Source organism: Oryza glaberrima, chromosome 1, assembly GCF_000147395.1.
Source record: "Oryza glaberrima chromosome 1, OglaRS2, whole genome shotgun sequence".
Taxonomy (NCBI): Eukaryota; Viridiplantae; Streptophyta; class Magnoliopsida; order Poales; family Poaceae; genus Oryza; species Oryza glaberrima.
The window spans coordinates 6,017,461-6,158,610 of NC_068326.1; the positions used below are offsets into that span (position 1 = coordinate 6,017,461).

Genomic DNA, 141,150 nt, shown 5'->3' on the forward strand with positions numbered 1-141,150 from the left:
GGGGGTGTTCATTGGGAAAGGGAGAGCAAAGGGTCCTTGGAATTTGGAGATGGCCACATCTGAAGCCAATTTTTATATAATTAGCTCATCCAATTGGGGCCTAAACTAAAGTGATTAAAGAAAATGGGGGCTTCAGGGGTTGCAGACACGAGGTGGAGGAGATGGGGGTGCAGGCCTCCACATGCACAGTACTAACACCCTCTCTGTAAGTTCCAACTCTCCTTGCTCTACTGCCTTTGGCAACTTTAGGGTTAGGGTTTCACACCCCCGACAAGCGCCACACCTCTCTCTCTCTCTCTCTCTCTCTCTCTCTCTCTCTCTCTCATCTTGGTCTTCTTGGCAAGTTGCAGAACTCAGCCATATGAAATTTATGCATTCAGGTTCAGAAATGAAATGAGCTGCTGCAAAGCAAAGGTTGAATGTGGAATTTGCAGTGAGAATATGGCTGCAGAGTATGGGTTTCTCAACTTGCATGGTCTGGAAATGGAACCGTCTACAACATGAAGCAAGTGTGATTGTTTTCCAACTTCTACTAGCTACTTGCATTCTTGCAGAGATCTGCAGTTGTTCTCCTTAATTTGTCATGGGTGCAGTGCAACCTGGCACTGCTGAATAATGTCAGGTAAAGAGTGTCATTTAGGTTTAGCATTTTTCTCATGCTGGTGGCAACTGTTAAGTAGATAATTTTATTTCTTGCAAGTTTCCCATTCTTTCTTGTAGCTGATTGAGTGATCGACGAACAGATGCCCTAGCTAACCAACTATGCTGATTTTTGAGACATAATTTAATTTCAAACTTTTTGGTGATGCTAAGAAATCATGCTATTGGGACTTGGGAGATGGTCAGAAATATTCCTTGGAAATTCAGAAGGCATTGCAATGCTCAGATTCTTGCAGCGGCGTCTCTCTCCTAACCACATGCAAGAGCCTGAACAACCAACAGCTAGCGCCAAGATTTGCAAACAAACTACTACTAATACACATGAATTTGACCACACCATGTTGAATTTGTTTCTTAATTAAACCGTGCTGGTATTGTTTAACAAGGACTATCTAGGGAGCTTAAATTCGAAGCCAAGAGCATGTACACACAACGACCGGCCGTAAGTTGCATCTGTTAATAAACACTCGAAACATCGAACAACACCACAAGCATTAGCAACAACACTGCACCCATCATTTCCTTGATCTAATCATGCAGTCAATCGTTAACAACATAGGAGTATGCATTGCTAATAGTGTTCTGCAGAAAATTTCCCAATTAATTTGCATCTTTCCTCGCTGTACATGTTCCCAGGCACGCATGCTGCATGCACATCGATCACCAGCCTCTGTCAGATTTGCAATGGAAACGAGAACTCGTAAAGAAAAGGCAGTGCCACTCACATATCACATCTCTGATAATAGATGGACATGGCCGCATAGGGCTCCAGCGACGCTGCATTCTCTCTCTCTCTCTCTCTCTCTCTCTCCTGATGGTAAACTCTCCCAATAACAACAAACTTTCGGTGCTATTCTATTTTAAACAAGCTTAATTAGGAGTAGCATTTATGTGAATGATCTGAAAACAAACCTGTTTTACAACATCTGATGAAAACTAAGCCCCTGTGTCAGTTGCTAATAAAAAACTAGTTGTACTAATTAACTTGTAACCTATCCTTGAGAAGGTATATATATATATATATATATATATATATATATATATATATATATATATATATCTCCACATTATTTAAAAGATAAAAAAAAAGTAAATCAAAAATTAAACCGATTAAATTGTTTAGAACAAAAGTAAGTACATGGTTTACAATGTGAAAATTTTCTGGTGAGATATAGAATAACCCCAAAGGTATATATATACCTCCTATACATATCCTTTCAAGGGCTGAAGAAAACTCAAAAATAGATATAAAGATGAATTTCCAATCCACTCTCACGAGTCCCATTCAAAAGATTAGTTTTAGTATCTCCCTTCACACAAGGCACCTCTATATATAAATGATGAGTAGGTATATATACCTACCCAAGATGAGATAAAATCTCTGAGGCCTTATTCGTTTTGAAGGATTCCTAAAGGAAATCTCAATTCCTTTGGAATAAGCACTATTCATGCATTCGGTTTGTAGGATTCAAAGGAAAATTTTCCATAGGAACACTATGCCAATCCTCCAAAAATCCTCCAAAATATACTAATTCCATAGGAATGAAAACATCCACTCCAACCTCTGTTGTTTAACTCAGTGTAGGAAAAATTCCTGTGTTCAGTGTAGGAAAAATTCCTGTGTTCCAATCCATTGTCTTGCACGTGCATTCCTACATTATTCCTATGTTTTTTCTATTCCTGTGTTTTGGAAATCCTGTGAACCGAATAGGCCCTGAAAGGCAATTTTACAACAACGACCCAAGCAACGGAAAATAATTTTAGAGAGAGCTGCAGCTCAACAAGCAGACCCTGTCTAGTCACGGGCTGCATACCTGCAATCACCCGAGAAAAGACGTCTCAGAAAAAAAAATGCCTCAGAAATTGGTACTCCATTTTGTAGTTTATGAAAAGGATGGTGAACAAGTTGAAACAAATTAAAAAGCAGATGGTTAACAAGGTACCTCCTCCGCCTCAAAATATAAAATATAAGTATTTTTAAAACCATGTCCCAAACCATGTCACGGTCTCCGACATATTTTAAATAAAAATATTTACATATTATGATAGTTTGTTTAATGATAAATCCGCTAACATCAATTTTACATGATTAATCTTTTTTTTTATTAATGGTCAAAATTAAAAATGTTTGACTTTTCACAATGCTAAAAATACTTATATTTTGAAACATTTTAGGACGGAGGGAATACAAATCCCTACTCATGAAAGACTACCAATCAATGTAGAGTAGCTTTACAACATGTCTTCATAGAAATATAGGATGCTCATGAAAATAGAACATTATTAGGTCAGCATATAGAGTTCGAGATAAACGGACATATATAATTTCTTGTGGTAATAATTAGTACATCTAAACGAAATATTATTACAACATTGTTGGAACAATCTCTGTTGAACATCACAAAGAAATTAATGTTATACAACTTTAAACAGAGCATCACAAATAATATTACCCCTAAAATAATTATATAGAATTAATGTAAAAAAACAATGACTTCAAATTTCCATTTTACAGATTTGTACGTGTTCTGTGACAGTATTTATTAACTCGGTTATGGAGTATATCAAATATATCCAAATATAAGTTCACCTTATGATGAACTGATAAATACCATACCGGGGAACCAATAGGAATCACTAAAGGATTTACATACCAGATGTTTATGTTGATGTGTTAGATGGAGTATTAAACTAGTAATAGCCAACATATAGTAGCACTAGTGAAAACTAATATGTTGACGGATGTGTCCACAGATAATTGTCACATTTCTAGAATTCTAGTAGTATTATTAAGTACATCAGTACACAAGTTGTCATTATTTTTCAGGAAGATATCAACAGTCCCCTGCTAATTGAACAAAACAAAAGAATGGATATCCCTTGTTCTCCAAATGATGCACGAAAGTAGCTAGACAGGCATGCATTATTCAACATAGATAAAAAGATTGTGAGTTGTAGACAAATATAGGACTACACATAATAAGTGGATCATATATGCACCTACTCTATTCTAAACATCACAAATCTCACCAAGAGTAAAGTAATTAATCTAAACTTTAACTTAACCCTGACCCTTTGAGGGTGAAAACTGAAAACAACTTGATCTGGGGCCAAGAGATAAAAAGGAAAAAAAAAGAAAAGAAAATTGTCATGGGAAACTTGATCCAATCAGAGCTGTGGCCATGCTCCAAAAGCAAGCACTACACCACCAGCAGCTGCTAGCACACGTCCAATCACCAGTATGCATGCCAAGTTCCAAAGCAAACAGGGAGACTGAAAGACGTCTCACTGTTGCACTCTTGCACGAACCGAAAGATGTGAGATTCCCCCCCACACACAAAACAGATCACCAACAGGGGTATAGTAGGATCGTATTTTGTCCTAGTCCACAATAGTGCACGCCACCACCACACGCACTCTCACACCCCATCCATCAATGGATCAGGATCATTCACATAAATTCAGGGAAAAAGAGAAGAGAAAAAGAAATAAAAGTTAGGGAGTACAAAAGAAAATCTAGCTAGATCGAATTCAACAAGAGGAGCTATAGCTACTCATATTATCCTGAAAGCCACATCACAAAGTAAAGCAGCAGTGCTTTCAGAGATAGATAGAGAGAGAGAGAGAGAACACCATGTATGTATGTATGTCCTCTTTTTGGAAGAGAACGAGGTGTTTGCAGTGTGCAGATCAAGGATTTTTAGTAGTCCAAAAGGGCCCCGGGCTAAGGAAAGTACAAGAACCTTGGACCTCCATATTATTAATCGACTAATTAACCTTCATTAATAACAAACAGAGAAACAGTAATCACACCAGTGCAAAGAACTGTAGTTTTTGCAGAGAGAGGCAAGCAAAGAAAGCAAATCACTGGTGCTATCATTTCATGCCCAAACAGCTAGCTTAGCTAAAGCAACAAGATGCTGCATATCATCATGCAGATTAAAGCTGCAGAGATTAACAAGCAGATCAGATCAAAACACATGTCAAGGTAGCTTAATTAGATCGAGGAGACCGAGGAGGAGGGAGCACCCTTCAGTCCAAGCAAAGACGGCGCGAGATCGGAACGTTACCTCCCGCTTCATTCACTCATCTGCTAAGCTTCGCTATCTCAAGCGTTTCTTGCTTGGCATGTGGGTGAATGAGTCGGCAGCTAATTCGACCCTAGCACCGCCCATGAGTGGACTGAAGGACGCTCTCTTCCATCCATCGATCGCTTCTTCCATCAAATTAAAAGAATATGTTAACAGCAGCTACATATATTAAGATCAGATCAACATGAAAAACGGCAGCAAACAAGCATGAAATTAAACAACCACGAAACTTTTGGAGCTTCTCCCCATGCGGATCTTGGAGGATTTGTGAGAGTGGTAGACTGGTAGTAGGAGAGGAGCTAGTAGAAGTTATCACAAAGATGGGTGCAAGAGGGAAGAAGAAGATGGCAAGAGGGATAGAGAAGAGAAGACATCATATGGAGAGAAATGGAGAAGGCCATTAAATAGGGCCAAGGCGTGACATCACAGGCATGATAAAATGAATAAAAATAGTGAGAAGTGGCCGGGCTTCGGCTGTGTTTAGTTCACGTTAAAATGGGAATTTTATTTGAAATTAGAACGATGTGACGAAAAAGTTAAAAGTTTGTATGTATAGTAAGCTTTTTATGGGATGGAAAAGTTGAAAGTTTGAAAAAAAAAATTGAAACTAAACACAACCTTTGTATCATTTCCATTTATTATTTTTACGTTTGCTCGTAAGTACTACACAGTACACTGCTAGGAGTAAAACAAGGGCCAACTAGCGAATGTCCGGAAGGGGTCAAAAGAAATGGGCAAAGCCCTAATTAAACAGGATACAACGCGTCAGATATAATATATTTCATGTTTACTTTTTCTCACGATATATTTGTAAAGATGATTACAAATTTAACTTGTACTTATAAAATGTTTTCCATGATAACATTTAAAAACCTTTTCATTTATTAATGATTTAACAGTTTTAGGTTGGCTGGAAAGCATTATAAGAAATTACAGTATATATGGGAACGGAGAAAGATGCAGATGGTTGCTAATCCTGCCAATTAGGAGTAGTAGCTAACTGGTTGGGCTTATTTGGTTTAAGTGCTTGGTTAATTAGAAATTAAGCTAACCAGTGGGTGTTGTTTGAGGGAGCCGCAATGATCTTTGGAGTTCTTTGCGATTAGACTGTGGCATCCTCTAACACATGTTAAATAAAAACAAATAAAATTACTAATTTCATTAAATTTCTATTAAAAATTAATTAATCACGTATGCGTAATATTTATAGTCACTACGATTTTAGAAAAATATTTTAGAGAGTATTAATGGAATGAAACAAACTAAGATGTTCGGGAGGGGAGGCTAAGAACCTTTCCATCATGCACGAAAAACTGGGTTGCTTATTAGCACATAATTAATTAAGTATTAGTTAAAAAATTAAAAATTATTAATATAATTTTTACAGTAAATTTCCTATAGATTTTCTTTTCTAAAAAAACATACAGTTTAATGGTTCGGGAAGTGTGCACACGAAAAATGATATAGTGGAACTAGGTTGGGAATCTTAACTTGCAAACACAGCCTAAATCCATGTTTGGGATTGGAGCTTAAGATTTTGAGAATTAATCGATTGGTAGATAACTTTTCACAATATGAAAAAGCTAGGTTTCCTATTTTTTGTCGTATAGCTAATTTTCTAGGTTCTATAGCTATTGATTTTTATAATATGGGTAAGAATCTAAGGCATGTTTAAGGAGTTTAAGATTCTGAAAATTAAAGTAGTTGATTGGAAGCTCAACTTCTAATAATCTAAAAAACTTTTGGTTCTATTTTGATTTTCTCTTCACTTTTTGGGATTATGTAACTATAACTTTTTAGAATCTGGACAAAAATCTAGACTGTTTGAAGAGCTTTTGTTTCTAGAAGAAGTTACAATTGCCAGAAGCTCCTAAACAAGCCCCTAGACTAGAACTAAAGATTTTGGAAGAAACTATATTTGCTAGAAGCTCTCCAAACATGATCTTAATACAAAACAAATCATAGAACATGCATAGAGATATTCTAAGTACCTATTTATAACATTGGGAAAAACTAATTATCTTTTTGACATTTGGCTTTTCCTTCTATCTAGCAAGTATGAACATATAATATATTATATATACTGGTTAATTTGGCCTATTTATGATATTATTCCCCTTTATTTTTTTTCAAATCCTCTTCAATACCCTCTAAATGGAACAAAACATAATTGGATTTGTCACAAATTTTAACCCTAATCGATAGAGTCTTGCACTTACAACTAAGGTATCATGCAATCGGTGCTTCCCCTGTCCTTATAGTGACTTTAGCTCAGCAAGATTTTCCGTTTCGGCAATTTGTCAGAATGTTTTAGTAGTTTGCATGATATTGATTTATTTTCTAGAAGAAAATTTCCATATGATAATTTTCTGAAAATTTTTAGAACCCTCTAGCTAAACGCGGTAGGTGGTGTGTCTTTCTCGATTAGCTTGAAACGTCGTGTATAACAACACTAAAAGGCATTCCATTATGGCATTATAGAATTACGAAGTTTATAGTTTGTAACTACGATATATTTCCGTGCCATATAGTAAGGCTAATAGTATAACCAACTATCAGTTCTACCATCTATTTATCATAATTAATATTTGATTTCATCTTATTATCTCACGAAACTTATTAGAGCTTGTGTTGTCGTAGGTAACTATAAATATGTATTTCTCTTGTTTTCTGTATCTCTCCTAATACACAGCACAAATCTAGAATGTATAAACTTTTAATTATAGCCTGCTTACGTTACTGATTTTACGTGCTACTACCTGTTAGCGGTGGAATTGGGTACTAGTTATTTCCATCCTCTTTTGAGGCAATGGTTTAGCACCGGTACCAACTATAGCACCAATAATTAATCAAGTTTTGCCGATCGGTCTAAGAGCATCTTCAATAGCCTCTCCAAATCGTACTCTCCAAATTAACACTCTTATAGTCAACTCTCCATCTGATTTGGCTAAGTCAAACTAGTTGTTCACTTCAACAGCCTCTCCATCTATCCTCTTTATTACAGATCTATTACAAATGGAACCCATATGTCAGTCTCTACTACTCTTCTTCCTCCTCTTCCAACCCATTCTCTACTACTACTTCCTCCTCCCTTCCTCTTACTGGACTACTGCATCCTCCCCACACTATCTCCTCCAATGCGGCGACGGCGGACGGTGGGCACGCGAGGCGATGATGGGCCGGCGGAGAATACCTCGCCGCGCGGAGGCCGGCGGCCGGTGACTGGCTTGGTGTGGCAGCAAACGGAGGCCGGCGGTCGCCGTGCTCGTCATCGTGCTCGTGCTCCTCTCGTGCCTCTCCCTGATGCCGTGTGGGGGTGGAGGAGATTAGCTGTGTGGGGCCCAACATTGGCCAGCCAAATAGAGTGGCCAGATTTGGCTAGTGGAGGGAGGGTTAGAGAGGCTGTTGGAGCACGTTTTATTTTAGCTAGAATGGCTAAAATTTAGATTGGAGAGTGAGATGGAGAGGCTGTTGGAGATGCTCTAACATCCTGATACCTTATAATTGTACTTACTAGCTTAGTTTGGGGATGACTGTAAGTACTAATTAAGGTGTTGTTTGGATTCAGAGACTTAACTTTAGTCTATGTATTTAGATACTAATTTATAGTATTAAATATAGACTACTTATAAAACTAATTACATAAATGAAAGCTAATTTGCGAGACAATTTTTTAAGCCTAATTAATCCATAATTAGATAATGTTTACTGTAGCATCACATAGGCTAATCATGGATTAATTAGGCTCAATAGATTCGTCTCGCAAATTAGTTCAAGATTATGGATGGGTTTTATTAATAGTCTACATTTAATATTTATAATTAGTATCCAAACATCCGATGTGATAGGGCCTTAAAAATTTTAGTCCCATCTAAACAGGTTAAGTCAAAGCACTGACATATATGGATGCTGTCCGAACCTTATTATTAATAAATACCACGATATTATGTCGCTTAATTAGCTTACATAAGATTTGACTTTTCTTTGTTTGACACCCTGATACCGGTTTTATAACAACCACTTGTACAGAACAATTTTCTCATACGACCAGAACATCATATTGATGTATGTGAAAATCGATATTTTTTCAGACGGACGCTGCAACCGCACGTGAAAATATGATTTTTTTTTTAATAGTTTACATGTTACATGGTTCAAAATTACGTGATTTTTATAGAAATCAGTTCATTTCCGGTAAAATTACTCTAAAAATTTGTTATTCCAACGGTAATAAGTAAGACCGGTAAAAGAAAAGGTAGAAAAGAGAGAGAAAATAAAGACATTGCTCCATGTCTCCGACTAGTACCACCAACCAGGCCATGTCCAATCGATTGGCATGTTCCTAAACTAGCTCTAAAGTGGAAAAAAGAGCTCGTTTAGATGTCTTGGTCCAAATTAGCTACAATTAATATTTTTTAAATCACAATATAAATGCAGACGCTCACAATACGTGCGCACACGCACACTCTATCTATGAGTATTTCTGAAAGACTTCACGAAGTCACCATAGGCGTATTGCTATCGACGGTACATTATCACTGAAAGAATAATTAGTCGTGAATTCGAGCACCCATATCAAATTTGATTTTAATCTGGGTGGATTAGTTTCACCACAAAATCAGTTGAGCTAGGCTCATTTTACATCTCCAATTAATCTAGTTTTTCTTAAAACAAATAATTATATATTAAACAAAAGTTAATTATTTTTATCTTAGCTCCGCTCAGGTGGTTAATTAGTTAGTAGTTAAAACCAAACAAAAACCAGATCACAGAACATGGCAAAGGCGATCAATAGTGAAAACCACATACTCCCTAAAAAAACAATTTCTGATTGCGAATCGAGAAATTGCCATATCTACATCATATGAAGTTGATTTCTTTTTTTCTAAAATAGAGGATGTATGTAATTGAAACTTAAAACCTATTATAGGATAAAAAATGTTCGTCTGAATTTTGTCCACACCATCATTTGTAGAACTTCTACTCCATAGTTTAATTATGAGAAAAAAATTTTACTCACGATAATACTTCCATCAACCCATAATATAATAACTTAACATCGGACGAAATATTACATGGTACGTGTGACGGAGGGAGTATGCATAAATCTCATACGTCCAATTTTTTATGCTAAGGTAGTTTTCACTACCTCGTGATTTCCACCACAAATCTTTCCCTATCATCCGAGCTTGTTACTACTATTGTTAGGCAAACCACAACAGCCCCCGCACTTTGGACTTCTTGTCCTTTCCACCCACACAGCCATTCATCAGGTGCTGACCATCTGATCAGTGTATAATCACGTACTACTAATAGTCCTACTACTGGTGTGTTTAGATACCAAAAATTTTTGGTCAAAAATATCACATCAAATATTTAGACACATGCATGGAGCATTAAATATGGATGAAAAAAATTAATTACACAGCTTATATGTAAATTGCTAGACGAATCTTTTGAGCCTAATCGTGCCATGATTTGACAATGTGATGCTACAGTAAACATTTGCTAATGATGGATTAATTAGGCTTAATAAATTTATCTCGCAGTTTACATGCGGAATCTATAATCTGTTTTGGTATTAGTCAATGTTTAATACTTTAAACGTGCGTCCATATACTTGAAAAAATTAACCAAAGAACTAAACACCGCCTACTACTGCCTCTCTTCCTCTGTCAATGATGCACATAGAGGCCAGAGAGAACGGAGAGGCATAAGAAGCAGCAGCAGCAGCAGCTGATCGATCGACGATCGATGAGCTAGGTGGTGCCATGTGCATCAACAGTAGTCGCCGGACGTACGCTGGCCTTGGCTGACGCATTTTCGCGCATCCTGCCCCAAAGCGTTGGATCGGAATGACAGGCGACGTGAGGCCTCGAAGCAGGTGTGGCCGGCGGAGGCGGAGGCATACACACGGAGTACTACTCCAGCTGCAGCAGCTGCCGCCGCTGCTGAATGCTGCTGCTGCAATGCCTCGACGCTTCATGAGTAACAGTGCTCCGCTGCCTGCCCGAGAAAGGACAGCAAACGCGCTGCTCAAATTAATCAACGCCACCCAGCGACAGCAGGACGGCAGCGATAAACCCCCCACCCCCCACATAGACTGCTCAAAAAGTCTAGGGTCGATCGGGTACAACCTTTGCGTTTTACTCTCTATGCTTGTGTGGATTTAATTTCAGCAGAGCTTTCCCTCCCAGCATCATCATGTTTAAATTACAAAGGTGCTCATATCGTTTAGGTCCTCTTGGAAAGAATGAGAATATAAGAAACGTAGGAATTGAAGAAGCATGTTTTTCCATCCTACATGAATTGAAAATACAAGAAACGAGAAGATGGGCTCTTTAATTCAGCAAAGAGAAGTTTCACAAGAGGTCTACTCCTTCCGCTATAAAAAAATAGAACTACTTCTATACGAAACATACACCTATATTAAAACCCAAAAATGAGTTTTTTTCCTTTGTATGTATGGCCTATGGAGGGAGTAATCTCTTGCTTATTTTACTATGGAATTGATCATAGGAATGCAATTGTATGAAAAATTTTCCCATCCTCTTCGTATGAATCAAAGGGCTCTACAGGGGAAAAAAACTTAAGAAATGAATCCTCCAAAATTCCTTTGCAAATCCTACGTTTTAAAGGCCCCTTACTAATTTTCTTGCCATTGAATATCTCACGGGATATCTACCCTCTTCAGCCCCTGCGTCACTACTAAGGGTCAACACGGGTGGCGCACAAGTTGCTGCAACCCTACCTTCCTCCCTCCCTTCCTCACCGCCATCTGAGTAGTTGCAAGGACAATGGCGGTGGGGCTTTCTTTATTTTCTTCCGCAAGCTCCAGAAGATTGGAACAACAACAACGTAGACCTAGCAGCTAGATCTAGGAGTGATGACGGATACGATGGTGGCGAGATGACCAACTCTAACGATGCGGCGACGACAAACATGCCTTTCCAATGGTGATTGGATGACAACCTTGCTGTAGGGAATGATGATGATGGCTGAATCTGGTGCCTCGGTCATATCGTGTTTCTTTTTTCCTCTTGTGCAATATGTCATATCCCAGTTTTGGGCGGCTCAACCCTTGCGGCATGGTGCGGCAATTTACGGGCGTAAGGGTGTTATCCTGCTATGACGATGGCTAATATGGCAAGGTGCAGCATCTCAAAGGATCCAAGGACAGTGACGATGTGGTGCGCATAGCATATGTGCGGAGGCTATCATATAGGGTTGCTAACGGTAGGAGCCCAAGTGACTCATGAACCCGCCTTGAGTGTCTTGGTCTAAGACTAATTGGCATAGGGATGATGGAGTTGTAACTATAAGAGGTATGTAGGCAGCATGAGAATGTCTAGCTTGACGCTTTATTGCTAGTAATAGCTAATGTTTTACAATTATTGCAATCTTGCTAGGAGACATTGACGCACTTTCCTCTCTCTTCCTTATGGGACTCTCGGGTAAAAACCATATCCAAATTTTCTTGGACGGGCAACGGCAAAGCTTTCAAATCACTTCAAACTTGGAGGCGTCACCTCTCTTTCTTTTTTTTTTCTAATTTGCCATTACACAATACGAGTGGCACTCTTAGATGGAGACAAGTCCGTGCTCGGATGAGTGGATCTTTTTTCTCTCTTGTCTCACCTTTTAAACCTGGTGGTCTGAGAGCCAACGTGTAATCAATCTCTTGAAAATAGTGATAGATGGAGCAACTTTTGTACTACGTAATATCCCATCGTTTTAGGTTGGTTTTTCTTGGATGGATGGAGTAGATATGTAGTAGTGTGTTTTCTTTCGTCTTTTTTTTTTCTTATTATAGCTTGTAATATCTTATTATGTCAATAGGAACCTCAGCATCATCTGATGACATGATTTATTAATGGAGGGTGCACATGATACTTTCCTGAACGCGAGCGGCAGCATTCTACTCCTCCTACACCGTTGCTCTTTCTTGACCGCGTTGATATCGACGTGTACTCCTTTAGCATCGAAGAATCAAAAGATTCTTTGAAGATCACTGCAAGTCAGTCTGCAACAAGGCTTGCAGGCCGTCACCTCATTGCCAAATTTTAAAAAGCCCACTGCAACTGCATGTCCAGCCGAAATTCCTTGGGCTCATTTACCCTACATATAAAAACTCACGAGTTTTACATGAATTTGTAAAATTTGCAGGTGAAATCATCCAGCTCATTTCTCTCGCTCCATTGCTGGATTGAGCATGAGCCTAACCAGAAAAGCGAAAAAGGGAGAGGGCAGGCTAGGAAGGCAAGGCAACGGCCATGTCAGAGTTTTTTTGCCTGTGAAACCCGTGGATGCTTCACATGTTTTTGCCGGCCAAGCTGGCCGTGGATCCCCCATATTCCCCATCCAGGAAGAGAGGTTGATGGCAGTGTGCAGCGTGAGTCGTCTCGTCGATCTCGTCACATCTCAAAGACTCAAGTCGTGTCCAATCCTAACAGCTCTAGCCATACCCATACTTAAGGGGGTGTTTTAGATATAAATCCGTAAAGTTTTAGCGTGTCATATCGGATATTATATAGAATGTTATATGGGGTGTTTAGGGACTAATAAAAAAACTAATTACAGAATCCGTCAGTAAACCACGAGACGAAGCCTAATTAATCCGTCATTAGCAAATATTTACTGTAGCACCACATTTTCAAATCATGAAGCAATTATGCTTAAAAGATTCGTCTCGCAAAATAGTCGCAATCTATGCAATTAGTTATTTTTTAGCATATATTTAATATTTTATGTAGGTATTTCAAACGTTTGATGTAATATGGTGTAAAATTTTGGCATGGGATCTAACAGGCCCTACTTTCTCTCTTTAGCCTGACCACATGACATGTGTATGCTAGGATAGGTTTTGGACGTTGGTGGCCAATGAATCTGAAACGAATCTGTGATTTTCTCGCCCTAGAAGAATACAGTTTGGTGCAGAAAGAATTGTTACATCATGCACAAAAATATACTCCACTCATGACTAAAGTAATCTACTCCATTCGTCGCAAAATATAATACTCCTAACTTTTAAAATTTATCCTAAAATATAACAATTTCTCTATCTACATTTACTTCTCAACCAATCAAAACTTTTCATCATTCAAATTCTCTACATAGGAGTACATCATCTTATTAACCAATCATAACATTCTCCTATTTACTTCCACTAAGTTTCTTAATACCTATGTTCAACACTAAATCTTCTTATATTTTAGAATGTATATAGTAGTTTATTTTGAGGCGGAAGAAGTAGTACGGATGGATATAGGCTGTGTTTAGTTCGTACTGAAGTTTGTAAGTTTGGTTGAAATTGGTACGATGTGATAGAAAAGTTATGTGCGTATGAAAGTTTTGATGTGATAAAAAGTTAAAAGTTTAGAAAAAAAAAACTTTGAAACTAAACAGGGCATAGTAGTTTATTTTAAGGCGGAGGAAGTAGTACATGCGTTCTAGCCTCTAGTAGATATGAGCATGGTATACCCATTGCACGACATACCCTCCAAAAACTTACGAATTTGAGTCCTTCGGCCCAACTCATGACTTCGCCCCGTGTATTGTGGGAGCACAGCCGTGCATGACGCTAGAGGGCCTCATGCTCCCGGCTCCTCCCACTATCCAGTTTAATTGGTAACCATTAGAATAAGTTTACTTTAGATCCCTAATCTTAAACTGTCATACCATAAATCTTAAACTCCCATCTAACAAAAGGTTAAATAAAGTCATGAAACAATATGGATGTTTGTTTTAGCTGACATGACATCATAATTAGAAAAAAATAAAAAAACATATCGGGTCCACATATAAATTAACTTCCATCTCTCTTCACCTCTCCCCTATCTTCCCCAAGAGCTCACCGACAGGGAGAGGGGTGATGGCCGGTGACCTCGTCTCCACCCTATAGAGCACCTAGAAAGAGGGGATAGGTGGGGGAGAAAGGAGGGAAGGAAGAAGAAGTATGGGACCAAACACTATAAGTCTAAAGCTTACGTGACAATGAACTTAGCCAGGCCTTGCCATATCAGCCTAAACCAAGCACAATACTGCCCTAGAATCTGGAGTAGTCCAGCATTGCAAGTAGACGAACACATTATATCTGGTATTGCGGTTTAAGGATATGATTCAAACTCGAAGTCAAGGAGGGATCTAAAGTGAATTTATTCTGCAACCATTTGACATATTCTTGTAGTGGGCTTTGATGGTTGGGCTTGGTCATGTAGGAGATGTGGGATTGACTTGCTTTGTTTGGGCCAATTTCTCTTTATTTTTCCCTTAAATTTCCCTCATGCATTTTTAACCATGTGCATCACTTGTACAAGTATTCCTCAAGGTATCATAATACCTCATATACCTCGTGATATCAAGATATTACTGTACTACACATGGTACCCCGTATATATCATCTATGGTACTTGTATACTACTAGTATCAGAACTATCCCTCTAGGATCGTAGGTGATAGATCAAGTATCTAGGTATCAGATATAATACATACCTAGTACCCACATCTACCATGTCTAGTACATGAGTATCATGCTTGGCACATGTAGATATCACTTTTACCGGTCTGATACGCCCAACGTACCATCCAAGTAGAAAATGTGGCCAAAACATGGCTAGGTTGATCGGTCAACTCTAGCTAGGACGATACAAGGTACTATCATGCAAAGGAATTGAGATCCAGTACAATTCAAACTGTGACTTCAAGTTAAAGGACTGCACTCAATGTCAGCCATTCTTTTTTTTTTTAGTGAATGGTTGAAATTTGATGCTACAATACCTCTATAATTTTCCCACAAGGGCTATATTTGTGTTCATCTTCTTCCTCAACTAGAGATGGCAATGGGGACCCGATCACCGGTTCCCCGCGGTAAATTCACATATTAGGGAATGGGGATGGTTGATATTTATCCTCCATGGGGAATCATATGGTCTCAAACTTATCACCGTCGGGGATGACGGGGCCGGGGACGGTGCTCCATTCACCGTCCCCACCCCCCACGGTGACCCGCATATATTATATCCAGGACCAAATCTAGACTTTCTCAGATGTTTTGGCCCATAATATTCAAGCCCAAGTAACAGGTACGAGTATATAACTCCTAACCCTACCAGTCAAACTCCACACATTCAGAGTTCAAATTCAGATCGAGACATATCGAGACATGCCGTTGCTCCTCCTCCCCTTCAGAGTTCAGATCCAAATCGAGACACGCTGTTGCCGCCGCCTGCCGCGCACCAGCCACCAGGCGCGCCGCCGCTGTCCAGACGCGCGCGCAGCCGCCGTCTTGCCGTCCGTCCGGCGCTGCCTCCTTTTTATTTATTTCCCTTTTCTCCTCGCCTCGCCTCTCCTTTTTTTCTTGTGTGGTGGTGTCAACACGTCGCCGGGAGCCACCGTCGTCACGCCGCCTGGTGCCTGCAGCCGTCGTCGCGCTGCCGGAAGCTGCCGTCGCTGCACCGCCCGACGCCTGCAGCCGTCGTCTTGCCGTCCGTCCGCCGTACGCCGCCAGCGCCCTTCGTCATCGTCGCCATTCGTCAGCACGCCATCCGCCGCCAGCACGCCATCCGCCGGCCATGAATATGTTGTTTAATCGGGGACGGGGTAACCACGGGGATAAATTCACTACGTGGTGAACGGGGCTGGAGAAAATATACCCCCGTCGTGGTTGACGGGGGCGGGGACGGTGAAATTTTATCACCGCGGGGACAGGGACGCGAAGATGACCCCCCGATGGTGAATTCCCCGTTGCCATCTCTATCCTCAACCGTTCTAGCCGGTGGTGGTATAACCGTGCACTGACGACCTTAAATAGAGAATTAGTAAATAAACATAAAAAATTTGAAGGTAGGAGGCCAGATCTGGGAGGGAGGGCTATATCTGTGTCTCGTCTTCTTCCTCAAACCGTTCCAGCCGGTGGTGGTATAACCGTGTGACGCCGGCCTTAAATTATTTTATTTGAAGGAAGGATTCTCAAAAAAAAATTGGATTGCACGAGACAACGTACCATAGACATGTAAATAATAATATGCATGAGAAGGAAAATAATCAACCAAAGGAAAAGTAGAATTGTTTTAGCACAAATCAAATATGCTCAAAGGCCCAAGCGATAAACGTCCAACTAAAATATTTTCTTCTCTGATACTCCCATAAAGAAATGAACTTCAAGCAGCTGTTAGTCAGATGCCTGAACCTGCATTCGACAGCCAACTGGCTGGTGGCTGCAATAAGCCAATAACTAAGCATTATGTCAGTGACATCATATTCGCTCCACGAAACCGAATACAACATGAGTAATGATTTGCAGTAGTATTTGCTTTGCTTTTCTATAAAGACAAGATGCATTTCATTTTCATTGCAACTACACGGCATAAAACAAGATGCTTGGATTTCTTCTCGGTGATGTAATGAGTAAGTGACACTACAACTATAAAGTTATTTTTTCCTCTAAAGAAACAATTACAAAGTTAAGCTGGTAAATATTTCAAAAATTCTCAACAGATGAAGAAATAGCATTAATTAGTTCTCCAAGCATCAGAAGCATTAGCAATTTTTGCATATTATAAACGTTCACAACAGGGGACAGGAGGAATCCAATTGCATACTGGATTGGAACAAAGTAGTTAAAGCAGCTAGTAAGTGATTTAGAATCGAATAAAGCATAATAAAACAATACATCAGCTCGTGACAAAATGGTCTTGCCTTGAACCATAAGCTTGTTGAATCAGAAGTATACATTCATATGTTCTTATCTTCTTTAAGAACTATGCAAAGTGAATCGCCAATATTTCCATGGTTAATGAACAGAAATAACTCTCGTATGCATATATAGTGGAGGTTATATTAACAAAAATCCTAATGTCCTCACAGGAAATTTATTTCCATTTTTCTGGGTAAAGCAAATAAGTAGATATTTTATATCGGCAAAAAAAGTTTCAAAACTGAAACTTTTCTCATTATGTTAATACAAAATCGCATGTTCTCCCCTCACAACAACAAAAAAAAAAATCGCATGTTCTGCCATCATGTCATTAAAATCTAGTAAGTATGAGTGATGTCATGGAGAAAAATATTTTGGTAGATTTCAACCACCTAAAATTGCACAATATTACCCTAAATTTGCAGCTACATAATGTATTTAGTAAAGCAAAACCGAATTTTAATTTTGTTTGTTTTGCTTTTCTGGAGTTGGCCTTCATTTACTTTATTATTACCCACATTTGAATTTACTTTGTACTTTTTCTAGGGTGTGAATACAATAATACTGAGAAAAATATTTTGCTAAACTTTAACATGAATCCAATAATGGATTTTCAGTCTTCCTGTTCAGAATATCAAACACACATGAATTAATAACTACACCAGTTAGTTAATTATGGATCTCCACACATATGTATTTGTAGGATATTGAAGGCATGTTAAACTCATACATGGTACAATTGATCAATAACAGTAATGTATTTGTTGCACTAAAAGAAACACAAGTTCAGAAAAAAAAACACTAGGAAAAATGACCAACTTGCTTGGCATACTACAATAAAAGATGAATATTGATTTAAATTTGAATTTGTAGTAGGATAGCAGGTGAAAATAAAAACCGAAACCATATATACGTCCATGTGTTTTTGTGGTTATAGATACAAATTAGAATTGTAAGGAATCTATTATCAGAATTTAAATATCTAAACCATGTCCATATCGAGATGCTTTTGGAAGAAGTTGGCTCTATTTGGAATTGTATTTTTCCATTAAAAAAAAGAGAGTTGCACTTGTGCCAAGTGTAGAGAGCACGACTAATCAAACCCGCGATTAAAAGCATGAACACTGGTTTAGACAACTACTGACTATGTAATCAATATTGTATGACTTTTAAGGATATTTGTAGGAATTCGTATGACTTTTTAAGGATATTTGTAGGAAATGCTACAGGACGGTATCCCATTCGAACGGGATGATACCTCTAAGGTATGCCTTATAGCTAGTAGGTATCGGCTGATACCCAAATATAAGGCAATACCTCTGGGGTATCTAGTATCATCCTGTCCAAATAAGATACCGACGTACCGTTATGTGGCATTCCCCAAGTTAAGAAATTAATCTATTCAATTAAGATTGATGAAAAGTACCACCAGAGAATCAACGGGAAGATAGAAATATGCATGCTCTAAAGAGAGAAAATTATACTGTATGTACAATGTACCTACTATCTGTACGCTTGTCATCATTTGGTGGAATTTTGTTTCCATTTGCATAGATGCACGCAAATATCAATTCAATATACAAAGAACTGCAAATCAAGCACATCTAGGCACGATGGAAATAACTGAATGGACATGGAAACTTCATAACAGTGTTAACAAATATTGTGAGAATCATCTCTAAAAGGAAAGAAATTCGCATCGTAAGATTTGAACTAAGTGTTGCAGAATCATCTACGATTTTCCCTTTACTAATATACTACAAAGTTATATCGCCATAATTACAAGGATTTGATTTCTCTAGCTCACAGTTTAAATTTCCATGGCAAGATTTCTAAGATAAATTCCCTAATACCAAATGGTACATAACCATCCACGATTTTCCTTTACTGATATACTAATGCCAAGTTATATCTCCGTAATTACAGGGATTTGATTTCTCCAGCTCACAGTTTACGGTAAGTGCTTGAACAGGAGGATTCGAGAATGAGATAGACACTTCCAAAAGCAGAATCCGGCCGTTAAATTGCTGTATCGCAGCACTAGAAAAAGATTCCCCAAAATATTTTAGTTAAGTAACAAGGGCACAAGGCTAGCCGCCAGCCTTCACTTGTCATGCATGCATATAATGCATACCAAAACATCACGGGCCCAAGAAAAACAAAAGGCAAGGCCAAGAGAAAAAAATGGCAAGTTTTCTGTCAACATATGTGGCAACCCACCATCTGATCCGACGGCCAGGATTTGCCGCCGAGTTCTATATAAACCCGACCCCTAAGCAATCCTTGTACTCAAACCTTCATGTGTTACTAGGCTAGACTAGAAACCTATGGCACAAGGATTCGTATAGCCAGCCTTGTCACCTTTGTTTTTCCTTCATATACTTTGCCTGATGGCTACTATCTTCATGTGTTGTGATTTGTGAAGGGGAGAAGAAGAAGACGAGCTCCCTTCGATCCAATCCAGGAGAGGAAGTGGTAGGATGCAGCTGCCGGTTCATGGATACCTCTGCAGTGCATGTCGTAGGCTTGCACTTGCATGGGTTTGCATGACCCGGGAGATGAACCCACCATTGTCTTCCTCTTATGCTTGGATTGAAGGGAGCTCTACACCTCTCTCTCTCTCTCTCTCTCTCTCATATGACTAATATTATCATCAAGGTATGGATATTACTTTTGCAGTTAGCTTGTTCTTAATTATTCTTCTGGTTTTCTTCTTGCAGGTGCAGGCTGCAGCCACTGCCCAAATGAAGGTTGCATGGGAGGTATCAGGTATGGAGCAAGCGGAACAGGAGTCCTCAGGAATCAAGAAGACAAGAACTAGATGATTGATGGGATTAAGCTGTGTAGATCGTGTGGAGCAAAGGACTTATCGGCAATATTGCCTGCGCTGTTCTTGTTTTCTTGTCTTCTCTTTCCTATATTAAATAGAGTATATGCATTTTGTTTTAGGAAAAGAGATCCCATATTACTCTATAATTTATGTCTTGAGTAAAGCATATCAGAATTTCACTCTGGTACTCAAATCACATAAAGCTAATGTAAATACAAACTTGAATGTTTTTTGTTTTTAGTTTCCTGTATATTCTACTTTCGAATCCTACTTCTCTTGTTCGCCCCTCTGTAACTCTATTCTTCTCCATTTTATCAATGAAATGGCTATAAGGTAGAGCCAGCTCTACCTTACTTCAAAAAAAAAAATATATTCGAAGGGATTGGAACTAAGCCCTTGTTCAGTCCAAGAACCTAATTAACCTTCACGTCATACAGTTTAACGATGATATCGTGAATGAGCCACTCCAGGGAATCCGCACAGTAATTGCCCCGCAAGAGCCATAATAGGCTGGTGATATCGTCTCCAAGAATATGCATGCAAGTTAGGCATTCAAACAAATCTGGTAACTACGTATAACACGAGTAAAAACGAGGTAAAAACCAGGAACATAGGCATACAAGTACTACACGCAACTATTTGAGGCATACAAAGTAAACACGCATGTGACAAGGTAATATATACAGTAGCGTATTTTTCTTTGGTAAAAATAATAAAAGAACACGGTAGCATAAAAAAAGATGGCAACATTGACCTGTCATGGTGTTTACCTTGGCGTAACGCACACTCGAAGCCAAGAATCTCTGAATCCGGATTCCCGGGACTTGTACATGACACGTTACGTCCAAGCACGGACAAGTGTTTCCTGGTACCCCGCCTCTCTCACGTCGTGCAGCAGACGCCATCTGCGAAACCGATGTAACGTTGATGTGAGCCATCATGCACAAGAGTTGCACACCCCAACACACACTGACACAGTCCCACCCCCAGCTTTCTTCACCTGGCCCGGCATGCATGCCCTCATGAGGCACATCGTCGTGTCGTGTCATGTCCTGGCCGAAACAACAATGGCGGTTTCAGACGCTGCTCGAGCTAATGCCCGCCGCCTCGTCGTCGTGGAAGAGGGCCTTGGACACCGTCGCGAGTGACCCGGCGGCGTCGCCCGGCTTCCTCTTCCCCGAGGCGGCCACCGTCATCGGCGTCTCGCAGACCATGTCGGTGCACGCCGCGCGGCGGCGCTTCCTCCGCTTGGACGCCCCCTGCCGCGACTGCGGCGGCGCCGCGGCGGCGGCGGCGGGTTCCTTCCCGGGGTGCTTGAGCGCCCAGACGCGGCAGAGGTCGGGGACCCAGCTGGTGAACGAGGAGAGCCTGCGGTCCCTGTTCCTCCTCTCCTCCGCCCTCGCCAGCCGCTCCTCGTGCCTGCTGCCGCCGCCGTGATCGCGTCGCAGCAGGTGAGGTGCGGAGTTGCTCCGGTGACGGCGGCTGTTGCTCCCGTCGACGTCGTGGTTGCTGCTGCTGGGGAGGGACTCGGAGCATTCCACCTCGTCGTCGAACAGATCGAACTCCATCTCGGTGTAGATCTTCTTGATCACATCTTCCATGGATTCGATGTACCTGAAAAGAGTTGGACAGTTAAAACTTAAACTTATATTTTTTTTGGTTTTTCAAAAAAATTTCAAATACGGTGAACGATTAAAGTTGATTTTAGGACGGAGGGAGTAGTAGAAATATGATTGTTCGTTTGAACTCTTTTAAAAAATGACAGCACTGTAGCCCAACACATGAATACTTTCGACTGAAGATATTGTCGTACACTGCTCGTATTACCTGAAAACAGGAATCATTTTTTCTTTTTTTTTCTTTTTTTTTTGGATAGGCAGGAAAGGAAAGCAAATGTTGGCCAGCAACTCAAAGTTCATTCAACTTGAAAGGAAATGGCTCTAAGAGACTGAGAAGGCTAAATGGAGTAATGGACAATAGTATTTTCTGAGCATAAATTCTAAATGGAGTAATGGACAATAGTATTTTCTGAGCATAAATTCTAAGGGCGGTATTATAAGACTACCATTAGAGTATGCGTACAGATTCCTGTCATATCGTTCAGCTTGGCTATATATATCGTCTGAGGAATAAGCTTTACTGTATTTAATGTTTCAACATGTATACTCAACACAAAGAGAGAATAAAAAGGCCAAAAAAGGAATACGTAGTATTCATGGTAGTACAAGTATACAACCTAGCAGAATATATCTTTTCAAGTTGAATAGTTCTGCATTTCCAATGTAGAGAGAAGTTAGAACATTGCTTTCAGATCGACGCAAATTATAAGAGTGACCACTCTGATGTCAGTACTCACTGCACAATAATGCTTTATTCTCCTCACCATCAGGGAAGATAAATATCATTTCTACATTATGAATTTGTGCTCGCACAAGGTATCATTATCATGTTCAGTTTACCAATGATGGTGGCCTATTTTCCCAAACAAATGCTGTACTAGTTTTCATATTTTTGCTTAGTACGTTCTCCTAGAGGCATCCTGGCAATGCCTGTATTGATTGGCTAGAAAAATCAACCTTCATTTTACCTTACAGAACTACCCCCCACCTGAATGAGATAACATTCAAAAGCAGTCAAGAAACCTATAGCTCAACAAATACATGCTAAACTACTAAGTCATACCTGATCTTAATAGTCTTTTCGGCAAACTCAAGAATACTATTGGACTGAAATGAATCCCCTTGGAGGTTGATATCAATAAACTGCAGAAGGGAACAGATTTCTTTTATCATCTTCTGTTTGGAACCTTCCTCGATACCAGGTCCAAGTTCAGACTTCATTATCTCCATTCTAAGCAAAATCTGCAGTTCATGTCTGATACATACTTGTTAAGGTGCACAAACCACAAAATTTGCATCCACATTTATTTTACTATTTCAAAGGCCATACTAAACAAAATAAATGCAAGACTGAAATGAAAATAAGAGCATTTAAAAAGGATACTCTCGGATTTTGTAAGTTGTGCTATATTTTGGGATTTCCTGAGAAGTAGCACATGCTGTATTTCTGTCTTTGTACTTTGCAACCAGCTCTTTAGGTTTCACCAACAGAATACCGGAAGCTTCACAGGCAATTTTTCCATCAGAAACATCTTCTACTTCCCCACGATTAGAGTACCTCACTGAGATCTTTCCGTGCTTAATCATCAGTGCATGAACAGATAAGCCAACCAAGCGTCCAGCTAAATTCCCCAAATCTGCATCTTCAGAACAAAGACTTTGCTCAATCTTCTGAGGGACACTATAAAGAAATGCTTCTAAATCTTCCATACAAGAAAAGTCTGAAGTCTCATCACCCACTGGTTTATCCACTTTGTTGCAATTTATTTCATCCATTGGTTTGTCCTCTTTGTCACAAACTAATTCATCCACAGAAAAATTGACAAGAGGGGCTGAAGCATCCTCCTCTAAAACTGGACTTTTTGTTTCTGCCTCATCTTTTGAGGAAAGATGTTTTTCTTCTTCTGCAACTGCAACTATGCTTGACGAAGTACTAAGACATTGCTGTTTCACTTGTTTCATCCAACATTTCAAAAACCGCATCTTTTTAGATGTGGCAGCATACCTGCTGAAATACAAGTCTTCCAAGTCCACCACCGGCATGCTGCCATCAGCACTTTTTAGGAGCACATCACAGAAGGAGATCCAAGTGGTCGCCTCAAATAGCTTACTGACCAGCTTGCTTCTCTTCTTCCTCGCACTCTGCTCCTTTGATGTATCAGACATGCAACTATCCAACAATGCAGGGCCTTTTGCAACCACCTGACCAAAACCAGCACCATTCTTCGCAACATGAAGTAACGCATAGTTCATCGAGAGAGGCACGATAACACCATCTAAAGGATTCCCATCCCCATCGGAAATTGAAACCATTGCACAATAGTTCTTCCTATGAAGAAACACCAGAATAAGCTGCCAGATCGGCTTGCCTCCCCCAAGCTTATCCTTATCATCGCCGAGCATCAATTCGACAATCTTATGTGCGAAGAACTCCTTTTCCGCAGCCTCTTCACCGTCAATCTTACCGGCCTCTTGAAAGCAACCACGCAACATGACAGCATCACCATCCCCGGTGATCAACTGCTCCCAATTCCCCACCTCACACACTGCCTTCACATGCATCTTGAACACACTATCACCCCTCAATCGCCATGGCGTCGAGCCAATCACCTCCACCTCGCAACCCTTGCAGACCAGTGGCTTGCCCTCCACATCGGCGATCTCGAGCACGACCTCCCCACGGCTTCCACCTTCCTCACCCCCAAGCCCAAGGCATCCCCACACAAGCCCCGGAGTTGCAATCGCCGATCCCAATGCGACCGCATCGGCGGCCGTGAACCACCACCCCAGCTCCGTCACCGCCCTCCGAACCCCCTCGCCGCAGCCGCCGACGGCAACCCAGCAAACCTGCACGCCCCTCGCCGCCAGCCGGTCCCTCACCGGCCTGAAAACCCCACGAAACCTCCCACCGAAGTCCGCGTCTCCCCCGAATTCCTCGAATTCCGCGGCGGCCGTGAAGAGGACCACCAGATTGGGCGTCTGCTGGAAGACGCGGCGGCGGCGGATGGACTCGGGGTCGTCGTCCCAGGGGTAGTCGTGCTCGAGCTGGAGGATGGACTTGGCGATGGAGGAGGAAGGGGGCACGCGGCGGTGCGCGCAGGCCGGGAGCGCGAGGCGGCGGAGCGGGGCGAGGGACGCGAGGGTTTCCCCGTGGAGGTGGAAGGAGAGCGGGGCCGGGGCGGCGGGGAGCGGCCCGGGGAGGAGGGAGAAGGAGAGGATCGGGGAGAGGGAGGAGAAGAAGAGCCGCGCGGCGGAGAGGGAGGCGGCCGGGGAGGCGGAGAGGAGGGAGGTGGCGGCGGGGAGGACCGCGGCGAGGTAGTGGGAGGCGAGGGGCTGGGCGGTGGGGGCACTCGCCTTCGGGGAGGGGAGGAGAGGGTCGACGTCGACGAGGAGGACGACGCGGCGGGGCTCGCCGGAGACGGTCATCGGTGGTCGGCGGCGGCGGCGGAGGGGATCGAGTGGGAGGGGAATTTGGTCGGGGTAGATCTGTGTGGAATGGTTCGGTTTTTGTTTCTTTTTTTAAAATTTTTTTTAGCGCGGAGGAGAGGGATTTCCAAAATTTTGGCGGGAAGGCGGGAGAAGGGAAGAGGCTGGCTCGCTGCGGGTGGGCCCCACCCGCAGCGTAGGCCTTGGCTCGAGGCCCGTGAAAGCTTGCGGCGGCGGCCGTTGCGCGACTGCGATGTTTCGATCTCTGGCAGTTTGTTCGAATTTCGTGGCATATACTCCCTCCGTCATAAAAAAAAAAAAAAAAAAAAAAGAAAGAGATAAACCCTATTTTCTATGTCCAATGTTTGATCGTTCGTCTTATTTAAAAAAATTATGAAAAAAATTCCGTGTCTAACGTTTGACCATCCATCTTATTTAAAAAAATTATAAAAAAATTAAAAAGATAACTCACGCATAAAGTATTAATCATGTTTTATCATCTAACAACAATAAAAATACTAATTATAAAAAAATTTCATATAAGACAGACAGTCAAACGTTGGCACGGAAATCCAGAGTTTGCCTTTTTTTAAGACGGAGGGAGTATTTCAGAGCTCCTCGTCGAACCACTGGGTTTCTATTGAATTTCGAGACGAGCTTCGTTGAATTTAACGGAATTTCGTGAATTTTATCATCTCGCTGTTGCTCGTATTTCAGTCGTAAGGCAAGGTCGCAAAGCCTACGTGTGATGTACTCTCTGTTCATACTCTAGATCTCATTTCGGAAAATCTTAGGGAATGCTGGTTGTTTGCCTAGGTTCAATTGAGCCCAAGCCAAAGCCAAAAAATTAGCCGTCCATTCAGTTTGTTCTAAAATACTCCGTATTAGCATCGCCAAACTGTTTGGCTAGGTTGAATTGAGCCCATGGTAAAACTTCGACAGAAAACCAAACGACTAGATAATCTTTACAAAAAAAATTGATGATAACAAATCCTTGCCATAGAAAAAAATTAATAAGGTTAGGAATGGTAAATAACCAAATAAGCATTTAACTACGTTGTGGGCCCGGTGCACCGTAGGAGCTTTGTGTTCCGTATTAACATGTGCAGAAACCAGCAGTTGCAGTTCAACTTCATTGAACTCTGTACAAGCGGCCAAAGCCTGGGTTGGGGAATTCTTAGAAAAAGGGATGTCAGATAAAACTAGACAATGATGCATCTGTAGAATTTCAGTTTATCTTGCACTGCAGGCACTTCCAATCTTCTATTTATTCATTCTAAGAGAGGCCTTGGTATATTATTTCCATGAAAACAAAAACAAATAACAGATGAATAAATGACAATGGATTGTCTTCTGTGAGAAAAGATGAACATATAAATGGGATAACTACACCTCTTAGGCCTTATTATGAGAAATCGTGAGCAACATGAACATATCAATTTATTCGCTATCGGCAATACTAAGGTCTGTAGTTTGATGACAGTGGCTCCCTATATAAAATATATATGTAACAGACTTGAGCAAAGTGATAATCATTTTAACTGCCAAAATGCTTTCTTTGACACCATCAAGCAGAAGAAAACGGTATTGTGCAGCATCCTGTATTTATGAATCGGTCACGCAGCTACCTGCCCAAGAAGGCTTCGACGAATCTGTAAAAAGTACACGAATATACCTTCAGAACCCTAAACCCTCCATCATGTCTTCACATGCTATAAAAACTATAAATACATAAGGTACATAAGACCCTATGTACTATCTTCACTATATCCACAAAAATAATGATGCAGAGAAATATTCAGAAGAGCCACTTTTCAGAAAGAGCAATGGAAAAGGAACGACACAGTTACATACCTCTGGTAGCTTCTTTCTGAAAACCACCTCTAGTCTAGCATCCAATGTATTTTCACAGACTATCTTTCCATCTCGGGAAGCTAGCACAACTCCACCAGAGCTAAATAAAAATTACAAATATCAGGCATTCAGATCTATATAGTTATCATCTAATAAACATGATTTTGGTTGATTAGTATAAGAAAAATGGCTATAGCTTCCAAAAAAACAAGGCGAACATATGGGATATTTAATTGCAATGCAGAACAATGCACAAACACTTGAGCAAAAGAAAATGTAAGGGTGTGAACTGTGGAGTCACGAAGATCTGCTGGCTGTGTTGATGGAAACACCCCTGCGTATTCAGTTATCCTACTTCATGAAAGGCTGGCACTATTGACACTCTCAAAGTAACATATTTTTCCAAAAAATATATTGAGAGACAACGCATTCCATTGTATAGTATCATGAAGCTATTATATGCCATTTGCTTCTAAGGATCAATGCATATTGCATAAAGATATTCATAGTAATATAGGAGTAGGGTACAACGAAAATTAATGCACTCCAAATATACAAACAGGTTCTATCACAACAGGTCAATCACTTGAAAATTTCCAATCCGATATCCAGGTAGGAAGCAGTGGTAGAACTTAGGGTAGTAAGTATCAAAATGAGAAATTTGATGACAATGCAAATTGACAAGTATTGTGGTTTATTATATCAGCAAAAGATTGCAACCATTACCAGGAGGGTCCATGTTAGGGTAGTATTGAAACAAAAAATGTGATGACTGCAGAAGTATGGAAAATTGGCAAGGAGTGGCTTGCGATAGCAAAGATTGAAATCATTACCAGGAGGGTCCATGTGCCTCATAATGACTGGGAGCAGGAGGCAGATAGACATTACGGTCTACCACTATTTCAGGAGGATATACATTTGCTTTGTCTGCATATTCATTCTTTGCAGACTCCAAAACTGATTCAACAAGCTCACGATCCTCCTTCCTGCAGCGCAGAATCACAGCTGGCTCCTTCAAACGCAGCAAGCTCTGTTCAGGATTTTTTTTTGGTCAGCTTATCCTCAAGCATGAATAATAAATTAATAATGTATGAACACAAATAATACAAATAGAGGTTTCCAAAAGGTAGGCAAATTGAACATGGGCAGATATGTCTAACTGGTGCTCAGCCAAAAAAAAAAAATTGAATTGATAAGTACTCTCTGCTGATAACTATGAGACTTCCTCACAGTTCAAGATTAAAATATCATAGCTTTTGACAAATAATTAATATGACTGTATGTAGGTTTAATGGCATACAAGTAATACCATGGATTGTGCTTATTTGGCAGTAAATTCAATCTTGATTTCCAAGTTACTGATATGTATGTAAAAGAAATCAACAGTCGAAATTCGATTCATGCCAAGTCAAATCACACGTTATATTTGTCAACACCTCAAAAAACAGAATATATATTCATGAATAACATTATCGAGTCCCGTCAGATGAAAGAACACATGAAAAAAAAATCTACTCATTATGGGCAAAGTAACAACCACATTTACATAAGCTTGACAGTAAGTTCTGAAATTGGCTACTTAAACCTAAAGTACGATCATTTAATTACGAGTCACTGACAGGGAATTACAGTAACTATTGGTCCACAATAATGTTCTCTATATTGTATTTCCTTTGCAGCATGTGTGTTCTGATGTGCTTGTTAGTGCATTGGAAATTGCATGCATTGACGTGTTGTTGGAAAAAAGAATGCAGCAGGACCACAAATTACCAGATGCAAAAATAACTTTACTGACCTGAACAATAAATATCCTAAGAAGATTCTTGTATACATGGTGATCTCGGGTTATGTACAGTAGCTCTTTCCCTGCTGCCTCCAACATAGACATCGCTAAATCATCTTGAGCTTGCAGAACTTCAAGTCGGGAAGCATTGAGCTGCTTTGAGTATTCACTACACAAAATGCAACTTAATGAAATCAGAGAACTAACCTTTTGCAATGCTTTCTTTATGGCATCATAGTTTACCACGAATAATTCCATGATGAATGTGCCATATATCAACGGGTTGAAAACTATTGATAATGTTTTTTGATGAATAACTTGGTATTTTCCAATGTGCAGAATCACAAAAGGTAAATGGACTTTCTTAATAAAGAACAGTACAAACAGGAATAAGAAGTTTACATTTTCTTCTTGATATCACCTTGCTTCTCGTTCCGTTCAAATTCCAACCTGATCCTCTTCTTTTCAGCTTCCACCAGCTGTAGTTTCTCGATTTGAAATTCCTGAGAAGTTTTAGTTCCCATTAACCCATTGAAAGGTATCCCAGTTATCCAACAGAAAAGTTACTAGACGGAAGTCAACAGAGTAGTAGTTCATGTGGAGCAAAACACATTAGTTTCACACTTATTTCTGAATTCCCACTCCATGGTAGTACAAAGTTTTGTTAAACAGTCATGGCACTTTCAAATGCAGGACATAAATTGCACAGTAATACAATCCTAGATTATTTGGACGGCATACGAGATATAATAAGTAAAACACAGAATTTCACAGTGGGCACTGGGCAACCAATGCAATGCCGTGGATCCAAACCACATTAGTACAGCAATCCAACACCACCCAGTTGAATCGCTCAAGAGCACAGTTCAGAGTTCAGACACCAATTGCAGCTTCCCTAATCCCCACGTCCCCATCATGTACCCTCCAGGAACGCCGCCATTGTCCGATCCAGGCGCAATGCGCTCCAATCTGACACTCACTACCCATTGCGCGATCCTTACTACTAGGAGATCCGATCTTCCGAGAGAGACACCGGATCTCCGCGATCGCGCCCGCCCGAGATCCAAAACCGCAACGGATCCCTACAAGACGGGTAAAGGTGGGAAAAACTAGGGGATGATAGATACCTCGGCGGCGGCGGCCTCGATCTCGGCGGCCTTCTCGACGGCCTCCTGGCGGATGAAGTCCGTCATCTGCTTCAGCTGCCGCGCCACATCGCCGTCGTTCATCATCGCGGCGGAGTACGGATGGCCGCCCGGCCTGGTCCCTCCGGTGATCGCCGCGGCGATGGGGTTTTTTATCTGCTCGCGACTCGCGACGGGTGGGTTGCGTGGATGCGCCGAGGTGGCGATTCGGTTTCTATACGGGGAGCGAGCGATTTATGTATACAGGGCCCTGAGAAAAAAAAATATAGGTATATTTTTTTTTTTGATGTTCTGAAATCAGATCAGGTTTCAAACCACCTGCCGGTTATGGTCCAGGAGTCCAATCGTTTTCCGATTGGTTTGATGGCTTGAACTCAAAGTGAAATTTCTAACTTTGGATTTTAAATTTGAATTTGGATTTTTTTTTTATAGTTCTAATTATATTTTATTTTTTTCTATCTATTTGAGCTTGTTTACTTCTCCTTTTATCCTAAAATATAAGGCTCAACCATTCTTAAAACAACGACTAAGAAAGAATTTAATCGTACTCTCAATTGGATCACATCCGTACATGTAAGCAATGTAATTGGTGACTTTATGGTAGAGGATTTAAAATAAAACAAATTTAAAGGACGAAGATGTGATAGTTAATGTATACATGCATATATAACTTATACTAGCGTGAGGTCCGATGGGCCAAGTTAACAGGGATGTACACGCTATTAGCGGAAAGAGCAAGGGTTTTTCTTAAAAAAAGTCAATGACGCGCCACACTAATCCTCAGCCATTCCCACGGCGTTTAAGTAAACTAATATTATGAAATATATAAAAAATTAGTTGTGCCTTATATTTTAGAATAGAGGGGTAATACATATTTTTTTTACAAAACAAACCACTCCTAAGACGATCATGTAATTTGGGTTACACATATATCAGTGCACATCGTTCGCAAACATCCTAAGGTTACCAAACACATGCCCACAAGTGAGAATCAAACCAAACTTCAACGCAAACAGATGGCTATGTTTTTCCAATGATGCTACATGAAAAATTGGCAGTTTTTAGTTTTTACAGCGTCGAAAGATGAACGCGTCAGCTAAAGCAGCTCACATATACATCACAGCCGCTTGTAGGAAGTATAATTCTTTACTCAGCCATGAACAACACAGTTACAATCACACACACACACACACACACACACACACACACACACGCACGTACGAAGATGGCAAAAAGCTCATGGCTTCATCAGAAATTCAGAAGTAGGGGAAGCGCGCCCTCATCACCGCCGGCGACGAGCCGGACTCCTGGCAGAGCGCATCGAGCTTCCACGCGGGCAGGGACACGACGGCGGCCTCATGGCGGCTCAGGCTCTCCTTGCCGGCGCCGCTCGCCAGGGACGGCGAGCCCGGGCTGATGGGCTCCTTGTTCGCCGCCTTCACCGCATCAACGGCGGCGGCGCCGCCGCCGCCTGCCGCCGGCACGACGGTTATCTCCGGTCGCCGGCTCTTGCCTTCCATCTCGCTGCTTCCTGTGCTTTTGCTGCAACCTGGAGGAGGCTTCAAATGCTTCTATTCTTCTTCTATGCAATGCGACTGATTAGACTTATTCAGACATCATCCCGGCTTGGCTTATAAAAGATGGATTGTGATGGGTTGCTTCTCCTATCCTTTTTGTGGGACAGGATAAGATCAACTGATCAAGAATGAATTATTGATTTTCTTCATGGAATTTATTGGCTTACAGATACTGTTGAGTGGATAATGGATCTTGATAATGACCTGATAGCTATTCTTTGTGGTTGTTTAACCTTATCCTATTCAAGTGGTAATCCTGAGAAGTATACTGAGGTGTGTGGATAATTCAACATGATAGGAGGTCACATATTTTAGAGACATGGACATGATAGGAGGTCACATATTTTAGAGACATGGGTTTTCGCTTAATCCTTTACGTGCCCCTGAATTTTGCCTCATCCTCTGTATGCCCCTGAGTTTTTATTTTGATCACTTTTATACCCATGTTGTGAGTTGACTCTAAATTGACCATTAGAATTGTCCCAAAATGACTATATTGCCCTTCGCTTGTACTTTATGCTTTCTAATTTAAAAGCATAAGTCTCGTTACAAAAAAAGCTTAATCTAAAAATCAAAAAGGGACATTATTATTAACATCAAATTTCGGAAACAAAATTAATTTTTCAAACATTTTTAAAGATAATGAAATTCAAAAAATGTTTTATTTAGAATTCGAAAAACCAGAATTGTTTCTTATATGGGTTTAAATTTCAGCGAAAATTTTCAATAAATTTCATCAAATCTGATCTGAAACTTATTTAAAAATCTAAGTTTTAGATTAAGTAATTATGGCATGTTTGTTTTTATAAACGAATCAACTTTTACGTTGAGAGCCATGTTTTTTTTTAATCAAACTACTCCGTATTAAGCAATAAGAAAGACACAAGGGTAATGTAGACATTTTTGGAAAAATCTAACGGTCAACTGACAATCAACTCACGGAATGGGCATATAAAGGATAAAAAAAAAAACTCAAGGGTACATAGGGGATAACGCAAAATTCAGGGGCACAGAAGGGATTGGGCGAAAATTCATGAGTACGTAAGGGATTTTCTCCATATTTTACCCCAATACTAAAAAATTCTAGTAGACATGTAAAAACATCTTTCTATGATCATTCAGGACAAGAAATGGCCATCAAAAGTTCAGTTTCATGTTCTCCAATCTCGATAATCCATATACTCCAGGTTATCAGCTTCTCATGTCCGATCCAAAACAAGTAACAGGTTTTCACCTTGGTATAAACAAAATATAGAATCTAGTCTAGCAAAGATATATGGAGATGGAATGATACATACAGAGATAACTTGTACATCAGAAGCAACACATTGCCGGACGAGGAGCTGATCAACTGAAAGCTGTCACAAGCCGAACAGAGTATCATTGGTGCCAAAGATCGAACCACCAAACTGCCTGGTGTTCAAGTCACCATCCAAGGCAGACGGGAACCTGTCGAGCCACTGGGCGAGGTTTGGACTGTCAGAGTCCTCAACCCATGGCGAGGTCATGTCGATAGCATCCAGCGCGATGGGATCCCCATCACCCTTCTTCATCTTGGAGTCGGAATGGAGCATGAAATTGTAATGCACATAGGCTTGGTCGGCCAAAGCCTCCTTGTCCAACTTGTTGCGCTTCTCTGAATGATTCCGAACGATTATGCTCCAATCTCTTTGGAAGGTCAGGGTGCTGCAGACCTGGCTGACTATTCTGACAGCAGCATGTTGAAGTGATGGAGCTGAATCACCATATTGTTCCCACCACATCCCTGATCATCAAAATGGTCATTACTAGTTAGAATACAGATATCAGCAAGCACGTGCAGTCATTAACGATGTTATATTATTAGCATTTACAAATTTAGTGCCACATTTATATATAGTAAAATCTATAAATATTTTCATACCATAAAGTTTGGATCCTTTTTTAAAAATTTCTAACTAATATATGTGTGATACCATTGGCTTGTGTGGTTTACATTTAGTATGTTTTTCTCCCAAATCAGGTGATTGGACTGTGGACCGCATGCTTGCAGCAAAGAAACACTAATGGTGCAATATTTATATGTAGCTAGTGCCCAGCGGCCTCAAAATGTTTTGGAAACAAAAAATTTTCCTTGTTTTGTTCATAGTGTGAAATTTTGAATAGTCAAATATATATTTCTGAATGGACCTGCATTTTGGGGCCGCTTATTTGTTCTCAAGCGATATAGCGGTTAATTCCAGCTTGCAGGTTTTTATCACCAAGCATGAGAACCATTTAAACATAGCAATCTACTAGAAATTGGTGCGCTTGCTAATTAGCACGTTAATACGCCAGTAAAAACCATATAGTATTAGAGCATCTTAATAATATTTTTATTTTCACTTTCTAGTGTAACTTGTAGCAGATAGTACTCGGAAAAAATAACCAAAAATCTTAATTATTTTCACTTTTAGCACGTAAGAGCAATTATAACGTTCAAAAAACTGATTTGGGATTAATTGATCAGGTGCATATAAAATATTGTGTTTTACATGTAAACTAATACAATCGGTCCAAGCCGCCTATTTTTCCCATTACAGCTAGAGGCCTTAGCGGCTAGTGGCCCAATTCGTTCCATGGCCCTATGGATGTTGCAGTCAAGCACCTGATCCTTCTCAATCTAGTGTGTTTTCTTTTTTTCTTCTCACGGTTACTCCCACATTTATTTGTACCGCGCCACCAGACTACAGCACAGCATGTGCGATCGAGTAGCATGCCTGTGTAGAAGAGAAGAGCATGCGAGCGAGTAGATGATGCTAAGCAGTTCTCTCTCTACGTGTATCAATGAATAATTTGGAACAACAGGCCAGCTTTTGTTTTCTTCGTCTTCTCTCTTGATACAGGTGTAGCCATGTAGGAGTAGATGAGAGCATGTGCTCTGAGTAGCGAGAACGCTCTCGTGGATTAGCGTTGCGTAGCTTAGTTTTGTTTTTGTTTTTGTTTTTTTATCCTAAGTAAAATTCTTCATTTATCTTGAAGTTTAACTAGGACACGTGGTTCAATCATCTCGCTGGCAAGCCGCCAGCTTGAGATTAAGTGATTACTGGAGTAACTAATTTCTATCTTTCAGTTGTTACGTTTATCCTCTAGTTAATCGACCTATACTACTGCATTTTAAGAATATTAGAACAATGCCACTACGATAAATAATACCTGGGGAGGTGTTGTTACGGGCCTCTTTTGCAATGTTAGAGCCAAACATCCCTTGTGCCTTTCGAAAAGCATGCAGCTCCACTGTGATACCTTGCCTTTGGTCAGGGACTGTAAGCACTTTATCCAGAACATGGTAGAACTCCTCCTTAATACTAGTGAAAAATTTGACTTCTGGATTATACTGAATGCTTGGGTTCAGAAAAGCAGCTGCTGAATGAAGAGGTGAATGCAATTCCACCTGCCACTTTTGCTCGACGATATCCAGAAATGACTTGCATTTTCCTTCATCCATTATGTAGTATGTTCTAATAGAGTCCATCACTTTTGTCATAGACTCATATATATAACCAATAGCAGCCTTGCCTCCTGAGACATCCCTCATGACCCTCAATAGAGGTTCAGAAACAGCAGCTATCTCTTCGACTGCTCTCCAAAACTCATCGTCATCAAGGATCTCAACACATGAACTGCTTAAAGACCTGTTTGCATACGAAGAAGATGCATAGTCAGAGCTGTGAAACATTTGCTTTAGCTTTGGTCTGTGCCTCAACAATGATTGCAGTGTGAGAAAATCCGACACACACTTTGTAATTCCTGAACAAACAAGCTCCTGCCCAGCTATGCACTTTCTCATAAGATCAAGAACCCACTTGTTGTTGTAGACAAATCGTGTTATGGTTTGGGCTTGACAGATGCATCGGTTCACCCAATCAATCTTGGAGAAGTCATCCAACATTGAGTTTACACAAGAAGACGCACATGGAGACCAAAAAATGGTGTTATAATTCTGCATGATCAGCTTGTCTACACTGCCGTAGTTTATATTCCGATCAGTGATTATTTGCACCACATTGTCTGGACCAACTTCCCGAATCACATCATCAAAGAGTTCGTACAACTGGTGACTTTTGATGTGTGGAGAAGCATCCACTGTTTTCAGGAAGAATGTCCCTAATGGGGATGATACAGAAAAGTTGATGAGAGCTTTTGATTTGTTATCAGTCCATGAATCAGCTAATATAGTGCAGCCTGTTGTCGCCCAATCCTTTTCAATCTCTTTGGTTTTCTGCAAAACCTCTGACTTGAGCTTGTGCAACCACTTTGTCTTCAAAACCTCGGCTGACGGCCCTCGGAATCCCTGTCCACCAAGTGCCTCCATCATGTGCCGGTATGAAACAGAGTCTGCAATATTGTAGTCCAACTTATTCTCAAAAAAGAATTCAGCTATGCATCGTTCAGCTTCCGATTGTGGTGCTGAGCGAGCCTTGTTTGTCACAGATGATAGCTTCAGTACTGGAGTAGATACTTCCAACGCAAGGAACTGTGTCTGGTCAGAGGTTGAAGTAATAGCAGGAGAAGTAGCTCGCTCTGGAGATGTAGGCTGAGAGGGAAGGTCCCGTATTCTTCTTGGACGCACCGACAATTCAGTGTCACGTTGCCTCTTGAGAACCTGTGTCTCTCTGTGCTCTTCTTTCGCTGCTATGACAGCCTTCACCTTTTCTATGACATCCGGCTTCACCTTGGTGCAAGGATTGACGCCTTTGCTTGAGATTTGAGACAGATGGAACTTGAGTCTGCTTATACCACCATTTAGGACCTTGTAGCAGAACCTGCACCTGACCTTGTTCCCTTCCATCTTGTCACAGTACTCCCAGCAGACATCCCTCTCCCTCACTGAAACATTGAACAGAAATAAGCACAAGCCAGCCAGGAATTCAGCTTCCAGGCACTCACTGCATGAATGGCCTTAGTTACAAATGGTGAATGGAGAGAGTAACATACTTTATGGCGAAGCAGAATCCGGCTTCTTGTTATTAAATATCTGCACAAGAATCATCAGACCCATGAATTTACAGAAAGCTGATGCTTACACTTACGCTTACATATGGTGAGACCTAAGCATCTAGGAACTGGATACATTGCAAGTAGAAAATCAGGAGCTAAAATAAGGCATTTCAAGTTTTCAGCTGCTAGAGGCAGCATAGTATCACATTGTGCATAAACACAAGCGATTCTAATCTTCTTCTTGAACTTAATCGGTAATTCTAAGTTGTTCCCCTTTCATTCAACAGTAGTGAGATGAGCTACTGCTCATTGAGTCGAGTGAACTCAAGAAACGACTCCCCGATTCTGCCATCGATCCTGAAACCTGGAGTACTATGAAACTGTGATGCGGCTATATGGCGGAATCATCAGTACCCCAGTGAAGCAGCAGAAATGGGCACAAAGCTGACATTTCCACCCAATTTTAGTTTCAAATCCACATCTGAACCCAACACAGTAGTAGGCCACAGAAGTGGGCGCGCGATTTAAAACAAAAACATCGATTTAATTCGCGAGAAATAATAACCCGCTCGCGAAATAACGCGAGATCCGGGAGTTGCTCCCCGAGTTGTTCGCCCGTAGGCCGCCGGGAGAGGGAGAAGGCGAGGCGCCCGCTGGCTGACCTGAGCAAGCGTGGGAGCGAGCGGCGCAGGGCGGGGGAGGAGTAGGATCTCGCTGGAGTGGTTTCTCTCCTCTGCTCTTCTTCTTCTTCTTCTTCTCCCCCCGATTTTCTCGTCTCCTGGTCGGGAACTCGGGGAGGTAGGTTTGGGGGCAAGCCGCCGCCGCGTCGTCGCGAGCGGAGTCGTTGGGGAAGAGAGGAGAGGAGCGTGCTGGATCCGATCCAATGGGTGGATGGATGAGCTCGCGGACGCGAGATGCCACGAGATGGACGGCCACGCTCCGGTCCGCGAGAGAGAGAGAGAGAGAGAGATAACGTCACGTCACGTCTCGGGAAAAAAAATAATCGGGAGAAGTTACGCGAGCAGAGTATACCTTTTTTCCCCTCAAAATGGGCCATCAGAACGTGGGCCTCCAGCCTCCAACCCAACGGTTGGCCCAAACAGCGGCCGGAGCGCAGCATCGCTGTTCGCTTCTCCGCGGGCGCCGCGCCGGCACCCGGGGGGGGGGGGGGGGGGGGGGGGGGGGGGTGGCGCCGCGCGGCGGAAGGGCTCTCATCTAGACTAAGACCAGCCACGTGTGCACGGACGTCAGGGCATCTACCGGCGGTGAGGTGCGGGCTCCGGCGAGGGCGGGCCATGGGTGGTTAGTCCACGCAGGGTGCATGACCGGGAGGTGTTTGACGAAATGCCTCAACAAAGATGGCAAAGGACAGAAGGTGTTCGAAGAATGGATTGCTTTGAAGGTTGGATGGAGGTGGTGTCCTACTGTCCTGATAGGGTCGCCTTACTGCAACGGTGCTACCTCTAACCAACTGGTACACGTTCTCAAGGAAGCGCACAACTGGTACGTGGTTATCTTTACTCATGCACAGTTAAGACAATATTGTGTCGTTGACCTGCATGTTTTGAATCATGCTGGAAACATGTGGTTTAGTGATACAATCTTGTTGCAATCTGTAGTTTTTCTGATATTGTTTATATGGTAACGTCTCCACAAATAGCTTTGTGTTATTTACACTATTTATGAGTTTGTATGTGATTATATTTATCTCTCCATGGTTACTTGCAAGTTGCAACATCGCTATCATCCAGCATAGCTACTATATTGCCATCCGTTTCACCTAGCTGCCTCCCAACCAAATGTTTCGCCTCAAAACAGGCCAAATGTTCGATCTTCTAATAATCCTTTAAAAATAACTCGTTGTCCATCCAGCAAAGTTTATCTTAGTATGAACATCAGCGATTAGAAGAAGGGCCGAAGGGAAAGACTCCAAAGTCCAAAACTCCAAACATATTTTCCACTAAGATTAGGACTTGCCACTAAATTATAGACACTTTTTTGACTCTTGACCTTAAAAGTTAAAAGTGACTCACATCCTTGACTTAATTTGTTATCCATCTTGGTCTTGGGCTTTTGGTGTCATGTTTTTCCTATTTTGCTAGGAGTTGGGTATCTGGGACATCAAGAATATCCACATTGATAGTAAGGGGTCTAACTAGATGGAGAAGAGAAGCAAGGAGATGTTTTCACTGTTTTCCTTTGTGGTAATATTTCTCTGCTTGATAACCAACGCCATATATTCGGGTAGTAAATTTGTGCATGCAACAGATACTCTCCTTCCAGGCAAATCTCTAAGTGGTAACCAGGTCTTGATCTCAAAAGGCGGTGCCTTCAGGTTGGGTTTCAACTGCCTATCTCCTCCATGTTATTCAGATTCTACCTTTGGTATATGGTACATCAAATCATCAACTTGTAGGTCACTTCTAGTTTGGGCACCTGTTGCAAATTTCTGCATCTTTAACCCATGGTCCTCTTCGTTTATCCTCTCAGAAGATGGGAAGTTAAACCTAATCATTGATGGTTCGCTTAGCTGGTCATCAAATGGTGTGGAGACCTCTGTTTCTGCAGTTGCAATACTTCTTGACGATGGAAATCTCGTAATAAGAGACCAAGTGAATAGTACCATGGTGTTCTGGCAAAGCTTCAATAACCCAATTGGTATTCTGCTACCTGGAGGGTGGCTAGGATTTAATAGGATGACAGGAAAGAACGTCTCCCTTTCTTCCAAATATTCGACCGATGGATATGACGCATATGACACTGGAAATTTTATTTTGGATATAAATGCGAACGAAGGTAGAGGGTTTACCATCAATGCTCCTGACTTCGATTCTGGCAATACATACAAGATAAAATATTCCGGGGCCTTTCCTAGATGGATGGGCGTTCGTGCAGATGGAGGTTCGTTTCTCCTTTTCAATGACGCAGATATATATGTACAATTATATCCTGATGGTAATGTTACTGCTGCGAAACTAGGGGATTGTGGATCTGTGCTGTGGTCTGCTCCAGAAAATTGGTGCGACTTTGATTCATACTGTGGTTCAAACAGCTTTTGTATAATACCCAGCAAAGAATCATTCTTTGAATCCCCATGTTATGATTTTTCTGATTTGGGTTATTTGATGAATGTCTCGTTAAACTGTAGATATAATGCTCCCCATAAACAAAATGTTTCTTTTCATCCGATGGTTGGAGTTTACAAATTTCCCCAAAATGAATGGTCAATAGAAGTCAGAAGCATAAGAGAGTGTGAAGCTGCTTGTTACAGTGACTGTTCATGTACTTCTTTCGCTTTCAACAAGACATGCTTATTATGGTACGGGGAGCTGCAGAACACAATAGTGTTTGATTCTAGATCAGAGGGATATCTCATGTACATGCGCGTGGTCGAGCAAAAGCAAGAAAAATCAGAATATAAGGTTGCAATTATTGTTGTAACAGTGATAGGTGGGTTGGTCCTCATACTTATAAGCATGATTCTTTTGTGGAGAGGCAAAAGAAAGCTATTCACAGAAAAACCAGTGAATTCTGATAGCAGACTTATGATCTTCTCAAATTCACAGCTAAAGAATGCAACAAAAGGTTTCTCTGAAAAACTTGGAGAAGGTGGTTTCGGATGTGTTTTCAAGGGGACATTGCCAGGTTTTTCTGTGGTGGCCGTCAAAAAGCTAAAAGACCTTAGACAAGGGGAGAAGCAGTTCCGATCAGAAGTGCAGACTATTGGTATGATTCAACATATCAATCTTGTTCGTTTACTTGGTTTCTGTGCTGAAGGAAGCAAAAGGTTACTGGTATATGAGTACTTGGTTAATGGTTCTTTGAATTCTCATCTGTTTTCAAACTATTCTGCAAAATTAACATGGAACCTCAGGTACTGTATAGCACATGGAATTGCAAAAGGCTTGGCTTATCTGGACGAGGAATGTAGGCATTGCATCATACATTGTTACATGAAGCCAGACAATGTACTTCTTGATGCAGAATTCTGTCCTAAGATTGCAGACTTCGGTATGGCAAAGCTTCTTGGTCGAGATTTCAGCAGGGCACTGACAACAATGCGAGGGACTATAGGATATCTTGCACCAGAGTGGATCTCAGGGTTGCCCATTACACACAAGGCAGATGTTTACAGCTATGGAATGATGCTTCTTGAAATCATATCAGGGCGAAGGAACTCGGAGAAGATCAAGGAAGGGAGGCACACTTACTTTCCTATCTATGCTGCATGTAAGGTGAATGAAGGTGATGTCATGTGCCTGTTGGATAGGAGGTTGGATGGAAATGCTGATGCAGAGCAACTGGAGAAAGCTTGCAGGATTGCATGCTGGTGCATTCAGGATGCTGAGGATCACAGGCCAATGATGGGGCAAGTCGTTCACATGCTGGAGGGTGTTACCGATGTTGAGGTCCCTCCTGTTCCGAGGTCACTTCAGTACTTTGTTGGCATGGAGGATAATAATACTCAATCTGCAGAATGTAACTAATATCTGAAGTTTCTTTAGGAGCATTAAGTTGGGATTTGTATTGGACATTTGGATAGGATCTAATTCTAATAAGATACAAAATTGGAGTACTTGTAGTTCATGCAATTTTGTATTTTTCTTTCTCTGCAATAAAATGCAAACCTTTCTTTTGTGTGAGTGTGTCCTTCAGGCCTTCAGTTTTCAGCTCATGCTTCGCTGGGCGACTTCTCCGTTCATTTTGCTTGTCTATGTATGAACTTATGGGTCTGGTCCCTTGTGGCATTGCAACATATGCAACGCCTATGGCTGTCAGAGATGTGCTGTGCTCTCTGTATACATTGCTTGTTCATACCTGATAGTGAACATTTGAGTGGCTAACAGCACTAGTGCACTACCAGCATAAGACTTCAACTGAACTAAAGGTAGGTCAATGATCTTAAAATTCTCATTTGGATTGGCCCTTATTTAGATATACGAGGTGAAAAGTTCATCTAAACTTGATTCATGCACAAACACACAAGCCTATCAGTACTGTCACATCTGGTGTGTGTGTGTCCAACTCCAAGGGAGGTGAAGTGCAGCGCCAGTTGATTCGTCCGTGGTTAGTGTTAGGCCAACACGACGGCCCAACAATATCTATATTTCAAGGCCCAGCCCACCATGGCCCGACCATAATCCCACCCTATGTGGCCTCCTTGACCAACCGCGCTGCCGGCTGCCGACGCCGGGGGCCTTGGCCTCCGCGAGCGGCTGCGTCCTCGTCGATCGCCGCCGCGGATGCGGCCGTGCGGGCATTGATGCGCCGGTGACTCGCAGGCAGATCAGGTTAGTCACCATCTCTCCGCCGCCGTTGTTATCGAACGCCAGACGACCAGAGTGTCCCTAACCTGTAGTCGGCTGCGTCGAGGTTGGATGCCCGTCTGGACGAAGCCAAGATGTTCGACGAAATGGCTCAACAACGAGCGGCATGCCGAACTGCGTATCCCAGGTAACTGTGCCTTCAAACTTAGGGACGAACATCTGTTTCGTTCGCATACTGTGATTATGATGTGCACGATGAGACACCCCTGGTGGGCAATGATAGGTAGGTTGGTTCTTCAGAGTAAGGAGAGATTTCTGATGTGTGCAAGAAACTCTTATTAGTAGGAGTTCCTTCATTTTCTTGGCCGGCTGTTCTAATTGACAACGCATTGCCAACTAATTGTTCTGTTTTGACCAGTCAACGCATAGGTCGTTTGCCCAATGGGCAGGTATTGCGATGGTGATTTGCCACTCGATACTCCCTCCGTTTATAAATAGATGACGCCATTGACTTTCAAACACATATTTGATCACTCGTCTTACTAAAAAAATGCAAATTTATAAGATATAAATCATGTTTAAAATACTTTGAGTGATAAAACAACTCACAACAAAATAAATTATAAGTACGTAAATTTTTTAAATAAAACGAGTGGTCAAACGTGTGACAAAAAATCAACGGTGTCATCTATCTATTAAAAAACGGAGGTAATACTAGTCACTATTAACTTGTAAAATCATAGCTTGACCGCTTTCTTTTTTAAACAAATTTTCTCTTGACAACCCAGTCTACTGGTTGGAAGGGACAGAGTACCTTTATAGGTAGAAAGCGCATCCCCGTATGCCCATATGCCATTAGTTTTAGCGAGAAACTCATTCAAATGAAGAAGCAAAACAAGTGCAAGCCTTTGCTGTTGTCCTCCACGGCTGATGTGACCATGGCTACCACGGATGCAACCATTGCTCACATCATGGATGAACAAGAAGATATCGAGATCACATCGTCCAAGTGCTGGAATCCGATTCGGCCACCTGCTACACTGCTGACTTCAAACGGCCGCCGAATCTGCATACGACCTCCGTTTTGGGTCCGTGAGTACTTGATGGAAAGCTCTCGGAGTCGTCTTTCCAACGGATCCAGCCTCACTGCCAAATTCCTTCCCAGTCGTGCGCAATTGATGGAACAAGGTGCTGCATCACCTGTAATGGGCCTATGGGCTTGTAACTTTATTTGGGACCCCGGCCCAAGTGGGGCCCATGTGGGGTGCGCCCCAACCAGGTGGAGCACGACCCTAGGGTTCCCTTAGGTCGTCCTCTCACCCCTATATATAGCTAGGTACCCCTTCAGGGTTTCTTAGGTTTTGTTTAGATGAAAGTTTAGCCATTGCTACTTCACTTGCAGCGCGCGTGTCGGCTAGACCGTCCGTCTGCTTGTATTCGAAACCTCAACTTATCGTGTGTATTCATTCCTATTTGCAATTCAGATTGCTTTTATCTTGTTCTTGCTTGTTTCTTCGATTTGCTTGCAGGAATAAGGTTGATCTGCACCGGCAAGATCAACAACCCACGGAGAGGTGTATCGATCGCTAAGGTGCAACACAACGTCTCGTACGGTTGTAGTCGGATCGTCAACGTTTCTCCCAAATCGTAGTTATCACAACTCACCGAAAGATCGGGCCAACAACAGCCTTGAGTGTCGAGAGGAATTCAGGGTTCATCAGGTGGTATCAGAGCTTTCGTTGATCGGTGAGTTTTTATCTACCTATAACCAGAAAATAGCCATACAAAAAAATTTGTATCATTTACCTAGCCATATTGTGCCATTGCATTGTTCTTTTCAGTTTTTGCTTTGTTGAATTTTGTCTTGCATCGTCACGTCGTATTGCTGGTCTTAGCATCTAGTTCGTTTAGAGTTTCGAGTTCTAGTCACGTTTTATACCACAGTCGTCGTCACCTCTGTGTCTCTGTTGTCGTCGGGACCTACGAAAACGGAATCGTCTTTCCGCCAGGGTTCCATTTTTTCTAGTTTTCAGAACTTTCTGTCGGTCGGTTTTGGTGTTGTGGAGTTGCATCTAGTGTTTTGGTATGTGGTTGCACGCTGTCCCGTGCTCCTGTTGTTCTGCTGATGCGCGTGAGGAAGAAGGAAGGCGTGAGGAAGATGGAAGGTAGAGATTAGATTGGTTTGGTTTCTATTTCGGGGCCACGTAGAAAAGGTAATAAGGAATCCTTCTTTCAGACTTTTTCACGAGTCCCACCACCTATGCATGCGGCATTCCTTCCTTGAGTTCGACTCCCTCCACCAAATCACGTACATCACAAGGAACAGAATGCAAAGCTTTTGTCGGTCGGTCTTGGAGTTGCTGAGTTGCATCAAGGGTTTGTCTTCTGTATTTGGCCGTGCTTGTTTCTGTTGCGCGAGGAAGAGGAGAGAAAGAAAAGATAACAGATCGGTTTTTGGAGGAAGTTTTGCAGATTAGATCAATCAGGTTGGTTAGTTTCCATCTAAGGCCAAACTTTCCACTTGGGCCGAGTCTATTTCCTCCCCCACGCGTGAAGACCGGTTGGCGCCATCTCCTTTTGTCGCCCACTTTCTGAGTCCGACTCCCTCCCTCTCACGTCGGTTTCGCCTGTTCCGAGTTGTGTCAAACACCTTGGTGAATTTTTGTTTGGTGTCAGTTTCGAGATCCGTTTGGAAAAACGGAACCAGTATAAATTCAGCATTCCATTTTTGTATAATTTTAATTTTTGAGTTTGGACTTTTACATTTGAGTCCCTGTAAATTTTTTGTTTACGTTTGAGTCCCTGTAACCTTACATTAAGGTCCTTGAGTCAGTTTTTGTTAAAAAGAATAAAGAAAAAAAAAGTGAGAAAAAAAAAGGCAGAAAGGTGCATAATCATGAAAAGGAGGAGAGAGACATGAAAGAGCCACCAATCCCATTGTTCACACTCAGAGTCGAGGCACCTCCATCATCTGAAGAGGGCATCAAAGGTAAGCTTAATGCTGAAATTAACCAAGGTGAGTGTGTTGTTAATGAATTGAATTTGTCCACTTTTCATGCTATAGTAGAGCAACCATTAGTGGAACCAACTGCTGAGATTCCTTTGTCACAAGTTGATTTGTTTGCTGTTCCTTGTGATAAAGAAGAGTTGTGCGAAAATGCTTCACTTATACCCATGCCACAACTAGTGAATGAACATGCTATTCCTACTGTTAATTCTTACTGCGCTGATTTTAAGCATGTTGTTCACATTGCTAATGAAGTAGAGGAGCGTGAATTGAGATCTTCTTTAAATACTTTGGGCTATGTTCAGTTTGATGATTTTTGTGAGCTCGATAATTTGAAGGAGAAATTATTTGCTAAGTCTGATTTGCCATATCCAACCAATGTTATATTTCACATCTTTGGCGAATATAATGATCTTGGAATATATTTTGTGCATAGAGTTTACATCTGCTCGGATTTAGAACTTCCTGTACATGTGGATAAAACATACAAGCTAGAGCGAAATGTTATTGCTAACCAAATTGTCTCGAGTTTGCCTTGTTTTGATTGGAAGAAACATGTTGTTGTAAATGGACTATGCAAAGAGCACCATATGGAAAAACCGAGGACGGTTTTCCGTGAAGAAGGGGAGGATGATGTGACCATGGCTACCACGGATGCAACCATTGCTCACATCATGGATGAACAAGAAGATATCGAGATCACATCGTCCAAGTGCTGGAATCCGATTCGGCCACCTGCTACACTGCTGACTTCAAACGGCCGCCGAATCTGCATACGACCTCCGTTTTGGGTCCGTGAGTACTTGATGGAAAGCTCTCGGAGTCGTCTTTCCAACGGATCCAGCCTCACTGCCAAATTCCTTCCCAGTCGTGCGCAATTGATGGAACAAGGTGCTGCATCACCTGTAATGGGCCTATGGGCTTGTAACTTTATTTGGGACCCCGGCCCAAGTGGGGCCCATGTGGGGTGCGCCCCAACCAGGTGGAGCACGACCCTAGGGTTCCCTTAGGTCGTCCTCTCACCCCTATATATAGCTAGGTACCCCTTCAGGGTTTCTTAGGTTTTGTTTAGATGAAAGTTTAGCCATTGCTACTTCACTTGCAGCGCGCGTGTCGGCTAGACCGTCCGTCTGCTTGTATTCGAAACCTCAACTTATCGTGTGTATTCATTCCTATTTGCAATTCAGATTGCTTTTATCTTGTTCTTGCTTGTTTCTTCGATTTGCTTGCAGGAATAAGGTTGATCTGCACCGGCAAGATCAACAACCCACGGAGAGGTGTATCGATCGCTAAGGCGCAACACAACGTCTCGTACGGTTGTAGTCGGATCGTCAACGTTTCTCCCAAATCGTAGTTATCACAACTCACCGAAAGATCGGGCCAACAACAGCCTTGAGTGTCGAGAGGAATTCAGGGTTCATCAACGGCAATACTTCTATCATCCACCATCTTTGTACATCTCGTGTGCCAGTTAGCATATGCAACTAGTGCAACAGATACCCTCTGTCACGCCCCGAACTAGTCCCGAGCGGAACTAGCCCGTGACGCTCCAAATTAACCTGTTAATTGATACCAGTCCCAGGAAACAGTGCTGGTATAACAGGAAGACAGAATATCACAGCAACAGAGGTCTCTTTATTATAGAGTAGGGGTACAGTCATGTTGGGCTGCGGACAGATCCCGAGCTCACAACTGCATTACAAAAGGAACGCGGAAGCCAAGACTTGGACCACACATCACAGGCGCGACTTGGGAACTAGGCCGAAACCCTAAAACTCATCGTAGCCGGCTTGCTCCTGAAGGAACTCCTCGTCAGCGGGATCCGCTTCATCTTCTTCAGCAACTGGGGGGGGAAATAATTTATAAGGAGCAAGGGTGAGTACGAGAGTACTCAGCAAGCCATGGGAAATAAGTGTTTAATGCAGGCTTCAAAGAAGGGCTGTTGTTTTTGCAATTGATTTTATTTGAACTCTTTCCTGAAACAACTAAGTGAGTGCTTCTCAAACGACACGGATGAGAAAGTGCGTCTCGTCCGGTCGGAGTTTGTGCAATGTATCAGTCTTTTGAATTGATCAAGATTGGCACCCGGCCAATAGCTTTCAAACGGCCACCCGGGCCTGGCTGGTCCCATCAGCCGCAGATTTTTCAAACATCAAACCCATTTCACAACAGCAAAATTTCACAAGGCAGTAGTCAAACAAAACTACGCTAGGAATCACCTCACATCCGCCCATGACCGTGGGCACGGCTGTTCGGACAGTTTAATAACCTCTGCAGAGGGGGTACACTTTACCCACACGACATTACTAACCCGGATCATCCAGCCCGTGCAGAACGGCCACGACTAGAGACCTTAAGGCTTTCATGACAAGGCATTTCGAAAGCCGACACAGGTTCACCATATGCCAACGAGAGGGGTCCTAGACCAACACCAGATTAGGTCCCAGACCATACTGTGCCAGGAAGCCCAGGGGTCCTCCCCGACACCACCCCGGCGAATCCACATGTCTCTTGGCATTAAGGCTCCCCCGATTAGCTAATTACTCAGCCAGGGGTGTCCCATTCCACCCATGTGGTCGTACTTGTCTTATGTTCGGATGAAATTCCAAGGAAACGGTCCTTAAATGCAAGAGCGGGAAACCGTACTCCCGGTACGTTCCCCGGTCCGCGGTTTTGGAAATTCATTTAGTTCGCAAGCACCGACCCAGGTGTCGGGTTTTCCAAGTCTTTTGTAAAAATCCAAGTTTTACCCAAGAACTTACTCAGATTTTAAGTTTGAAGGCGACCGTCGATACTCGCACAGAGTGCACGAATATCGAGGCGCAACTAGGTGGTTACAAGGGAACATGGTATAACAATTAACAGTGGAAGGATCAGATGCAACAAGTTGGGTAGGCCCACCGGTCTGCCTTGCAGACGGGGCAAACAGATCAAGTGCAATCCTATCAATGCATAATATTTTGCAAGCAAATTAATTAAGTTCAAATATAGGCTCAAGATGTTCAAAGGTGGCTTGCCTTGCTCGAGATCTGGAGCTTGATCCTCGAAATCCTCGCACTGCGGATCTTCGGGCTCCGACACTACACGCGAAACGGGGCAACTCAACAAACGGCAAAAATAAAGCCCTATTATTGACCTCTAAGCGTGCCATTAGATAGATCTCGAGATTTGAGGAATTTTGGAAGTTGAACGGAGTCAAACGGACTTACGGTTGGGAAGATATTGAATTTCTAAGATTATTGGATTTTTGGTCTAAAGGAAAAGGATTTATTTAAACCCTTTTTGAAAAAGAAAAGAAAAGAAAAAGAAAGAGGGAGGGAAATTAGACTTCCCTCGGGCGGCTAGGGCGCGGCCCGAGAGAAAGGGGCGGCTCGGCCGAGCTTAATGGGCCGGCCGGCCCAAGAAGGCGGCCCATGGCGCGCGCGAGCGGGGAGGGGAGAGAAAGAGCCGGTGGGCCGGGTCCATTCCGCGTGGTCCCGAGTGGGACCCGCTTGTCGGCGGCTCGGCTCACCGTGAGCGAGGTGCACGCGGGCGTGCTAGGGTTTGGGGAGGGGGGCGCGGCGCATGCGCGCGGTTCGCGGAGGACGCGGTGCGACGGGCCCACGCGCAGCCTCACAGCTCGCGGTGGACCGCGCGCACGGGGAGAGAAACGGAGGGGGCGGCTGGCCGGGTCAGCCGATCCGGTTGTGGCCGAGGTGGCGCCGACGTGGCGCCTACGTGGCTGCCACGCGGGCCGGCGGGAGGTAGACGACGACGTCGGCCGAAACGGACGGCGGGCGGCGGCGGCGAGCGGCGGAGCGAACCACGGCGATATAGGCGAAAGCGAGCACACCGGGAGGTTGCACGGGACGAGAGGAGACGAGCCAACGGCTCGGATTCGCCGGGGGATGCTCGACGGCGGCGGATTGCGGCGGCGGCAACCGGCGGCAGGAGAAGGGGGAAACGGCGATGAGGTCACGAGGGGTCGATTCCCGGCGGTGAGAGCATCTACGCGGCTACGGGAATCCGTTGCTAGCGACGGATTGGGCGGAGCTATGCCGAGCGGGGCCGGCGACGAGCGGCGCTTCCGAGCTCGGGCGGCGACGGCGGCGAGCACACGGCGGGCGGCGGCAACGGTCGGGGCGGCGCCAGCTAGCTACGGGGAGGCTACTCGTGCTACTACCCGAGTCTAAGGGGAGGAGATGGAACGAGGAGGGAGAACGGAGGGCGACACTACCGTGCGGGGAAGGGCGCGGTGACGAGAGGCCGACGGCACGGGAGCGATCTCTCCGGCCTCGGGCCGGGGAAGAGGAAGAAGAGGGCGCGCCCGGAGTCCCCTTCCGCGTCCTTGCTCGTGCCGGCTCCTCCGGCACACGCGTCGGCGGCGGTCGGCGAGAGGGACGGCAATGGCGAGGGCGAAAACGGGGAAGATTGGTTTTGGGGAGGGCTCGGGTTTATAGGGCGGCAATGACGGTTTGGAAACCGACCTTGGGCGGTCAAGGCGCGAGCTGGCGCTCGGCGCTCGCAGCCAAAACGGCGACAGAGGGGGGGGAGGATGACGCCGGCGATGGGGGGGGAAAAGGGAGAAAGGAAGAGGGAAAGGAGGCTTGCCTCCTTGCCATTTCGGGAAAAGGAGGAGGGAGAGAGGGCGACGCGGCAGAGAGGGCGGAGGGCTCTGCCTCCGGCCCTTGGAGGCTAGCTCGCGGAGTGGCGGGGCCGGGTTGTGACGACGGCGATGACGGCGGACCGGCTTGGAGCGGAGCGGCGACACGGGCGGCAGGCGCGGGCAGGCGCGGGCAGAGCCTGACGGCGGCGGCGACCAGGCGGTCGGCCACCACGGCGCGCGCGCGCGGGGAGCCGCGGCTATTTGGGCGGCGTCGGCGGGAACGGCAGCGGGAGCAGGAGGGAGGGCTCGGCGCGGCTCGCGCGCTCGCGCGAGCAGCGCTCGGGCAGAGCGGGGGAGAGGGAGAGAGAGAGAGAGAGAGAGAGAGAGAGCGAGCCGGGGAGGGAGGGGGAGATGGGCCGAGGGGGATTCGGCCCATCGAACCCTAGGGAGGCAAAATAGACTTTTGCGGAGGGATTTGATTTGGGAAGGATTTGGATTCGGGATTGAACTCGACGATGGATCGGGGACTTGAGACCTGAGATGGCACGGGCACTAGACAACAAGCAAAGAAACGGATTTCGCAAATAGGATTTTTAAGAGCTAGTTTTCCCGCTAGGCGCCAAGACGGAACGGGCGCTACACCCTCCTACCAGGCCAATCTCTGCGTGGAAACCAAGCTTTAGTCTCAAAAGATGGCTCTTTCAGGCTAAGTTTAAATTGGTTATCTCCTCCGTTCGGCATCTGGTTTACTAATTCAATGTGTGATAAGTTAGTCTGGGAGCCTGATGCAAATTACCCAATTGGTGACCCTCAATCTTTATCACTCACTCTCTCAGAAGATGGCACCCTACAACTACTTAGCAATGGTTCCCATCTTTGGTCAACTCATTATGTGAAGGAAACCTCCATTTCTGTTGTTCTAGTTCTTCTTGACATTGGAAATCTTGTCATAAGAGACAAAACAAATGATTCCATGGTGCTCTGGCAGAGTTTTGATTATCCAAGTGATACAATACTTCCCGGAGGTGGTCTTGGATACAACAAAATTATTGGCAAGAACATCTCCCTTCGCTCATCTGACTATTATTCTACTCTAGAGATAGACACAAGAAAAAATCGGGGGTTTATAATCCGATATATCCCTTGTGGTTGGATGTTTGCAGGCACCTTCCCCAGCTGGATGAAATTTCATGAAGATGGCACCAGTTTTTTAACGTTCAACAATGCGCAAACTTACTTGTCTTTTGATGGACTGTATATCAGTCTCAACAAACTAGGGGAGTGCAATTATGGGTCCAATAATCTGTGGTTTTATCCAGAAAATTACTTTGAATATTGTGGTCCTTATGGACATTCCTGTTCCTCAGAATGTGAATGCCCTTTAGATAATTACAAACGGTACAGAGTAAGAGAGCACGGAATTTGGGGTTGTTCAAGATTAGTGCCGATAAATTGTGCCAAAATGATGTTCTATCGGATAGATGGTATTGATAGCTTTCCTGACAGCCCTCAATTCTTAACAGTCAGGAGCATTGCAGAGTGTGAAGCTGTTTGCTCAAGTAACTGCTCCTGTACAGCCTATGCATATGATGTTACATGCCTACTATGGTATGGGGAGCTGTGGAATGCCACGATGCAGGGCTCTGGTTCCGTTGGAAGACATATATACATACGTGTTGGCCAACGAGAAACAAGTATTAAGAATAGTAAGCGTGTTAATATTGCCGTACTAGTAACAGGTATATCATCCCTCGTCATTGGTATTGGGTTGATTCTCTTGTGGAGATTCCATAGAAAGTTATTCACAACCAGATCAGTGGATACCAATAGTGGCCTCATGGTTTTCTCATATGCCGAAGTGAAAAATGCAACAAAAAAATTCTCTGAGAAACTTGGAGAAGGTGGTTTCGGCAGTGTTTTTAAGGGTACATTGCCAGGTTGCTCTGTCGTGGCAGTGAAGAAGCTAAAATGTGTTGTCCAAGCAGAGAAGCAATTCCGGTCAGAGGTGCAGACCATTGGGATGATTCAACACATAAATCTCGTTCGCCTACTTGGGTTTTGTGCTGAAGAAAGAAAGAGGTTGTTGGTGTATGAGTATATGCCAAATGGTTCTCTAAGTTCTCATCTGTTCTCAGACGACTCAGAAAAGTTATGCTGGCAACTAAGATACCATATAGCGCTCGGAACTGCAAGAGGTTTGGCTTATCTACATGAGGAATGCAAGGATTGCATTGTGCACTGCGACATGAAACCAGATAATGTACTTCTTGACACTGATTTCTGTCCCAAGATCGCAGACTTTGGTATGGCAAAACTTTTGAATCGAGATTTCAGCAGGGCACTGACAACAATGCGAGGGACTATAGGGTATCTTGCGCCAGAGTGGATCTCAGGACTACCCATTACACATAAGGCAGATGTTTACAGCTATGGAATGATGCTTCTTGAAATCATATCCGGGCGAAGAAACTCAGAGAAGATCAAGGAAGGGAGGCACACTTACTTTCCCATCTATGCTGCATGTAAGGTGAATGAAGGTGATGTTATGTGCCTGTTGGATAGCAGGTTGAAGGGAAATGCTGATGCAGAGCAGCTGGAAAAAGCTTGCAGAATTGCATGCGGTGCATTCAAGATTATGTGGATCAAAGGCCAATGATGGGGCAAGTTGTTCTCATGCTAGAGGGTGCTATGGATGTTTTAGTCCCTCCTATTCCAAGGTCACTTCAGAACTTTGTGGACATGGAGGATCACTCTACAGATCTGGATACCTTCTGAAAAATCGTCTTTTCTTGATTCATGTCTGATATAATGCCACTACATGAAGTCTGTGCGCTTTTTCACGTTTGTGAAACACACAGAGCTGGTGTTTGCTACAGTTTTAAGCGGAGTCTTCACTTCATTTTTTTTTTTAGAATACGCATAAAGGCATAAGGTGTGCGTATCTTTGTATTAAGACTTGAGGGGTAAGGGGTTTCAGTTCATGGTTTTTTGTTGAGCGACAAGCTCGTTCGTTTATGGAAGTGTAGTCTGTGGGCATGCAGTGTCACGTAATTTATCATGTATGCAAGGCATAATATTAAGAGTTATTGCTTTTCCTCTATGTAACATTGTGAATTGTTGATAATTGTATGCTCTATGTTCTTGTAAATATTTGAGGAACTTGCAGCATGACTGACGGCTTAAGGTTGAACAAAGGATGTTGATCCTGGCCTCCTGGGTAGCCATGGTCTCGTGTAGTTTGGATCAGATCCTAAATTGTTTGAGCTTTTCTACAGTTGTTAAGAGGACATCAGGAGAGGAGACATCACAGATTTTTATGAAGTATTGAGAGGTACCTCAAACTAACACCGAAAAATTTGGTGTTCTTTGTATATATCTTCATATGGACTCTGAAAACACTCAAATTATTTTGTTCCCAGGTGACTCTATGATGCGCAGCCAATCCTCCGCGATGTAGCGGTAAGCCACCTCCGTCATGTGAACCACGTCCCAGAAGAGACGAGCAGAAGGATCCTCACAAGTGATTGCGCCCTGATCGCCACAGAGAGCAGTCCCAGGCCCTCCACAACAAATGGTAAGAATATCATCTTCAAACCCTGCAGCAATTGCAACCATTCAACCTCACTGCTTCCCTTTGCTGCATGCAAAGATCCTACATAACATGTACAGAAATCTGAAGAATCTGATGCACTGTGCTACTGACCAAACTTGCCAGGCGACCGCACCATCTCCATGATGGGGCTGAAGAAATCGGCGTAGACGATGCTGGCATCCGGGTGCCTGGCCTGGAGATTCAGGAGGGATTGTTGCAGCAGCGAGTTGTGAAGAATTGCTAGCTCGTTCTGCGCCTTCAGGCAGCCGGTGGCCGGGTCGTAGTCATCTGGGCCAGCTTGATCAGCAAATATGGCGAGAATTAGCGGCGTGCAACCTGACGGTGTCATGCCTGGAACGACCAAACTCTTCGCCCCGTGCTTGATCAGCCTCTGCCATCATTAGCCGAGTTCATCGGGTGATCGGTACTAATATTACTTGTAGTATTCATTTCAGTTCCAGATTAATGTCACATGATTGATTATCATGTACTAGATAATTATTACCTCGATGGCTATGGAGATGGTTTCGATGATATATGGGACGAACGATCTGATCTCTTCCATGCTCTTCTTCCTGAAGAAGAACTCGTAATCGTTGAATCCGAATTCGCCGACGAAGAAGAGGGATCTCCCGAAGAAATCCTTGCATTCTGCAGAGCAAAGGTATGAACTGCCTTTTTAGTTTCGCCAATTCTACGCGAATCTGTGATACATAGCTGCTACTCTTTTTGCCTTGTGTTGTGCTGCAGAGCGAAGGCTTGAGCGACTCGAACCAGCCCAGCTGAACGCCGAGGCTGGTGTTGACCGGGAACGGGCTGGCGCCCGGAGGAGGATCGCCGGCGTGGAAGATGCTGGAGTCGAGGGCGGTGGCGGCGCCAACGGCGAAGTTTGCGCCGCGGCGGAAGCTCCCGTTGTAAGCCAGGAATGCGGCAAGAGCGGCACCCCCAGGCGTTCGGCTGCAAGCAAGCAAGCAAACAGAGAAAATCAAAATCCACCATGATCACAACAAAATTGACGATTGCCGCATCGATGAATCGACGGCGGGGGAAGATGATCGGACCGACGAAGTCGACGACGAGGCGGCCGTCGCAGTTGCGGCCGGTGGGGTGGCCGAAGAAGGTGGAGCCGTACGGAGGGCGGGTGACGGGGTCGAAGACGGAGTACCAGCCGAAGACGACGGGGTTGTTGCCCGTGTCGGCGAAGGAGTCGCCGAAGCTGAAGATGGCGTCGTAGCGCCGAACGGAGAGGGAGGAGGCGCCGGCGCCGGCGCCGGCGGCATGCAGCGACGACGAGAGGAGAAGAGAGACGACGGCGGAGAGCCATAACATGGTCATCGTTCGTGTTCTGCTCGATGCGGCCTGTCGGTAACTCGGTACGTGTGGACAGATTATTGGAGGAACACTATAACAAAATAGGGACATTATGACTTCCCTCTTTTAATTTCTTTTTTTTAAAAAAAAAATACGTGCAACATGAACTTCAAGATGGGCCATGCATATATATATACACTATGAATTTAATAGCGCCAAAATTTAACTAAGGTTTGGCACTGCTAACAAAAGGAGACATATCCAGTGAAAACGAGCTAAGAGTTGAAAAATCGTGAAAAACATACCTAAAAGTTTTGTATATTTATGAAAAAAAATCTAGAAATAGATGTAGATATGAAATACATTCTCACAGAATATCAAGTTCAAACTCAACTTTGTTTAGGAGTAATAAAAAAGACAAATTCATGTAAATAGTAACATGACACTATTCACCTAGAATTTGTCCCTTTTTTTCTTTTAAATAAAGTTGAGTTTGGATTTGAGATTTAGTGATAACGTATTTCATATCTACATCTATCTCTAGTATTTTTTTTCATAAATTTACATAACTTTTAGATATGATTTTCACGAGTTTCCAACACTTAACACGTTTTTACCGTATATGTCCTCGCTAACAAATTGGTACGTGCCATATTGATCTGGTAAAAATTGGCTTAAATCAAATCTCTAGCCAAGTACTCCCTCAGTCTTTTAGAAAACCTTATAAGACAGATTAATATGGATGTGAAAAGATGAATATTCCTTCATTAAGAATATGCATGTCTTTCCTTGGCTTTGATGCTTTAGCTAGACTTTCGACATCCCCCAAGCTCTGAACAATAATATTTGCACCTGATGATTAGAGATAGGGGCGGTGATCTCTAACCAAGGAAAAAGAAAATGAGGATAATGCAGGATTAATGGGCTCCTCAACTAAAAATAAGGTTTTCTTTAGACAAATGCTTAAATCTAAAAATAAGGGTTTGTAAGATGGAGGGAGTAATATAGTTGTTGGTCAATTGGTATGGCACATTTTAGTAGCAATATCCAAAATGATCCAAACTCTTTGAACATCACTATATAGTGCATGAGAATCATTGTATGTATTCTTATCCACTTTGTAAATATATTAAACAAAATGGCGGTCAAAATTGCATTTTAAAATTCACATCAAAACAATATATTTTCAAGACCAAAAGGGAGTGTAGTCTAATTAGTTGTCAGTGGTAGAGCCAGAGACTACAGTGAGCTCAAGTAGGAACGAGATTTTGGTTACCGACAACTTCTCTGTAGGGTTTTCCAGCGATATAAATTGAAGACACAGCGACGGACCCCCAAGTGGTTGCTCTGACCTGTCCGGGAACCGACTTGGTGACTGTTAGTTAACCTTTTCCGTAAATATTTATACGCTTCAATAAGATTATTCTTCATTATTGATTTAGTATAACATATAGAAACTTGTGTTAATGAATGACTACTCAGCTATTTTCTAGGTCTCTTATCTTAAAGAGCTACGACATATAAGGTATTGATTGAGTGGCAGTAACTAAAAAAAATTGATTCTTTGATAATATGGTTATGATAGTCGCTAGGGCGGAGCCAAGTCTTCGGCAATAAGGGCTTAAGCCCTAAGTTGGTTCTTTAATTCCATTTGAATCATACTGAAGCTTTAGTGAAAATCTGATAGGCTTGAAGAATCTTTGGCTCCCTCCAGCCCGCTGTCCCCTATTGTACAGATCATGTAAACATAATTATGATAGTACAAATGGTTAATTTCGACATACACCTTATTAACTATTGCAAAAGTACCATTTACCCTCTCCGAAAGTAGTTACTGAATATTTGACACCCCATACAAAATATGAAACTAGACGACAGTATCACCGTACTTCCCGGTTAATTATATACTATATAGGAACGTGTGGACTATGGAGTGTAGAGGAAGGAACAGAGTCACGAAGAAGACGATGAGACAAAATCGTGCTATTTTCATTGTTCAGCTAGCTAGTACAGCTCAACAGTTTTGTCGAAAAGACCAGTTCCAAAAAGGAAAAATTTGCTACCGGACACCAAAAAATTGCCGCCTTTACTGTGAGACACCCGAAGATCGTGTATTTGCTCGTGGACAACTTAAAAAATGTGGTAATTAGCTGGCGGACACCGGCCGTATTATTTTATTATTTCTGGTGGAAACGGAGAGAGAAATTTTAGTTAAAGACAAGTTTGCCCATTGACTCACTTGTCAATCTCTCTTTACCTTTTCTTCTTCTTCTTCCTCTCATGTCATGGTGCCCGCCCGCGTCGCCATTGCGCACAGCCTCGTCAGCGTCTACGGCATGCTCGGCGACATGCGCCGCCTCCGTACGAGACCCACCACAGAGGCGGAGATCCGCCGCTTCCACTTGCCGGAGTACGTCGACCTCATCCGCAACCTCACCCCGAAGAGCTACACCAATGACGTCGTGCTTCGGCAGAAGGCGGAGGATGACCACGGCATCGGTTTACTCGGCGACGACAATGATTGCCCCGCCTTCGACCGCCTCTGGAAGTACTGCCGTGGCTACGCCGGTGGGTCGCTTGCCGCGGCGCGCACGCTCGTCAACAGCGCCTCCGGATCTCACCGCCGCCGCATCGTGATGTTCCTGTTCCCGTTCCGCAGCCACATCGCCCCGATGCTCTAGCTCGCCGAGCTCCTCCGTGACCGCGGCCTCACCGTCAACGTCGTCCACACCACCTTCAACTCCCCCAATGCCACACGCCACCCGAAGCTCACCTTCGTGCCCATGCACGAGCGCCCCCCCCCCCCGATGCCGTCACTGACTGCTGGCGCTCAACGCCGCCTGCGAGGCGCCATTCCGCAAGGCGCTCTGGTGAGTGGTGCGGCGCAGCATCGGCCAGGCCGCGAGGGGGGGGGGGGCGAGGTGGCATGCGCGGTTGTCGACGGGCAGTGGTACGTGCCGCCATGCTCCACTGCATACTCAGCTACTCGCGCCTCCGCTCCCGGGCACCGGCACCATCAACGAAATCCGTGAGGGCGTTGGCAAGCACTACAGCGTGAACGTGCCGCTGGATGCCGGCTGCTGGGCAGCAAAGGCGAGTTCTTCCTGGGCACCGTACGCCGGGATGCCACCGTGCGTCGTCGCTATCGGCGGTAAACCCCGGCGATGCGCCGCCGTGGCCGAGCCGTCCCGGCTCGGGCTGGCCGCATTGGCCGCGCACGTCGCGCCTCTGCTCGGCTCAGTAGCAAGCGCGAGGAAGAAGAAGGGGAAAAGAAAAGAAAGAGAGCAGGGGCATTTTGGTATTTAAACAACTCTTTCTCTCTCCATTTCGACTGAAAATAATAAAATAATGGAAGGAGTGTCCAACAGCTAATTGCCACTTTTTTATAGTGTCCACAAAAAGATTCATGATCTTTGGGTGTCCCATAGCAAAGGCCGCAATCTTTTGATGTCCTGTAGCAAATTTTGCCTTGCAAAAACTATAATTTTTTCCCGACATTTTATATATACAAAAAAAGGCTATCCCATTTTAAAGGAAAATAGGACCAAACCTTACAATACACAGTTAATTAGAGAACCGGTAAAAACCACATCTACCACAACACTTCATGAACTAACCTAAACTACCAACAAACACCAGCCTACCTACACCTAGCACCGATGGAGCCCAAACACATGACATCATTGCTGCTTACCACATAGCAACACGACACCTTTGACTTTGTGAGGAAAATATCGTCGTTGCCTAGCTTGCTGCCTCCAACGACACAACAGCTCCGACTTCATAAGAAGCGTCGTCATTTCCAAGCCCGTTGCAAGGGATAAAGCAGCTTCACTATCTCATGGTGGATATCAGCCAAAGACATCGAGAAAACCACTTCAAACACATGACAGGCACCAACACATAGAGAGAACTTGCAACGTGCCATCGTTGCCCAGCATCGTCGCACCCCAACAACGAGCAGCTTCGACTCCACCTAGTAGAGACCAATGAAGTGAGCAAGCCACCTGCCGCAAGCAAGAACTAGAACCACGAATGCGAAGGCCTCATCGAACAACCCAAACATGTAGAACTTCAATGAGGAAACAGAAGGCCTCGAGCCAATGTAGGAGTCCAACAACCACCACTGTCGCATGAGTAAGATTCTCCAGAGGTTTACACATGGAGTTTGGTGTGGGAGGGGAGGAAACTTCATTACAACACCTCCAAGGAAGGAAGCAGCGCCAAAGATATCGCGCGCCGTCGTCCAACAGGCAACATCCCATCAAGGCTTTCGCCAGCAATTCCCCATCCAATCCGAGCCGAAAACCAACCCGTACAAAAATGGTGTCGCTGGAGCACCGCATTGGCTAACACCACAACACCACATAGTTCAGGCAGGAACAATGTTATTGTGCCACCGTCATCCCTGGTGTCCGGCCCACACCTCCACCTTACCTTGGAACTCCCCGCAGAGGAGGGGAGTAATTCCATGAAGAGAGGAGTTGCCCAACCGGACAAAAGGGAGACGACTCGTCATCGCCATCCACTCCGAAGCAAATCTTTCACTGGAAAGAGCCGGCCACATTCATTGACGTCACCATGATGGCCAGAGACCCAGCATCGCCAAGCGAGCTCGCCGCCCTGACCAGCCGCTCTCCAGATCCAGAACTCCTGGGTGCGGCGGCTAGGGTTTCATCGCCTCCCGAGCCACCCATGTGGGAGCAACGCGGGGCCCCTCGTAATGATAGCGTTCCCTACAAGAAAATAATTCAGTATGACATCATATGAGGATACAATAATCAATTAAGTAGTACCACTAGTAGTTTTCAAGGATCTTTCTCGTGATTCCTGACAAGAAAATCAAGAACTGTTGATGTCGAAAGGCAGTTGTAAATTAAAGGCTAGACTGGTTCGTTTAGCTAATACAACCCTCTCGTTTATCGTGAACGTGCTTAATTTCTAAACTGTGCAGAAGTACAGATGCACGTACGAGATCGTGCCAAATTAACCTTGAACTGGAGAAAGAAAACCACAGTTCGGTACACAACAAGAACGAATTTTATTCAAATATCCATCCGTTCAGCAGTTTTCTTCATAATTTTTTTTGAACGAATCGATGAGACCGCTAATTTCATTGAATAGAGAAGTTTTTTCTCCACAATTTTACTCGGATCATCTGCAAGGCTGATGTTCCTTCACGAAGGAAAACAGACCAACAACTAACATTACATGTAGTTCTTTAAAAAAAAAAACTAGCAGTACATGTGTGTGTATCCGACGTTCGTGCCATATCAATTTTAGGAGGTAGCTCTTGCAGATAAGGTTATGGCATGAAGCCAATCATCGGCGATGTAGTGGTAAGCTGCCTCGGTTAAGTGGACGCCGTCCCAGTACAAGCTCTTGGATGGATCCACACAGGTGGTCGCACCTTCATCGCCGCAGATTATCCTGGTGTTGTAGTGGTATTTTCCGGGACCTCCACAGCAAACGCTGAGAACATCCTTTTGAAACCCTACAAATTAACCACCATACAAACTCCGATTACTTCAATTCTATGGTTGCACCCATGAGGCCATGACCCATCAATGCCATGGAAGTAGATCGTCAGACTTAATTGCACAGGTCACTAATATGTGAATTCTACTTTGCTGTGGCTATATATATATTGGGGTTCAATTGCACATGTAGTATATGACAGCAGATCCCATTTCCATTCCTAATGTCATGTATATGTGTATCATATTTTTTATGGATAAAATAATATTCGACTTAAATTCTTTTGACGTCCTATAAGATACGGTTTATTAAAAGACCATTTTTTTTGTTGACCGCTTATATTTTGTAAATAAACTTACGAGTAGACAAAGATATCATATTATTGTAAGTGCAGAAAATTATATTCCCTCCATTTTGTTTTATGTGATGTTCAATTTTTCAATTAACCAATATCTTTCTTAATTATTTCAAAAGCGCAGTCATTCTCCTTCCTCCTCTAAAATAACCACTCCCTCTCTTTTTCTAAAAAAAAAGAAAACTCCCCTCAAAAACCGGTAAAAGTACCCTTGAAAACACTATGAATCATGATCATGTTACAATACACAGATATATAACTAAGAAAATAAAAGAAAAGGAGTATCAATTACAACCACTATTAGTTAAAATTGTTAAATATATTCTCAGTTGAAACGTCACGAGTATTTATTATGCAAATTTATTAAATGATGGGCGCTCATCGCATGGTACTGATGAGTGGTTAATGGTTAGCGAGCATCCCATTCTTTTATAATAATACTACCTTCATTTAAAAATATACTAGGTGAAACCCCGCGCATTGTTGCAGGAATTTAGTATGATAACAATAAAAAAATAACGTGTAAGATATCTAGATAACATCAGATTAAGTAAATTAATGTGGTTTATGATAATTTAAATTTAAATAGTATGTAGAATGGTGATTCAAACGTAAAAAGTAAGGAGGTGTGACTTTATGGAAGAAGAAAAGTAGGGAGAAAGTTTGGCCCGTAGATTAATCATTTAAAGCCTAAAAACAATTGATATGATATGACTTAATTTGAGGGAAAAAAGAAGAAAGATAATTTGGCCCATAGATTAATCATTTAAGCACTAACTAAGTGATGATGAACTATATAAGTATAAATGATATCATAAAACATAATAAAGATATACATTGAAATATTATGTGAATTATGTTGGATGATAATTTAACATGTTTGTATTTGAAAAGCTCTTAAATTATAAAAACTATAAAGATATAGCATGTTTGTATGATGTTTAAATGTGATGATTGTTAGTGGATGATGATGTGGCATGCATCTTGTTAGTGGATGATGATGTGACATCCTTACATGTTAAGCTTAAGGAGTTAGTGGAGGATAACTTTATAGTAAGATAGAATATCGTTGTTGATTTTTAGAATATATTTGACTATTTATCTTATTTAAAAATACATTGAGTGCAAATATAAAAAATAAGTGATACTTAAAGTACTTTTAACAATAAAACAAGCTACCCACCACAAAATAAATTACATTTACGTATGCCAACAACATCATGTATTTAAAAGTGAAGGGAACACTTTTGTTAATATTGAATATGTTAGTACTTTTAGTTTGACCACTTCCATTTTACATAATAATAAACTTGTAAGTATACAAACATATCATACTACTTCCTCCATCTTATGTATGACTTTGGTTCGATCGAAATCAGAGGGAGTATCATTTATGATGTGGATTTATTAATGTTTTATATATTGGATTAAGTCCGATCTTTATATAAAATATCCATCAAGCCGATGTACACGTCCAAACAGATTTATTAAACGATTGGCGTGCATCGCATTCTAATGATTGGGGTAGTAAATAATTGTACTTACCAAACTTGTCAGGATTCTGGACCATCTCCGAGACGTGTCTGAACAAATCGGTGTGCACGATGGCGACATCCGGGTGCTTCTCCCGGAGCTCCTCGACGGCGTCCAGCAGCAGCGAGTTGTGCAGCGTCGCTACCTCGTTGGGCTCCCTCAGGCAGCCGGTGCTCGCGTCGTACTCCGCCGCGCCGGCGTCGGCGAAGGTGACGAGCACCGGCGGCGAGCACCCCGACGGTATCATGCCCGGAACCACCACCGTGGTCGCCCCGTCGCCAATCAGCTTCTGCTTCCACACAATTCATTAATCCACGCATAATTGATGAACTGTTTGATTGCTCGGTAGGATCGGTCAAAGGGTGTGTTGTTCTTGCCTCGATGGCCATGGAGATGGTACGGATGATGTCCGGGACGAACGATCTGATTTCTTGCATGCTCCTCCTCCCGAAGGAGGAGTGGTAGTCGTTGATGCCGAATTCGCCGACGAAGAAGAGCGATCTGCCGAAGAAATCCTTGCATTCTGCGTCACTAATCAATTACGTGAGCACAAAGTGGTTCTTGATTGGTAAATTTCAGCTTAATTATCTTGGAGATGGATCAACAACTGATCGTGATTGATTAATTAACCACCTTGAGTTGTGCTGCAGAGTGAGGGCTTGAGTGAATCGAACCAGCTCAGCTGCACGCTTAGGCTGGTGTTGAGAGGGAACGGGCTGGCGCCCGGGGGATCGCCGGCGCCGTGGAAGAAGCTGGAGTCGAGTGCGGTGGCGGCGCCGACGGCGAAGTTGGCGCCGTGCCGGAAGCTCCCGTTGTAAGCCAAGAACGGCGGCACCAACGGCAGGCCCAGGCGTTCGGCTGCAAGCAAACAGAGAAAATCAAAATCCACCATGATCACAGCAAATTAATTCACGCTTGGCCGCGCATCGATGAATCGACGGCGCGGGAGAAGATGACCGGACCGACGAAGTCGAGGACGAGGCGGCCGTCGCAGTTGCGGCCGGTGGGGCGGCCGAAGAAGGTGGAGCCGTAGGGAGGGCGGGTGACGGGGTCGAAGATGGAGTACCAGTCGAAGACGACGGGGTTGTTGCCGGTGTCGGCCAAGGAGTCGCCGAAGCTGAAGATGGCGTCGTAGCGCCGGACGGAGAGGGAGGCGGCGCCGCCGCCGGCGTCACCGGCGACATGCAGCGACGACGAGAGGAGGAGCGAGACGGCGGCGGGCAGCCACAACATGATCATCTTTCGTGTTCTGCTCGATGCGGCCTGTCGGTTGATTATTAGAAGACACTATGCCAATCTGGGATAGATGGGGAAAGTCATTTCATCCCTCGAGAGGATACGCTCTCGTTTCGTCCATACCATCTAAATAATTAGAAAAAATATGAAAAAAATTAACAACATAGATTAATATGAAATATATCACTCCACAAACATGCAAGTATAAATTTAACTTCTATAAGTTGTAATAAAAATAACAAATATAGTTGCGACTGTGCGATAACTATTTTCAGTTTAATTTGTTATTTTTGTTGCAACTTGTAGAAGTTGAATTTGGTCTTGCATGTTTGTGGAGTGATATATTTCGTATTAATCTATGTTGTCATTTTTTTTAAAAATTTTTAATAACTATTTAGATGACATGCAAACAATGAGGGAATATCCACTCGAGGGATGAAAATCCACATCCGGATATATGCTGATGCCTTGAAATCATGGGACCACGCATTTAATAGCGCAATTTTCTTGAGGTTTGGTAGTAACAATGAATTGTAAGGCGCCATATTGATTTGGTTAAAAATGACTTCAATCAACTCTAGCCAAGTAAATTGAAGTTGTTATTTAGTTGGTAAGGCCAGTCCCAACCCAAGACACTATATATATTTTCTATAAACTCCACATTATTAAGAAACTAGTACTACTAGACACTACACTTTTAATGCAAATACCATTTTTCCCTACTTAAATTTAATGATACTTATTTTATATGATGTCTTGGATGTTGTGTAGAAACCATATCTCATGCAAGACCTGGTTTCCTTCTCTTTTCTTATTTATTCACTTGCCAAATCATCTTTCGTCGTAAGTGGCAGCTTATTAAGGCAATTGATACTGCACGAAAGAACTGCCTGTGGAGGGGAAACAACCCATCTTCTACCAGAAAGTCCTTAACTTCTTGGGATAGAATGTGCACACCTAAAGAGAAAGGGGTCTGGGAGTGATAAACTTTAGAGTTCAAAACACTGCTTTACTCTTAAAGCATATGGTAAAATTCTATAACGGTGCTGATCTTCCTTGGGTAAATTTGATCTCTCAGACCTATTATGCTTCTAGGATTCCTCACTTGGTGTTAAATAAGGGTTTTCCCTCAAAAGTGAGTTTGGTCAGTGTCCTAGGGCTAAAACCACACAATAGCAGTGTCTTGTAGCAAAATTTTCCCTTAACTTTTTACCACTTTTAAGAAGTTGCAATTAATGATTTACCGCTAACAGTCTATAACATATGGGCCCTCATGTGTTTATAACATGTGAGTCTAGTGACAAATCTTTTAGTGTCACTTTTCATACCTAGGCTGTATTCGGGAGGTGAGGTCACCTCCCACGCACGCAAAATTGACGATGCATTTTCTTTTAAGGAATTAAGTATTTACTATTTTTTAAAAAATGATTAATAATATTTTTTAAATAACTTTTGTATAGATTTTTTTTAAAAAAAGCACATTGTTTAGCGGTTTGAAAAGAGCATGGAAAACGAGCAAGTTGGGAAAGTTGAGAAAGCGCGCGTCATGTGCGTTGCATGCGCATGGAGCAACGCACGTGGTATAGGGTAGAGAAAATTCCTTGTGTACCCCTGAAAGTTCGTCCAATCCCTTCTATACCCCTGAGATTTGCTCATTTCCTTCTATACCCCTAAATTTTAGTTGGATCCCTTTTATACCCCTTCCGTCAGTTGACCGTTAAATTCATATCATAAAATCCATTTTACCCCTTGATATTAAGAAAATATAAATTTATGAAGTATTTGATGGAGTGTATAAATTTAATGTGTACAACTATTATATTTATGAGTTTATTTTGTGATATATTATTTAACAAAAATAAGTTTTATCTCGCATAACAAGATTTATCTCATAAAATATTCCATAGTACTATAACAAAATATGCTATATAGAGAGAGTTTTTAATGGTAAAAATTATTATTTATTGTTTTATCTAAAATAAATTTTGTCATAGATAAAAATTATTCTTGTTTTCTCTTCGCGAGGTGAAACTAAAATATTACTTTTGTTAAATAATACCTCACAAAATAAACTCATAAATATAATATTCGCATACAATAAATTTATACACTTAATCAATATATACTTCATAAATACATATTTTCTTGATACTGTTAGATTTAATTGGGTAATTGATCCATTTAAATCAATTAAATCAAATAAATTCTAAGGCTCATTCTAGGAATTCATGTGTATTTATTCTCTTATGGGATATTAATGGGATGAGGAGTTTTGAGAATTAATCTATTTGATTAGGGAATTGGTAACTTATATCAATTATTCCTAATTGATGTATGGTTGATGGTTGTGTAGTGGAGGATGGTTCATGGCTAGTTGATGACAATTAGTTGCTCTATTCCTCTTCCTATTCCATTGGTAACCTACATCAATTACTCCTAATTGATGGTTGGTTGATGGTTGTGTATTGGGGGATGGTTCATGGCTAATTGATGAGAATTAGTTACTTTATTCCTCTTCCTATTCCATGACTCTTACTCTTCATCTTCCATTCCTCATATAAAATGAGAATGGATTTGATCTCCCAAAGAAGAAGGGAGACACGCTTTCATCCATTTCTAAGGCTGTTGCTGCTACGGTAATCCCATCCCGATGAGTGTGTGCACACGCAGGCTGTTGCTGCTACGGTAATCCCATCCTGACGAGTGTGTGCACATGTGTTGGGAGAGTAGGCCTCCGAAACCACGAACTGATGCGACGTTTGCACAGATGGGCGGGCGATCAGGTTTTTGGGAGCGCAAGGCGCGACTACTCACTATTCGTCAACGTCTACTTCGTCTTCACCAACATGTCAAACAATGGAGACAACAACAACACTGGAGACAAGGAGAAGGAGGCTTCCGTCAACAACAACAGAGGCAATACTGCCTCAAACTCCAGCAGAGGACCATTCTTGGGGTATAACCTTCTTACATTATTTCAATTAGAAGTTTTACTGTTAATGTTCATCGCAATATCAACATTGCGTTATTATGTGATTGTTGATGCTTATTCTACGTTAAGCATGCTCATGTTGATTACATTCACCACTATCACTAGATCAAATCCCATTGTAAATATCATGTTTATTATCTTTTTATTTTGGATTAAAATACGCCGAATTATGACCAAATTTCTAACAGATACCAAAGGGCAAAATAGACTTTGTGATAGAAACTTAGAGGTCAACTATAACTATCAACTCATATAAGAGCAGGTACAATAGCAGGCTATAAGCTAGCTGCAAATATATTTTAAGGAGATAAATAAAGAGAGAGAAGAGCAGTGGGCTATAGATTTGTAGCCAGCTGTAGCACGGACTCCAAGACACAGTGTGTATGACAGGTGGGACCAGATATTAATAGTGTAGTATGTAACTATTGTATGAATGAGCTATTAGATTAGCTATAGATGAATTGGAGTTAGTAGTTGGCTATACTATTGAACTTGCTCTAAGGGGTATAGAAGGGATCCAAAGTTTCAAACTGAAATTTAGGGGTATAGAAGGAAAAGAGTAAATCTCAGGAGGCATAGAATTCATAGGTACACGACCCTACCTCCCATTCACCGTTCCTCCCCTCCTGTTTTTCCCATCCAAGATCGAGAGGGGAGAGAGAGAGGCGGCGGCATCCTGCGCAGGAGCGAGCGACGCCGACGTCGTGCGGCGGGGCCAGCGGCGCCCGTTGCTTCCTACCTTCTCCGTCCTTCTACCCCCCATCCCTCCTCTCGCCGGCCCCCTCATCTTCTTCAGAGCCGGCGGCGGCAACCTACTACAGCGCCCTAGTGCCCTTCTCTCTCTCGTCTGCTGCTGCTCCGCGCATCCTCCGTCATCCTCCTTAACCAAGGTAAGAAACCCTAGCACTGTGTAGAATCTCTGTTATTTTGTTTCCACTTCCAGATTTGTGCGGTTCCGTTTGCATGAGATGAATTACCCTTGCTGTCAATTGTTCAAGGACATTGCAATGCATTTGTTTCATCAATTTTTACACAGTAGATAATTTCCTGATGTGTATTAATATATGATGTGGGCAATTGTGTTCTTACCCCTAGTTTTGATTGCAATTGTGATTTTACCCCCACTTTTTAAACTTTGTGATTTTACTCTCACTTTTTTTAAAACTGAAGCTCAGGTTTACCCCTAGTTTGGATGTCTGTTAGGTATGTCAGATTAAATGAGTTAAAAGAAGGGAGAAAAACGATTTACAAGATGCAAAAAGTCCAATTTAATTCGTATTCATAAATGTAAACCGGTCCTTAGCTGAATAATACCCACTTATCTATATACATCGTGTTATCCAAAAATGTGCTAGTGGCAAAAGTGATACAAGAAGGTGTGGAGTGGCTGAAATTCAAAAGGAAAATTGAAGGAGAGAAATAAGAAGCTTGGGGCAATCTCTGTAAGCAATGCCATATAATTGTTCTGACAGATGATCCAATCCAAACAGATTGATCTAGAAACTTAAAAAAACAGAATATTCTCTGTTATAGGGCTTGATATTGCAACAATCTGGTTTTAGATTCAAAAGGATCTGAATTCAAGATCCCTGCAAGGATCAAAGTTTTATTTGGGTGGGTTATCCTTTGTGAGGTCCTTTTGCATTCTGTGAATCATTTTTCTCTCTTCTTTTTAACTCATATAATCTGCCTGCCATACCTAACAGACATCCAAACTAGGAGTAATCCTGAGCTTCAGTTTTGAAGAAGTGAGGGTAAAATCGTAGGGGTAAAATCACAATTGCAATCAAAACTAGGGGTAAGAACACAATTGCCTCATTATTATTTCTATCCGCCATCGTCCTGTACTAGTATTTTATTCCTTCTTCTATGTAAGCATAAAGTTTTACCGTTATTTTGTATATTACTGGCAGTTAATATGTTATCCACAATTATTTTATCTTTTCTTATTACCAGGATACGAACTTCGGTAATCAGGATTCCTTCCCCTGCAGGAATTATATTTGGTGACGATGAACCGCCGGTTTCTTCATGTGTTGGTCAAAGACTTCACCAATCATCCCTGCCCCTACGCACTGCACAGCATCAACGCTTCAGGCCTTTTCTATCCAGCAGCAGTGAGGCCGAATGGATCAGGAGAAGGTACAAAACTAGAGGAAGACTACCTGCCTGACCGCACTGTGTCCTTCCATCATCCCAGCGGCAGTGGAGGCAGCATGCAGTTCATGTCTCTCGGCCAGAGCAACAACGCCATTATCGGTGTTGACAATGAGTGCCGTACCATCCTTTACAACACCGAGTGGCACTCCATACGCACAATGCCCAGTATGCACGGTTGCAAATGGTCTCCTCCGGTATCACTTGCAGTGAACAACAGCCTGTACGTCATGGAGTTGTATCCTCGGCAAGATGGCCATGTCTCCTTTGAGGTGCTCGCCTACGGCAGCCAGCATGCATACGGCAGCCAGCCCGTCTATGGCAGGATGCCCAGCAAGCCCAGCAGAGCGTACCGGGAGGACTGGTACTGGCGCTCTCTCCCACCACCTCCCTATGTGCACTATCAAGGATATGAAAAGGACGAGGCGCCGCCGGGCTACGACATTTCCGTCGAACACCCTTACAAGATCACGGCGTCTGCGGTGGTCGGTGGCGGCTCCGGCTCGAGCATCTGGATATCGACAGCCGGCGTCGGTACTTTCGCCTTTGACACGGCGAATGATACATGGACCAAGCGGGGCGATTGGGCTCTGCCGTTCCGTGGCAACGCTGAGTACGTCGCCGAGCACGGCCTCTGGTTCGGCCTCTCAAGTCAGGGTGATGACTTGTTCTGTGCCTCCGATATCGCCGCGGCATCAGTATCACCACCGGTGGTGCTGGACGCGTGGGGGTTGGACCATAGCAAGTCCTACCTGGTGTACCTGGGCAATGGCAGGTTCTGCGTCGGCAGGTTGTTCCATGTTGAGGAGGGTGACACGGAAACGGAGAGGTTTGTGGTGTTGATGGGCATGGAGGTGGAGGAGCGAAGTGATGGTGGTGACAGCAGGGTGCTCAGGATGATCAAGCACAGGTCCAAGCGTTACCGTCTCAGTGCCTACATGACGATCAATCTGGTAGCTTGATCGAGTGCCTTTGATTATCGGCGATATCCTAGCAGAGGAGACTCTACCTCTACCATCTCCATGACGGGGCGGAAGAGATCGGCGTAGACGACGGTGGTAGTGGCGGCGGCGCCGGGGTGCTTGGACCGGAGCTCGTGCAGCGCGTCCTGGAGCAGCGAGTTGTGGTGGGATAGGGGGGTCTTCTCCTCAGCCCGACGCCGTCCTCCTCACAGTCGATGCCGTCCTGGTTGGCTTCCTCTCGGTGTCCGTAGCAGTCGTCTTCGCCTCACCGGCCGCCATTCTTTCCTCCATGGCGACGCCTGCTGCCACCTTCCTGGACTTCGAGACGGTGGAGGGGCCTTTCGTTGGGCGGCGGAAAGGAGCCCATCATTTCCCATGTTGTCGTTGCCGTCGTAGCTCCCATGTCGGTTGGGGGTGATTGGATCAAGTGGGACAGCTCCCATGTCGCTCCCATGTCGCCTTGAGAAAGAAGAGGAAGATCCGAGGGTGGAGAGGGAGAGGGGAGGGGAGCCGGCGAGAACGAGCGAGGCGGCCAGGCGGGTTGCGACCTTGGCCGGTGAGCTCGCCTGCCACTACTCCGCCCACCGCCCCTCTGCGCCGCCCGCCACCGCTCCGCCCGCCGCCGCTCCCGCCACCCCTCTGCTCCGTCCGCCGCCTGTCACCCCCTCTGCACCACTCCGCCTATCACCCCCTCCGCGCCGCCGCTCGCCTTCTTATAGTGTAAGGGAGAGAGAGAGGGGATAGAGACTAGAGAGGAGGGAGGCTGATAGGTGGAACCACATGATTTTTTGTGTAACTGACATATGGGTCCCATGATTTTTATTGTTTTTTCGGATAAAATTGCCACGTAAACGCCACATCAATGCCATGTGGGACGAAGACCTAGTCAAAGGAGTCATGTAGGTGCTACGTCGGCCAAAACCACCCTCCATACTGCCGAGGGGGACCTCGTTTGCCCGGTTTTCTTAAGTTGGGGGACGGGTCGTACCCGGTTTTGCGGAGAAGGGATGAAAATCAGACTGACCGACAAATAGAGGGACCTAAAGTAAACTTATTCCGCACCCAACCACAGCCCACCGGGCAACCTGGGACATGGCCCTAAGGCCCAAAACAAAAGGCCCATTAAGCCCTACGAAGTTTCATCGTGTGCGGTTGGGCACAGAGACAAGAGTTTATGCTGCTCAGCCATCCATCCGCGACGTGGCGATACCCCGCCTCCGTCAAGTGGGCGCCGTCGAAGTACAGCGACGCCGACGGGTCCTCGCATGCCGTCGCCGCCGCGCCGCCGCACGCCACGCTCTCGTTGAAGTTGTACGGCCCGCCCCTCCGCAGCACACCGTCAGAACGTCCTCCCTGAACCCTGCCACCATCAGAAAAAAAAATTAAGAATATACATTTTCTTTTAAGAATTTACATTTATATACATAACTATATGGAAGATGTGAAAAATATATCTATTACGCGAAGTGGGGACGCGTGTGAGTCATTCATTACGGTGCGAAGCTACTGGACCGATAGCCTTGGGCCGGGCCATGGGGCAGGACACGGCTCTACGACACGGGACCGATTGGGTACCGTGCAGCCGTGGCGCTGACCGGGTCGTCCCACAGCTCCGCGCCACGTGAATGACCCACCCGCATCCCCACTTCGCGGACGTGTATATTTGGGCAATTCCTCCGCTAACTAACGTGCATATGAATACAAATTTTTAAAAGAAATTACATATTCTCATTTTTTTTTTGGGCCACCATCACACCGATCGATCGATCAAACTTGATCGATATTCTGAATCATCTTGGCAACATCGTTTGATTACACTCACCGAATCTGCGAGGAGACTCCACCATCTCCATGACGGGGCGGAAGAAATCGGCGTAGACGATGGCGGCGGCGGGGTGCTTGGACCGGAGCTCGTGCAGCGCGTCTTGCAGCAGCGAGTTGTGGTGGGACGCTAGCTCGTTGATCTCTCTCTCAGGCACCCCGTCCGCGCGTCGTAGTCCGCCGGGCCGGCGCGGCCGTAGAACGACGTCACCGCCGGCGGCGAGCAGCCTGACGGGATCATCTCGGGGATCACGATGCTCTTCGCCCCGTGCTTCATCAGCCTCTGTTTGAAGAACAACAAAGAGAGATTGGTAGATTAGTTGCTAATTTACCCTGGTCTGATTGTCTGATCATGCTGATAAGTACTCCCTTCATCTAAAATCATAAGAAATATTTCTTTTACTAAAAAAATCAACTTATCCCTATATAACAAAACTAAAGAAATATATGTACGTATGCAATCAATAAATTACTTGGATTCTAGTCAACAATTAACTTTGCATATGAAGATTATAAATATGACCATCTTTTCAGAAAATCAAAAAAATATATACTTAACACTTTTAGATAGAGTGAGTATTAGAGAGAGTATTAGGTGCTTGCCTCGATGGCCATGGAGATGGTCTTGACGACGAGAGGAACGAGCGATCTGGTTTGCCGCACGCTACGTTTTTTCAAGAACAAGAAGTAGTCGTTAACCCCGAATTCGCCCACGAAAAAGAGGGATCCCCCAAAGAATTCCTCGCATTCTGCAGCACGCTTGGCGTGTCATCCTCATCCGTGCTCTAATCTCTCAATAATCCCGGTTGATTAGCATGTACTAATGCGACACAGAGTGGTTAAATTAATTAACCTTGGGCCGTGCCGCACAGCGAGGGCGTCAGCGACTTGAACCACGCGAGCTGCACGTCGAGGCTGGTGTTGAGGGGGAACTTGCTTCCGGCGCCGGGGATGTCCCTGTCGTGGAAGAAGCCGGCGTCCAGCGCGGTGGCGCCGGCGACGGCGAAGTTGGCGCCGCCGCCGAAGCTGCCGCCGTGAGCCAGGTACGGCGGCACGAACGGCAGACCGAGGCCGGCAGCTGCAGTCAGGCAGGCGGATTGATCACTCACTCAAGCAAAGTTCAGTGATGGATACCCTATTCGACGGCGGCGATGGGCGGCGGCGGCGACGTTACCGATGAGGTCGAGGATGAGCCGGCCGTCGCTGCTGCGGCCGGTGGGGTGGCCGAAGAAGGTCTCGCCGTAGGGAGGACGCATGACGTTGGAGGGGAGGGAGTACCACGCGTAGGCCACCGGCTTGTTGCCGGTGTCGGCGAAGGAGTCGCCGAAGTTGAAGATGGAGTGGTAGCGCCGGTGGCCGGCGGCGGAGAGGGAGGCCAACACGGCGAGCTGCAGGAGCAGCAGCGACGTGGCGGCGCACGGCAAGCAGCTGCCCATCTTGACTGGCACAGTGACACTGCACCGGCGGCTGCAAAGCTTGTCTTTTAGCAAGGAAAAAGGGAATGATTCTGGCAAGTTAAACATTGACTTGGCGCCAATGGTTTCTGAGATTTGCAAGCATGCAAGTTGATGAAGTTAATTAATAATACTATCCAAGAATAATTCAGAGAGCAGGTGCTGTTCTTTGCTTACAGATCAGCAGTGAGCAAATGCTGAACAAGCAAGCTCTGTCCACAAGGCGTTACAATTTTGTAACATGTAATCTTACGACAAAAGAATCATCATCATGCAGGTAAGCAGTACTGTCAAAACACAGGATTCATTCCCCTAGTTCCCTACCTGGTAAGACAAACAACATGATAAACTAGGGGGCAGCTTCCAACGAGTGAGGTTCAGTGAGCGGCAGATGAGCTCTCTGCCTTGTTCTGAACATCCACCACCGGAGTGGATGCCTCCGTCGAGGTCCGCGTCCCGGTATCGGTCCTCCGCACATCTTCAAGCATCCTCACCACGTCCGACATCTTAGGCCGCCGTTCTGGGGTCCTTGAGACGCATACCATGGCGATCTGGAGCATCTCCACCATCTCCTCCTCGATGTTGGGGTACCTCATCAGCTCGACGTCAAACACCTCAGCAGTCCACTCCTCCCGGACAACAGATTGCACCCATCTGACAAGGTGAACAACCTCATTGCCCCCACCAGTGATCTGAACAGGTGATCTCCCGGTCAGGAGCTCAAGTATGAAGACACCAAAGCTGTAGACATCTGAACATTGCGATGCTTTCCTCGAATCTGTGACCTCCGGTGCACAATATCCCAGAGAACGGGACCTTGCGGTGATTGGGTTCATCAGCGATGCCAAGCCAAGGTCGGAGACGCAGCCATATTGCTGGTTGTTCAGGAAGACATTTGAGGCCTTGATGTTGCCGTGAACAAATTTCCCATTGTTCTCAGTGTGAATGTGTGCAATCCCTCTTGCTGCTCCCAGGGCTATCCTTACCCTGGTTTCCCAGTTCAAAGGTGTTCTGTCCTCCCCTCTCTTTCCTGCGTGGGGCAAAAAGAGATGGTTACGATCTGAACATCACATTCAATTATGGGTAGAATAAATACAATTGGGTTATCTTGCTAATTTATCCTGATCCATTTCAGATGAAGAAAAATATACCAACATTACTACAGCGGATCACAGAAAAATTCATGTGTTTTTATTTTGTTGATGAAATATTGTATCTGAATTTAGGAATTCGGTCATTTATCTGCAATAAGATGCCGCATCTAAGGAAATATATTGTAATGCTACCATTCTGGCCTTGACATGACCAGTTGACCATACCAAGCATGCCATGTGAACTTGAATTGAACTGGCTCCACATGCAAGATTGCAAGTGAATACAGCTAAGAGCAATGGTGGAGCCTTATAAAATATAAGCTTACCAATCAGCTCATTCTCAATGAGCATGGCAAGTTTAAGACAGAAATCCAAAACAAGGAATATAAATTTAGAAGGTTCTAATTTCACATGGCTGCATATAGGCACTAGAGATATTAGAACTATATACCACTTAAAGTAAAACATGAACGGGACATCAAAATTGGCCCAATTAGAAAGGTAAAGAAGTCCGAGTGGCATATTCAGCAAGAGTGAAAGAGGATAATTCACATTTACTGAAATAAAAGGTTAAAATCAAAGCAGACAAGAAAGTATATATAGAAAGAGAACCAAATTGACCAAATGTAAACTGGGTTTTACCCCCAAATATCGCAAGTCAAAGGTCTCAAGTTCTCAGGTAGAAAACTCAAAATAATGCAGCCCCGTACCAAGACAAGGACCTGTCGAGTATTTTGTACCCTATATACTTCACTAGTTCAATTATGAAATACATCCAAAGTTGTCCACCCTACCATTCAATCAACAGAAGTTTCCTGCCTCTAATTAAACAAGTATAGCTAACTTATCTAACTTCCATCACCTTCCCAAAAGACAAGCAACCTCATATATCTAAGCCATCACAACATTATTCACATTACAAATCATTTTCCTTCTGAATTACGACATCTCAATTTTTCTTCTAACTTATCGTGGCACCTTCTAAATCCTAGAAAAGCAGGTTCTTGGACATCACACCTATCATTATCATCGCCAGTTAACAATTAGACCTATTGACCGAGAATGACATCAATAAAATACAACAGTAAATTAATTGCAATGTACAATTTAGCATTGATATGATGATTGTGACATCCAGGATTGTTATGAGAAGTGAACCTGGGGGGTTTGAGGTTTCCCCTCCGGTTAGAAAATGACAGCAAGAACAAGAGCAAGAGCCATACCGTGAAGCATGTTGGATACGCTTCCCCGGCTATAGAAATCGTAGACAAGCAGCTTCTCGTCCTTGGAGTAGTAGTATGCCCGGAGCTCCGCCACATTGGCATGCCGAATCCGGCCGACGAGCTCCATCTGCTGCTCGAAGTCGCGGCGCCCGGCGCTCACCTCCTTGAGCCTCTTCACCACCACCGTGGTGGCGTCCTCCAGCACCGCCCGGTACGCCGTGCCGAACGCGCCCTTCCCAAGAACCTCGGCGGAAGCGCGGAGCAGGTCCTCCAAATCGAACGCCAATGCCGGGCCCTCGAAGAACACGATCCGGTTCCCGTCCCCGGCTTTGCCTATCACCGCCTTGGACTCCGGCGACTCCCTCACCTTCTTCTCCCCGCTCTTGCCGGACACGACGCGGCTCACCTCCTCGTCGCCGCCGCCGCCGCTCCTGTTGCAGAACGCAATCAGGAAGACGGCGATGACCGCGGACACCGCGATGCACCCGCCGACGACAATGGCGAGGATGGCCGCCTGGCTGAGCCGCACCCGCCTCTTCGCCGGCGCGCCGGCCGCCGCAGGAGACCCCGAGGGCGGCGTCCCCGCTGGCGACGCCGACGCCGGCCGCGTCACGTTGTTCCCGGCGAACGCGGTGTCGTTGAACCTCAGCAGCGAGGTGGGCACGGGGCCGTCGAGATGGTTGTTGGACAGATTCAAGAACTGGAGCGCCGGGAGGCCGAGGTCCGGGACGCGGCCGGAGAGGGAGTTGTTGGAGAGGTTGAGCGCGACGAGCTGGGTGAGGTTGGAGAGCGCGGCGGGGAGGGTGCCATTGAACCCGTTGAACGAGAGGTCGAGCACCTGCAGGGCCCGGAGCCGCGCGAGCTCCGGCGGGAGCGCGCCGGAGAAGGCGTTGAGCTGGAGGTGCAGCCCCGTGAGCGACGCGAGTGAGAGGAGCTCCTCCGGGAACTCGCCGGAGAGGTTGTTGGCGCGGAGGCTGAGCACCTGCATTGCGGTGAGCCTGCCGAGCGTGCCCCGCGGCACGGGGCCGGAGAGGCCGAGGCCCGGGAGGCGGAGCGCCACGACGCGCGACCCGTCGCCGCTGCAGGTGACCCCCGTCCAGTTGCCGCAGACCCGCGGGGACGACGCCCAGTTGATGCGCCCCCTGCCGCCGCCCAGCCCCGCGAGGAAGTCGAGCAGCGCCGCCCTGTCCGCGTCCGGCTCAGCCGCGCACGCCACCAGCAGCAGCGCCAGCGCCAGGAACGCCGCCAGGCACAGCAGCCTCGGCGGCGGCATGGCGGAAAACCAGCAGAAGCGGGGAGGAGGAGTGCGTGTGGGTTTGGATCTGAGCAGCGGTGGTGGTGGTGGTGGAGATTGGATGGAGAGGAGTCGAAGCTGCAGCGGCTGCGGCTGCGGCTGCGCGTGGTTGGGGAAACGTGCGCCAGGGGGGGGGGGGGGGGGGGGTGTTCTTGCGGGGGTTGGGGTTGGTGCCGCGCGGGCGGGGCGTGGGAGAGAGCGGGGGTGTTTGTTTTGCAGGATTTGTGGGGAGCGGCATGTGCGTGCGAGCGAGGAGGTGGGAAGGTGGTGGTGGTGGAAGGCAAAGGCGCCGCGCCGCGCAGCGCAGCGTGGGCGGGGGCGCGCGGTGCACGGGCCGTGTCGGCTGAACGTACGTACGATTGGGCGGGGCGGGCCGCTGCACGAGACCGAGACGGGTCGGTCGCTGTGCCGCACGGGTGGCACACGACGGCGCCGCGCCTGATGGCTACCGTTTTTTTTTTTTTGGTTGGTTTCGCGTGGTTGGCAACTGGCAAGCGCGACGCGACGGGGCAGGGCACGGCTCGCCTCGCCTCGCCTTGCCTCGCGGGATTTTCACGTGAGCCCGATGCGTTGATAACTCATATGCCGCCCCTGTCGGCGGCGGGGGCGGGGGCGGCGGCGGCAACCGGCAACGAGACTGGCACGGGATTGTGAGCGCTTCGGGCTTGAAGCCTCCTTTGCTGGCTACCGTTTTTGTCACCTGGGACGTTTTGATGAGGGAGAGGTGTTTCACAGTAGTCTCTATTATCAATACAATCAATATGAACCGTTCATAATTTTTCTAATTTTTTTCACCAGATAGACCAAAGAATTGGCCAACCAAATTTTATTAGGAGAAGAAAATGAGGTTTACAAGCGTTTACAAGATTGGCCAACCAAATTTTATTACGCTGTCGAGACAGGGCGACAACCGAACCGATCATCATCCCCCCAAAAAAAAAACAGAGCAGGGAGCCAACTAATCACATTCCCAAAAAATTACTGATCCATTCCAAATGATTATTTCCTCTCTTTGTTTCAGATAGTAGTCGAATAGTTTGCATTGATGATGAAACTCATAAATCAAAGTTGAGATTACTTTTACTGACGATAATATTAGTGGTAGAATATTGGCCGTGCTAAGTTCATTCCGGGGTGGTTGCAGATTGCAATACAGTGCATCATCCTCCCCCCTTGTCTGTGGTTGAATCGCATTAACATACTCCAATTCCGTTAATCGCAGCCATGTGACCGCGACATGCTTTCACTACATGTGCCCACTTCCTGTCCATGTCCAGTGAGCAACCAACCGAAGTCCCAACGACCCTACATGTCGTTCGTTCCCCTTCCCAAAGTCAAAAGAACCAAACTTAAACGCGAAAAAAAAAACTTAACAAAGTTTGACAAATGACAAGAGCGGAAAACTGCATTAGCAAGAGCAGTAAGATCACACTACATATGACACATCCACATCAACCAACGCAAGCAGCAGCAGGAAGAAGTGGAGGGGCCTTTGGATTGGCCCGGCGGGAAAAGCGTGGCGATCTGCCATGGACTTTTGTACAAGCAAAAAAGATTGCGAGTTTGGAACCGTGATGATTGCATCCAACGGCAACTGTTCTTGGAAAGAAAGAAAAATAACACTTTCGAAAAAAAAAAGACGGTGAAGAAGAAGAACACCAGAAAGACAAGTGTGCCATCCCTGCAAGCTTGACTTTTACTTTTTGTCAGATCAGACAGACAAGTTTGAACCATCTATCGCCAGCAATTTGCTGCATCTCTCTGGCAGTTTCATGCTTGTGGGGCACTGACAGCATTAGCATGCAGTTTTACCACTACTCTAAAACATCATCAGGGGGGTAATCATTGTCAACGCGAAGGAATCAAGCAGCAGGAGATTTGCATGATGGATATGAAGCTGCTGGTGCTACTACTACCAAAACCAAAAAGGCTGTTAGCTCACGCTAATTGCTTTTAGCTTTAGCTTTAGAGTTCAAACAAAAGAGACGTACGGGTAATAAGCAACTAAGCACACAAACATAACAAGGCTATACGTACCCGTCTCTCCTCTTATTACGACTCATAGCATGATGGGTTTGCGATTGCATCATTGGCTCATCATTGAAACGAGGTTAAATCAATTCGCCGCTATAGTTAGTTTAGTCGACGCAATTAATTAAGCAATATTTATGTGGATGCTGTTCCCAACTACTCGTAGTAGCTGCATGGAGGGACGCATTTGCATGCCATATTGCGCAGGCTGGAAACAGCAATGGTGTTTATTCCAAACGGAGCAACTGGAATACCAGCCTCGTATAAATATACGTACAGCCGTACACTGACTCACTGCTCACCGGCCGCCGTCTCCGTTTGTCGTACACAAAACTCACTGCTATATGCACTCTCCGTCCCAAAATAAGTTCATTTATAAGTTTCTTTGGTTCAACGTCTGACTGTCAATCTTATTTAAATAATTAAAAAGGTAAAAGCCATATAAGTATTATTAATATTTTATTATCAAATAATAATAAAAATATTAACCATAATAAAAATTTTAAATAAGACGGACAATCAAACGTTAAATATAGAAACAGTATAAATGAACTTATTTTTTATTTTGAGATGAAGGGCATACCTCCTCCTACTACTACAGTACGATAAATTAATCCATCTGATCACCATGTGCCTCTGCAATATTGTGCATTTCTGCATGCTTCCGTGTACCATACGAAGCAGTATTTGCACGCGTAGCTCTACGTATACTAGTACTCGATCTCCTCGAGATTTATGTATGGGTCGCCGTTTTCTGAAGGCTGGAGTTTTTTGTGTTCTTTTTTGCAGGGACTTCATTTGGCTGTGGATGCTGGGTAGATCGACATGGAAACGGACCACCGAGTACACCATGATTTGCAGGCACATGCGCATACGTACGTACCCTACCCCCTCATCTCATCCACCGAACCCTCGAGATTTCAATCAATTCTCGTCTACAACTTGTACCGTTTTTGTTTAATCTGTACACTGCCATACGGCTGGTTAGTACCACTACCATCTCTTCTTGAAAAATAAAAAAGGCTATTGTAATAGGATATCTTGGCATCATGCTCTTGCTGCCGTGGCAACAGAAAATAAAGGCAAAGCGATGACGCTGGAGCTTGGATGTGACCAGTGATCTGCATCCGATTTCAAATCGTTTTGTATATGGGTGACTTTGAGACGTTTCTCCATCACGCATGGAGGAGCAATCAACAAAACTTTTGGCTTTTGAAGTTGTGAAGTGATTATTCCATTGTCGGCTCCTTTCCCTTGGTTTGACAGATCTGCTAAGCAGATAGGAGTAGTACAAAGGCGGGATTAGGAATCGTGTTTGACGGTTAATTCGGTCCCGCAATGTAGCTGAAGCTGCTCAGCTACCATTCAGAGTCACGGATTGACAGGGAGATTTGCAACTTGCTGGCAGAGTAGCTGGGCAATGCAAGATAACCTACCGGATAAAACCAAATTAAAGCTTCCGGGTAAATTAGACTTTGCCAAGCAAAATCCTCACCTCGTAGTCTCGCACAGCTCACTGCATCACTGTAAGGCAAAGGCTGGCACTGTGAACTTGAACAGTCCGTAGTCCGTACCCTTGTTCATTGCGAGAACAGTCTCAGCTTATCAGCAGCAGCAGCAGCAAAAAGCCAGCAAGGGGGGGGGGGGGGGGGGGTCGCCGTCGTCGTTATCGAGCGAGATGAAAAGGCGATCGATCAGGCGAGCGAAGGGACGAATCGTGTGATGGATTGATGCAGCTGTAGTCGCCAAGGCAAGGCCAAAGCCAAAACAAGTAGCCAAACAAAAGGCAGCAGCAACACAACAGGATGCGGGACAGGACACCGGGTGGTGGGGTTTGGACTTGTCATTTCTCGCCCGTGAGAGGTATCCACGGATGCACGCGCGACATGTACAGGGGGCGCAACGCAAAGCGACGAGCCTCATCCTGCACCGCGCACTGCAAAGGATCGTGTCCTTATGTGTGCTCTTGCCATTGTTATACTATTATTACATGATGGGCTAGGGGTAATGCTGCATTTGTAAATGAAAAATGAAGGTTATTATTAACGGTTAATAACCTGCAGGAGTTGTTCCAGGATATATTTGGGCTTGACAGTGACTTGTGCATTGGCACAGCCCACACAGGTCGGCACCATCAGATGGGCCAGCATTTTGAGCCGACACTTTTGCCCGGGGGGCTAATATATACTCCTCCGTCCAACAATATAAATATATTTAAAGAATTTGAATTTTGTTAAAAAATATAAGAAACATTTTACTGCTAACTACCATTCCATCCCATTCACCCCTCATTTAATGAGATATATGTTAAAGTTTTTTCTTCTCAACCTTAATCTCGGTTAAATAACATAGAAACAGTTCAGACAGCTAATAGTAAAGCACTGTAGTAGTCCGAAAGAGTGGTTAATGTGCAAATGAAGTTATACTTATGCAAGACTTCAACCACAACATAATCCCATTACAAAGAATTGACAACAATGGAACATAGTTCAGACTAAACAGAGTTCAAAGACAGCTACATAGCCGAATACTACAAAACAAATAGAATAGAGTGATACAGATCAAGGTCAAGAAACACGCAATAAAAACTACTAGCAACTGAAGAGATCCGATATCAAACTTCCACAGAATATAAATCACTATCATAACCGTCCATCAGGTTTTGAATGGAAGCCGGGATAGGAGGCAATTCAACGCCGACAATACCTTCCAACATGTGAATAACTTGCCTCATTGATGGCCTGTGGATCTCATCATCCTGGATGCACCAACAAGCAACTCGGCAGGCAACATCCAGCTCCTTCAAACTCGCATTTCCTTCCAGCCTGTCATCAAGCAAGCATAAAACATCTCCTTCGTTCACTTTAGCAGCAGCATAAAGGGGGAAATATCGATGGTTTCCATGTTGAATTTTCTCCGTACTCCTCCGCCCTGATATTATTTCGAAGAGCAGGACACCAAAACTATAGACGTCTGCCTTGTAGGTAATAGGCTGTCCAGATATCCACTCTGGTGCAAGATAGCCAATGGTTCCTCGGATACTGGTGAGTACTGCGCTGAATTCCCGTCCAAGAAGCTTTGCCATACCAAAATCTGCAATTTTGGGGCATAACTCCGCATCAAGTAGTATATTTTCAGGCTTAATGTCACAATGTATGATGGAGTCCCTGCATTCCTCGTGCAGGTAGGCCAAACCTCTAGCAATACCAATGACAATCCGATGGCGAAGATTCCAACTTAATACCCTTGAGGTTTCTGAAAAGAGATGAGAATCCAAAGAACCGTTTGGCATATACTCATAGACTAGCAACCTTCTAGTCCCTCCAGTACAGAATCCCAAAAGACGGACAAGATTAGTATGTTGGATCATCCCAACAGTCTGCACCTCTGTCCGGAATTGCTTCTCTGTGTGCCCTAGGCCTTTGAGCTTCTTCACAGCAACAATCGTTGAACCTGCAATTGTTCCCTTGAAAACACTTCCAAAGCTTCCTTCCCCCAGTTTGTCAGAGAAGTTTCTTGTAGCTTTCTTGACCTGTGCATAAGAGTACACTGCAAGAAAACCTTCCATTTTTGCCTGGCTTGCAACACATGAGGATCTCTTCTTGTATATCAAGAGAAGCATCAACATGACAAGAATAACCGCTATTGACCCAAAAATTAGTATGAAAACCAGTATGTGCAGCCTGCTTTTATTTGGAGAACCTATACGCATATAAATCTCGGTGTATGGAGGGTTATCAGCTAAAGTCAAATTAAGCAACATGCTGTGCCATATCTTGCAGCCAGAATGATATGAGTATGCTGCGCAGAAGCATTCGCTTAGACAGGTAGCTTGACATTCTTCACTAGTTGCTGCCGTCACATTCTGAGGATTGTCAGGAAAGCCCTGCAAGTTGTCTAACAAAACAAACGAGTCGGTGGAAACAGCACCTTGACAGTTTGAGGGGGTAATTCTAGAGCAGCCACTAACAAAATGTCCAAGCTCCCATTCACTTGGCTCCGTTGGACTGAAACCATCAATGCATTTGCATGTTCCTGTGCTTGTGCAAATACCAAATGCACCACAGTGAAAAGCACTAACTTTGCAGCTGGAAGGGTAGCTCCACACAGGTTGCCAACCACTACTTGTTGCATTATTTATCCACTTCAACAAACTGACTTGCCCCAGATGCAATTTCATGAATTCAATTTCATTTGGAATTTCTGGATCATTTAATCGTACCAAACTGCCATTTTCTTCATAGGTAACCATCCAATCTGGAAATGTTCCAAGATAGTCATGCCCATCAATGAACATGATAAATCCCCTCTTCCTACTTTGGTCAATCATGAGGGTACAATTATAAGGAGGCTTGTATAGGGTAAGCAAGATGTTGGCTCCGATGACCATATCCAATCCAAGCCATGCTCCTGGGAGCAGTGCATCAGCTGGGTGATCAAAGCTCTGCCATACGACCATAGAAGAGTTGAGCTGATCTCTTACTACAAAGTTTCCAGTATTAAGGATAACTGCCACAGCAGTCTCTGATGCATTTTTCATTGAATTTGAGGTCCATAGAACAGAGCCAAGCTCCTCAATATAAAGTTCACCGGCATCGATATACAATGTTGCATTAAGGAAGTTAGTAATGGGAATCCTGTTTCCCAGCCAGAAGTTTACTGGATTGCTGCTTGTAATGTTCTTGTATCGTATGCCGAGGTAGTGCTTTGTACCACTTGGGGAGAAAAAACCCAACTCAAAAATGCCATTTTCTGATACTAAGGTTTCACTGCCTGAGAGAGGTTGGCCAGGAAAAAGGGTATTTGATGCACTTGCAGCATGGCTACCCAGAAATAATATAATCAAGTTGAGGATCATTGCAGCAGAGAGGGCAGATAACGAATGTTTGCAGTTCAGTTCCTATGTGAAAGCACTATCTCTGAAGAGGAGACAGGAATACATAAGGACATGAGCAACATGAACATACTGAACAAACGAAATTGCAATAAGGATAGATACCTTGAGTAACGATTGAAGAATATTCATGCTGCTCCCGTTTCCATCATAGCCTGTGCACTTCGCAGTTTACAGTGGAGACTAGATTTGTTTAGAAACAGGAAGAAGAATGTGTTTGCCACCGAGATATTTCTACTGCACTAAAACTGATGAAGACAGTCAACTATCTAACAGTCACATACTGTACCAAACTGGTCAAGCACCTTTATCTCAAAAATGCTATATATAAAAATAAAAAAACGATGTCTTTTCCAGCTTTTCTTTTCATCGATTGTACTATCACTGTTATAAAACCGGCCCCGATAGCACGTTGAGAACCAAACGTGGAAGAAACGTCATAGGAGATCCAAACACGATGACGACACCGAGGAACGATATTTGTTAACGAGGTTCAGCCGAAACCTACATCCCCGGGGCACTAATTACGGGCGCTTCTCCCCGATCCAGCATATTACAGCGTATTAGAGTTACAACGACTCATGGCCGGACGCCACTGGCAGCCGCTCCCTCTCGCAATACTAAGTCGCCATGTGCGGTTACAGCAGGTCCGCCCCTCTATTTAAGAGAGGTTCTAGGATAGAGTCTGACTCTTACTCTAGTCATAACACCTAGTACAACTCCAAGTCCTAAACTGTAACCGACTTTGTACACATATTCGACACAAACTCTAATAATCACTTTCCAAGTTAGGGAAATGGCCATTCGGTTGGACAGCTACTGTTTTGATCCACATGTGCTTGCTACGATCAGTGATGTACTTTCAGCACTGGCATGCAGATGATGTCATGAATAGAAGTACAAAAGTGCATGCATCCTGAAACAAGAAGGGATTTCCTCTGGAAAAGGAAACCCTTAAGGGAGAGAATATGTGGTGTTAACAAGAGATTTGTCACTACGGGAAGAATTATTGGCCAATTTTTAGCATCTTAGGAATTTAAATCAACATAAGGCAGGAAAATGGAACGAGCAGACCATTCTTACTCGATAGGTAGACCGTTTCTGACTTTATGAGACATTTGCATCCCACAACCCAACATGATCTGTTCCAAGTACCATTGACTTGATATGATCCAAGACTGGCCTAACATTTTTTATCTGGTCAGAATTATAGTTCATGGTCCACCAACGTTAGCAGCTTCCGATAAAAATGGAGCATATCATGAATGAACAACATATAGTGGTAAATTACTAGCACAAATGAAAATATTGGGAAAATTCACATAGAGGTAGGATAAGATGCAAACAGTCTATGCTAATTTAATGCAAAATTCTGTGATCTTCAATGATGCAAGATATGCATTGTTGAACTGTATGCAATGTTTCATTCCACTTGAATGTAAAGTTTTCCATGTTAACAATGAAAGGAGTGCATGAAAACAAGAGAAACTGTCACAGTGCTGACTTGGTAGCAAGATATTCGAATTAAAAAATGGTTTTATCTGCCAGAAATAAAAGACTCAGAATTCTGGCAGTTGGTAGTAGTTTTGGTAAATACACACCAAACAGTTAGGCCTGGTAATTTTGATAGTGCAGCATCACCTAGATCTGCACTGATCTTTAAACATAAACTAGGGTGTGCCTTCTTTGCTCAGTTGCCGTTGTAGGTTCGCATGTGAGGAAACACGACGAGTTTTCAAAAAGAAAGAAAACAGTGGTAGTTGAAAGATAACAATATCAGGATGCTTATATTGGAATGCACAAAACTTAACCAAAAGTGGAGACACCGAACTATGTCATTGACTAGCATGAAACAAAAGAATCAACATGGACAAACAAGCTTCATCAGATAGCACACACCATAACCTTTTCCTAACTAGCTTTATCATGCACCCTTAGCAGAAAAAACTTAAGCCTTGTGGTTTTCTTGACTTTTATATAGCTTTTAGTCAAACTTTTTTAATATATGAAGTATGAATACCACCAGTGTCTGTTCCAAACGACAGTTGGTTAAGTTCTTACTTTGCTTTTAGCAAACGTTAGTTATTTGCATAAACAGGGATTGGACCCAGTTCCTTCACATTGGCAGGGATTTTAGTTTAAAAAATCACAACAATCCTGAAAGGAAAGGATTTGACCTAATCCCCATCGACTCATAGTCAAACAAGTGATAGTGAGTTACTAGCACTTTTCATTCCTCTACTTCCAGATCATGTATATTGTATGCATAAGCCACTTGTGTTGAAGATTTTATAGTGCAAAAACTTCTCAGTTAAACTATGCATCAGCCAGTAATCTATTTCTAATAATTGACCTTCGACAATGGAAGCTAGAAAAGAGTGCATATATCATGAACAGTGCTCATGTGCCTGATGACTAACGATGATCTTAAAATTGATGATAGAACTGCTCTAACCTTCCTGTTTTTGCTCGTTCAGAATGGAGTTTGCGTTAATCCTTCAATTGATGGCTCCTGTTTCAGCTCCTCATCAGTGCATCCTGCTAAAAAAGACCACTTTACTGGACAAATTAAAACAGTACACCCAGAAAAGGTCACTTTAACTTTAACTTATGAAGCAGTGGAACTTGGAAGTGTACAGATGCCAAATCCAAGCATACAGCCAAAGAAGCATAAAATTTAGATTATTATAAGTGGCTCAAAATGTGCGGATAAGGTGCCGAATTAATTAGTTTGCCATTGTCAACTCAAGTAGCCCCCCATGGACCCATAAAGCCACATGACTCTTCGCTGCTTTTCTTGGGTCAAACATTTCATGACTGATCGTCTGTTCTTCCCTTCCCCTTAATCCGGCTTTCACATTCTTGCATCACTTTCCCCTGCTATATATATATGGTCAGTATATATCCACAATTCCACATAGAAAGGTCAGTGATCAAATCAAACTTGACAAGCCTGATAATGAGTTGATATAGTTACTAGTGCAGCTGATTCCTGCCAACATCAACCCTTAATGTGGCTTTCACATTCTTGTGTCACTTTCCTTGCTATATATATATGGTCAGTATATATCCACAATTCCACATAGAAAGGTTAGTGATCAAATCAAACTCGACAAGCTTGATAATGAGTTGATAACTAGTACAGCTGATTCCTGACTACATCAACCCACAATTGAGCCAGTAAATTGCCCATGTGGATTTAAGCCGTTTAGATATTCGCCCTGCACTAGTTTTCATTCGTCGTTGGTTTCTGTTTTTTTTTATACGCTTGGTTAAGATATTAATAAGTGCAAAGATTTTGCAAATTAGCTTGTTCTGCGAGGAACTACAACCTTAGAGAAGAATAATTAGAGAACAGGTATGCAGTTTGCATCCGGCGTCCCTAGGAGTGCAGATGCAAACGAACCTTAGGGTTGCGGGGGCCTGACGACGAACATCCCGACATGCCGTCGTCCTCGTCCGCACCGCATCGTCGGCAGCCGCCGCCTCCTCCACGCGCGGCTGCTCGCCGTCGACCGTCCCCCGCCCGCAGTGCGCTGGACCGCGCCGGCCGGCCGGCCGGCCGGCATCGGACACCCACGCGGCGCCGGCGCGGGTTTCCCCATCCATCCGCCGTCTCCCCCTCCGGAAGTGATTACGTTGTCGGCTCCTTTCCCTTGGTTTGACAGGCACAGTGCAAAGGCGGAATTAGGAGTAGTTGCTAATGACCGATTAATTATATTTAATAAATTCATCTCACGGTTTTCAAGTGAGTTATGAAATTAGTTTTTTCATTCGTGTCAGAAAATCCCTTCCGACATCCAGTTAAACGTCCGATGTGGCATCTAAAAATTTTCTTTTCACGAAAAAAGGGTGTGTTTAGTTCACGCCAAACTTCCCCGTAACTCCCAACTTTCCATCACATCTAAAACTTTCCTACACATATAAACTACCAACTTTTTTTCCAAACAACCAACTTTCTCCAAACTTCTCGCTAACTTCATAAACTAAACACAACCAAGGCCTAAATAGCCAAGGCAACAGGACACGGGGCAACTTTGGGGCATTAACCTCTTGTGCTCTTGCCAATTGCCGTTGTACTACACGATGGGCTAATGCTGCATTTTTTGTAAATAACAGTGATGAAGGTGATTATTAAACCCATAATTACCGACACGGAGTTGCAGCACTGAGCTTGACAGTGAGTGAGCTCAGGTTGTGGGTTTGCCACGGCCCACAGGTCAACACCGTCAGACGGGCCAACTCTTTCGCCGTCTCAGGCAGAAAAGAAGTCCATTTTACCTCCCTCATACAATTGCAATCCATCATTACTCCCTCCATTTCGTAATATAAGACTTAATAGCATTATTCATATTCATATAGATAGTAATGAATCTAAACACACATATCTATCTAGATTCGTTAACATCTATATGAATGTGAGTAATGCTAGAAAGACTTACATTATGAAACGGAGGAAGTACAAACTTGCGCGCAAAAAAATCGACAACAATTGTGCAAAGTTCAGACGATACAGAAAAGTATGATCAGTTCTGATTAAACTGAACAAATCGACAACAATTGTGCAAGGTTCAGACTGATACAGAAAAGCATGATCAGTTCTGATTAAACAGACAACATCAAGGTCAAGAAACAAGCAATAAAAACTACTAGCAACTGAAAAGATCCGATATCAAACTTCCACGGAATATATATCACTATCATAATCGTCCATCAGGTTTTGAAAGGAAGCAGGAATTGGCGGCAATTCAACGTCGACAACACCTTCCAACATGTGAATAACTTTCCTCATGGATGGCCTGTGGATCTCATCATCCTGGATGCACCAACATGCAACTCTGCAGGCAACATCCAACTCCTTCAAACTCGCATTTCCTTCGATCCTGTCATCAAGCAAGCATAAAACATCTCCTTCATTCACTTTAGCGGCAGCGTAAAGGGGGAAATACCAATGGTTCCCATGTCGAATTTTCTCAGTACTCCTCCGCCCTGATATTATTTCGAAGAGCACAACACCAAAGCTATAGACATCTGCCTTGTGGGTAATAGCCTGTCCAGATATCCACTCTGGTGCAAGATAGCCAATGGTTCCTCGGATAGTGGTCAGTGCAGCGCTGAATTCCCGTCCAAGAAGCTTTGCCATACCAAAATCTGCAATTTTGGGGCAGAACTCTGCATCTAGTAGTATGTTTTCAGGCTTAATGTCACAATGTATGATGGAGTCCCTGCATTCCTCGTGCAGGTAGGCCAAACCTCTAGCAATACCAACGACAATCTGATGGCGAAGATTCCAACCTAATACCCTTGAGGTTTCTGAAAAGAGATGAGAATCCAAAGACGAACAAGATTATTATGTTGGATCATCCCAACAGTCTGTACCTCTGTCCGGAACTGCTTCTCTGTGTGCCCTAGGCCTTTGAGCTTCTTCACAGCAACAATCGTTGAACCTGCAATTGTTCCCTTGAAAACACTTCCAAAGCTTCCTTCCCCAAGTTTGTCAGAGAAGTTTCTTGTAGCTTTCTTGACCTGTGCATAAGAGTACACTGCAAGAAAACCTTCCATTTTTGTCTGTCTTGCAACACATGAGGATCTCTTGTACATCAAAAGAAGCATCAGCAGAAAAAGAATAACCCCTATTGACCCAAAAATTAGTACGAAAACCAGTATGTGCATCCTGCGTTTACTCGGAGAACCTATACGCATATAAATCTCAGTGTACGGAAGGTTATCAGCTGAAGTCAAATTGAACAACATGCTGTACCATATCTTGCAGGCAGAATGATAGGAGTACGCTGCGCAATAGCATTCGCTTAGACAGATAGCTTGACATTCTTCACTAGTTGCTGCCATAACATCCTGAGGATTGTAAGGAAGCCCCTGCAGGTTGTCTAACAAAACAAACGAGTCAGTGGAAACAACACCTAGACAATTTGAGGGGGTAATTCTAGAGCAGCCACTACCAAAATGTCCCAGCTCCCATTCATTTGGCTCCGTTGGTCTGAAACCATCAATACATTTGCATGTTCCTGTGCTTGTGCAAATACCAAATGCACCACAGTGAAAAGCACTAACTTTGCAGCTGGAAGGGTGGCTCCACACAGATTGCCAACCACTAATTGTTGCATTATCTAACCACCTCAACAAACTGAGTTGCCCCAGTTGCAATTTCATGTATTCAGTATCATTTGGAATTCCTGGATCGTTTAATCGTACCAGACTACCATTTTCTTCGTAGGTAACCATCCATTCAGGAAAGGTTCCAAGATACTTGTCATGCCCATCAATGAACATGATGAATCCCCTCTTCCTACTTTGGTCAATCATGAGGGTACAATTATAAGGAGGCTTGAACAGAGTAAGCAAGATGTTGGTTCCCATGACCATGTCCAGTCCAAGATATGCTCCTGGGAGCAGTTTATCAGCTGGGTGATCAAAGCTCTGCCATGTGACCACAGAAGAGTTGAGCTGATCTCTTATTACAAAGTTTCCAGTGTTAAGAATAACTGCCACAGCAGTGTTTGATTCATTTCTCGTTGAATTTGAGGTCCATAGAATAGAGCCGAGCTCCTCAATATAAAGTTTACCTGCATCGATGTACAGCGTTGCATTAATGAAGTTGGTGATGGGAATTCTGTTTCCCAGCCAAAAGGTTATTGGATTGTTGCTTGACATGTTCTTGTATTGAATACCTAGGTAGTGCTTTGTACCAGCTGGGGCTGAGGGGAAAAGGCCCAAGTCAAAAATACCATTTTCTGATACTAAGGTTTCAGAGCCTGAGAGAGATTGGCCAGGAAAAAGGGTATCTGATGCAACTGCAACATAGCTATCCACAAATAATATGATCACGTTGAGTATCATTGCTGCACAGAGGGCAGAGAAAGAATGCTTGTGGTTCATTTCTTATCTTCAAGCACTATCCCTGAAGAAAAGACAGATATACATAAGGAAATGATTAATATGAGCATAGAATGCTTGCAGTTCAATTTCTTATCTTCAAGCACTGCCCCAGAAGAATAGACAGGTGAACATAAGGAAATGATTAATATGAACATACTGAACAAACAAAATCGCAATAAGGATGGATACCTTGAGTAAAGATTGAAGAATATCCATGGTGCTCTGGTTTCCATCGTAACCTTTGCGCTTTTGCAGTTTTCACTGTGGTAATTAGATTTGTTTAGAAACAGGAAGAATAATGTGTTTGCCAGTGAGATCTTTCAATTTATTGCACCAAAACTGATGAGGACAGTCAACTACCTAGCAGTCATGTACTGTTGGTATGACACCAAACTGGCCAAACATCTTTATCTCAATAGCGCTATATATAGCTAAAACTGATGACTTTTTCAGCTTTTCTCCTCATCAATTATACTATCACTTTCCAAGTTAGGGAAATGACACCATTCGGCTGGAAAGCTATTGTTTTGATCAACGTGGACTTGCTATGACCAGTGATTTACTTTCATCCCTGGCATGCTGATAATTTCATGAATAAAACGACAAAAAGTACATGCATACTGAAATAAGGAGGGATTTCCTCTGGAATAGGAAAACCGCAAAGAGGAACAATATATGGTGTTAACAAGGGATTTGTCACTATTGGGAAGAATAATTGGCCAATTTTAGCATCTTAGGCATTTCATTCCAATCACTATAAGGCAGGAAAAGGCACAAGCGGACCATTTTTTTACTGGATAGGCAGATCAATTCTTTCTTTCTTTCTGAGACATTTGCATCCAAAAAGCCCAACATGGCATGTACCATTGACTTGATATAGTGAGAAACTGGCCTAACAATTTTACCTGGTCAGAATTTTAGTTCATGGCCCAACATTAGCAGCTTTTATTAAAATGGAGCATATCATGAATGAATAACACATGATGGTAAATTACTAGCACGAGAAAGCATTGGGAAAAAAATCACACCAAAGCAACCAATCTATGCATCTAATGCAAATTTCCACAATCTTCAGAGATGCAAAACATGCATTATCGAATTATATGCTATGTTCCATCCCACTCGAATGAGAAGTTTTCCATGCTAAAAATGAAAGAAATGCGTTAAAACAAGAGAAACGACAATTGCTGAATTGGTGGCAATTGTGGCAAGATACTCGTAGAAAAAAATGTTTTATCTGATATAAATAAAAGAACATGGGAAATCTGGTGTTTGATAGTAGTTTTGGTAAATACACACTAAGCTGTTAGGCCTGGTAATTTTGATAGTGCAGCATCACCTAAATCTGAACTGATCTTTAAGCATAAACTAGGGTGTGCATTCTTTGCTCAGCTGTCCTTGTAATTCCATATGCGAGAAAACATACGTTTTCAAAAAGAAAGAAAGTGGTAGTTGAAAGATATAAACAATCTCAGCTTGCTTATATTGGAATGAGCAACACTTAACCAAAGGTGGAGACATGGAACTATGCCACTGATCAGTGATAGATAAGTCTTTGTGGTCCTTGTTTGTGATTCTTTCTTTTGCTTTTGGGTAGTTTCACCTTTTCAGGACAGCATCTACTCCTTTAGCATATTTTCAGTTGCTAAGACAGCTGCGATTAGTAGGACAGCAGCGGTTAGCATCTCCTTTATGCCCCCCTTTATGCTTTATTCAGTTGGGATGCCCTCTAGGACAGCATCCCTTTCAAATTTCGAATTTTAGACTAGAAGAGTGCAGCAATAGGCTTGCAGCCAGCTATGGCTATATATATATGTATCCAACCTTCCTCGGGAGGTATGGCTTTGTGTTTGTGAATGAGAGAAAACCAGAAAATTGCCCCATCTCTTGTGCCATCCTCTTCTGAGAGTAACCATTGAGGTTCTAACATTTGGTATCAGAGCCACACTTTCCTGTAGGCTAAACATCTCCTGTTCCACCCCTTCCCAAGCTCGGTTGAGCTCTCAGCCAACAGCAGCAGCAGCACCGGCTGCTCCTTCCCCTCTCCCTTCCCCCTCTCCACGCAGCAGCCTCCCGGAGGCACGCCATGTCCGACGTTCGGTCTCGGCGTTCGGTCGCCTCGAGCACTCGGCGTCAGCAGGACACCGAGCTCGCCGCAGCAGAAGAGCGCAGGCGAGCAACGGCTCAGACCGCTGCAACAGCAGCGAGGGCGGCCAGACTGGCGGCAGCGGAGTTGGCAGCAGCCAGGGCGGAGGCGGAAGCAGAGGCGGCGGAAGATGCGGCACGTGCGGCGGAGGTAGAGGTTGAGACCTTGCGCAGCAGCATCAACGGCTCCATCGCCGGCGACATCACCGCCGACAGGGAGCTTGAGGAGCTGGCAAGAGGAAGGGCGCGGGAGCAGGCAGAGCGGTGGGCAGCAGCCCACCCCCACGGCGGCGGCGGCGGTCCAAGGGACCGCGCACCCGCCCACGGGAACCTAGACGGGCGCTGGCGTGCCGGCGGCAGCCCGGAGCCCGCGCGCGGCCCTCGTAGGCAGCGCGGCTCTCCCTCCCCTGACCGGCGGCATGGTCACCACGGCGTCCAGACGGTGGTCAGGGACTTTGGTCCCGGCGGTGGGTGGCCTACCCTCACCAAAACCAACTACATCGAGTGGGCCGCGGTGATGAGGGTGAGGCTCCAGGTGCGGCACATGTGGGAGGCAGTCCGGTACGGCGACGTCGACTACGATGAGGATCGGCGAGCACTGGATGCCCTCATCGCTGCAGTCCCGCCCGAGATGCAGTTCTCGCTTTCCCAGAAGCGGACTGCCAAGGAGGCCTGGGACGCCATCGCTGCGGCACGCATCGGCAGCGACCGCGCCCGCAAGTCCACACTGCAGGCACTCCGCAAGGAGTGGGAGAACCTGGCCTTCGAGCCGGGTGAGGATGTTGATGACTTTGCCCTCCGTCTCAACACTCTTTTGCAGAAGATGGTGCAGTACGGCGACGACACCTACGACGAGGAGAGAGCTGTCAAGAAGCTCTTTCGCTGCGTCCCAGAAAAGTACAGGCAGATCACTCGCTCGATCGAGTCTTTGCTGGACCTCTCCACGATGTCGATAGAGGAGGCGTTAGGTCGCCTCAAGGTCGTCGATGGTGATGAGCCACAGCCTCTCTCGGGGCCTATCACCATCGGCGGGAAGCTCCATCTCACTCGAGAACAGTGGGAGGCCTCTCAGAGCGACGGGAGGAAGGGGGAGTCTTCTCCCTCGACAGGCGGCCGCAAGCCGTGCAAGGGGCGCGGAGGTGTCCAGTTGCGGTGGGCGCGAAGACGCGCCGAGGGTGGTGCTCGCAGAGGCGCCCAAGGCGGCGCCGCCGGCAACCACAAGCCAGCACGAGACGACGCCTGCCGCAACTGTGGCAAGCTTTGCCATTGGGCCAAAGACTGTCGCCAGCCACGACGCGGCCAGGCCCACGTTGCACGGGTGGAGGAGGAAGAACCGGCTCTGCTCCTGGCTCACGCAAGCATCGAGCTACCTCCAGCGGCACCGGCCGCAACGGCTTTTCTCCACCTCGATGAGCCGAAGGTACTCGTCTCCCTCTGCAACAGCTCCAGCAACGACAAGGCTGATGGGTGGTACCTCGACACCGGCGCCACCCATCACATGACCGGCCGACGGGAGTTCTTCACCGAGTTCGACTCCAGCGTCCGAGGCTCTGTCAAGTTTGGGGACGCCTCCGGCGTGGAGATCAAGGGCGTTGGCTCCGTCACCTTCACCGCCAAGTCCGGTGAGCACAGGCTGCTCACCGGAGTCTACTACATCCCCGCGTTGAGGAATTCTATCATCAGCGTGGGACAGCTGGATGAGAACGGCTCACGCGTGTTGGTCGAGGACGGACTCATGAGGATTTGGGATCGCCGTCGTCGCCTTCTTGCCAAGGTAACCAGAGGCACTAATCGACTCTACATCCTCAGCGCGCAGGTCGCACAACCAGTTTGCCTCGCTGCTCGTCGAGACGACGAGGCGTGGCAGTGGCACGAGCGCTTCGGGCACCTCCACTTCGAGGCCCTGAAGCAGCTCAGTGCCAAGGAGATGGTGCGAGGCATGCCGTGCCTTGACCACGTGGAGCAGCTCTGCGACGTCTGCGTGGTGACGAAGCAGCGGCGGCTCCCCTTTCCCCAGCAGACGAGCTTCCGAGCCAAGGAGCGGCTCGAGCTCGTGCATGGGGACTTGTGTGGCCCAGTGACACCGGCCACACCAGGAGGACGACGTTACTTCCTGCTGCTCGTCGACGACCTCTCCCGCTACATGTGGGTGATGGTCCTCGGCAGCAAGGGAGAGGCTGCGGACGCCATCAGGCACGCGCAGGCTGCTGCAGAGGCGGAGTGTGGCCGCAAGCTGCGCGTGCTGCGCACTGACAACGGCGGCGAATTCACGGCGGCTGAATTCGCGTCGTACTGTGCTGATGAGGGCATTCAGCGCCACTACACCGCGCCGTACAGCCCGCAGCAGAACGGCGTCATCGAGCGGCGCAACCAGACGGTTGTGGGGATGGCTCGGGCTCTCCTCAAGCAGAGGGGGATGCCGGCCATCTTCTGGGGAGAGGCGGTGGTGACGGCCGTCTACATCCTCAACCGCTCGCCTACCAAGGCTCTCAATGGCAGGACACCGTACGAGGCTTGGCATGGGCGCAAGCCGGCGGTCTCCCACCTGCGGGCCTTCGGCTGCCTCGCGTTCGCCAAGGAGCTTGGACACATCGGCAAGCTCGATGACAGGAGCACCCCAGGGGTGTTCATCGGCTACGCGGAGGGCTCGAAGGCCTACCGCATTCTCGACCCGGAGACACAGCGTGTGCGCACGGCGCGCGACGTAGTGTTCGACCAACACATTTTCGGACCACGACTTCGACTACGACGAGCTCTTCGCCGACACCGCCCCAGCCGGTGACCCCACGCGCTCCAGCACCAACAGCCACTCCTCCGGGCACGTCTACTCCGACGCCAGCTCGTGTTGAGCGCAGCCCGGTGGAGTTCGCTACTCCGCTCTCCCACGACGGGGAGCGCATCGACGCGTACCACGACGGCGAGCAGCTACGGTACCGTACGATGGAGGATCTTCTCGGAGACCAGCCGGTGCCGGGACAGGTGCCTCGCGACCTGGAGGCGCAGTTGCACCTTGCGTGCGACGACGGTGAGCCTCGGTCTTTCGCAGAGGCCGAGAAACACGCGGCATGGCGTGCCGCGATGCAGTCGGAAATGGACACGGTTCAGGAGAACCGCACCTGGGAGCTTGCTGACCTCCCTCGTGGTCACCGCGCGATTACCCTTAAGTGGGTGTTCAAGCTGAAGAGGGATGAAGCCGGAGCCATCGTCAAGCACAAGGCTCGCTTGGTGGCACGCGGTTTCGTGCAGCAGGAGGGGATCGACTATGACGATGCCTTCGCTCCCGTGGCACGGATGGAGTCTGTGCGACTCCTCCTTGCGCTGGCTGCTCAGGAAGGCTGGGGTGTCCATCACATGGATGTCAAGTCGGCGTTTCTGAACGGCGACTTGAAGGAGGAGGTCTACGTGCACCAGCCTCCGGGATTCGTGCTCCCCGGCAAGGAGGGCAAGGTGCTACGCCTGCACAAGGCCCTCTACGGCTTGCGGCAGGCACCGAGGGCGTGAAATGCCAAGTTGGATTCCACGCTCAAGGGGATGGGCTTCGAGCAAAGCCCGCACGAGGCGGCCATCTACCGGCGGGGCAATGGAGGAAATGCCTTGCTGGTGGGTGTCTACGTCGACGACTTGGTGATCACCGGCACCAAGGATGCGGAGGTGGCGGCGTTCAAGGAGGAGATGAAGGCCACCTTCCAGATGAGTGATCTGGGGCCTCTCTCCTTCTACCTGGGGATCGAAGTGCACCAGGACGACTCCGGGATCACGCTTCGACAGACCGCCTACGCCAAGCGCGTCGTTGAGCTAGCTGGGCTCACCGATTGCAACCCAGCTCTCACTCCGATGGAGGAGAGACTGAAGCTGAGCCGCGATAGCACGACGGAGGAGGTGGATGCTACACAGTACCGGCGTCTTGTGGGGAGTCTTCGCTACCTCACCCACACACGGCCGGACTTGGCCTTCTCCGTCGGCTACGTCAGTCGGTTCATGCAGCGACCGACGACGGAGCACCAGCAGGCTGTGAAGAGGATCATCCGCTACGTTGCGGGGACTCTCGACCACGGTCTCTACTACCCGAGGTGTCCTAGCAAGGCACACTTCGTCGGGTACAGCGACAGCGACCACGCCGGCGACATCGACACCAGCAAGAGCACGAGCGGGATTCTCTTCTTCCTCGGCGAGTGCCTCGTTAGCTGGCAGTCGATCAAGCAGCAGGTGGTGGCCCTGTCCAGCTGCGAGGCCGAGTACATGGTGGCATCCGCCGCTTCGACCCAGGCGCTCTGGCTTGCTCGACTGCTTGGTGATCTCCTCGGCAGAGACATTGGAGCGGTAGAGCTCAGGGTGGACAGCAAGTCCGCTCTGGCCCTGGCAAAGAACCCCGTTTTTCACGAACGGAGCAAGCACATCCGGGTGAGGTACCACTTCATCCGAAGCTACTTGGAGGAAGGGAACATCAAGGCGAGCTACATCAACACCAAGGACCAGCTTGCGGACTTGCTCACCAAGCCTCTTGGGAGGATCAAGTTCCTCGAGCTCTGCTCCAGGATTGGGATGGCCCAACTTCCCCACAAGACGACGCACAAGACTTAGGGGGAGAATGATGGATAAGTCTTTGTGGTCCTTGTTTGTGATTCTTTCTTTTGCTTTTGGGTAGTTTCACCTTTTCAGGACAGCATCTACTCCTTTAGCATATTTTCAGTTGCTAGGACAGCTGTGGTTAGTAGGACAGCAGCGGTTAGCATCTCCTTTATGCCCCCCTTTATGCTTTATTCAGTTGGGATGCCCTCTAGGACAACATCCCTTTCAAATTTCGAATTTTAGACTAGAAGAGTGCAGCAATAGGCTTGCAGCCAGCTATGGCTATATATATATATATATATGTATCCAACCTTCCTCGGGAGGTATGGCTTTGTGTTTGTGAATGAGAGAAAACCAGAAAATTGCCCCATCTCTTGTGCCATCCTCTTCTCAATGAGAGTAATCATTGAGGTTCTAACAATCAGCATGGAACAAAAGAATCAACGTGGACAAACAAGCTTCATCAGATAGTGCACAACAAACCTTTTCTTATCTTAACCAGCTCTGGCTAATCCACTGTTTTTTTCCTTCTCCATAATGCGGCTTTTAACATGTTTGCGTCGCTCTCCCCCACTACATAATGGTCACTTGGTCAGTATAGATCCACAATTCCACATCAAAGGTGTCACGCCCTAAAAATCGTCTAATGTAAAAGTACATTGTGACAAAAGGTTTAATCATCCAATCAAACTCGACAAGCTTGATAGTGACTTGTAAAACGCTGACTCCTGCCGCCATCAGCCCAAAACTGAGCAAGTCAATTGCCCATGTGGATTAAATCCGTTTACTGACTCGTCCTGCGCTAGGGCTCATCCAACATCCATGGTTTAAGAGAAACTTGCGGGGAAATCAGAACACCCCTGAGTTTTTTTTATTCCAACATTAGAGAGTGCAATTCAGAAGAGAACTGATTAGAGAAACACATTCGAGATATGCGGTTTGCATCCGTAGGAGTGCAGACCTTAGGGTTGCGGGGCTGACGAAGAACACGCCACCTTCCGCATCGTCGGCAGCCGCCTCCTCCACGCGCGGTTGCTCGCCGTCCACCGGTCCCCCGCAGTGCGATAGATCGCGCCGGCGGCCGGCATCGAACACCCACGGCGGCGCCGGCGCGGGTTCCCCATCCATCCGCCGGCGCATCCTCCGGCGGCCCCCGCAGTGCGGCGGTGCTAGGCCTCATCGCCGGCCGCAACAACCACGGGTCACGGAAGCCCACAAGAAACGCAGCGGACCCCGGCCCAACTAAAAACGGGCCACACGTACGTCGCGTTCTGAAACTAGTACAGGCCGTGCTATGAAACGGAATCTTATTTGGGCCACTAATTGGGCTGGAATGAGATTCACGGGAGGGTAACTGGCGGTATCGAAGAAGCCCGTTTTCTCCATATCAACCTTGCAGATCCGGAGGTGGTTGACTGGTTGTCTCTGCCAGTATGCTGATTTTGCGCTGCACTCACCAGAGAGCTTTGAGGCAAAAATGTAGTAGGCCACACTGCTAATTAATTCCATCCAATAATAGAAGAAGATTAGCAACTACTCCTTCGGACTACTTTGGAGAAAAAGCAAACCCTTTCCTAATAAAAGAATGCTACCACTTGTGAAAAAAGGCACGTTGATTGGACTAGTAGTACTACTACGTAGTAGTAGTAGTAAATTTAATTTGTTGTCTGCTTGCATGATGAACGGCAGGGGAGCTGCATCTGCCTGGCATCTTGGACGTGGGCACGTGCACGTAGGACCAGAACGTCAACGGTTCATGCACTCGCGATTTTATCGCACGAATTGCAACTTATCATGATCGTGACCGCAAAACAGCGGCGAGTTCAGAGGTGACGATCGCGACAGCACTTCCGATCAATCCATGGCGTGCTCGTTTCTCTGCAAGCCATGGCTGCCATTAACGGAGAGCGCGAAGCCCGCTCGCTCGCCGGCGCCGTCTTCCCGCGCAAGAACGGTGGTGCAGCAGCTCGCCGTCCTCTTACTACTGCTCGGCGGCGTCGGCGGCGGCGGTGGCGCGCTGCTTGCCGCGGCCGCGTCGACGACGGACACCATCCTCCCCGGCGAGAGCATCACCGGGAACCAGACGCTCGTGTCCAAGAACGGCGAGTTCGAGCTCGGGTTCTTCAACCCGGGCGTCGGGATCCACTACTTCCTCGGCGTCCGCCTCAGGAAGCTCGCGGCGTACAGCCCCACGTTCTGGATTGGCGACAGGGTCTACGTCGTCGACCTGCCTCGCGCCGCGCTGGAGCTCTTCGGCGACAGCCTCTACATCAAGGAGGACGGTGCCAGCCTCTGGTGGTCGTCGCCGTCGTCCTCCTCCTCCTCCTCGGGCGGCGGCCGCGGCGGCGGCGCGGCCGTCGCCGTCCTCCTCGACACCGGCGACCTCGTGGTGAGGGACCAGAGGAACTCCTCCCTGGTGCTGTGGCGGAGCTTCGACTACCCCGGCGACGCGCTGCTGCCGGGCGGGAGGCTGGGGCTCGACGTCGCCACCGGGGAGAACGTGTCGCTCACGTTCGAGGGGTTCACCCACAACGGCAGCCTCCGGGCCGACGCGAGCAGGAGGAACGGGTTCGTGCTCACCACCGACGGCCGCGACACCCGCGGCGCGTTCCCGGACTGGATGGTGACCACCCAAGACAACGGCGGCTCGCTGGTGCTCAACCACCCGGACGCCACGAACTCCACCGAGTTCCTGCAGCTCAAAGTCGGGCAGGTCAGCCTGGTCCGGTGGTCGGGCGCCGACGCCGGCTGGGTGCCTCGCTGGACGTTCCCCTCCGGCTGCAAGTCCGGCGGCGGCTTCTTCTGCGGCGACTTCGGCGTCTGCACGACGGCGACCGGCGGCGAATGCCGGTGCGTCGACGGGTTCGCGCCGTCGGACACGAAGGAGTGGGGGCTCGGCTACTTCGTCACCGGCTGCTCGAGGTCTCTCCCACTCAGCTGCGACGCCAACGGCCAGACCGAGCACGGCGACTCCTTCGCCATTCTTGACAATCTCCAAGGCCTCCCTTACAACGCGCAGGATGAGCCAGCGACCACCGATGAAGATTGCAGGGAAGCTTGCCTGAACAAATGCTACTGCGTTGCATACTCAACTGAAACTGGATGCAAGCTCTGGTATTACGACCTGTACAATCTGAGCTCAGCTGATAAACCTCCATACAGCAAGATCTATGTCCGATTGGGTTCCAAGCTCAAGAGCAAGAGGGGATTGGCCACAAGATGGATGGTGCTCTTGGTTGTTGGATCAGTAGCTGTAGCTTCTGCAATGTTGGCAGTGTTGCTTCTATGCAGGTACAGGAGAGACCTGTTTGGATCCAGTAAGTTTGTAGTAGAAGGATCTCTGGTTGTCTACTCATATGCACAGATCAAGAAGGCAACGGAGAATTTCTCCGATAAGCTCGGCGAAGGCGGATTCGGAAGCGTTTTCAGAGGTACATTGCCTGGATCAACCACTGTTGTTGCTGTCAAGAATCTCAAAGGGCTCGGCTACGCAGAGAAACAGTTCAGAGCAGAAGTGCAGACGGTTGGAATGATCCGGCACACTAATCTTGTCCGTCTCTTGGGATTTTGTGTCGAAGGGAACAGAAAGTTGCTGGTCTACGAGTATATGCCAAATGGATCCTTGGATGCTCATATCTTTTCACAAAAGTCCAGTCCTTTGAGTTGGCAAGTTCGATACCAAATCGCGATCGGCATCGCAAGGGGTCTAGCATATCTACACGAAGAGTGTGAGCACTGCATCATACACTGCGACATTAAACCCGAAAACATACTACTCGACGAGGAATTCCGCCCCAAGATCGCGGATTTCGGCATGGCAAAGCTTCTTGGACGAGAATTCAACGCGGCACTTACCACCATCCGAGGTACCAGGGGCTATCTCGCGCCAGAGTGGCTGTATGGGCAGCCGATTACCAAGAAGGCAGACGTGTACAGCTTCGGCATCGTGCTGTTCGAGATGATCTCAGGGATAAGGAGTACTGTCACGATGAAATTCGGGAGCCATCGGTATTACCCCAGCTACGCGGCTGCGCAAATGCATGAAGGAGATGTTCTGTGCTTGCTGGACAGTAGGCTGGAAGGAAATGCCAATGTGGAGGAGCTCGACATCACCTGCAGAGTCGCCTGCTGGTGCATCCAGGACAGAGAGGGTGACAGGCCATCGATGGGGCACGTCGTTCGCATGTTGGAAGGTGTTGTGGACACGGAGATGCCCCCAATTCCAGCTTCGTTTCAGAACCTTGTGGATGGTGATGACAGTGATATATACGAAGAAAACTGGCGTTTGAGGACCCAAGATTAGTGCCAGTTTCCCTTCCTGTTTTCAAAGGGAGAAGTATATTGGTTTCTTGCTGGACCTATTTGATTTCAGCAGATTGATCAGTCAATAGAAATTAGACATGTATGAACTTGTATGTTGCAGTACCTGTAAATGTATAGTGAAAGTTGCTGCTCTAGTCTCCTTTCCTTCACATTATCTGTAGTGCAGATATGCGCGTGCACAAAACTGGAGGATCACAAAAAGGTCTAAATTGCGAAGCTCTGATCCGGGCAGGAACTAATTCGTGAAATTGTAGTTATACACACTTGTAGCCGTCCGATCACGATCGATGGACGGCCCCTATGCCTCGCGTCGCGCCCACTCACCCTCGCCGCCGGCGGCCTGCCACCCTCCGCCGCCGGCGGATACCCTTCGTCGTATGGCGCGGCCGCCGGAGGATTGCGATTCGCTAGGGTCTCTATCCCTCGGGTGGCCTCGTGTCGCTTCGGTTCCGCTCGTTTCGCTGTCGCCTGACATGATCGGGGCGGAGATGGCGCCGGCGATGGAGGAGGCGGTGGCCGGCCGTGGTGGACGTACGCCGGAGGAGGAGGAGGCGCGCCTTCGCGTGATCAGGCGGGCGCAAATTAAGGTGCCGTTTCTCAACCTCCGATATGATTCGCTCGTCCATCAAAGCCATATGGATGCTTGCCCTATGCTGTTCCTTCGTTTTAGCAGTGAATTAGTATTGAAAATTAACATGATGTTTGGATGTGCAGCGACTGATTTTGCTTGTGATCTATTACTAGCTAAAGTGTGTGAGCTATTGCAACAAGCCAATAAATAAATCAAACTTGATAATGCCAGATTACAAGCTACGAAGGGAATGCTGTATCCAATCTGGCTTTCTTTCATGATTGCCATTGAATTTCCCTGCAATGTTTTCTTTCTAAGGGTAGGAGCTAATTAGCTATTTAGGTGCCAATGATGTGAAACATACAGGATACAGTCGTGGGTACAATTGCTCTGATATTGCCATAGCTAATAAGTTGATGCTTTCTTCGAATGGTTTTATGCTCATCTGCAGACTGCAGTAGCACACAATATCAAAAGGAAGGTTAGCAGGGCAGCAAATTTTGAATTTTTTATTGCATTTACAGCTAGAACATACAGTTTGTGCATGTCTAGTTTCTACTGATTAATGCACTGACTCTACTGATCATTCCACTGACATACTACTTTACACCTGCCTAAATTCACTGCTGAAAAACTAGTTTGTGCATGCCTAAATTCTAACCGATTAATCTGCTCACACCAAGCAGGTCCACGGAGAAACCGAGAGTATCATTCTGAGAAACTGGAGGGGAAGCTAGAACTGATCTCGGGTCCTGAAATTCCAGCTTTCTTCAGAGTATATACCACTGTCTTCACTCTCCATGAGGTTCTGAAATGAAGCTGGAATTGGTGGCATCTCCATATCGACAACGCCTTCCAACATGCGAACGACTTGCCCCATCGACGGTCTGTCATTCTCTTCATCCTGGATGCACCAACAGGCCACTCTACAGGTGATGTCAAGCTCCTTCACGTTAGCATTTCCTTCCAGCCTGCTATCTAGTAAGCACAAAACATCTCCTTCATTCATTTGTACCGCTGCATACGTAGGAAAATAGCGATGGCTCCCAAATTTCACTGTCTCCGTAGACCTTCTCCCTGAGATTATTTCAAAAAGCACAATGCCAAAGCTATAAACATCTGCCTTTTTTGTAATAGGTTGCCCATATATCCACTCTGGTGCAAGATAGCCCATTGTCCCTCGGACGGTGGTCAATGCAGAGTTAAATTCTCGTCCAAGAAGCTTCGCCATACCAAAATCACAGATTTTGGGGCAAAATTCATAATCAAGTAGTATGTTTTCAGGTTTAATATCACAATGTATGATGCAGTCCTCACATTCTTCATGCAGATAGGCTAGACCCCTTGCAATACCAAGTGCAATTTGGTATCGGACATGCCAACTCAGCAAACTAGATTTTTCTGAAAAGATGTGAGCATCCAAGGATCCATTTGACATATACTCATAAACAAGCAACCTTCTATTCCCGTTGACACAAAATCCCAAGAGACGGACAAGATTAGTGTGTCGAATCATTCCAACAGTCTGTACTTCTGTTCTGAACTGCTTCTCTGCTTGCCCAACACCTTTCAGATTCTTCACAGCAACAACAGTGGTTGATCCAGGCAATGTCCCCCTGAAAACACTTCCAAAACCTCCCTCACCAAGTTTATCAGAGAAATTCCCCGTAGCCTTCCTGATCTGTGCATAAGTGTAGACAATAAGAGAGCCTTCTACTTCAAACTTACTGGATGCAAACAAGTCTCTCCTGTATCTGCATAGAAGCACCAGTCCCAACATTACCGAAGTTACAGCTAATGATCCAACAACCAAGAGCACAATCCATCTTGTGGCCAACCCCCTGTTGCTCTTGAGCTTGGAACCCAAACGGACATAGATCTTGCTGTATGGAGGTTTATCAGCTGAGCTCAGATTGTACAGGTTGTGGTACCACAACTTGCATCCAGATTCATTCGAGTATGCAACACAGTAGCATTTGTTCAGGCAAGCAGCTCTGCAATCTTCATCAGTGGTCACTGGTTCATCCTGAGCATTGTAAGGGAGGCCTCGGAGATTGTCAAGAATGGCGAAGGAGTCGTCGTGCTCGGTCTGACCGTTGGCCTCGCAGCTCAGCGGGAGAGACCTCGAGCAGCCGGTGACGAAGTAGCCGAGCCGCCACTCGTCCGGGTACGACGGCGTGAACCCGTCGACGCACTCGCATCCGCCGCCGCCGCCGGCCGTGCAGGCGCCGAAGTCGCCGCAGAAGAAGGCGCCGGACTTGCAGTCGGAGGGGAACGTCCAGCGAGCCACCCAGCCGGCGGTGGAATCCGACCACCGCATCAGGCTGATCAGCCCAAGATTGAACTGCAAGAACTCGGTGGAGTTCGGGGAGTCAGGGTGGTTGAGCACCAGCGAGCTGCCGTTGTCTTGGGAGGTCACCATCCAGTCCGGGAAGGCGCCGCGGCTGTCGATGCCATCGGTGGTGAGCACGAACCCGTTCCTCCTGCTCGCGTCGACCTGGAGGCTGCCATTGTGGGAGAAGCCTTTGAATGTGAGGGAGACGTTCGTCCCGGTGGCCGCGTCGAGCCCGAGCCTGCCGCCGGGGAGCAGCGAGTCGCCGGGGTAGTCGAAGCTCCGCCACAGGACGCGGGAGAGGTTCCCTTGGTCCCTCACCACCAGGTCGCCGGTGTCGAGGAGGACGGCGACGGCGCCGCCGTCCGAGGAGGAGGAGGAGCCGTTCCCGGCGACGCTGGACCACCAGAGGCTGACCCCGTCCTCCTTGATGTACAGCTTGTCGCCGAATACCTCGAGCGACACGCCGGGGAGGTCGATGACGCCGACCCTGTCCCCGATCCAGAACGTGGGGCTGTACTCCGCCATGTTCCTCAGCCGGACGCCGAGGAAGTAGTGGATGCCGGAGCCCGGGGTGAAGAACCCGAGCTCGAACCGCCCGTTCTTGGAGACGAGCGTCTGGTTCCCGGCCATCCCCTTCCCCGGGACAACGGTGTCCGTCGACGCGGCCGCCGCCAAGAACGCGCCGCCGCCGCCGCCGCCGGGGAGCAGCAGGAGGAGGACGAGGAGGAACGCCAGCGTCGGCGCCATTCTTCCACGGGAAGACGGCGACCGAACGCGCCGCACTAGCTCACCGTCGCCATCACCATCAGCGGCCATGGCTTTGCTTGCAGTTGCAGAGAGAGGAACAAGCAACCGAGCACGCCATGGAAGAGGAAGACGAGCCCAACTAATCCGGTTCGCGTTCGGTGTTGTCAGCCGTCGGATCTGGAGAATGGAGGGCCAGATTCGTTCCTGCTCAGCTCGGGGATTCCCTCGTAGAGCGGCACACTGGCAGTCTGGTACACGGACACGCCTTTGCTATTTTTGGAAAGCAATGGGCGGGTCGGCAACCCGTGCTGTGTGAATTTCAGCTGTTTAGGTAGGCAAGGATCAACTTGGATACAACAGCTCCTAATCTCCTATCGCTATCCGTTAGAGGATAATGCAATGCACGCAAAGTTACTTTGTTGACCATCGTCATTTAGATTGGGTTCGTTTCAAGGTGATGGGAACTACTCCATCTATAAGTGAACTTAAAACGGAATGATTCGTTATCACATAAACTTAATTAAGTATTAGTTTTTCTTAGAAATAGATTATATGTTTTTTAAAACAATTATATATATATACATACATATATATATATATATATATATATATATATATATATATATGAAAACATGGACAGTCTAGTAGTTTGAGAAAATTGAGTTGGTAACTCCAATAAAAAAACTCAGCCTAAAGAAGTGTGCTAGTGCTAATGTCCCACTGTTTTAGTGTTTTATGGACATATTATCACCGATGATGATCAAAAGTGGCTATAAAAGTGATGTAGTGAAGTGATGGAAGTGATCTGTTCTTTCTGGGCCTGCACGTGAGACCACTTCCAGGCGGGGCTGGTTGGGATCTGTTCTGAACTCTGATCTGATTTTGTCTATGATGTCCGCCGCAACTCCCAACCTCACCCGACACGGCCATACATGGGTGCCATGTGGTCGGCGAGCTCCTCCTTTAGAGGGCTCAGCGATGCTCGGTGCTCGACGAGTGGAAGCTCGCCGGTTGTCCAACAAGTTGTCGGAGGAGAGAAGATAGAGAGGAGGTGGCGAAGGAAGAAGATGACAGGCAACCTTGTTGGCGTGTTACGTCGGTAAACGTAGCAAAAAATTAAGAAGTCTTTATTCAATGGTAAAAAATCAAGTGCAATTCTAAGAGGGGTATTTGGATAATTGACAAACCTACCTAATAATGGCAAATAGTTAAATTCCCCTATCACCGATGGTCAATTTTTTTTTCATAGCATTTGTAATTTGTTGTCTGTAAGGGATATAAATGGGGCTATAGATCTTGTTATTAAAAGATTACCCTTAACCCTCTCCATTTTTGTTTGGGCTTAATTTACTGGACTATTGGGCTGTAGTGATGTAGTGAAGTGACTGTTCTTTCTGGGCCTGCACATGAGACCACTGCCAGGCCGGGCTGGTTGGCCTCTGTTCTGAACTCAGATCTGATGGGCTCTTTAGTGAAGCCCATTATAGCTGTATCATGGGATTTTTAGATAGGCCCTTCTTAGATAGGGTCTTTCACATAAACTTCTTATCCCAAACTTCACTGAAGATGCAGAGATGCCATGCATCCAGGCTGTTCATTTGTTCAGCCTGAACAGGTTTCTGCTCTTTTAATGAACTCCACCTTTCCTGTTTTATATGACTTGGGGAAAAAAATAAAGTTAGTATAAAGACAAGTGGTCAACCTGAACTGAATGTGGCAAATATGCATTCAGGTTGATTTGATGTTCTCCATGCCCCCTGAGCTCAACAGTGCTTTCCTTGGGGTTATCCTGGCCCAGCTTCATTTAGCAGATTGCTGCAGATTATGGTTAGCCTTTGCACCACTCCCTGCTGTTCCCCTCTCATGTTTTTTGACTAAGGTTGGCCATCATGTATAAACATGGCCTCCCAGTAATCATGGCCACTTCTTTTGTGCTAGTGTGATCATGGGCTCAGCTCCATGAACTGGATCCAGATAACATTTCCAAAGACGAATACTCGATGATTTGATTGATGTGTGACAATGTACACCGTAAACTAATCGCCACTTGAGCTTGAGATGTATGTACAGGTGAAATTTGTCTAACTGATTCTGAAAAAATGCAGTTTTGGACATGCAGGTTGCTTTCAAGACAGAGGTGTTTCCTTCTGAATACCGGTGGCGGTGGAACTTTGATTCAGAGTATCTTGAACTCCTGAAGAAGCATGGAGCCCAGCAGGAAGCAGGCCAAGCACTACAAGTTCCAAGGCTATCAATACACCTCGTATTGTCATTGACATAAACCACTCCACTAATTCCTACTAGATACTGGTATCAAGATTTACACTTGAGAGTAACTTCAGTTAAAAATGTTTTTCAAATGATTCCTTGTAGTGAACTACTGTGAATATGGTCTAAACTGATAATCCTATAGCTCTCTGACCTTGCATTTGCTGTAACCTACTCATAAGCACAGCAGTTACTGTGCTCATCATCGTCCATTTCGCTAAGCAATTTTTTTGCAGGGTTCATATATGATATGATCATGTGAATCGTCGGTGGTGTTTTTGTAATCTAAAACAGAGGAGCATGGCAACGCTGCAGCTGCCTGTGCAGCGCATGCGGCAAGTGTCAGCCAGATCCTGTTGTTTTTCTCCCTCTCTCAGGCATGCGTGCAAAACGCTGACATGGAAAAAAAGGACTAGCCACTCGATTATTAGTTATGGTCTATGGATTTTTCTCCCTTCTTTTTGACAGTATCAGTGTTCTTTCTCTTTTAAGGATGGAGTACATTTTTTAACATCCCAAAAAAGAAGCTCGATTCAGACTTTCAGAGCTTTGTATGTGATCACTGAATCCCTGAAAAGATGCTTCCTTTAGCCCCAAAAATGAACCTTTGTTCGATATATTTTGAACATTGGATAAATTAAAGAGTGTGGTAGTCACATTATATTCTGGTCAAATTCAATTCTCGATTTCAGGTTGTATTGTACTTATCGATCGCTTCGCCTTTGGCGGACCAAGATTAGGCAGGCCCACTGACACCAGAGATCATCAGGTCACATGTAACTGACGGCCCAAAACCACGTCTAGTGGTAACGTGACACTACATACACCATGAATGTTGTTGGTACATGCAAGTCGAAGACGTTATTTTTTTACATGCAGTAGAGGCTAAAAAAACTTTTCTGACGCTGTTTCTGCACTTCTCTGCAGTCTGCAGCTAGCTGCTCCCTCGGCTCTGCATTTCGGTGCTCTGAAAAATTGCAACGCAAATCAGCGGCGAACCGTGAAAAAAGGCTCATCGCCATGGCAGCGCTGCGAGCATTGGCTGCTTGCCTGTTCATGATAAGATAAAGCAAAAGCAATCTAAGACTTTGGTTCACTCATTTTCTTGGCCCATTTCACCATTTTGCCATGTAAAAATGGGGATATCAGGAAGGATTTCAGGTTCAGGTTTGCCATCTTGTGGATGCATTTTGCAAGAGAAAATATGTGGGGATTATTGAGAGGGCAGCCAATTATTGTGATGCTTTTGTAATTATGGTTCGTGTTTTGTGGGTTCCTTCCTTTCATCATGTTTTCTTTTCACCGGCTTGCATAATTGTGCCTGACCGGCTAGGCCAGTTTCCAGCTCATTCGAGTTGCTACAAATGTTGCAGCTCGCATGTACTGTAAAGGCGAGCGCAGCTTCTGCAAATCTTGTCCTCGCAGAAAGAATTTTTGGCTTGTACCAAAAGCTCTCAAGCAACACGATGGCTGTAATGCGAATTATGCAATACGAGTACTACTGTACCATGTTCCAAACTTTTTTTTAAAAAAAAAAACATATTGGCAATGCTTCCTGTTGTCTGACTTCAGTTTTTTTTCAGTGATACAATCATGGAGATGAGGAAAATAATGTTCAGTTCTGCACATTGTTAGCACATTATGGTCACTGAAATTATGATCACCGAAGCAGCGAAGTATTTGAAAGACAGGAAAAAAATGAAGTTGGAAATATTCTGTTCCACTTCCCAGAAAATAGTTTACTTGAACTGATGCTTGTTAGAAAAAAATGCTGATATGCAGATCACTTCCCATGCAGCTACATAGCTCAAGAACGTGCACATCGTATTACATATTTGAAAGTAATGTTAAGCAGCAATGCTAGTTTAACCAGTAAAATGGCAGGAGCTACAGGTGATACAAGAGCTGCCTATTGATAATTCAAGTCAATTGGTTGACCATGGTGTATGTTTGCCTTAGGAAATCGAATGATGTTCTTCAGGCATCATTACACTACAATACTACTAGTATACTACATTACTTCAACTGTCACAAGAGCTTGTTCTTGTATAATAATACACAAAAGCTTGGCTCTAAGCACAATCATAAAGCCAAGCTAATCTAGAGTTTGACCTAAACGAGTTACTATAATATGTTCAGGTATTAAGTGCAGCTCAATCACCCCAAGTTCTTTGAAATATAACTAGCATCCTAGTGGGCTGATGGACCACACCGTCCATTTTAACAGACAATTTTGTCCTTTGGGTCCATCCCAATGGCTCGGACAAAACAGTTACTAATATTTCTCCTTTTTCTTAAGCTCAGTCACTGCCTCATCTGCAATTTTCAAGTAAGTGGTGCACCGATTTTTAGAAAATGAAGTAATAATAGTATTACGATAATTGTCATGGTGCCACTTCCAAGTTCAAGAAAAAGTAGAGGGAAAAAAAAAGGCTATATCGCCTATCACTACTATCGTTGAAAAAGATTCAGAAAGAGTCATTGTTGGTATTAACAATTCGGGATGAAGCCGAGACATGGCGAACATCATGGTATGGAGCTGAATCGGTAGGATTCTGTGTACATGTATACGAGAAAACCTCATTCTTGCTCGTGCACTCATCACTGACAATCAGGCTTAGCCTCTTCTGAATTTTCTGGTGTGCAACTGCACATATATGCAATTATCAACAAGCCCATAAATGTCTCATATCTGAACTGCGCCGCTGTCTGTAAGACTGTAACCACAGCTTCTCTTAGACTGGACACTGGAGTATTAGTATTAGCCATCACTGAACTGTAATCTGAAATTCTGAATATCTGAATAGTAGGAAGTACTCCACTATATCAGTGGAACTATTGCACTTGCAGCAGCTTCACAAGGTCAGAGAAGAACGCAATGGGTCAGTGTAGAGTGTACTAGTTCGATGCTAGCTAAGCTTAGCTCAAATAGTTTTTTCTGAAGCTGCAAGAGTAGTGGGAGGAGAGTGTCTCGCCACTACGGGCGCCTATCTGAATTCTGAATGTAGCCTCAGTACTTTTGTTTATGCCACTATATATTTGTAACGTCCAGTCCCAACACCGAGATAAATTAGAGGTCAAATTCTCACTGCATTTCGAGGCTATAATTCGAGGCCAAGAATTCGGCCGCCTTCAAATCGCATGGGAAAGTGAGTCGAGTTTTAATGGCCTCGTGCCTTTTAGGCCGCTGCCCGGCAGCAGCTTCTGCTATCGCTGTAGCATTTCAACGCCTCACAGCCGCAGATACTACAGTGATTTGTTGTGTTCGACTTCGACCGAAGCAGATTGATGGGAAAAGTTTCAGGCTCTGTTGGTTTCATGGGCTAATTATTAGCTCTCATATTTTAACCCTGAATTAGCCCTTAAGGATCCAAATAGGTGGGCTAATTTGAGGCTAAAGTGAATTAGCCCCCCTCAAAACATTAGCCTCTCCATGGGGTGCTAATGGGACTAATTTTGTGTGGGGATCATCGAAAAGCAGCTCTCTCTCTCTCTTCTCTCTTTCTACTCTCTCTCCACCTTTTAGCTTTGAATTAGCCCATGAATCCAAACATACCACCTTAGACTAATGTTTAGCCTACCAATTCATAACTAAACATTAGCCCTGGGATAATCTTTCAAACAGAGCTCTGGTTTATTCACGTTCACGTTTTTTTTCAAAATACTAAATAATGTTTTTTTATAAAAAGAATTTGAAAGTTGTTTTAAAAATCATGTAAGTTAATTTTTGTAATTTTAAAATAATTAATATTATCTCATTTTGCATATCTTCTCGATCTTCTCCAATTCTCTTATCTTACATACTCCCTAAGCCTGGTGCCCCAATATAGTGTGTCGGAATTCATCTTTTAAATTCGACGCAAAATCACTACTACGTATAATCAATCCATATCAAACCCTCAGAAATGTGTACTAAATTTTAGGATACTCATATTTAGGGTTTCAAATGTCTTCCGTAACTGCTCGGTTATCACAGTATCTGATCGATATATCAACCTGATCTGAAATGTGAACCACTCGATAAATAAGTCAAGTTATTAGAAGTCGCAATTCTGATCAAAATTGTGCAAATCTCACTAGTTGATAATCTGGGAAACAGTTTTGTAAACCCTGTTCAAATTTGAACCATCACGAACAGAACGGCCGGTACACAAACCTATCAATTCTGCGTTACTGAACAAAAGTACCACACTGATCACACTGACATTTTCCAGCAGAAATATCCAATCCTAATCAACAAGGATCTGAACAAAAGATGATCACTAAAACCTGCCTGTACAGTTAACAATAATTAAGCAACAGAGGGGAAAAGAGGGGGCTGGGAATCTCCGGCAAGTCCTAATTATATACTCCAAATTCCCTACTCTAAAAGCAGGCAGAAGAAAGTGTTACAATTGCATCCAGAGAGAGATTAAATATCTCAGTTGACAAAGGTGACTAGGATTGCTCAGTATCCATGATTAAACAAGTGGTGTTGAGCTCGACCTGCCCATATGCCTACACGAGCGATTGCTTTGATTGGGTTTGTCTATTCCAAATGATTCCTTCGCCTAAATTAGTTTAAATTGGAGTTTAGGTGAAGAGAAAAGAAAAAATATGGCTGTGTCGTCGTAGGAGAAGGAGAGGAGTTCGTGCACACGAGTGGGCGACGCAACCACAAGCCGGACCCTAGAAACCAGGTGTCGCCTGGAGGATTACAATATTCCAAAGGTTGCATGGGATGGACGGCGACGAGATGTAGGCATACGTATCCAGGGTGGCTAATCCGGCTAATTGCCATTTCCATGATTGATATCTTTGCAGATCCAGTGACCCGCAGAAAAAGTATTGGCAACATGAACAAGTGGTTTGTAAATTTACCATCACATAATCACGAGAAAATTTTGAAGTATTGGTACGTAGGAGTATCGGGGATTGGCAGAGAGAGGGTTTAAAGTATGAGAACTCTTAAAGTATTGCTTTGGTTGTCTGACGTACTTATCGTTACCAGTCATTTACCGGATAAAAATGTTGCAAAATTTTTGGCTAGTAAAAATAATGACTAATAGATTTTACCGGACTAGTTGGTCATGGAGTAGAATGATTCTAAATTTGAACTGTAAAATTTTCTCTAAATTTGTATCATTTTGGCCGGTAACTAGTCCCTGGCTTGATCTACACCGGTTACCCATAGTAGCTTTGTTTTAAACCATGGCATGATCGATGTAGAAGATGACTTGGGTTGTAAAATGCTTCTCCTTCCCTTGCGTTTGATTTGTAGAGAAATTGATCGATGTGAATTATGTAAAAAGAAGAATATACATGGTTACCAAGGTTTAGAACATCAACGGTAACCGCTCTATTGTTGCGGTTATCAGCCGTCTTGATTTGGCTTACATCAAGAAACCGGTAAACCAGTCAAGCTTAAATTTAAGTTTTTGGCAGGATATCTTTGAATTTCATCGATTCGAGTGGTACCGCGACAACAGATGGAAAATATGGGAGCAATATTTAGTCGGGGAACGATTTCTCAGACCCCGTTGGCCACTATGTACATCGGAAAATTATTTTCCTTGAACATTCCTAGGTAACATATATGTATTGATGTAGCCCTTGAAATAGGTTATAAATTTTCCTTTTATTATTATTATTATTAATTATTGTGCAACTTTTCCTATCGTTGATTATTATTATCATTATTTATGCACCGGCATCAGCTAGTAGTACTGGTGTAGTATCACTTTAAGAGTTGAGGGTGTTTTGGAGTGTAATGAGGACAAGGGTAGGAGCCAAACAAGCCGCATTGCCCCCACTAAGGATCCCACTGTGTTTTGCTGATTCGGACATTGTCTCGTAGACATGTGCACGGCCGGGCCCACCAGGCAGCTGTGCCTGTCTTGGTTTTAAGCTGCTCATCGCGTACTGCATGGTACGGCCATGAACCCAAATAGACATAAAAATTGCTGATAAAAAGGCTAATGCTGGTGTGTGATAATGATATATTAAATTATGTGTGTGCCAAGCTGATGAGAGATGAGACTGAGTGATAAAAAAGATGACCTTGGTCTGTTGTTTGCATGTATCCTGGAACTTGCCCTTTGCCCCTTTTTCACATGGATTAAAGGCAATCATCAGCTTATGATGGATTTTTCATGGTTGTCAAGACGTATGTATGCTGTTTGTGTTGGTTTGATTGATCGATCTGCATGCATATGTGATGGAAAACGGCTAGCTGTTCGATCTATAATTCATCGCTCTGAAATAAGAAATATTAAAATGCACAACGTTCGTAGTACCGGTGATATTTAAGGCTTGTTTGGTAGAGGCTTAGCTCCTAAATTTAGCTCCAGGAGTTCGGTCTGTAATAGTGTTGTGGAGCAGCCTAAATCTAACTCCACCTCTATAGTATATTTTGTGAGAGTGCTCCACCTAGCTTCGTTATTTTAAGTGGAGCTGAAACTGTTTGGCTGAGCTCCAGCTCTAGGAGAGGTGGAACTGGAGCTGAAGCTGTACCAAACAGACCTTTAATTTACGAAGAAAATAATACTATATTTCACATAGGGAGTGGCTAGTATTGTATATACATTTAAAGTGTCCATTGTATTGCATATGCAGACATTTTGGAGTATGTTTAGCTAGGGAATTTTTAAACTCTTGGCCTTCCGGCTTGAAATGGGAGGGGATCTGCCATTCATTGCACGGCCGCTTTGTTGAAAGCACATGCTGCAAGCAATAGTACGATTCACTCATCGGATTACGCACGTTGATGCCTACTAGCGCTACTCATCGGATTGGAGAGATGCACGGGAAGATGGCACGATTCGTGCGGTGTACTGTCTGGATTAAAATCTCATTTGATCTTCCTTAGATGAGTGTACGGTGCTGTTTCGAGTAAACTTGTTGTCAAGGGAAAATGGGGCAGAATTAAGTACCTTGTCGCCTTGTACGTCCTGCGAATTGATTTTCGTACTGCAGTTGAAAGCTGACAGTTTTATATTGCTGTACTCACCCTCGTGTTGACCTGAAATATTAACCCTCCAAAAGAAATGGAATGAAAAGGTACTGGTACTGGTAATGTTTGTATTTCAAATTTCCACGGCCACCACCTCCACTTTCAATATATGGCGTGTTTTACCTTTTCTTCTTAATAGACTTTACTAAGCAATATTTATTCAACTCCTGTGAAAAAGAGAGTATCACTGCATATGTCAAAATTAATTAATTTGAGTATAACATGTATATCTATATGTTTGCATAAATATTTGTTGGAAAGGCTAATAATTAAACGGATTACTATATATCCTCGTCCATAAATATACTTATCCATATTCATAACTAAAAGTTGTTATATTTTAGGATGAATGTAGTATCAAGGTTACTTTGTTATATATTTAAAAAAAATGTAACAGTATCTTTCATCTTTTAATGGCTTGTTTAGTTCGCGAAATGAAAATTTTTGGGTGTCACATCGGACGTTTGACCGAATGTTGGAAGGGGTTTTCGGACAGGAATGAAAAAAATAATTTCATAACTCGCCTGGAAACCGCGAGACGAATCTTTTGAGCCTAATTAATCTAGATTACTGTAGCATTTATGGCTAATCATGGACTAATTAGGCTTAAAAGATTCATCTCGTGATTTCCTCTCTAACTGTGCAATTAGTTTTTTTAATCTATATTTAATGCTCCATACATGTGTCTAAAGATTCGATGTGATGTTTTTGGAAAAAAAATTTGTAACTCGTGATTTGGCAGCTCATGATTTGTCACCTCACTGTCTCATCACCGGTCGACGCGTCGCTTCCGACCCACGTCTGTGCCTCACGGAAAACGGTACTCCTATTTCAGATCACACCGTTCACCAGCGCTTCTTCCACTAGTAGTAGTAGTAATAGTAGGAGTACGTGCACAGCCCCCAGTGTGTGTCACCGACCCGCGCGACGGGCCCACTTCCAGTCTCCGAACAAACGGCATATATAGTCGGTCAAACTGCGCCCGCGCCGTGTGCCGTGCCGTGTGGTCCGCGGACAGCGCCCGCATGTCACGACGATTTATTGCCGCGCGTCACCGCATGCCCGGCCGGCCCACGCGTGAGTCGTAACTACACCGGCCCGTCTCGTCTCGCACGCACGGACGGCCAGATCGGGCGTACAGATTGGCTTGGTTAATAAAACGGCCACGCGCGCGCGATCCCCCTCCGTCCTCCTCCGATATCTCGTACGGCGGCCACGGCTGCTTTTGCGTTCGAGAGATCCGAGTGATGGAACAGCACGGCCGGACGAGCTGGGAGCGTGCGCGAACCACGCACGATGATCGAGCGCATGGCCCGGCGTGTGTACATGCATGTCGCTCGCGTGGAGGTGATGGGTGTGCGCGGCCAAATTTATCTAACGCATCTCCGCGTGTCATAAAGTGGAGTATATGATTTATCTATATGCAATTTTTCTTTTTATTACACATATACATGTCCTAATACACACGAAAAAGACAGAGACTAGTATAACTAAAATTCCATTTAAAAACGCATCCACATGTATGTAAATTTTACTATATGCGTTGGAGGGCATAAAGGCCCCAGTCGGTTTAGTTAAAACCGGAATATAGTTATTCAAGTTGATATTACAAATATATTGATTTTTTTGTCATATGTGGCTAAATACGTTATTTTGAGTTTCAAACTTATATTAATAGAATATAAAATTGAGAGTCCAATAACTTTTCATATTTGTTAATTTTAAATTTCATTATTTTTATTGTAGTTATTTCTTGAAATATAGGATATAAAGAGTCTGTGTCAGTCCGAATTTGCTAATTATTAATTTCAAATTTTAGAATTAAAATGATAGGATACTAATCGAGAGTCCAAGAAAGGGATACAACTGCATAGTATTAATTCAGAATTTTATTAAGTTTTAAAGAACTAAATAAAACTAAAGAGTCCATCTTTATCTCCAATTGACTTTTAATTTACATGGATTCTTAATATAATCTTCGGTCATAATTTAATTTACTTAATTAACAATCAGATCTATCTGATTAACATGATACTCCGTAACTCTCTTGGAGTGTCCGATTAATATAGGTATATACAAATGAATAGATTGAGTTGATTATACTATGTTTTCTTAAAGAAAAAAACTAACTTGCATTGCTCATATTTGACCACATACCTAATAGTAATCGACTAAACTCGACCGGACATACCACATACCAAGTCTTATATGGAATCATACCTCAAATATAGAAGGAGTTCCGGATAAGAAAGTACAAGTAGAGTTATGTATGAAAACGACAAGGACTACCCAGATTGTATCCATATTGGTCTCCCTAGTTCTACTTGGATAAGGGGATATCTTTAGGTATAAATACAAGCCCTCTAGGAAGAGAGAGAAAACAAGACACAACACACAAGCCAACACAGATCGCTAAATATCGACATCAGAGATAAGCCTAGACAGACCCCATATGGTGCTAGCGGAGGTTGACAAAGAGGGATCTAGCGCCATCTCTGATCTCGATGAGTTTGTCTCGAGGAGGAATACTACCGTATCATCGACTACGTGTTAGTTATCCATACCGTCAAGTCAACGACAGTAATTAGATAGGTTATCCCGAATATTGTACTTGTGTGATTCTGATGAATATAGATCAACACCGGCTACGACCAATAGGAGTAGGGCTATTACCTGTCAGTTAAGGGGCTCGAACCTATATAAAAACCCTTGTCTATGTCTTTTTTACTTCAATCTCGCATATAACCTGGTACCGACGATCTCCATACCATACAAATACCATAGTCGTGACCTCAAACATCGACAACATTACTTCTTTAATCAATTGGTTTGCTTTATACTGAGTACTACTTTAATTAAGCTTTACGAACAAATTATCCATCATTTTTCTGTTTCCAACAGTCAAAAAAATTAGTACATGAACGATATATTAACAATCTATTAAAAAGCTAGTAACTAGCTGGAGGAGATCGAGTTGGAGTGTGTATATATACATAACTATTGTGAAATGACATGTAGCCTAGTGGTCACAGTGACCACCTCAAGATTCTGAGTTCAAATCTCCATAGGAGCGAATTTCAGATTGGGTTATTTAAGGGCTAAGTTCCTAATTTAAAAAGGTTGAATATATCCGTTTGGATGTAGAGGCCAGGTAAAAATACCTTCTCTAAAAAAACATATATCCGGTTGTATGTAAAGGCCGGGTAAAAATACCATTCTCTAAATATATATATATATACATATATATACATATATATACACACACACAGCTATTATTCTCTCTCCTTTTCAAAGTATGATGATGAGGTAGATCTAACTGTGAAATTATCAAGAGAAAATTAATAAAGATTTAGTTTTCGAATTTGCTAGTGCTGCACTTTCAGATGCAGGTGGATGATGACCAAAAACGATGGATCATGCGGTGGGATTGAGAGAGCTAAGCCCAGTGGAGCTTCGGAAATGGTAACTTGTAAGACATGCATGTGCTTAAGGAGAAAGCAAACAGTGCCGCTCCCCGGACGCCAAAATGTTTTGTCGGGGTGAAGTGGCCAAACATATATGGTGGTCTTCGACCGTACGGTTCAGGGGATCAGTTGTCCATAACTAAGATATGCTATTATAACATGGCTGCCTGCTGCAAAAAGAAAAGAGAAGTGGCTTGCTAGTTGCTCAATTATGCGGTGGTTTAGCACAGTTAAGACGTAGGTAATCTTGCAGTTTTTGAAACCTACTCCTGGTTCATCACAACATAGCTGTCAGCTGGTCCCAAAACAAGCAACTAGCACAAACAGAGGTAATAACAGTCCCTGTGCGTTCACAAGCATATATAGTAGTAGTACAATGTTTTCTCGAGAAGGAAAGCAAATGTAGCTTTGGTTACTGAAAACGTTCTGGTTGTGTGAAAATGGCATCATGGGATTTCTCATGGAAAACTAAAAGTACATTGCATAACAATTTGATATATAAGTTCTCACTAACACAGATGTTTTATGGTGCTCGGAAAGGATGAAATACGGCCGAGATGTTTTCACGAGTACTGCTCGAAAATTTCGGACATTGAATATCTCGACAATTTCCAAGGTGTCATGTGCTGTAATCGTGCTTAGATTATTCCTCGTGGCTCTTTTACTAACCTGGAATCAAGTTCGGGAGCTTGGATGTCAATTTCAAGTTAACTACTGTGAACTGGTGAAGTGAAGGTCCTTCATGTGCGCCTTAATTGGTTTGTGCATTCCCATGCGAACCAACGCTAAAAATGGTTTTGTTATTAGTACTGCATCCCAAGAAGCTTGTAGTGAAGCTGCTACCACTGATCACGAATCGCCTTCTCTCATGCATTTCCATAGTATTGCTCACTACTACAAAAAATCAGACATTCAGACTTTACAAGTCTCTAGGAGAAGAGTGGTGCTGGACAGGCCTTGGTCCAAATGATTAAGATTTGATGAGGCCTCGTAAGACCAAAGGAACATTTATTGAGATTATAAAACATGCATTTTGCGAAAATAAGCAGCGTTGTTTATTGGCCGTTCTGGATGGATGACAAGTGGATTCTAAAAAAAAAACAATTGCTATTATGAACACCAGCTGATGTTAATTCTTAATTGGCCAAGACCCAGAGTGAGATAGTATAAACGTAGTACTCCCTCCGTCCAAAAAAATACAACTATACAAGAATACTCCCTCCGTCCCAAAAAAAGACAAACCCTAGGTTTTCATGCTCAACGTTTGACTGTTCGTCTTATATGAAATTTTTTTATAATTAGTATTTTCATTGTTGTTAGATGATAAAACATGATTAATATTTTATGCGTGACTTATCTTTTTAATTTATTTTTATAATTTTTTTAAATAAAACGGACGGTCAAACGTTGGACATGGAAACCCAGGGTTTGTCTTTTTTTTTTATTAAAGAACGGAGGAAGTACTGTATATGCTTTGTTGTTGAACAGGACAGAGCCAGTGCATGCATGCATGGTCAGTCAGGTCATCAGGTGGAGCCTGAAAAGATCCTACCAACCGAGTGATCACAGAGAGTAGCTTAGTTTAGCTTAGCTTGGTGAGCTAAAGCCAAGATTAAACAAACGCAAGGTAACAAGTGGGAAGAGGCTAAACGCGCAGGGGCAAGCAAAGCCACGCAGGAACATCTAGGGGGCGGTGATCCATTGACCCTGTCGCTAATGCCGCGCGCGCGCCTTGCTGCCCCGCTTTAGCTTATTAGCACTAGCGTGGTGGCGAGCCTAAGCTCTACGGGCCTAATTCTGCCCGCGCGCACGGGCGCCGAGAGCGTGCACGCTGCCTGGACAAGCCCCGGCTTTGGACGCGCCCACTGCACGCACACGCTGACACTGCATGCACGCTCTTCACCTTGCATATGCGTACACTGTATATATGAGTATAGCTCACTAGCTAGCTTTAGCCGAACGAGTTTAGCCATGTACTCCTTGCATATGCGTACACTGTATATATGAGTACTAGTATGAAGCAGTGGAGTAGGGGTATTATATAGGCAGCTACGGGAACGGGAGAGAGATAGCCGGGGACATGTAGGCGACGTGTGTGCGGGCAACTTGTAGTAGCAGTAGGCAGAAGTGGTTATGTATTGGTCCATGTGTTGTGCGCGCCCCGCGCGTTGGGAGGATAGAAAAAACGCAAGGGGGGGACGCCGAGCCGAGCGCGCGGCCGGGGCGCCGTGTTCCGTGGATTGCATTGCCACCCCGCGATTTGTCTCGCCCGCCGGCCTCTCTCGCCCCCCGCTTGCTATATACTCCTCCTCCACTACTCGTGCTCCACGTCCACGACCAGTATTTGTACCCGCGCTCGCGTACTTATATAGACACGTACGGCGCCGTGCCGGCTCGGCTCGGCACCGCCTGCTTGTTCGTAGCGACGCGAGAGGCAACGGGGAAGGCCGTGACGCGGACGTGTGTCGGTCACTCTCGTGTGTCGATGAACACGATGCGCCGTGACGGCGACCCTTGCTAATGACATCGTACTCGCCCCCTCCTCGTGTTCGTTTGCAGCACGAGCTCCTTCTCCTGTCGTGTTTCGCCTAAGGAGAAGACGATCGAGTCGCATATCCAAAAAGTCAAGGTAAATCATGCGATGGATCGATCGACCGGTCTGCGGCTGCGGCCGTTGTTCGATCTGTGGCTCTCTGATGGTCGTCGATCGCGTCGTCGCAGCGATCGAGTGGAACGGGGCCGTGGCTGTGGCCGTGGGTCACGCATGCAGGTCACGCGGGGCCCGTCAACGGGTCATCTCTGCCGTCCACACAAAAGCCAACGGGTGGGACGGCGAATCGCGACCGTTCCTCACAAGACCGTGATCTGCAGCGGATATTCGTGTCAGGTCGGCTCATGATTGGCCGCGAGTGCGCGGGGCCCTTGGACACAGCCACACACAGGACAAGCGTAGCCCCCTACGTGTACCAAAAAATACTGTACCGCACGAGTACTGTACACTGCACGTACGTACTCTATTGTACACAGTATAATACTGTAGCCTCGTACGGACAGTGGTAGACTACGACGTCTAATGCCAAGAACGTGCTGACAAAACGAGTCTCAGATTACGTAAAATTCTTATAAGCAAACAACATTCTTCTTCCTTTTTCTTTGGTTTAACGCTGCTACGGAACTATAAGCACTGTAGCAAATCGGGTGAGCGAAGAAGATGCATTCTGAGAAAGAACCAATTGGGTGCGAACTGTATCATCAGCGTTCACCAAGGCAACACGGGCCAGTAGCAGCAGCACTAGCGCGTCGTTTGAGGTGAACGGTGTGGTGGTGCGTGTTGGTGTGGGTCACTGTAAAAACAAAAAACAAAACAAAAAGAAACCTTATCAACGGGAAAACCGCGGGGGTAAAAACCGAGAGGAAGGAAGGAAACTTCAGATACGGGTGTTTCGTACACGTCAGCGTCACAAGACAGGCACGGGAGGAGGAAGAGGGGGAGGCAGATGGGATGGGGAAGGAAGGAAGGAAGGTGGGTGAATTTTTTTTTTCTGTGAAATTTTTTACCGCACCGATCGAGGAGCCCGGCCCGCGGCCGAAAAACTATTTGCTTCCGTACCACAGTCGCCTGCAGTGTTACAGCAGGGTAACATGGGCCAGTATAGCCAAAGTAGTGTAAAAAAACTGTTAAAATTAGCGGCCCCTCTCACATGGGGGTTGGCTCGTCGCCGATCATCTACCGTGCCGTGTCCCCGGTGACTCACCTACAGCTGTGGAGAATGCCAAAAGAAAAAAAAAAAGGTTACTGTAGTGGAGACAGTGATGCAAGGGAGCAGCGGTTGCTAGCTGCCCCGGTGTTTTTACAGCCACCTTGCGCAGCAAGGATGAGCCGCTGTTTTTTTTCTTGAGCAGCAAGGGGCGCGATGTGGCCGACGTGTGGGCCCCGGCGGGTATTTTTACCGCGCACACGCGCGGGCACCGAGGTCGTCTCGGGGAGTAAATTTTTAAGTACATGGGTATCGGTGAATAATGTTGTCGATCCACATGGTTACCGTGAGCTGGTAGTACTACAAACTCGAATCTGACCGGGCACGCTTCGCCAGGCCGGCCGCGCGCCGCTCGCCTCGCCGTGTCGGTCTTTCAACGTTTGCCGTGGGTAGGGCCCACATGACAGTCACAGACCCTCACCGGCCGAGATCTTTTTTACCTTCCAAAAATATTGACGGGTCATCCTTTAGCTTATTCAACGAATAAGGTAAATGGTATATATACAAATGAAAAATAATTTATAAATAAAACTTTTATATATGTGTCCTTATCGATTTAAAAACACCTATGATTAAAAAACATCAAAATCAATTGAATAATTAAGGTAAAAAAATAAATTTGAGCTTATCTCTACTATTATAAAAATTGAAGATGTTTTTGCTGGTACTTTAGTACGTCATTCGTGTATGAGTCAGTTTTTAAGTTCACTTTTAGAAATACATACATACATACATACATACATACATACATACATACATACATACATACATACATATATATATATATATATATATATATATATATATATATATATATATATATATATATATATATATATATATGTGAGTCGGTTTTTAAGTTCGTTAACTTTTAGAAATACAAAATTCGTCATATAAGAAATCTCATTAAAAAAACCTCGCATGCTAACTTGAGATGATCCTAACTGCAGCTTATGATTTTTTTAAAAAAATATATATCCAAGCGAATTCCTACAGTAAATTTCACCCTAACTAAACTGTATAACAATAATAGGATGAAAATAACCTTCACTCGTTGCAACGCACGAGTATTTTTTCTGCTAAGCATAAACATAAGAGAAAAATATGAGGTGGTGAGTTTTGAGTAGTTTAATGCTGAGGTGAACACGTGAGCTGCTGCTAACCGGCCGTGATGCATAGGGATGAGACTGAATTTTTGCGTCAAATATGGTAGGAGTCCATAGAATACACCATTCTTCGTGATAGCAATTTTAGGTAGTAGTATAATGTAGTACTGCTGCATTTGTACTAAGCTTTAAATAGGAGTAGGAAAAAAGGAACAATATGGGACTTTCTCGGTCGGTCCAAGTCCTTGTAGGTGTCTGATAACTGGTCCTACATGGCAGTGGGCCTTTGAGTTTACTCACAACATCCTCTCTGGCAGCTGACGATGTGGGGTTATTGACAGTGTCCTATGAGAAGTGGTACTGCAGCAAATAATTCTCAGTAAACACGTACTCCTTCAATCCAAAAATAATATAATTTCTAGCATTCCAAACTAAATTTAATGGAGAGTAATAATTACCAAAATGCTCCACATTATTAAAGAAAGTAGTAATGGTGATAGGTTGAGGGTAGATAGTATGAGGATAGGTTGATGGTAGATAAGATGGTAGAACTTGGTTTTTGTAGGACAAAATTTAAACATCAAAAGTTGTGTTTTTTTGGAACAGAAGGAATACGTCTTTACGAGTGATGCGAAATTATACTTGGTATGTAGAAGGTGAAAACGATTACAACCATCGAATTTTGAGAAAAATGATAAGTAAGAGTAATTTGTTTTTAGATAAACAGAGTCTATCTTGATATTTTTCTAAGCGTGCTATATGTTTCTAGTGAACTCTCGAGTCATGTGTAGGCATAGGCATAGGAATAAACAAAATCAAAGTTAAAAACATTCTATAGAATGACCATCGTAGTACATTTTCCGCGTTGTGTGCGCCCATAGATTTATTTTTTGCTCATTTCATGTTCTCGACACAATATTACATTTGTAATGAAGCACATAATACCTTACTTAGAAAGTGTAAACAATTAGCATAATTTTTCACGTGCGTTTTACTACAATAATTATGTGTCATGGCCCCGAGAATTGAATACTAGTGAGTTTTCCCCGCAAAAAAAAAAAAAAAGAATACTAGTGAGTTTTATGTATAACGGCATGTCCTTTTTGTCGTGTTGCTATTGTACTAAACGACAATCTAATGTCGGGATGAAATTCCAAATTTAATGAAATTTTAAAATTGCAACGCACATCACAAATCAATAAATATATACGAGCGCATAAGCTAAATTTGCTGATAAAATTTAATATATTGCTTTCTTTTTTCTGCTAAAGAAAACAAGTTTTGGGTGGATTTTTTCTTGGGTTGCCAACTGATCGATCATCAACTATTCCAGTTAATGGTCAAAACTTATGAGCATTGCAAAAAAATATTGCGCTCTCCTCTGCAAATATTAACCATAGAGATAGATTATTACATCATGTCCAACTATATATGCATGGAAGACGTTACTAGTAGACATTAAATATGAGTTGTTTTGGCCATTTTCAAATATTCAACCACTAAAGATGCCAGCTACGAGGTTTTATTGAGCCTTCTGTATTTTTTTTTCTGTTGTAATTAAGATATGGCTCCAATTTTACTTGGCTAATGACTAACAACTGGCAGTTCATTATTCTTGCGGTGATCTCTCCGTCGTTCATCCCTTAGCTATTCGTAGAATCTCATACTTACAAAAGAAAAATAAAACTAACACGCCACTCTCGAAAGTTTCAACAAGAGAAAAGGAAAAACAAGCCACTCTCGAGTTATGGCGTAACACGTTATTATCACTTCAACCAATTTTTTTGAGCAAAGATGCTAGAAGAATGACTTATTAATTTCCTCTTAATCTTAGGTTGGGAGCAGTTCATTCTATTAACTACAGGAACCAACTAAAATTGACACGTTTTGGACAATCTAACCATGAGTAGAGAGTACAGATCATTTTGCTGACTGGCAAAAGCATACCTATATCATTGCACAGCTATTTACAGTTTCACTTACCAAAAGTGTTTATTACAATTGCTAAACGTGTTTATTACAATAATCATTTGCTAGCTACGTAAGGATTTTAAATACACCCAACATTCGCAAAGAAAAAAAAACTATTTCTTGAAATTCACATTTGCAGCACACGTAAAAGATTTTCAAATTTTAATCGCTACATCTTTTATATACACCATACCTTTTTTCAGTGCATATCAACGTTTTGAATATCACAGTTTCCTATTCAACTTGTGGGCTATGTAACCATTGCCTTGGCACCCAAGAAGCCTCGTCCACACAAATCGGGTAGGCAAAATCGAAAGATACGTGATTTGGTAAACAGAAAACAAAAACAACTTAAGAGAAAATATGTAACGGAAAGTCCGAAAAATAACAGCATAATATGTGGCATGGTCCAATTTAATTCCAGAATTACACCTAGCTATAAAAAAAATCCAGCCTTTCAACAACCCTCTAAAGATTTGACCGTGGAAACACACCCCCACCACCACGCCTCACGTGACCCCCTGACGCAGGCCACTGACCGGTGGGCCCGTGTCCACGCGTCGCCTATCCAGTGGCCCCGCGCGAGATGCGGCGGGCTGTTGCGCGGTCACAGCTCACACGTCGGCGGCTTCGCTAGAATCTCCCCTCCTCCCTTCCCACTTCACTGACAGGTGGGTCCCACTCGTGGTACGACCCGGTGCCGTTGGAACCCACTGTCCGCTGGCCAGTCATTTACAGGTGGGGCCGCCATAATTACTGCCGCCCCGAAAATGTACTGCCCCCAGGTAGTTAGAGTTTACTGCCGCTTAGCCAGGCAGGCACGGCATTCATTTATTTGCACCCTGTTTTTCATCCTCCTCCAAAAATCGAAATTCCAATTTTCTCAAAATGTAATATTTTGCTGGGGCCCGAGTGTGAAAAAGGCTCCGAAATACTCCACCCGGAGAGATAGAGAGAGAGAAAAAAATGGAAGAGAATAAACAAGAAAAAAATATCGCGGTTTCCTGAAATGGGGCTCTGCGATGCTATAAAAGTGGAGGAATCGTCGTCCACTGCCTACAGCAACAGCAACCAACAAACACACGCGAAGAGGCACACATCTCCGCCTTCGTGTTCCTCTTCTTCTCTCCTCCTCCCCCCATCCATCCATCTATCGCACCACCTCCCCCGAAAAAATCCCACCAATACCTCATCGCCTTCGTCCCCTTCCTCGCTTCCACGCCAAAAGTCGTTCGCTTTTCCCTCCCTTCCTTCCCCCCCGTCTCCTTGTGGGTTTTGGGAGGGGTGGTTCCTCGAGGTGTAGGTGGGTGGCGCGCTGGCTTTTTCTTGGCCGCGAGGGTTTTAGGAGGTTTCTTGAGGGTTTTGGAGTGGTGGTGGTGGAGGATTGGAGTTGGGGTCTGATGCGAGTGGAGTGATGATGATGTGGCCTTTGGAGATGGAGGAGGAGGGGTTTGTGGCTCTCAAGAGGACGGAGCATGTCGAGGTGACGTCCTTGGCGGTGGCGGTCGAGGCGACGCCGTCGGCGAAGGGGGGAAAGGGGAAGGTTGTGGTGGGTGGTGGTGGCGCCGGCGGCGGCGTTGGGCCGACGAGGGTGAGGGTGTTCTGTGATGACTTCGACGCGACGGACTCGTCGAGCGATGAGGATGAGGAGGAGGAGGTGACCGCGCGGCGGAGGGTGAAGCGCTACGTGCAGGAGATTCGGTTACAGCGCGCGGCGGCGGTGGCCGTGCCGCCGGTGAAGGTGAAGGGCGAGGAGGTGTTCCCGGCCGCGGTGTCGGCGAAGATGGCGGAGGCCGCGAAGGCGAGGGTGGTGTTGGCGGCTGGGAGGAAGAGGAAGGCCGGCGGGGTGGACGGTGCCGAGCCGCGGTTCCGCGGCGTGCGGAGGCGGCCGTGGGGGAAGTACGCGGCGGAGATCCGCGACCCGTGGAGGCGGGTGCGGGTGTGGCTCGGCACGTTCGACACCGCCGAGGAGGCCGCCAAGGTGTACGACACGGCGGCCATCCAGCTACGCGGCCGCGACGCCACCACCAACTTCAACCAGTCCGGGGACTCGGCAAGCCTCGACGTCCCACCCGAGGTCGCCGAGCGCGTCCCGCAGCCGCCGGGGGCGTCCAAGAACGCCTCCCCGGCCACCTCCTACGACTCCGGCGAGGAATCCCACGCCGCGGCGGCCTCCCCAACCTCCGTCCTCCGTTCCTTCCCTCCCTCCGCCGTCGTCGCGACCGCCGACACGGCCAACAAGAAGCAGCCGCCGCCGCCGCCTCTCGTCGTCCGCGAGACCGACGAGTCGGTCGACGTCTTCGGCTGCTCCTTCTCCGACGACGCCGGCTTCGCCGGCGAGCTCCCACCTCTCTACACCGACTTCGACCTCCTCGCCGACTTCCCGGAGCCCCCGCTGGACTTCTTGTCCAACCTCCCCGTGGAGCCCTTCTCCCTGGCTCCCTTCTCCAGCAACAATGGGTCACCGGACCTCCACCTCGACGACGCCCCATCGCCGGCGGCGGCACAAGTGGACGACTTCTTCCAAGACATCACCGACCTGTTCCAGATCCCCGTCGTCTAGTGCAGCAGCAACAACAACTGTAAAACACCGGATTAGGGGACTAATCCGGCCCAATTTTGTTTGCGTTTTCTCTTTTTTTTTTCTTCTTTATTTTTTCGTTTTTAGAGGAGAGGAGAGTTGAGTTAATGATTCCCCGTCAGTCTAGCTGCGGCAGAACACCCACCACCGCTTCGTCAGGGGGGAAAGCCTTGACGAGGCGAGAGAGATGAGAAAGTCAAAAGAGAGGCATAAAACGAGATAAATGTTGTTGGGGTTATGGTTTTTTTGTAAACCATCGAGAAAATTAAGTTATCGGTAATTAGCAAATACTACTACTAGTATCATCAATCTTGTTACCAGTAATTAGCCATTCGTTAAGATATCCGCGAGTTTCGTTTTTGTTTTTGTCGCGTGTGTGTTGCAATGAAACGACGAGCCGGGGCCCAACACGCGGGCGGCGGCCGGCGATGTTTGGACGATGCGTGGGTTCCCGATACGGCCCGCGATTTCCTCGGCTCCGTTCCGAGGCGTCGGGCGCCGTGCGGGTGTTAAATGCAGCAGCCGCACACCGTGATGCCACCGTTTTCTGCCGAGAGATCTCACACGGACACTCGCCGATTCAACAAGGCGAAGTCGAATTGAGACGAGCCGGCCGTTGGTTTGGTTTGGCTTGGCTGGGGCTGGGTTCGCCGGGCGCGGTCAAGAGGAGGACGGCATGAGCGCCTGACAAAGGGGCGTGGGATTAGGAAAAGCCTGCTTTGGGTTGTTAAACTTGCCGTCTTTTCTGGTGGGGAGAGCAGGAGGAGGAGATCGGGGGCGTACTGCACTACTGCCGTTCTACTGCTGCAGTGCAAATTCCTCTTTCCGCTTGGGCCTTTTTGACTATGCTGTACTGTACATGAGAGACGGAAGAGGCACAACCCCCCCCCCCCCCCCTCCGTCATCAAAAGGGGAAGGTAATAATAAAATCCCAGTTGGAGAACAAATCCTGCTCTAATCAGCAATTGCGTTTTACTGCTCCATGACGTGTAGCATTGTTAAACACGAAAGATTTACTAGTACTTGTACGTGTATCGAACGATTTGAGTATGGTGTGCTGAGCGAGAAGCAGGAAGGATACATGGAAAGACGGCGTGTCCCCTTTGTGTCTATTCTTTTGGTGATATCCGGAGGCCTTTACTCGAGCATGGAGGAAGAGGAGGAAGGGAGGCCACGGGGTCCTTTTGGTCCTTTTAGGAAGGAGATGGGGAATTCTCTTTTCTTCCTCTTTCCAACACGTACTGCCCTCTTTTGAAGTAGCCTAGCCATTGCAGCTGCGACGACGTACGAGTACGAGCATCTATCTGTCCAGCATCCATGTATCGATCGATCTTGCCCGATCGCTGAGCAGTAACACTGCACTGTACCAGTGTCTTTTTTGCCCGTATCACAGCTTTATTTAAGCCTCTACGTTACGAGCGTTTTGCCGCTGCTGCTGCTCTTGTGCTTGGCATCTTTGGCAGCCACGCTCTCTCATCAGGCTTGATCGGGACGTTGCCGGACACGTGCGGGGAAAGGCCGGCCGCGGCCGAAAGACGTTTTTTTTTTTCTTAGCTAGCTCGTGCACGGCCAGGCCCCACGTACGCTTGAGCTGCCCAAGCACCATTACACACCGTCACGCGTAACCGTTTGTGTTCCTACTCACCGACCGGAAGATGGCTTGGCCACATCGCCGATTTTTCTTCAGGACATTTCTGTGAGACTGTGACGAGTCTTCGCACTAATCACGCTCTTCTGAGCTGGGCTCCAGCGGCGGCACGGAACGGAGAAGATTTTGTCAAAACCAATTCTCTCGGTGGTCAGTGTTGAACTGAACCCCCTATGCCAGTGTACTGGTGCTGATACTACTACTGCTGCTGGTACTACCACTACCCCCTAGCAAAAGCTAGCTGGAGTAGCAGAGCAGCGAAGATATTTGGGTGCCTTTGCTGTCCCCCTCTCCCTCACCTCTGTGTGCACGTCCTTTGCACGGTCACGCTAGTGCCTACTGTTCGTACGGGCATCGGCCCTGCTTCCCGAACCCCGAAATCTCTCCCTCCCAGTCACAGCGGCAGCGGCAGCAAGCAAAGCAAGCCCCGCCCCTGCCTCGGTCTGTCCCGTCGAAAAATTTAAGGTACTCGGCTACAGAGCGAGGAGGCCGGTTGCGTGGCAAGCAAGCGAGGAAGCCGTGGGGGGAAAAACACGGGAATGTCGTTGGAACTCGACCATGGAAATTAACCACCGGGCAAAACGAGTTAAAATCGAACCGTGCAGTGTACGAGCGGTACGTGTGGAAAAAAAAGATCGAGCATGCACCTAGGCAACGTTTGGAAAATGGATCTGGGATATGATTTCTCACCCTTAAGTTTTAATCTTAGTTATCCATTCATTTAACTCTATTTTATTCTATCCCTACATTCATTTTCATTTTCTAATTAACCCTACTCTTCTAATCCATTTTCCAAACACTCTTAGTGTATGTGTACCAGGCTACCAGCTAGTGTACGTGTACCGTGTGAGATTGAAGAGGTGAGCTAGTGTAAGGATGTAAGTGGTTAACCCATAAACTTATGTTAAAATAGTATATGAACCGTTTATATATTTTGATGTACAAGTGAGTTAAGCACTTACTTATACCCTTAAGCTAGTGTACGTGTACTGCGCGCGTATGAAGAGGGGAGTTGCTGAGCTAGGGTGAGGGGAGCTCGTGCTGCTGGGGACTTTGAGTACAGCGCAAGCTTCTGCCGTCCTTGTCCCTACCAGACCCCGGCCTCGTGTTGGGTTGGTTCGTACCTCTGCTTTGCAGTAATTTGTTTGCAGGATAGGGGAAACTCCGGGGCCCATTAGCATGTGTGTTATACAGTGTTGGTGAATTGCTTTTTTTAAAATTATTTTTTGATTGGTAAATTGCGCGTGTTATACAGTGTTAACGCTGCTCCTGCTAGCAGCAGGATATTTAACTATTTGACACTTTTAGATTTGTCATTTTTGTCACCCCTATCTCAATAATATATGGGTCCACATGTGTTTATGACATGTGAATCTAGTGACAAATAGTTAATTGTCACTTTAAAAGTGGCAAGCTACTCTGCCCGGCGAGAAAGAAACGCCTCGTGGCAAATTAATTCGCCCCATTTTTGCCACTTTAGCACTCGCTGTCAATGTCAAAACACCTTGCATTTGTAATTTGTATTAAACTCGTGGAGCTATATTAAGCTCGGATTTTTTTTCTCTGGCCATCTCGCTGGCTAGCTAGATTGATTTGGAAATTTTTAGAGAAGGTGGTGTACAAGGTAGTAGCGTGGAGTACGTGCATGCTGGCCAAAGCTGCTTTATTTCCTTTCTTCGTTTGTTTTGTTTTCTTTATCATCTGCGTTTTTTTTAGTAACTGCCAGCTTTGGAGCGCACGAGTGTTGTAGGGTGCTAGATAGTACAGTCAGTTAAACTGAAGATATTTCCGTGCATCTAGTGCAAAGCTATAGCATTTGGAACCTGAGAAAAAGGCATGCACTTGGGCATGCAAATTGCCAAATTAATACTTGGGCTCCAACAACATAGAGTGCGTAGTTAAGGTAGCTATGATGGGCACACGGCTGAGGCTAACATATTTAACAGCCCAGTTATTAGTACTTTTTCAGTGTGATGTAGGAGTAGATACTTAGAGCAGGTACAATAGTAGGCTATAAACCAGCTGCAAACATATTTTAAGCAGATAAATAAGGAAAGAGAAAGACAGCGAGCTACAGATTTGTAGCCAGCTGTAGCACGGACTCCAAGACGCAGTGTGTGTATGACAAGTGGGACCAGATATTAATAGTGTAGCATATAACTATTGTATGAATGGGCTGTTAGATTGGCTATAAATAAATTGGAGCTAGTAGTTGGCTATACTATTAAACTTTCTCTTATGTCCTGCTTTAGGTAATCCTACGTGCTATATATCTCTGATACTTGGGGTCTAGCTGGTTGGACACATTGGACAAGGCCACGATTGTGCGTGCATATATTTGTGTGGTCGTGTGATGAGAGGGAAGCATGCTATTCCGAGTCAGAGGCTGTCCCCATTGGATGGGAAGCCCTGGGAAGAGAGAGTCCTGGGAGCACCCGTAATGGTAAAGTAAAGTGCTATCTATAAAACATGTACATCTCAGCAATAGACTAGATAAATATTAAACCACTTCAATGGTATGTCTACATGGGTATCTATAGCATTTTAATCCATTGCCTCATTTTTCTTTATGGACTATCTCAAGGTTAGTAGATAGCTTTGCTCTCTCTCTTCATTTAATCTCTTTCAGGTAGGAAAATATGCTGGCATGGATCTTTTGTAGAGAGTCTATAGATAACCATTGTGGGTGCCATGATATGATTCGGCCTAATGCCATCACAACCACCGTCATGTTGCTTAACCCCAGCCGGCCACCTGCAATCCTACTTCAATTTAGTACTCCCCGAAAGGACAGGAAAAAACAGTAACCAAATTTAGCCAACTGACCGGCAAAGCTAACTCTCTTGAATCTTGACCGTGTTGTTGGTACTTGGTAGAGCTAGCTATCCGTGCACATGCTTTGCTAATTGCTACAGGGTATCCTACTCTCTTCTCATATGTTTGAATCATTTTGGCAGGCAGGCAGCTAACATCGGAAGGATAAAACTAGCCAGCCAACCAGCCGGCCGGCCGAGATTAAAACTAACCGGTTGCTAGCCGATACTAGCTGCATGCGTCCTGGAAAAGTGCAACTTGGTTGCATGTCCTGTTGCGTGATGCTTGTACGTGCTGCCCCCCTGCTCCGCGCGTACGGCCGGCCGGCGCGCCCCCGAGCTGTGCACGCACTGCACACATGACACACCGCGCTGTGCTGTGGCGCCGGATGCGGCACGAACAAGCAAAATGGGCAAAAGTTGGGTAAAAAAAACACATCGCGACCGGCGCGGCCAGGGCTCGGTTAAACAACGCGCCGGGGTGCAGCGCCCCTGCGCGCTGCTGCCTGCGGCAGCCGATCGCGATTTTGTCGCGCACTTCGCCACGTTCCGCGCGGTGGGGCGCGCGAGCCGTTTCCACGGTCTCCGCGTGCGCCAAGGGAGACAAGCCCTGGGCGCCACCACTGCCGTCCACATTTCCAATTCCAGCTGGTGACACTACTAGTGTACTACCTGCGGACACTCGATGGCACAGTAGTCGTAGTACCCACTGGTGTCATAGTCGAGCGACAAGTTTGCCTGCCTGCATTTGTTCTCGTTTGAAATCTTGTTCAACTTGTGATCTGGGAGGGGTGGAATGTCTTCTGGCCGGTCATGGATCGGTCGATCGATCGATGGATCGAAATGATGCACACCTGAGCAGCGGCCGTAACGGGGGTTTGGTGGTGTCCATGATGAGCCGGTGATGCCTGCCTCCGACCCCGTGCAGAGGGGTCGGTGGGGCGTTTTACTCCGCTGCCGGCCGGCGATCCATTCGACTGGGACGAATAATCATAAAAAATACACCTGCGTATATTTATACCAACTACCCGTATAGTACTACTAGTAGTATTTTGACGCTGTACAAGTGGTGGAGTAGATGTATGCGTGAGCCACAGTGCGCGACCCTGACCTGCGCGGGGCTCTAGGCCATACCGGCCGGCGTGCCATGGTCAGCCAATGCGTGCGTGCGTGCTGCGTGAGCCACAGCGATCACGGGGCTTCTCACGACAAACCTGACGTGACGCGGGGCTCCGAGCCGAAGCCGCTTGCACGCGCCTCTCTGCACGTTCGTCTCGCGTATCTCTCACCGTCGAATTTGCAATCGGCGTCGTGAAACGGGATTTATCTGTGTCGAGCACTCGCGTCGGCATCGGCATCGGCATCGGCATCGCGAGCCGATCATTTGCACGCGGCCGGTGAGCCAATCAAAAGAAGGCTCTGAGTTTTCTGCAAAGACGAGTTGTGCGTGTGACCAGGAGGAGGCAAGCACATCACAAAAGAAACTTCTTTTACGTATTTTATCATTTATTTTAGGGGCTTTTGCAGAGATAAGATCGAATGGCGAGAGACGTAATCATTCCGGGTAATAATTTCTCCAGGAGTTTTGTATTTGACTACCTGAACGACGGACATGCGGTCCTAGTACAGGCTCATCCTATGCCCTGATTAGCCCGGGTTAATTTTGAGGGCTAATATTTAGTCATGAATTGGTAGTTTAAACATTAGCCTAGGGTAACATGTTTGGATCCATGGACTAATCTAAGACTAAAAGGTGGAGAGAGATTAGAAAGAGAGGAGAGAGAAGGAGAGAGAGAACTGCTTTTTTATGGTCTCCACATAAAATTAGCCCCATTAGCATCTCATGGAGGGGCTAATGTTTTAAGGGGGGCTAATTCACATTACCTCAAAATTAGTTTGAATCCTTGAGGACTAATTTGAGGCTAAAAGGTGAGGGCTAAACATTAGCCCATAGAACCAAACAGGGCCCTAGTATTCTTCATATGAATTAACTCTTTCCTTCAGTTCATAAATCTTTACTTTGTCCGTACTAATTGCCAGTTAATACTCCACGCAGCTATGAGAAAACTGACAAAACAGTTCTTTTAACAAAGGAGATTGGACACAGTATGAGTTGTAGGTAGGCCCTATATACACATTGAGTAAAACACACACAATTCCCTGTGTCACAGAGAGCACGTGATGAATTTTGTGTGGCAAAGGGCAGTGACATCGTTTCAATAGTTGCAGCCATGTGTGGAAACAGCTTGGAGCACTGTACTAATCCGATGCCAAATTAAACATCTTGAAAAGAGGGACAACTACAGTTTGTGTGGTAACCTGTAGGACATTATTGGACCACGTAAACTGCGGCAATTTGGTGGTCCTTGTAGCTCTCCTAAAAACCCCTCAAATAAACGGACTATTTCATCCCTTGTCAAAGTGTGACACTCATATGACTAAAGATTAGCAGTAAAAACGGCTATCTGGTGATAGTGATGGGGGCAAGATATGAGCTTTCTACCTCCACATGTAGCTAGAGAAAGGTCAGTTAAAGTTTATGTCGAAAAAAGAGGGGGGTGTGTAGACATCACCATCATATTAGCAAGTCTGCTAGTATATCATGCTATGAATTTTCAGCTGTCACTAGAAGATGCCTGAGTAGGGGTTATCTTTGTGAAACTTTGTGTAGGAAAAATCTTAGCAGCTTCATCACATACCTACAGCTTCAGAAAAAGCTATACGTGTACACAAAAGGCTAAACTACAATTTCTGTTGGTGTTGGGCAAAAGCAGATCAAGTGTACATAGACATATTCAGAAAAAATCTAGATATGGTCTATATATCCACCATTTATGCCCGGCTGTCACATGAGATTCTGTTGGAGCCTGTAGCACCCTATCATACGAAGATTAATACCACTATATATTTTGTACTTCCAATCAATGGCAGATTTGCAGTTTCTTTCCAGTTTGTGTTCTTGAGAAATCGCTGAACTGTTGGTCGTCCAGCCAAAGTGAATCTAGATACTGAACTCACTGCAGAAGAGCTATAGCTTTCTCGGTTTGTCCAAGGAATATATATGTGTACCAGCCATGGAACCTCAAGAATGTAAGTACAGAGCTCTGATGCTAACCTCTTGCAAACAAACCACAAAGCTCCAAAGCAGAAGGGACTAAAAAGGCCATGCCACCTTTATCTGGCTTTATCACACGGATTAACTTACAAAGATATTATGAAGAATCTGTTTGACCAGTCCTACGGCTTCTGCAAAGCTCAAGGCTGTGTGGAGCTGGAACGGTTTACACCGCTGTTACAGGTTAAAAACAGGGTGGTTACAGCCTTAGGAAAGTAAGCATGGTAAAGATACACGCATGCGAGAATAACTTACGGGTCATAGGCCCACATGTTAGAGACATGTATTTTCTAACTTTATTATTTTTACAATGACACCGAACAAAATTATCACATTAGATCGATCGCCTGCTTTGTGACAAAATTCATGTTAACTGCAGGCCTCGACAAGGTGGTGCATGCTCTCTCTCTCTCTCTCTCTTCATTTCTAACTTTTGCAGAATTTTACATATGCTCCTGCACTGGATTTAGCTCTTCAGTTTGTGATTTTATTTTTGAAACTTCTGTAGTTAAAACTGCAAACAGTCTGTTAAACCGCACAAAATCTGAAGCTGTATCCTAAGTAGATGTTTATATCTATTTTCAAATGTTCTTTAGTACCGACACAAATAGAACAGCTGATGAAGCAAGAGGAGGGGAAGCCAAACACATGAACTTTAATTTCAATCTTTTGAATTCTTCCTCCTCTCTCTCTTTCTTTTGGTTTTGGCAGCTTGCTGTTTCTTCTCAGTGTAGGGTAGCTTTCCCAACAAGTGCAAGCACAAAACTACAACATCTTTGTAAATCTTGAATATCTCACCTCCTCCTCCTCTTACTTGCATATGTCCCTTTCACCATGCAAGCAAGGGCTTTTTTTAGGAGTAATAACTAGGCACTCACTAGATTTCTTGGACATAAATTTGGCCCTTTTGGGCCCCTTTAAATCGTAGAAATGGAAAAATGTAGGATTCTGACAGGAATGTAGTTGTAAAATAGAGGATTAGAAAATACAGGAAAAACACAAGAATGACCGTTTGATTGGACCACAGAAAAAACGCAGGAATCGAATGAGAGAGATAGACTCAAAGGAATTTTTCCAATAGGTTGGACCTCTTGCTAACTTTCCTCCAAAATCTATATAGGATTACACATTCTATAGGAATTTTAAAGGATAGTATAGGATTTAATTCTTTGTTTCAAAGAGTTTTATAGGAAATTTTTCCATAGGATTAAAATCTTTCAAATTTTCTATACTTTTCCTACAAATCAAAGGAGCCCTTTATGTGCAACCCCAAAAGGAGCAATCACACAAAAAAGAGGGAAGATAAGCTAGTACTAGTACACTAGTGTGCTACACCTGCACACTGCTTGCAACTCCACCCTTTTTCCCCTTTTCCTTTGCCACTTGCACTGCATCTATAGACTGTTGTGTTTGACTTATTTTCATGTGGACAAAAAGAGGGAGGAAATAGTGCTGATTTTACTCACGTTTGTGGACAGTCAATTCAATGCGATTGCAGGAACAGGTAAACGACATATGGTTCTCTTGCCGTACCGGTTTTCACCATGGATTAGCAGCTGCATGTCGGTGAGAAAAAATGCACATAGGGAGGAATTGCCCTCTACTCTTCTCTGGTGACACGAACAGGATACCACATGGCTGGCTGCAAGCCTGCAACCCAGTTGGCACCTGCAGATGTTGTTCAAAGGACTCCAATAGCGTTAAAAACTGTATAACTGAGACACAATGCTTCAGTATATTTTGAATGCTAACATTTAAAACAAGAACCCTCAATACTTTGCATTCAAAATATTCTTTTGTACTGTAGCCAACTTATGACTTAAAGGCCCATTTGAGATAAGCTAGAATCGAGGATTGATGGATAATTTGACTTTTGTGATTACTATTTGAGAGTATAAACGAGTACATTAACTACTACGAAGTTGAAAGATTGCTTTTCGAAAAGTACTACTACAAGAATAGGCTATTTAGGAAAAAAAAATCAAAAAACACGATGTTAGGAGTTTGAGATGCAAAGATGTTTTATGTATCCTTGAGCTAGCCATACGGACTATACTGTTCTAAAATATAATAACTTTTCCCCTTTATTTGACTATTTAGATGTATGATTATAAGTTGTTATATTATATAACTAATGTAATAGTAGTTATTATATTATAGTACTCCTAGGAGTAATTTCCTGGGGCGCCTACAATCTCACAGAGTGATAGTCACAGTAATTCAGTAGGAATACCACTCTTGTATTCTCTATACCTGCTGTTGATTGCTACAGCAGTTATATATTTGCTTCTTGCCAACGAGCAGAGAGAGCCGGGTAATTTCCAGCAGTTAAATTTTCAGTGACACACTAGGCAAGCCTACGGCTTTTTCCTCCTCTTTGGGCTTTTGCTCTCTGCCTGAGCATTGTACTCTAGTGAGCGTGCGCGAGCAGTGACACGCAGGCACAGAGTGGTGTGCAGATTCATCAGCTGAAAAGAGGATTTCGCCGTAGCAGCGATCGGCCCTCCTCTGTGTCCACAGACCACAGTAGTGCAGAGCAAATTGCAGTCATGTGTTGTGTGGACTCGTAGTAGCAGGAGCAGGAGCAGCACAGCAGTCAGCAGCCAGCTTGTCCCTGCTCGTGTCGTGTCACGGCTCATCGGTCTCGGAATCGGCGAGCCAAGTGGCCGACTTGTAACCAACCTCTCGCTGATTAGTGTGTAATCTTATGATACTACTCCGATCCGTTCTGGAGTATCTCTGTCCTGTCCAAAGTCCAACTTGCAGGAATTGACGGACGCAAACCACAATTTCACACTTCGACGGCAGCCGAGGTCGTTGGGAAAACCAGCCGGTATAGACGAAGCGAAAGCGAATTCAGGCTTCTTCTTCTTCTCTCCTCCGCCACGAGATTTCGACCTCACCATCGCTTTTGCTTGCATTGCGTTTCGTTTCGCACGATACGCGAGATCGATGGATGGAAATATGGACGACGTGAAAGTACAAACCCTCCCCCTAGCTACTACTATTCCCACGATGCTGCCGCTTTTAACGTCACGGGATCTTTGGCGATACGAAGACGATCGCCACGTAGGAAAAAAATCTCACGGGAAAACTCACAAAAAAACTTGAGAGACTTCGTTGCAACGCAAGGCGGCAAGTTGGCAAAGTGATCACCCGTATATCTGTCGGTAAATTTTATTTTAAAAATTTGACATATGTAATTATAATATAATTGTGATGTAATTATAATGTAAGTTGCATGTAACTTGTACTCTCTCTATCCCTAAATACAAGAGGTTTTGGTGGTACATCATGATATAACGAATTTGGACAAAGATGTATCACATCACACCAAAATATCTTATATTTAGGGATGAAGGGAACATGTATCTTTTAAAAAATTCTCCGTAACATGCTATTTCGGTGAAACAAAGGTCGTGGGAACGAATCCTCTTACATGTGTGCACGTAGTGACTTTTGTCATTCTTCACTTGCACAAATCTTAAAACAAATTTAACGGTTTAAAATTGTGTGAAAGTTACACGTAAGTTATATGCAAATTACAGTGTAATTACATGTAGGATATAGTGTAGTTACACTTTGATTATCTGTTAAATTTTTTAAGAAGAAAATTTATCGATAAATATATAACAAAATTGGTTGGCAAATGGCAACATTATTGGTTGCTAGCTAGCTCTCCGTCCTTCCGGTTTGCAGGACGTGGGCTCCATCTCCACGGCGACAACGTCGCGGTCGCCGGCGCCGCGCGGGGTCCGGAGTCCGGACCGGGCGCGATGGGTGGAACGTGCGGTGCGGGTCACGGCGGCGCTATGAAGCTAGGAGGAGGTCACGGCGATGCGCGCTGAGCCCATCGTATCTCGCGTGGATCGATGTGAGTACGAGACGTGGTGTCGCGTTACACGGACGGGCAGCGATAGCGACGGCACAGCGCAGGGATGGTGAAGGAGGAGGAGAGAAGATCGAATCGGAGGTGAGGTTGGGATGGGGCACGCAACACATCTCATCAGCGGGACAGTTAACAACCCTTGCACAACTAAGGCTGCCTTCTTTCAAAGAAGATTGGAGAGAGATTGGGGAGATTATCACTCGTTTTCCGCACGCATGCTTCCTAAACTACTAAACGGTGTATATTTTTAAAAAAAGTTTTTATATGAAAGTTGCTTTAAAAATTCATATTAGTCCATTTTTGAAATTTAAAATGGTTAATACTCAATTAATAATACGCTAATGGCTCATCTCGTTTTGTGTATCTTCCTATAATCTTCTTAGTACCCTTGCCCTCAAACACAGCCAACTCTCGCCGCACCTACTCGTACCTTGCCATCCTCGCAGATGTTTTTTCTTCGGTACAATCATCATCCCTCAAAGACGAGACGAGGAGCATGGATTTTCGCGGCTGATGAAACTGTCCAGATCGAGGATGGAGCTGAAGTATTCCATCATCATGGCGTACCCTACAGCAACTGCTACTAGGGGTGTGGGGTGTGTTTAGTTCTAAAAAAAGTTAAGAATGAAGAAAGTTGAGAGTTTGAAAAAAAAATTAAAAGTTTATGTGTGTAGAGAAGTTTTTGATGTGATATAATATGATGAAAAGTTGGGAATAGGGGAACCAAGCACGGCCTAGACCTACTCGTACTTTCACTCCTCGGGCTCGGCGTGAAGTACTCCCTCCGTCAAAAAAAAAGACAAACCCTGTGTTTCAATGTTCCGTCTGTCTTATTTAAAAAATGAAAAAAAAATTAAAAAGATAAGTCACGCATAAAGTATTAATCATGTTTTATCATTTAACAATAATAAAAATACTAATTATAAAAAAAATTTCTTATAAGACGGACAGTCAAACGTTGGACACGGAAACATACAGTTTTTTTTTTTTTTTTTTTTTTTTTAAGGATGGAGAGTGTATGAGACACCGCTCGAGTCTCAACAAGAGGAAGGACGAAGGAGGATCAGCGGACCACTGCAAGGCTCTCTGTCTTGCCGTGTCCGTGACCGCGGCAAGCGCAGCTGCAACATGTTGGATCGGTTGCTCGCTTTTTTTTTGGCAGGTCAAGACAAGTGCACATATTACTGTAGCATTTTCCAGGTGCATGCGTGTACCAGCACAAATGTGCAGAGAGACAAGTTGCAAGATCGGTGTAGCTACAGCCTGCTGGGGCAGCCGGCCGGTGCAGGCACGGCTGCTGCTACAGTGCTACTGCTCGGCCGATATTACTACTTGGACTGCACGGCCGGTGTGTTTGGATGCTAGGTTTTGCCTGGATAGAAGATGGCCGTTCATTTTTTGGAGGCGTTTGGTTGGTAAGCTGGTGTGGGATATGGCTACCACCTAGAGAATGTTCGCAGTAGATGGTGGATAGATGCATCCAGGCGAAATGGGCGGACGAGACGATACAGGGGCGGGCGAGTGCATGTGAGAGAAAAAAGTGGTGTACGCTCACCTCCTACGGTCCTCCCCCTCGTCTTCTCTTCCTCTCCTCTCCTCCTCTTTTTTCTCACTGGTCTAGATCTCTGGGAGCTCTCAGCTCTAGCTTCTCCCTTCCTCTTCTCTGGCGGCACAACAAGAGGTTCCGACAGCCTCAAGCTCCAGCGTGAAGGGCCGCGCGAGAGGAGGCGCAGGGGCGTGGGAGGCGGCACGAGTGGCGGTGGTGGACGGCGTTCAGCGGCGGCTTGCAGCAGGCAGGGAAATCGACGTCCGACGACATTGTGTTAGCTTTATTTTGCATCTAAATTATTTGGTGTAATGATTAATTTAGATCTGGTGGTTGAAATGGATGATGGTTCATTGAAATATTCTCGCATATTTCATTTAGAGGAAGATATGGCGTGCATGTTGTATATGTGTGCTCCCCTCTTGTTCTGAGTGGTAACGCATATGTTATAAGTTTCAAAAAAAAAAAAAAACATGGGCTCATGGGCTATGGACATAAGGCCATGCATCATTTTTGCCAAGTCTACCAAATCCACTTATCCGTCTACCATATCCACTTCTCCCTCCACCAATAATAAACTAAGCTTGTCCCATCTACCAGATAAAATTTGGGTTTGTTTGGGGAGCATTTATCAGCTGCAACTTCTCACAGAATCTCTAGTTTCCCCAAACAATCCAGATTGTTACCCAGATTTTAAGTGTCTGCATTTTTAGAATCTAGAAAATGAATTAGAACCCAGAAGCCGGAAAACCCAGCTTCTCCAGATTCTTAGAAATTGGCTACCAACGAGTAAATTCTCATAATTTTAAGCTCCCCAAATAGGAAAAAAAACTGCATGGCCATATCCTTACAAATATGGATAGGCATATCCATCCTTGACCACCATCCCAACACAACCTAGGTATAATATTTGTCTTGAGCTCGTCTTATAGGATGAGCTGAGCTGCTCTTTTGCAGTACTTTTTCCGTCCCAAAAATAAACTCAACATAGAATGAGATGTGATATATTCTAGTATCACAAGTCTGGATATGTTCTATTCTATTTGGATGCAAATCCTAATGCAGTAGCAGTGGCTGACATGTGGGTCCGGCCCACACGTCAGTGTCTGCTACTGTATTTTTAGTACTGCAGACAATCCCCATTGATCTTATTTTGGTTTGAGTTACTTTAGAACAAAGGAAGTAGATGATAGGAGTATGTTGCAAGGTAGTAGGAGTACACCAGGTTGGTTTGATCACGTTTTCGCACGTGAGCTCGTTTGAGTCGTTTCACTTGGATGACAGATGGGCTCACGACCATGGGTCATGATGTGTCAGCCCTGAAGTTTTCTTGTGGGCTTTCGTATTGTTTTGGGCCAGTCCCTATGCCTCTAACTGCAATGCGGGGCACGGTGTGCCTCTCCACTCCGGCAACAAAGGGGCGGTGTGGGTCGCCGGCCGGCAAAGACCACCACCCACCAACCTACTCAGGCACACCCACCAATGCCCG

General features: G+C 45.1%; 13 protein-coding genes and 4 pseudogenes across 31 annotated transcripts; 6 read left to right on the forward strand and 11 right to left on the reverse strand.

The window, feature by feature from the left end:
* Nucleotides 1-18,090: 18,090 nt before the first annotated feature.
* Nucleotides 18,091-25,359, reverse strand: LOC127760580 (uncharacterized). Its single transcript, XM_052284863.1, has 4 exons — nt 23,279-25,359; nt 22,958-23,149; nt 21,276-21,889; nt 18,091-21,180 (listed from the first exon to the last, which is right to left on the reverse strand). The coding sequence occupies exons 1-3, from the start codon at nt 25,318-25,320 to the stop codon at nt 21,352-21,354; spliced, it is 2,772 nt and encodes a 923-aa protein (XP_052140823.1). The 5' UTR covers nt 25,321-25,359; the 3' UTR covers nt 18,091-21,180; nt 21,276-21,351.
* A 1,193-nt stretch (nt 25,360-26,552) lies between these two features.
* On the reverse strand, nt 26,553-30,329 carry LOC127760583 (V-type proton ATPase subunit E-like). The gene is made up of 6 exons (XM_052284865.1): nt 30,085-30,329; nt 29,360-29,460; nt 28,970-29,126; nt 28,008-28,204; nt 27,175-27,274; nt 26,553-26,972 (listed from the first exon to the last, which is right to left on the reverse strand). The coding sequence occupies exons 1-6, from the start codon at nt 30,187-30,189 to the stop codon at nt 26,937-26,939; spliced, it is 696 nt and encodes a 231-aa protein (XP_052140825.1). The 5' UTR covers nt 30,190-30,329; the 3' UTR covers nt 26,553-26,936.
* Nucleotides 30,330-31,127: 798 nt separating this feature from the next.
* On the reverse strand, nt 31,128-31,757 carry LOC127760584 (uncharacterized). Its single transcript, XM_052284866.1, has one exon. The coding sequence runs from the start codon at nt 31,620-31,622 to the stop codon at nt 31,359-31,361; it is 264 nt and encodes an 87-aa protein (XP_052140826.1). The 5' UTR covers nt 31,623-31,757; the 3' UTR covers nt 31,128-31,358.
* A 189-nt stretch (nt 31,758-31,946) lies between these two features.
* LOC127760581 (uncharacterized) lies at nt 31,947-37,559 on the reverse strand. Its single transcript, XM_052284864.1, has 4 exons — nt 37,301-37,559; nt 36,636-36,675; nt 34,854-36,527; nt 31,947-33,444 (listed from the first exon to the last, which is right to left on the reverse strand). Coding segments are annotated over exons 2-4 (2,079 nt in total). The 5' UTR covers nt 36,637-36,675; nt 37,301-37,559; the 3' UTR covers nt 31,947-33,040.
* A 278-nt stretch (nt 37,560-37,837) lies between these two features.
* LOC127761139 (G-type lectin S-receptor-like serine/threonine-protein kinase At2g19130) lies at nt 37,838-41,352 on the forward strand. Of its 6 annotated transcripts, XM_052285412.1 has the most exons (4): nt 37,838-38,141; nt 38,741-39,539; nt 39,618-39,657; nt 39,787-41,311. In XM_052285412.1, exon 4 carries the CDS (start codon nt 39,827-39,829, stop codon nt 41,123-41,125), a length of 1,299 nt encoding a protein of 432 aa, XP_052141372.1. In that variant the 5' UTR covers nt 37,838-38,141; nt 38,741-39,539; nt 39,618-39,657; nt 39,787-39,826; the 3' UTR covers nt 41,126-41,311. The 6 variants fall into 6 exon arrangements, with proteins under 6 accessions (XP_052141372.1, XP_052141350.1, XP_052141357.1 ...); XM_052285390.1 differs by having other exon boundaries at nt 39,618-41,352; XM_052285397.1 differs by having other exon boundaries at nt 38,741-38,973; nt 39,129-41,311.
* A 534-nt stretch (nt 41,353-41,886) lies between these two features.
* Nucleotides 41,887-46,075, forward strand: LOC127786262 (uncharacterized). Its single transcript, XM_052313602.1, has 2 exons — nt 41,887-41,929; nt 42,012-46,075. Exon 2 carries the CDS (start codon nt 44,822-44,824, stop codon nt 45,920-45,922), a length of 1,101 nt encoding a protein of 366 aa, XP_052169562.1. The 5' UTR covers nt 41,887-41,929; nt 42,012-44,821; the 3' UTR covers nt 45,923-46,075.
* On the forward strand, nt 41,926-52,287 carry LOC127786213 (G-type lectin S-receptor-like serine/threonine-protein kinase At2g19130; annotated as a pseudogene).
* A 483-nt stretch (nt 52,288-52,770) lies between these two features.
* On the reverse strand, nt 52,771-54,590 carry LOC127786236 (GDSL esterase/lipase At5g45910-like; annotated as a pseudogene).
* A 4,832-nt stretch (nt 54,591-59,422) lies between these two features.
* Nucleotides 59,423-63,067, reverse strand: LOC127786245 (GDSL esterase/lipase At5g45910-like). Of its 2 annotated transcripts, none has more exons than XM_052313584.1 (5): nt 62,729-63,067; nt 62,400-62,624; nt 62,144-62,289; nt 61,779-62,055; nt 59,423-59,894 (listed from the first exon to the last, which is right to left on the reverse strand). In XM_052313584.1, exons 1-5 carry the CDS (start codon nt 63,003-63,005, stop codon nt 59,680-59,682), a joined length of 1,140 nt encoding a protein of 379 aa, XP_052169544.1. In that variant the 5' UTR covers nt 63,006-63,067; the 3' UTR covers nt 59,423-59,679. The 2 variants fall into 2 exon arrangements, with proteins under 2 accessions (XP_052169544.1, XP_052169551.1); XM_052313591.1 differs by having other exon boundaries at nt 62,833-63,048.
* Nucleotides 63,068-66,600: 3,533 nt separating this feature from the next.
* LOC127786273 (uncharacterized) lies at nt 66,601-69,937 on the forward strand (annotated as a pseudogene).
* On the reverse strand, nt 69,938-72,457 carry LOC127786224 (GDSL esterase/lipase At5g45910-like; annotated as a pseudogene).
* Nucleotides 72,458-72,508: 51 nt separating this feature from the next.
* Nucleotides 72,509-76,237, reverse strand: LOC127786205 (probable inactive receptor kinase At4g23740). The gene is given in 3 exon segments (XM_052313549.1): nt 72,509-73,418; nt 74,706-76,191; nt 76,193-76,237. Coding segments are annotated over 3 exon segments (2,184 nt in total). The 3' UTR covers nt 72,509-72,765.
* Nucleotides 76,238-80,397: 4,160 nt separating this feature from the next.
* Nucleotides 80,398-86,591, reverse strand: LOC127766014 (G-type lectin S-receptor-like serine/threonine-protein kinase At2g19130). Of its 13 annotated transcripts, none has more exons than XM_052291072.1 (5): nt 86,331-86,591; nt 85,380-85,801; nt 84,008-84,107; nt 83,030-83,877; nt 80,398-82,949 (listed from the first exon to the last, which is right to left on the reverse strand). In XM_052291072.1, the coding sequence occupies exon 5, from the start codon at nt 82,886-82,888 to the stop codon at nt 80,645-80,647; it is 2,244 nt and encodes a 747-aa protein (XP_052147032.1). In that variant the 5' UTR covers nt 82,889-82,949; nt 83,030-83,877; nt 84,008-84,107; nt 85,380-85,801; nt 86,331-86,591; the 3' UTR covers nt 80,398-80,644. The 13 variants fall into 13 exon arrangements, with proteins under 13 accessions (XP_052147032.1, XP_052147024.1, XP_052147062.1 ...); XM_052291064.1 differs by having other exon boundaries at nt 84,008-84,121; XM_052291102.1 differs by lacking the exon at nt 84,008-84,107 and having other exon boundaries at nt 83,030-83,161; nt 85,380-85,462.
* Nucleotides 86,592-88,094: 1,503 nt separating this feature from the next.
* LOC127766079 (G-type lectin S-receptor-like serine/threonine-protein kinase At2g19130) lies at nt 88,095-97,123 on the reverse strand. Its single transcript, XM_052291112.1, has 3 exons — nt 97,019-97,123; nt 90,011-90,082; nt 88,095-89,843 (listed from the first exon to the last, which is right to left on the reverse strand). The coding sequence occupies exon 3, from the start codon at nt 89,819-89,821 to the stop codon at nt 88,220-88,222; it is 1,602 nt and encodes a 533-aa protein (XP_052147072.1). The 5' UTR covers nt 89,822-89,843; nt 90,011-90,082; nt 97,019-97,123; the 3' UTR covers nt 88,095-88,219.
* An 898-nt stretch (nt 97,124-98,021) lies between these two features.
* Nucleotides 98,022-101,158, forward strand: LOC127765991 (G-type lectin S-receptor-like serine/threonine-protein kinase At2g19130). The gene has a single exon (XM_052290984.1). The coding sequence runs from the start codon at nt 98,397-98,399 to the stop codon at nt 100,836-100,838; it is 2,442 nt and encodes an 813-aa protein (XP_052146944.1). The 5' UTR covers nt 98,022-98,396; the 3' UTR covers nt 100,839-101,158.
* A 753-nt stretch (nt 101,159-101,911) lies between these two features.
* On the reverse strand, nt 101,912-104,645 carry LOC127766001 (G-type lectin S-receptor-like serine/threonine-protein kinase At2g19130). The gene has a single exon (XM_052290993.1). It carries the CDS (start codon nt 104,578-104,580, stop codon nt 102,163-102,165), a length of 2,418 nt encoding a protein of 805 aa, XP_052146953.1. The 5' UTR covers nt 104,581-104,645; the 3' UTR covers nt 101,912-102,162.
* Nucleotides 104,646-125,111: 20,466 nt separating this feature from the next.
* On the forward strand, nt 125,112-127,124 carry LOC127766098 (ethylene-responsive transcription factor CRF2-like). Its single transcript, XM_052291134.1, has one exon. The coding sequence runs from the start codon at nt 125,484-125,486 to the stop codon at nt 126,630-126,632; it is 1,149 nt and encodes a 382-aa protein (XP_052147094.1). The 5' UTR covers nt 125,112-125,483; the 3' UTR covers nt 126,633-127,124.
* Nucleotides 127,125-141,150: the final 14,026 nt, after the last annotated feature.

What these genes read in the sequence shown, in the direction of transcription:
- LOC127760580 (XM_052284863.1), bottom strand. Translation starts at nt 25,320, where the DNA reads ATGACCGTCTCCGGCGAGCCCCGCCGCGTCGTCCTCCTCGTCGACGTC. An exon ending in ACAACTTACAAAATCCGAGA is followed by an intron (nt 23,150 to 23,278) that starts GTATCCTTTTTA and finishes AGTATGTATCAG; the next exon opens with ACATGAACTGCAGATTTTGC. An exon ending in GAAAAGACTATTAAGATCAG is followed by an intron (nt 21,890 to 22,957) that starts GTATGACTTAGT and finishes AACTCTTTTCAG; the next exon opens with GTACATCGAATCCATGGAAG.
- LOC127760583 (XM_052284865.1), bottom strand. Translation starts at nt 30,189, where the DNA reads ATGATGAACGACGGCGATGTGGCGCGGCAGCTGAAGCAGATGACGGAC. An exon ending in GAGGCACATGGACCCTCCTG is followed by an intron (nt 27,275 to 28,007) that starts GTAATGATTTCA and finishes ATTTTTATTTAG; the next exon opens with CTCTGGTGGAGTTGTGCTAG. An exon ending in TCAGAAAGAAGCTACCAGAG is followed by an intron (nt 26,973 to 27,174) that starts GTATGTAACTGT and finishes TACTTTTTACAG; the next exon opens with ATTCGTCGAAGCCTTCTTGG.
- LOC127760584 (XM_052284866.1), bottom strand. Translation starts at nt 31,622, where the DNA reads ATGGAAGGCAAGAGCCGGCGACCGGAGATAACCGTCGTGCCGGCGGCA.
- LOC127760581 (XM_052284864.1), bottom strand. An exon ending in CCGTAACAACACCTCCCCAG is followed by an intron (nt 33,445 to 34,853) that starts GTATTATTTATC and finishes TTTGATGATCAG; the next exon opens with GGATGTGGTGGGAACAATAT.
- LOC127761139 (XM_052285373.1), top strand. Translation starts at nt 38,798, where the DNA reads ATGGAGAAGAGAAGCAAGGAGATGTTTTCACTGTTTTCCTTTGTGGTA.
- LOC127786262 (XM_052313602.1), top strand. Translation starts at nt 44,822, where the DNA reads ATGAAAGAGCCACCAATCCCATTGTTCACACTCAGAGTCGAGGCACCT.
- LOC127786245 (XM_052313584.1), bottom strand. Translation starts at nt 63,005, where the DNA reads ATGATCATGTTGTGGCTGCCCGCCGCCGTCTCGCTCCTCCTCTCGTCG. An exon ending in CCTCGTCCTCGACTTCGTCG is followed by an intron (nt 62,625 to 62,728) that starts GTCCGGTCATCT and finishes GTTTGCTTGCAG; the next exon opens with CCGAACGCCTGGGCCTGCCG. An exon ending in CCATCTCCATGGCCATCGAG is followed by an intron (nt 62,056 to 62,143) that starts GCAAGAACAACA and finishes GTGTGGAAGCAG; the next exon opens with AAGCTGATTGGCGACGGGGC.
- LOC127766014 (XM_052291102.1), bottom strand. Translation starts at nt 82,888, where the DNA reads ATGATCCTCAACTTGATTATATTATTTCTGGGTAGCCATGCTGCAAGT.
- LOC127766079 (XM_052291112.1), bottom strand. Translation starts at nt 89,821, where the DNA reads ATGAACCACAAGCATTCTTTCTCTGCCCTCTGTGCAGCAATGATACTC.
- LOC127765991 (XM_052290984.1), top strand. Translation starts at nt 98,397, where the DNA reads ATGGCGTGCTCGTTTCTCTGCAAGCCATGGCTGCCATTAACGGAGAGC.
- LOC127766001 (XM_052290993.1), bottom strand. Translation starts at nt 104,580, where the DNA reads ATGGCCGCTGATGGTGATGGCGACGGTGAGCTAGTGCGGCGCGTTCGG.
- LOC127766098 (XM_052291134.1), top strand. Translation starts at nt 125,484, where the DNA reads ATGATGATGTGGCCTTTGGAGATGGAGGAGGAGGGGTTTGTGGCTCTC.